The sequence below is a fragment of the Molothrus ater genome, chromosome 21 (genome assembly GCF_012460135.2).
Source record: "Molothrus ater isolate BHLD 08-10-18 breed brown headed cowbird chromosome 21, BPBGC_Mater_1.1, whole genome shotgun sequence".
NCBI lineage: Eukaryota > Metazoa > Chordata > Aves > Passeriformes > Icteridae > Molothrus > Molothrus ater.
The window spans coordinates 7736628-7877285 of NC_050498.2; the positions used below are offsets into that span (position 1 = coordinate 7736628).

Genomic DNA, 140658 nt, shown 5'->3' on the forward strand with positions numbered 1-140658 from the left:
CTGCTTGAGACCTGCCAAGCACAGACCTTTATCCTGCGCCAAATAAGTCATGGTGTGCTCTTTTGTCTTGCTCTGGCATTTTAAGATAAGGCAAGAACTAGTTTCTTGAGAATATCAGAAAGTTGGATCCCAAATCCATAATCTTCAGAGGAAATTTGGCTTGACTCAATCTGTCTTTAAGGTTTGGTTACTCTATGATAGCAGTAGTGCTGCCAAAACTGAGCTAAAACATAAATTTACTCTTGGCATAACATCAGCTTCCTTCAGGCCCCTTTGGCACCTCGAGTAAGGAGAGTGCAACAAGGTTGGACCATTCAGATCCATCCTCTACTAGAAACATCTCCTGTAGTATCAACATTACTTAAATACCAGGTTCACAGTGTTGAGAGGGAGAATTCCTGATCTGTAGGAATTCTTTGATCAGGGAGATCAGAGGGTGATCAGACCCTCTCTAGACAGAATTGGACAAACCCCCGTGTTTTAAACATGTTCGTGTTCTGTTTGAAATTTGGATTTGATACAATTTCATTCCCTCCGTCTCCTTCAACTTGATACTATCTCTGCTTGCTGTAACTCTGTTAAGACCTCTGGCCTTTTTCTTCCTGTTTTCAATCATGAAATACAAAAACTTTAAGGAAGAGGTTAACATTCTCAAGCATTTGTTCACTCTTGTCCTTTATTTGCTCTTTTCTAAATAAAGAACAGATAGACCCTTCTTGGGCAGCTCAAGTCACTCAGGACTGATTCTGGTTAGTTTTGTAAAAGCTTCTGTCTTAGTGCACCTTCCTTCCCTGCACCCACTTTTCCACTTTGTTGAAGCAATGATGGAGGCAAGGGAAATGCCATAAGGTGTCCTGGCTGTGATTGCTGTGATTGCTGGCACTCTGGGGGATGTATTATTGTGGAACAGAAAAGCTTCTGCAAGCTGCTTCTGTGTTTTCCTCTGAAAATGCCTTTTTCTATGCCACCTCCTTGCCCCTTCTCTGTGGTATGTGCTGCATGTTTTTGCTTAATTGGATCATCCAGACCAGTCTGTGATGTGTGCTCTGCCCAGTGTCCAGTCCTGCAGTTGGGGATGATGGCACTCTGAAAGAAACTCTTCATCTGCTTTAAGGATTGAAGCATCTCACTGCTCTGGACCTAGGCTACAAATTGCTTTCTTGCATAAATCCTCCTTGCTTTGATGAAAATATAATATTTGTCATTCCCCTGAGTAAGCGAGTGCCTGTGTGTGTGTGCTGAGTGCCGAGGCGCCGGTGGAGCCAGCTCGCTTCCGTGTGTGAATCATTTCTCAAGCAGCTCTCTGTGTCTCTCTGCAATGTGGTTTTCCTCTCAGGGAAGCACTCAAGCCCTGAATTTTCAGTCTGGTTTGCACATGCTGTCAGAAGCTAGTGGGAGACACTTTTCTTTTTAACGCAGAAAAGAGGACAAGCTTTTACTGTAAGTATTTTGTTATCTTTTATTTCTTTTATGATGGGAACTGTATTATCTCTAGAAGGATTCTTGGGCCAGTAATGTATTTGTAGAGTGAATGAACCTGCTTTGCTCAACAAGACTTTTTTCATAGCATCTCAATGTAAAACTAAATTGAGTTAATCAAAAATAGGGTAAACATGGCTATGTTAGCTGAAAATGGGCTGGGGGTGGTCTAAAAGCCATTTCAACCACAGAAAAAAATCCCCTCAGGAGAGCTGGCTACTGAATTTTCCTCCTGCTCAGCTACATTGATTTAGAGACAGAAGGGGTGAAGCTGTTTCTGTTCCTGCTTTTTCCTCTGGCAATTTACGGTTCTTCCCCGGCAGAGAATCAAAGCAGGAGCACGAGCAGAGTTTCCTCTGCTGCTGCTGCACGTGCACACAGTCCAGTGAAGGAAGGGCAGAAGGGAAGGGGCTGCTGAGCCAGGACAGCTTTGGCAGCTCAATGTCTGTGGGAGCAAGGAGAGCACCCGGGGCACTCCAGCCAGGGCTGGTCAGGTTCTCAGCAGGACCCTTTCATTACAGCACCTCGACTGTTGTCTTTAAAATTGTGCTGGCGATGAAGATTGGTCATAGAAACAATTGTAATAATAACAGCATTTATAGAGCAGGTAATATGGCAAAGTTGTAGAGATGTTAATTAAGCCCTGTGTGTGTAGCAGTGAAGGATTAGTGGCAGAACTGGTTTGAAAACAGGGATTCTCTACCTTTTTCTCTTCTGTACAGTTCTAGAAATCCCCTACTGATCCTTTCTGGTTTGCATGTTTCTTTCTAAATTCAAGTGTTCTTTGCTGCTGTAACCTTGGTAGGAGAGAGGATACCTGATTTGCTCAAACAGTGTTTTTTCTGCACAATTTCTGTAACTACCACAGAAATTCCTCATCCTAACATGCACTTGGCTATGTGCTATCCCTTCCCTTTCTTGTGCAGTTCTAAACCAATTTAATTTCATTGTGCAGCCCATCAAGGTGGGTCATTCAGTCCATCAGTGGCCCCCAGCCACAGCTGCAAACTGTTGCTTCGGTCTGTTCTGTTCCTGTTCGTTATGAACATTTTTAAAATGCAGAAGTCCTCTGGTTTCTCCTGCAGCTTTGGAGTTATGTCCTCATCTTTGCAAGGAGCCCTTTCTGTCAGAAGTTCACACTGTCTCTCATAAATGCTCAGAAGTTCCCAGTTTATGAACTTCAAGTGAGCTATTTTGCTCTTTAATGGGAGATAAATATCTCCTTAAGGGATAGCTTCCAGATCTCAATTATTTCTCTGCACTGTGATGGATGGAAAACGGGAGTCAGGGCAAACATCCCAGCATGTGGCAATCTGTGAGGCTGCTCGCTTGTGTGCTGTGTGACAGATGTTGATTTATCTAATTTTTGCTTTTTTTTTTTTCTGTGGGGTTCCTTTCCAAGGCAAACGAATGAGTCCATCTTCGTAAATATCCTATTTAGTGAGCAATTATTTTACAAATGGAAAAACTAAGGAAGGGAAGATTGCATGGCTGAGGGGGTATGATGATCCTGTGCTGAAGCTGAGGATGGAACCAGGTGGAATTCCATGGAATGCATTGCCTCTGGTATCATCCTTCCATGCTCGGAGGGGACAGGGAAGCTGCCACTCTCTGTGCCAGTATGTACCAGTCAGGATGACCATGTAGCCACGTGCTGTCCATCTCTGCTGTTCCAAAAAAACATCAGCATTCCTTTTCTTTCTTGTAGTTGTGTTTCCCCTCTATGCTACAGAAAAACGTAATGACAGGTAATTATCAGGCAAACCACTTGTAATTATTCTTAATTTCTTCAGCAATTATATAGCTCTTGCTCTATCTGAAATGAAACCTTCTTCTCTTCCTTCTTGTGGGTTGGCAAAACATGAAGTGGCTGAATGTGTCACTTGCTTTGTGCTGTATTCACTGGGACAGTAGTTCAAAGAACATGGATTAATGAGCAATAGCCGCCTTGAAATGGCTCTAAAACATTTTTGTTCTCAACCTGAATGTACTGAACATGAATTAAACCCATCTATTCAGGACAGAGTCATATTGGGGAAAGCCCAGAGTGACCTAATTCCTCACGATTATAACATGGTTGTAACTTCAAAAAGGGAGTTTGGAGTCAATGCATCATTTTTAGCCTTCCTGAATATTCCTGTGCATCCTTCAGTAACGTGATGTTTGTGATTCAGAATTGCCACATCATGTAGAAAATGACAGCTGGGTTGGGAGTTTTGTTTTTATCCTCTCATTTATAAGATCAGGGGTCATAAGGAGGTAGCAGCGTTTCTCTCCTGAGCTGTGTAAAATGGTGACTGGTTAGATAATCAGTGTGAGAGGAGGAGGAGATGGGGAGTCCATGTACAAACAGTGTGATTCACATACAGGACAAGCATGTTCCCAGACATCTCCCAGAACAGCTTTGGCTCAGTTTGCCAGCATCAGTCACTGTGCTGGATGACAGCAAAGATATCTGTATTTTCCTGTCTCATGAATGGCCAGCAGCATGGAACAAGGACAAGGGAAATGCAGCTGAACCAATTCCTTGTCCATGTGCACACATGAGGATTTTGTTGTGATTTCTGCATTTTTCTCATGTGATCTAATGATGAGTGAAAGGCTGACAAGTCCAAAACCCCAGGGACAGCTTCTGTGGAGGAGGGTGGGCAGAAGGTTCTGCAGTGCTCTCCATGCCTGAAAAAGTCATCAATGACTCTGATGGTTGCTGTGGGAAGAGGATTTTATTTTGAATGATGCTGAGACATGGAGTTTTGCAGTTGCTGGCCCAAGCTCTGGCAGCCTTTTGGGGATGGATTTGGAGGCTGAGTTGATGGCTGGAAACCTGTCATGTGTGGCTGCCTGGACCTGTCCTTGCCTGGGCCATCTCCGATCTTTGGGCATCCTTGGAACCTTTCAGTACATTTGTGTGCTCCTTAATAAATACCAATTGTAGGGAATTCTTGAAAACACACGAAGGAAATAAGCCAGAAAAGCCTTAACACAAAAATGTGAGCTGCTCACTTACCACTGTAACCACAGATCAACTTTGTCTTTGGGAAGTTCGAGGGAGTTTCCATTATCTGTTTGCATCTGACACCATGGGGGGAAGGAAAGGAACTGGCTCTGCAATAGTTGCTTCTAGAGCAGAGGGTAGAGCTGTATCCCCTGAAAAGAAAATTCTCATCTGATGCCGCATTGAAAGTGCTCTTTTGATGTTGAAGAGTTCTACAGAAGAATCATTAAAGCAAAAATGCAAAGCAAGCTTCAACCCAACAGAGTGACTAAATGGGTGACCTTGGGGATGTCTGTATCCTCATTTCTGTGTGGTTCTGTGGCTGAAATTTAACAGCATTTTTAACTCCTTGCAAGATCGCTTGGATTCTACAGCTGCCTAGATGTTTTATTATAGTACAATCTTCATTGTTTAAAGTGGAAAAATAATAATAGCACTAAAACCATCTTTCTTGAGGCATGAATAAAACCAGCAGAATCTGCCCTGCTGTCTGGACATGAGAATTTCCAAGCGATGTCTTGTCTCCTGGTCCTTTACCAGCAAACCACGAAAATTCAGCTGCAAATGAGATTGGAAAGAGAGTCTGCTGAGGTAGACCAGAGGAAACTGTGAAGTGTCTGGGGTGGGGTTTGTAATTGATTCTTTTTGGACAGCAAAGGCAAGAGGAGCCTTGGGGATGAGGTTTTGGGAAATTGGTATTTTTTTTGGCCGAGTTGTGTTTGCCTCAAATACACCAAAACCAAGGTAATAGGAATTAAAGCAAAGAGAGACTGAATAGATACAGAAATTCTACTGAGATAAAAGGAACAAAGGCCTCAGGAAAGCTGTTAAAGGTGACCAAAAGGTGACCAAAATCCTTTGTTTTTATTTTTTAGCCTGATCTTATTTCTAAATGGAGTTTTCTCTATGCCATCTATCTCCACATTACCAATTACTGTATTTGGACTATCAGCTTCCCTGGTTTGATTCCTAATATCAGTTAAGAAATCAAGATGAGTCATATGGAAGCATCTGTCAAGCCTAAAAATTGTTGTTTAAAGTTAATTGATGTGAAAGGCAGAAAAGAATTCTATTTTAGCCCAGCTGTCTATCCTGCCATGCAGCTTCCTACGTGCCACTAGAAAATGCTTTACAGTTTACTGAACTTGTTAGATATTTCTGTGTTCCAGTTGATAGTTTCTCTGAAAATAGCAGAAGCTGATTAGAGAGAAAATAGTAGAAATATGATGCAGATTTTACAAAAAAAAAAAAAAGAAAGAAAATCGTGCTTTGAATTCATGAGTGTGTGTTACAAAGCTTCTGGAATGATCTGACCTTTGGATGTCATGAGAAGTAACTGAATTACAGGAAAGTGGCACTGGGGACTGTGGGGTTTGACCCACCAAAGTCACACTTGTGTCCTTTGAGGGCCTCAGGTGCAGAGTTGGGACTTTGGCCTCGTCCTTCAGGACTGCTGGGCATTCCCAGGTCCTGGTGAAGCTGCCATCTGGCACATTCCTCTCCAGATTCAGTAATGAGCTTTCATAATTCTTTATTTCTTTCCTTTTCCCAAAGCATCTTGTGCATGACTCTGCTTTAATTTGAGTGTCCTGCTGAGTCCTGACACACAGACATGTGCACCAAAACCTAAATTGTATAAGAGTTATGTGTGGGGTACAGATGCTTTCCATCCCCCAACAGGGATTTTCCTGGGTAATTTCATTTCTGCAGATATGCTAATAATTTTTATTTATTTAATAGCGCAACTCCTAGGTTTCTTGACTGTGAAATAATATTGCTCATCATCACTCAAATCAACCTATCTATTCTTTTTAGTTCTTCAGAATAAAATAGCCCTTAATAGTCAGCAGAATGTGTGTCCTAGAAGTTTATTCCCCAGAACTGGTGAACTCCTCTTTTGATCCACAGCCAAGTCTAAAGATCCTGGAGCCCTGGTGTTGTTCCTGCTGATGCTGACTGCCTGTGAGTTAGGATGAATTCTTAATCCAGTTTTTCTAGCCATAAAATGGGAATCATTCTAAGCTGGTTCTAAAGACTTTTATTAATAAATGCATGTGGACTGACTAATAAAGAAATGTCTGGGTTCTCAGCCTTTAATAAAACAGTAAAATTTCAAGTAAAATGGACTGCAGAACTTCTGCCAACTGCCAAAACAGTCCTCATCAACATATTCCAAATATCCTTTAAAATACCAGTAAGAAAGGATGAACTGCATAGCATGGCCTGAATTTTTAAAGGCTGATGCCTGCAGGGAATTCTGAGGATTACTGAGAGAAGAAGTTCTGTCAGGACCAGCTTTACATTTTTGGTAAACCTGATTATCCTTTGCAGTACCTGTTTCAGAGGAGGGGTGTATTCAGACACCACTTTTGGGTGTAAAAGATTTTTAAAAGCCCAAGCCCCTGCAGTCTGGAAGTGCCTGGCAATAGAACCAATTTTGCTGAAGTTACATCTTGCTGAGTCCTCATTTATTTCAGCATGGGGCTGTTTCCTCATTTTCAGAGTCCAGCTGCAAGCAGGGATTTAGTCTGGCCAGCTGAGTGCCCTGCTCTGGCTGATGCCAAAGAAGGACTTTGAATTTCAGGTTGGCAGTAATTCTGTTTGCTTCCTAAGGAAAATTCCCTGTGAAATGTGCAAAAATGAAAAATAAAACCACAGAGCTCCAGGCATTGCTTAAAGCAAGTCATTTTCCCATGAGAATCAGCTCTCATCTGAAATGTATTGACACAGAAGGGGTATAAAACAAGTTCTTTTTGTCCCTGTGTTTGCAGGAACAGCTTGGTTGTGTCTCTTGTGGAAAGCTGCTTCTCTTTCAAGTCTCCCTGGGGGTAGCCTAGAGATCAAATCAGTCTCTCTGGGGTCCTTGTGGAAGGCTGATATTTAGTGAAAATACAGCAGAGTTACTTCTAAGACACAAATAGATGAGAGCTGGATGTGATGTTTTTAATAAAGGTGCTGTTTCTACACCAGGATAAGAGAAACCTCCTTGCCAGTGCTGGGTGTCCTGGTTGCTGCCTGGCTGCAGACACTTGGGGTAGCTGAGTTAATATTTGGGTTCACTGCTACCATGGGCTCCTTCCATGAGCAATTTCATGAGGCTGAACTCCAGGGTTTTCCATTGTCCCCACTGCTCACACTTTCCATGGAGCTTTTTTATTTTGCTTGCTTCATTGTAATGCAATAAATTGTATTTGGAGGAGGGGGAAAGCTGATGGTGACTCTGAGAATGGATTTTCTGCTCTCATCAAAGAACAGCAGGACTTTTTTTTTCACTTTTTTTTTTTAAAGTACTTTTATTTTGCACTACTGAAGCAGTACTTCTAATAACTCAAATATGTGTCACCTACTTAGGAATGAAAGCAGCTTAGGATGTGCAACCTGGCTTGATGCTTTGAAGTACATATAAGGCTTGTGGAAAGTCCTGGAATCCCACTTCAGAGATGGAAATCTTTATCTACAAGGCAAATTCAGGTTAGCCAAATACCTGAGAAGTCTTAACTCCATCTTTTACAAATGCCAGTTCTCCTATAAATACATGGAAAACTAATAATAAACACTTATAAATCCAGGTATTTCTTCTCAATTTTAGTTTCATCTGCTTGGTGCAGTAAAATGTTATTGAATCCACATGGCAAATAATTCAGCTCTCTTTACATGAAGAAGCCAGTTTGCCTTAGGCTACTGGCTGGATTTCTTGAATTGTGGTTTGGGATTTTTTTTTTTTCTTTAAGTACCTCTTCCTTTTACTCCTAAGATCGTGGTCTAATGAACATATCACTCCAGTGCAACTTGAAAATGTCATGGATGACTGAAAATTAAATTCCTTTGGATATCAAGAAAGCATCTGTACAGCTTAAGGCAGGAAAATATGAGGTACAGTTATGAAGAAAACCAGAGGGTATAATAAAGCAGCATATGTGCAACCACTGGATCTGCAAAAACCCAAAATCTGCATAATTTGGAGATGTAATCAGCAAGAGAGTTTGTATGTGTAGTTGCCTGTTCACCCATATAAATACAGTGAATGTTAAAAGGATTAAGAGCCTGTTAAAAGATAAGTTTTTAAATATTGTAAGCACCAAAGCTTGCTAAGGTGGATCATGAGCTGTGGCAATGCTAAATAATATCATCTATTGTAATATAGTTTACATATCTGTCAGGGCTTTAAAACAGTGATCAGCATAATCATCACCAAAGGCTCTTAATGAGATCAGTGGATGGCTCCTCACTGGATGTGTGAAGAATTTTAATGGGGTAATGCCTATACTTAGCAACAACTACTAACTTTTAAATTCCTTTATTTAGGAGCTGATAGGAACTGCTGTGGAGAGAGCAGACAGCCCCCCCTGCCAGAGGCACCAAGGACAAATAGAGGGAATGTCACTTGCTGGCTTTGTTCTCTGTGAACAGCAGCTGAGCACTTGACATTGCCTTCACCTCCGTGCAGAAGCACTCCCTGAACAGACCGAGGTGGCACCTGCAAGGTGCTGTCACTGTCAAATCCACCCTGGCCCCTGACAGAGCTGTGTCCTGGGAGTTCAGTGAACGCTCTCATTTATGAATGTGAAATCAGGTACAAGGCAAATTATGAGATGTAACATGTGAGCAGAGCTCCCCTGACTCAGCCAGGAATAAATTGCTTCAGTGTCTCTGTCAAGGTGTTGCTGTCCAAGCTCACTCATCCTCTGAGCACGTTGCCAGGCACTGGGCACTCACTGGGTGAGGGAATTGCCTAAACTTTGAAGATGAAGAAAAACAAATGGCAAATTCTTAGTTTAGCTGGTAGTTACACATGTAAAGAAATTCAGAAATTTATTAATGAATTTTCAGCATTCCATCCTGTGCCTGTGGATATTCTAGTTACCTGTTTAACAGACAAGTTACCCTCTGCCTACACAAGGCTGAGCCACAGCAACATCCTGTGTCTATTTTGGAAAATGAAGAAAAATGTTGCTCATATGAAGTGGAGGAGGACAGGAGATATCAGGCCACCTCCCCTCCCTTACATTCCCAGCCCAGCAGGATGGTGGGAATTGGAAAAAATATCCAAATAATTTTTTATTCTGCTCATGGTGTGGATTGGGCAGTGGCTGGTGAAAATGAATGGGTTTAGATCTCGAGGAGTTTCAGGGAGCTGTTTAACTGGCAGCTGTCAGCCTGCTGAGGGAAACAGGCTACTTGTTCCTGCTGGCAGCTGAAATGTCTTCAGCTACAGCCAAAAAAAGGAAATCACGTCTGTTTGCTGGTTCCTGGCAGGATTTCTCTCTTGCATAAGCTTATCTCTGAGGAATAGTGGATCTGGATCTTTGTTTGCAAAGAAGTTGTTTTTTTTTTTTTACAATGTTTTGTGAGTCTTGGTATTGTGGAACATCTTTTTATCACTGTGGCAACATCAACTGCTGCTCCTCTAGAAGACTCTGATAAGTTAAAGATATATTTTCCACCCATCTGAGGAAACTTGCTTCTCATGTGACTTTCTAAAAGTGAGTGTTCAGTTGAAGATGCTGGATCTAATGGTAAAATAAGTAATTTTCCTTTTATCCTAAAGTTGCTTTAAATTGCTGTGGACTTCAATGTTCTCAGTTGCTCTTCCATTGTGCTTCCAGCATTCACAGGTGTTCTGCTGTGCCTGAGAGAGGTTTTGGGACTAAAGCAGTCCCCAGAAATGTTAAAGTTCCTTCTGTGGTTGGTATGAAAGGTAAAAGTGGCTGTAGCCTGCTCTGAGGCTTCTCTAGGCTCAGTGCTGATGTTTGTGAGGGAGGGGATCAAGTTTATCATGGCCTTTTCAGCCCTTTAAACTCATGCCAGATATCTCTCTTGCCTTTCAGGTCACATAAAGATAAGTTATATTTTTGTATGAGTGCATAAATACATATAAACTTTTTTTTTTTTTTTAGAGTCTGTAGACTGAATTACTTGGGAAGAAAATGAAGAGTAGTGCCAGGCCTTGGAGTGCAATAGCAAAGCAAGGGAGCCATGGGGTTGACAGAGGAAAACCTCTTCCCACCACCTCCACAGGAATGAAGACATCCAAATCCTCCACTTCCCTTGCCTTCGAATCTCGCCTCAGCAAGGTACAAATCCTTGGACACTGTTCAAGCATTCCAGGTTAAAATTCCAGTCTTGATCCAGGTTAAAGCTTTGGTTTAATCCTCAAACTACTACACCCACTGTGCTAAGTGCAGGGAGATTTAAATTTTGTTGTATATTAAATTAATACACATTTTTCAAAGTATTTTGCATGTACTGTATCTGTACAGTCTGTGAGTGAGGGAATTGCCTAAACTTTGAAGATGGAGGAAAACAAATGGCAAATTTCTAGTTCAGCTGATAGTTACACGTGTAAAGAAATTCAAAGAGATTTATTAATGAATTTCCAGAATTCCTAAAAACCTGTGCCTCTCCCTTCAAGGCAAAATATCTTAACAGAAGACATTGCAATAGAACAAATACATTTTATGAATCCTAGTTTTTTATACAGATATACTTAAAAAAATAACAGAAACTTCTGTTCAAGTAATATTTTTAAGAAAAGGGAGTAATACACCTGAAATGCTGCTGCATCTGCACTCTTGCAGCCAGCAAGCAGAAATAACCTGGTCATCCAAATCCAGACCAAGGTTGTAACTTTGCAGTAACAAAGTTCAATGAACAGTACAAAGCAGGGTAGAGTATTTAGATCTCCTCTTGGTTAAAACTTCATTAATTGTCACAGTTTTTCAAGGAAAGGATTAATTTCTTGAACTTGCTGTGCAGACTCCTAGATGCACTTACCATTGTGCATTTCAATGCTCCAGGCAGGTTGTGCTGTGTGGTTGAGGCAGCATCTCTGAAGGAATGCTACTGAGGACACTAATCAGGAAATCTGATATGATTGATTTGTTAAATTTAGTGTTAATTGTGGAGAGATTTCTTCCTAATGACAGCTAATGCCTTCAAACTGTGTCCAGCTGCAAATGCAAAATCATCAAAGTGGCTTGCTTGAAGAAAGGGAGTAGAAAAGGCACTGTAGTTGCTGCTATAGGGAAGAACACATTGAAGAAATTACTTCAGAGAGACTACAGAACTCTCTGAAGGTCAGAAAGTCAGATTGTTCCATTCTCCTCCTGAGAGTGAGCTGACAAAACCTCTGCCAGAAGGAAAAACGTTCGTTGTTTGGTATCCTGGAGCACCATCAACACTTCAGCTATTGAAACTTATGGGCTCACAGGGTCCAGGAAACCACAGACTCTGAGTCAGAGGAGGAGATGAAAGGGAGAAGGAATTAGAGTTGAAAGATTTCATTTTGCTTAAACGTTTCACATTCAGGAACTACTAAATTGGGGCAGTGCTTGTTGTGAGCTCTCTTTTCTCTTAACCCAGCAGAGGTGTTCAGCCTGTGCTTCAGGGACCCCCTGGTGGCACTGGACCACTTCAAAGGAAGTGGATTTTCATTTGAGAAAACACTTTAGGTGTCCACAAACTCAAAAGTATGGGAAAACTTCTGCTCTAGGGAGACTCTCCAAAGCTTTGGTCTTAAAATACTTCAAGTATTTTTCCTGAAATTAATTAGAGACTGTTACTAGAGGCACACAAATGGGAAATCAGCCGACCAAAGTTCTGAGACAAACTGTAACTCCTGCTTGCTGAAGCAAGATCATTTCAGTGTTTCTTTTTGAATCTCACCTTGTGCTTGTGTTCCATGGGTTTCTTGAGTAGGTACTTCGAGTGGACTTGTGTCACCAGAGATTCCCTCCCAAAAAGTTGCCAGTGGACCACTCATCTAAACTGTTTTCTCCTTGCCTTTTAATTATTTGCCTTTTTGAACAGTCTTTCCCATTTTTATTCTTCATTGTTGGAACAGTGCTTTATCCCTTAACCCACTTCACAAAAACCTAGAATGGAATGCAAATACAAAAATTATGTACTCCAGTTATCAAGGCAATATTCCCGTGGGGTTACTTTATGGAAATGTTAATTTTTCTCCCAAAGAATCTTGCATTTTGAACTGACTGAGGGGAATATTCAGGGTCCTGACCTGTTCCCCCTCTGTGCCACAGCTGAAGCGGGCAAGCAGCGAGGACATGCTCAGCAAAGCTGGCCCAGCAGCAGCTTCGGGAGTCTCCAGGCTGAAGAAGACAATCACAGCAGGAGCCATCTCAGAGCTCGCTGAGAGTCGGCTGAAGCCCAGCACAGGTAGGCACCAAGATGCTGTGAGCCGTGCTGTGAGTGACAAGGTCCCAGCAGTGTCCCCTGTCCCCCTTGCAGCACAGCCGTGTGGCAGTCACAGGACTCTGTGCTTTGCATCCTGCATCCCCCGCGCCAGGGACAGGAGGTGAAAAGGGATGCACTGGGTGGGTTTAGGAGCCGGGGCAGCCCCAGCAGCCGGGCGGTGGCGCCGGTGCCCCGCGGCTCCGGGGCAGGATGGCCCCCAGCCCCCGGCTCCAGAGCAGGACTGCATCGCTGTCTGAAGTTTTCCCCATTTATCAATAGCAATCTCTCTTCTCTCTCTACTGAGTGAGCAGAGCTGCTTCCCCGCTGCTCCTGGGACACGGCAGAGCTGTGAGAACAAAGAGCAGCCCTGGGCATCCTCTGTGCAGCCTGTGCTGCTCCTGAGCTAGCCCGGGGCACGCTCTCCCCAGCAGCCTCAGCCCCACCGCTTGTTCCCATAGGTTTCAAACCTAAGCCTGTTTCGAAAGGCAGCGACACCATCTGCATACCAAGGGCTTCGTTGCAAACGCTCTGCTTTCCCCCAGGAGCTCAGCAAATACTTGCTGTTGTCTGCTCCCTGGTGGCATTTCCAAGGGAATGTGAGCTCTTATTAAATTTGACCATGACCTCCCTATTTGTCACAGCCTCTGCAGGTTTTGACTGTGTGACAGAACAATGTTACTAACCAGAGAGAGATTTCTGTTTTTAAAAAAATGAAATATAAAAACCTTTATATACCCTTGGAAGAAAATGATGTGCCTTGTAACGGCACAAATGTTTCATAGGAACCCAAGGACAGATCCAATTTTGCTGTTAATCAGCGTGTAAATCCTCAAATTTAATAGTGACTAGCTGTATCAAAGGAATTTGGGATTCACAAGCCAATAAAGAGGCATGATGCTTGGGAGGAGCCAGGCAGGGAGATGAAAACCTGTACAGATGATGCAGCACAGGATCCTGGGAATGCAGCCAGGGAAACAGCACTGCAGGGAGTCCAGAATGGAATATGTCTGTCAGACACCAAAACACAAGCATGGAATAGAGAGCCCTCTTCTGCATGCAGCTATAATAACTGGGATTGGAGGAGGGAGATTTATGATGAGGACTACTTTAAATACAAAGGCTGAAATGGTTTATGGAGGTCAAGTTACATCTGGGTATTGCTTTGCCACTTTAAATCACATCATTGGATATAACCTCATATATTGCTTTGCATCTGCATCTGTAGAAGCATGAATGGGAATATTAATGCTGAATGAAAAGAGAGCAAGTGATAAAAAGAGATAAAGGCTAAGAATGTATGTGTTACCCCTCTAAAATGGTTTTTAACCTAGAGAGAGCCGTCCCAGCTCTTACAGGGACTGTTTTAAGTGTGTATACAGTGTCTTGCATGTCTGTTTTTACAGTGGTCCCATAATCCAAAAGGATGTTTGAAAATCCAGCTGTATGCTGAGAAGATGTCATTGTCAGGGCCACTGGAAGGTGCTTGATCTTATTGAGCAAGGTTACAGAGCTGAATGCTTTGTCACACTGGAAAAGAAAATACAAACAGTCCCACTAAAACGGTGCATTGTTGCTAAGAGAACTAACAGTGAGCATGACAGAGGGCACAGCATGTTCTGGGGAACAGAAGTAGGAAAGGAGAGAATGTTTTCAGCTGCTGTATTTTATTGCAAAGGCATCCCAAAGAGTCTGATTCTGATCAAGATGCAAAGCTGACTGTGGAGCTAATCCAAGTGAGAAGGTTCCAGTAGCTGGGAAATGCAGATGTTTGTGTACGTAGCCAAATGTGTAAATCTAGAAATTTATTCCAAAGTCACTTTCTTTTGTTTCTTTGATGGCCTTCATCTGTTCTGTGTTTTCCTTTAATATCTTGACTGCAGGCATTATCTCTCCCCCTTGTTTGGGCTTTTTTTGTCTGTTACTCAAGTGAGTGGTTGCAGTATTTTACTGAAATGATATTCTATTAGCTCCAGCCACACTCTGACGGTACACAGTATGTATAATAGTCTTGTGTGAGAGAATTTAAAGGGAAAAAGGTATAGAAATACAAAAGCTTAGGTTTCTTTCCTCTTTGGGTGTGTCTGTCCACCATTTCTGTGTTGACCTTGAGCAGTAAGACACGTTCCAAATGCTGCAGATAATAAATAATTGCCCTCAAAGATTGGTTGTTTAAATAGGGTTGTTTCTATGCTGCCCTTGGTGGAGTCTCAGTTATTTATTCCAGCCTTTTATTGATGGAACTACCCCTGCCTGCCCTGCTGGGAGCTGACACAGTAAATCATAAACAACTTAAAGAGGGATGAGGCCAAGCCCATGTATCCGTGCTTGGCAAGTGGAGTTGAGCAAATGGAGCTGGAGACTGATTCTGGCTGGAAGTTCTGAGCTGTGCTGTTTGGTTTTGTAACTCCTTGGCAGTTTTGAAATCCCAGGCAGTGGGAAATGATGCACAGGGAAAAAATAAATGTCTTGTATTCAGCTTCCTTATCCACAGTGTGATGTCTTCTCATGTGCTGTCCTGAAGGGGCTGTTTGGGTTTGTTAAAACCAAGCTTACAGAACTCTGGCATTGTTTTTAATGTCTCAGTAGATGAAAAAGGGCTGGGAAATTGTAAAACATGAGCAAGAGTTCACTAATCTTGGAATACATTGATTTTAATGCATGTATTTATAAAGCCATCCAGTCTTTGAAGCCATATAGCAAAGAAATGATTGTAAAATATATTAATAGAAAAGTTTGTATATTCATGAGATTCTAGGACTCTCTTCCCCTAAGGTTCAGGATTGTAGGAAATCAGTGACTTCAGATTCTGCTCCTTTGAGGTCTGCAAGCCAAATAACCTTTAAAAAGCAATTTCACAGAGAATTTCAAAGCTTCTTATGTGATCACACACCTCTCAGGAAGAGCATTGCATGGCAGGACTGGTATGCAAATAGAAAATTTGAGGTTCAGGCAGATGAAATTACTTTCTCAACGGAGCCTGGAAGTCATTCCAAATCCTTGCTCTGAGTTCTGTCATTCAGTCCATACAAACTCTCAGTTCAAGCACTTTCTGAGAACTTGCCTGGGGGCTGTCTGGTTTAATCATGTTCCTGTGCTGCTTTGATGTGATTTCAGTGGCAGCTGCTATTATCTGTCAGGTTGGACAGGAACCAAAAAGAGTCTGGACACAGCCAGGTTGTGGGCATGGCACAGTCCAGTCACACATCATCCAAAAGCATTGAGACTATTTCAGCCCTTCCCATTTCTCACAAATATATTGATTTTTATATCAAGTGCTGCCAGCTCCAATATGAGGTATCAGTTATCCCTGAAATGTAATTAAGAGATAGCTGTACTTTTTCTCAGGCTGCTTCATCAGCTTATTTTTTATAGCTAAATAAGGGCTAAATCTCTTTAGACATGATTTGCCTCAGAAACAATAGGAACCTGTCAATAACAATGTTATTATCACCTACCTTAGCATTTACAGAAATTCTGGTTATTTTACTGACAAGTTCTCTCTAAAGGCTAGAGCAGGAGACAGGTACCATATCTTTGGGGGCTGGGAGAAGCCAAGATGCCAGCAGGACTGTGAGGGGTGGCCTGCTGTGTCACCCCCTGCTCCATCAGAAATTACCAGTTTATTATTATGCATAAAATGGGAAAGTCAATACTTGGCCTGAATTTTCAGCCAAAATAACAAAAAACCTGTTGCTTTCTGTGTGTTCCTGCTGAGTTGATCCACATCCAAGGTTGGAGATGGTGCCAATCCAGGAGCATAGAGGAGGGAAGCTCAAAGACATTAAGAGTTTCAATTATCTCCTCAGCATCTCATGTCGAGGCTCTGAACTCTGCAGGTTACCTGGACAAAAGCTGCTAATCCCAGAATGGAACATTGCCAGCATTGGAAATGAAGCTGCTCTGCAACACAGGCTGTTGTAATAAACCCAGCAAATGAAATAGGGAAACAAAAATACCAAGAGATTTGGCATAATCAGGGAAAACTATAGAAGGGCCTGAGGCTCATAGTCTGTTGTGGCACAGTTTGGGTTGAACAATCTTCAGCTCCAGAAAGGAGGGGCTCTGTTTTGATGAGTTTTTCTGTGATTTGTCATTCACATTCCTGCCCAATAATCAGAGTTAATGTCCCAGTGACTAAATATGATACCTGTGTATCTTCAATTCCTTCCTAGTGCTGGTAGAGCACATACCATGACTCCATTTGTCCATCACTGTTTTTTCATGTAGTTTATGTGAAAACAAAAGTCTTGATTTCTCTCTGAAACAGCTGCTTGCAGCTTTTCTGTGTAGATAGTGCTGGTATTCAGAAAAGAAAGGCTTTAACTAAATGAGGCCAACTGGTCCCTGGCAGCTCTGGTGTTAGTGCTGGGAAAGCTTGAATGTCACTGGTGAGACTTGTTCACCTGTGGCTGATCCCAGAGGGGAGGCTGGTGTGTGGTTTTATTGCACATAGCACTCATTAGATATGCTTCTTTCCCAGCAAAATTGAAAATGTGCCATGCTACAGATTCTCAGAGCTTCTGCCTTGTTCATAGAATTGTCATTTTCAGCTTGCTATTTGATAGTAATATAGGGACTCTATCAAGTTTATTGTCTTCTCTCAGGCAACTTCTCTGCTTGCTGTTTGCCACTCTGTGATGTGGGGTAAAAATTTAGGTTAATGTGAAGCTAATCCAGACCAGAAGCTTTCCCTCCATGGTCAGAAAATTCAAGGAAGTATCTTTTAAATAAAAGCTTTCTTTAAAAAAGAAAAAAATCCTTGTGAAAAAAAAAACTAACTGACAATATAGCAGTTCATAAGATGCTAATGCACCCCAATTAGGACAGGAAAAAGGAAAGTGATTTCTATTGAAGGACAGCTCTCTGACCTTGGGGCCCTTTTACTCTGCCATACATCAGCTTTTGACAGCGCCTGCTTTTTGTGATCTGCCACATCAAAGCACTGCTATAGGTTTGGGAGAGGTTGCTGCACTTTGCATTCAGGCTCGTTACTGTCTCGTTTTCCTTGTGAACGATGGTGCCAAGTGTGAGGGACACTAATGAGATCGGTATGTTCTGTTCCACCAGGCTCCACTGCAACCAAGGGGCTGAGCTCATCTGGGCTTTCCCAGGAGCTCTAAATATGCTTCAAAACCTCATCTGGAAAGCCACTTGCATTTTACTCCCCCTCCCAGGTACAAGGCACAGCTCTTGCATAATTATTCTTTCCTACAAAGAGATTCTAGCTCCAAAAGTGATATGAAAAGGAGGGGAGGACTCAAGATATTGCTTTGTCAGGCTGTCATTCCAATTGGCAAGAAGTGCTGCAGGAATTTAGCGTGCAAAGCATTGGAAATGTGTCTGCATTTACATCCAGAGCTCTACATGCAGCTGGATATGCATATTGACATCTACACATATCCATAAATATCTGCGAGGATGTTTAACATATTGCTACAACCATGAACCTGAACCTCCCTGGCATTCCTTAGCAAAATGTTTCCTCTGTGTGTGATTTCCCCAGGTGTCAAGTAGTCAGACTGAGTTTCAGCACCAGTTTAGAAGATTTCACCCACTGTCCTCTGAAGGGAAAGCTCAAGATTTGAAGTAGATCAAATTTGGCATTCCAGATTTAGGTTATGGCTGCTACTTGTCAAGTTTCTCTTACTGCTTCTTACAAGGATTTTTTTTCTTGGCACAGCCTGCAAATAACAGTTGTTGATTGCTGATGCCTTTGCTGAAAATATTCTTGTATTATATTTATTGCCGTGTTGTTTTTCACGTTCTTTGAAGCTTTGCTCTTTCCCTCTGTAAGCCATGGGCAGTTGTGCATCCTGGAATGGCTGGGAATGGGGGCTGCTTCACATGACTGTTCTCCAGGCATCTTTTTCCTCTTTGATAACTGGCAGTGTAGTGAGACCAATGCATTTAGAGGCTGTCTGGTAGGATTTCTGATACCTGATCCTGTTATGGATAACAGGCTTTTTGAGAGGCATTCACAGGCTGGCTGCAGTCATCTTGCATTATTAAACAAGTAGGAATTAACTTCTGCTGACAAGACTGTCTGCAGAATGTACCTTTTTCAAGCTTTCTTGCTGTCCTAATCTACTGCAGAATTTACATTTCCTGTGCTGAATCTCTGTTAACACATTCTGAGATTCTGCATTCAGCCTCTTGTTAAAACCACCTGTGAAAGAGACCCTTTTCTCTGGCTGTTCCCCTGAGAATGACTTTGTTGGCACACGTGAGCCCCTCTGGGAGCTGAGCCAGTTCAGAGGATTCAGTGTGTGGTAGGGATACTGAAATGCTGGGTCTTGAAGGCTGCAATGACTTAACCCATTAAATTGTTGACAGTTAATTGGCTCAGGGCAACATGTACAGGGAGGATTCATTACAGCTGTAAGGGAACTGTGGTGATCCCAAAAGCCTTCCTCTCCTCGGGACACCTAAACAGAGAGGGGAGCATGCCTGGATGCTCCAGGAATAGCACAAATCTAGGATCTCCAGCTTCTTTTCATTTCTTTTCAGGCTTCTTTACTGAAGTTGTTCAGCAAAGTCAACACAACCCTGCTCTGACTACCTGCCCTGGGTTAATTATCAGCTTTCCTTCAGCTGGTTTGAAAAGAAATGATCCTTAACACAAATTCTCTGGGCCTAAATCTATTGCAGCCAGAATGCCTTGGCACAGGGCCATTGTGTTTGCACTTAAAGAATGGGAGGGAGAAGGAAAGGAACGCAAAGCTGGCCTGGTCTGACAAGTATGCAGATCAGGAGAGGGCTTGGCATTCCTTGTAGTATTTTTTTCCACTGTTTTTTTTTTTTCTGCAGCTTTTGGCTTACATTAGATTTTAATATTGTAGAACAAGAGGGGAGGAATTGACAGCTCCATCTCAGATGTGTTCCTGGAAGGCTGTGCTTCTATGACATGAACTGTGACCTCACCAAGTATCTTCATTACAAAAAATTTGTTTCTAGCATGGTTAAAAAAAGCTTTTGTTCATCTGGGATTCAGCTCTAGATGTTATATTCCTAATCCTTTGAGGTCCACTACTGGGAATGATGCACAGATTCTGAAGATTTATTTTCCCTGCTACCTATGTACTTGGTGCTCGTAAAATCTTCAGCATTCATGGAAGAGGAGTGTGACAGTGTGAACTCTGGTGTTCATGATGTCCACACTTAGGGCCCATTCAGTTTAGTCCAGCATCAGTATCTGTAACTTCTTTAGGCCTCAGCCTTCTGGAGAGACTGTCAGCTGCCTGGCCACCGCAAATCTGAGATTTGGTGGCATCTTCACACTCGTTCTCGTGAGCATGGATTACAATTTGAACAGAAATTCCACTCATTCATTTGCTGTGTTATGAATAGGATGCCAAGAAAGTTATGCTTGGCAAGCAAGTCCTGTCATTTGACTAGGGAGTTGAAAGAATTATGTACCTCACACCTTCAATAATTAATTCCCATTCTCACTATATAGGAAAGGAGTGTTTGTGAAGTTTTATTGGCAGTTCAACAAAGAGCAAGGGGATGAGTCAATCTTCATGCTTAGGAAGAGACCAGCTAATCTGCTTTGTAGAGTTGAAATGCATTCATTTGTTTTTATACCTTTATTGCTGAAGAGGAAGGGAAAGTAATGTCAATGTTCAGATAACAAACAGTTGCCTAAAGATTGAGCCATGCATCTGTTGTGATTTGTTACCTGGTCCCCATCTCATCCTTGCTGTTACTCCTTTTTCCTCAGCTTGAGCTGCAAGCTCCATAAGCAGTAATCTCTTATCTACACCGTCTGCTCAGGCTGTAGCTGTATTTAAAAATTTGTGCTTTACCTTTCATTTTGGACTGGGCTAGAAGTCTTTGGCCTGACATCATTCTCCCTATCATGGTGTTAGAATGTTCTGACTTACATTTCGTGCCACTGTCAAAAGTTACAGATTGGTTCTTCCAGTCCTGACTCTCCTACAGTGCTCAGATTTCAGGTGTGTGTGCTCTGAGTCAGTGATTACATTTTATAATTGCTCCAGGCTTGCACCAACGCTGCACTGGGACCTTGTTACACTATTCCCTTTTGTGATTACAGAAATAGAAAGCAGGTGATGAAGTAATAAATGCTCAGCTTCAGGGATCATCAGCCCAACAGGCTCTCACAGCTCATGCAGCCCTTCAGGTGAGTCCTGTTGAATAAAAGCAGAAGTCATTCTTTAGTCCATAGTGGAAGAAAATCTCTGTGGGAGATACATTTCAACAGCAGTTGGAGGAAGTTTGCATCTGTACCTCGGAAAGGGCAGGCTGAGTACCCACCATAGTAAGATACAAGACTTAAGAGATCATAAGATGACTTTTAGAAAAAGAATGTACTGTCACTGATTCCTTTTTGATGGCTTATTCATTAAACAAAGCGTTTTGTGTTTGACATGTCATGAGACAGAAGTAGACAGGAGTTGTTTAATGTCATCCAGATATAGACAGCTGTATGAAAACTTTTCACTTCATCTATAAAGTGTCAGAGGAAGAACAATAGAAAGCTGAAGACTGACAATGAACTCATCCTATTGTACTGAAATATTAGCAAAATTCTGCTTCTATCATATTGAATGGTCTCCAGATACTTTATCTGAAGTGATGGATTCACAACTAGATAGATTAATTCTCCATGTTTTATTTTCAGGCTGTTTTGAGCCTAGGAGACACACTAGTTTATTATTTCTGAATTTGTTTTTAACCCTCTTGTTGAAACCAAGACTCAAGAGGATTCTGTTAATTATCCACATAATGGAAACTGATCACTGGAGTCATTCAGTATCCTTGTTTCCCATGTACATCAGGGCTCCATCAGTGTGGAGCATCTTGATTTTTGGAAAGATGTGCTGTTGGTGAGCCTCTGGGTAGGCCTGTCCTATGCAGCTGCTCTTGCAGTGCCAGTCACAGGCAAAAATATTGATGATAGAGATATGGTGTGAAATCTGCTGCAGTTTGTGGCTGCAGGTCTAGATGTGCTAGTGGCTGTCAGGTTTGATTGTTGTTTTATTGGCACAAGGGGAAATTTGGAAATCACTGTAATAGACTTTTAGGAATAAAACACCACATCCCTACCTCAATAAAGAGGAATAGATTTCAATGGTACCCATTGAATGCTGTATATTGTTTAATATAATAGGGATGTGAGCCTGCTGTGCTGTTCTCAGCACCAGTGGAGGCTGAGAGCAGCTGGGGGTGCTCAGCTGACCCAGGAATAGCCCCAGAGGATATCAGAACAGATCTGATGGATGGGACTTGTCAGAAAGGGCTCATGCTCACAATCACGGTCAGGTTTTCAGAGGAGTCCGGTTTCCATTTCAGCATCCCTTGGGTATCTCTGTTTTCACGAGACACTGAGCATCTCTGAAATTGGGTCCCCTCATTTTATGACAGTTTGGAGCTGCCCTTGCCCAGACATGTCAGTGCTGTGCTCAGCAGTGTAGCTAGATCTGTGGGCAGGGTCTGTTTGCTCCCTGCTAAGCATGGTGGAACTGCCTAAAAATTAATGTTGCCTTTGCTTTGGAGACATTTGGCTCCTCACGTCTCTGCTGAGGGTCCCTCTGCCCTCCTTCGCCCCCAGCCACGTTTAGCTTGGAAACACCGCGCTGTACCGCCCGGAACGGGCTCTCCGCTCTTCCCGCTGTCCGCCACGGCTGTTCCAGGGCAGGGAGGCTCCGCTCCAGGCGGTGCCGGGGGGGCATCGAGGCGGTGCCGGGGGGCACCGCTCCCTCGCGGAGCCCGCGGCCCGGCCGGAGCTGCAGCTCCCGCGGCGGCCGCTGGGTGTCCCCGGCGCTGCCCCGCTCGCTGCCGCCCAGCCGGGCCGGGAGCGGGGCTGGCTGAGGGAGGAGGCGGCGCCGCAGCCGCCTCGGCGGGGGCCGCAGCGCGGCTCGGCCGCCAGCAGCAGCAGCTCGGGACGCGCCGCCTGCCGCTCCCCGCCGGGGCTGCCCGAGCCGGGCACGGCCAGAGGCGGCTCCGCGCCCCCACCGGGCATGAGCGGGGCTCCGGCGGCCTGAGGGGGCTCGGGAGGAGCCGGGCGGCCGGAGGAGATGGGGAACCAGCCGGGCAGGGCGGAGGAGCACGAGCAAGGTGTGTGCGGGCGGCGGGGCGGCGGCACCGCGGGGATGGCGTTTTGTTCTCGGGGGCTGAGGCTCGGGGCTGTTGTCACAGCGAACGCTGGTGGCTTCCAGCCTGCCGGGGACACTGCTGCTGTTTGCCTTGTAAATGAGCTTTATTGGCGTTCCGTACCTGAGATCACAGCACCGTCCTCACGGGAGCTCTTCTGAAAGGAATCCTTTGGAGCAGAATGTCTGCAAGGGTGGGACCCTGTTCGCTGACAGATTTTTTTCTTTTTCTTGGCATGGTCTGTATGATGCAACTAAAAAGTTACAAAGCCGATGTAGTGATGTGCATAGAACTTGTCAGGATCTGCAGCTTGGCTGTGTTAGCCTTCACCATTGTTCGTGGCCTGAGGCCTGAAATTTTCCAGGCCTTAGAATTTAAAATGATGCCTTTGTGGAAGGTCTCCCACCATTGTCCTTTCAGAAGTGTAGTGCTCTGCATGTTAATCAGGAGCAGATTTCATAGAAAGCTGAGAGCTGGTATCAGGTAGATCGCATTCCCCGTGTGCCAAATGTCTGCACCGTACACCAGCACTGCTGCTAATTTGTTCCTGATGCCGTAGAGCTGCTTCGCTTGCCTTCTGGTTTATTTTGCTTGTTTTTCAAATGCTGGGCGAGGGGGGAAACCCGTAGGTCCACTATTTTCTGCTGCCTATTTCTCAGTTTCTTTCCGAATTTAGAACCCTCTAACACACGTAAAATCACAATCAGTTGTATTTCCTGGCACTCTGTTTCTTGCTGTTGCCATGGGAATTTCATTCACAAAATCCCATTAAAGTTGTTATTGCTTGAGCAGGGGTTTCTATGACTTCGGGTCGATATGTAGGTATTGTTCTAAGAGCAAATACAAATGTACCTGATCTCTGGAATTGTTAGCCAGGGCTGCATTGCTGCTCGGGGAGCTCACAACAGATCTGCCAGCGAGTGCTGGAACAGCAGCGAGGTGTAGTGAGAACTCTCTAGCACTATGTTAATCACCGGGCTAACGAAGAACACAAAAGCTGCCAGTATCCAGTCACCAGAAGAAATGCTGCCCTAAGGGAAAGTTAAACTTTAGGCTGGAGAATGTGGCTGCCTACATCCCCAGCCCCTGAAATCCGCTGGCCGCTGCCAGCCGGTGAAGTTTTGCTGGAGCTAAAAGTGTCATTTAGAAGGGGTTGTACTGATAATAAACTAAGGGAGAGCTGGATAATGGCCCGAGGAGACACACTGCTGACTTCTGATCAGTTGCAGCAAACGGACTCTGATTTTGCAGGGCCATTTTGAACAGCTTATTGCTGTTAACACAGATGATAAATGAGTGTGCAGAGCCCTTGTGGGTTTGAAAAATCTCTTTCATCCTTTGTTTTCTCTTGATTTATTTTTTTATTGAAGAGGAAAGAGTTATACTTGTGTTGCACCTAAGCAGTTTTTAAACTATTCTCAGTTTTTAAGTGTAGGCTGTACTAGGTCTTGTTTGAGAGTCCTCACTGTTCATAAGGTATGAGTAGGATTGAAACCCAGTGTTTTGTATTGAACTATGTGTTCAAAGCTCAATGTTTAACCATGAAAAAGAGTCAGGAACATTCCTGCTGACAAAAAGAAAAAAATCTGACAACATAGTCCTTATTGTGTGTCAGATCTCTGGCTTTGGAGCTCAGAGTTTGTGTTTTTGACAGCTGGATGCAAAAACCTGCTTCTCACATCAGAGTGTGATACTCGTGGTATCTCTGAGTTCTGTTTCTGCTTGAGTGAACTTAATTCAGCTCTCATTCAGGAGCACCAACATCTTGAACAACTGTGGTACTTGTAAGCTTGTGTTTGGAATAACCAGACTAAACCCCAGGAATGGGTTTCTTTATTGATCTAGCTCATGAGCCAGCTTTAGTGACAGACATCCCATTTTACTGTTCCCTGAGCATGACATTCAGGGTTACCTTGTCTACCTTCTTAGGAAACTTTATGGACATTTTATGGCTCATCTCTTAAGTCTTTCACCCCAAACTTACCATCTGGGGGCATCTTTGTTCCTCCTCTTGGTGTCAGTGGGCACTGAAGCCTTTAAAAATCTGATACTGTTATGATATAGGTTATCATTTCAAGTAAAATACTGATTTTCACACATTTACAAGAGTATTATGTACTTTAATAGGTTTTCCTATTAAGTGTAAATTCTGGGTGGGCTGCTCAGTGCTGTCCAGGAACAGGAAGGAAATTATTGCCTCCAAGCTGAGGAGTTGAAGGTTAACACATTAATACAGGAAAATCAAAGAACTGGGACTGACTGAGCAAGGGACTGTGGTGAGGCGAAGACAGGAAAGGAATCCACTGCTGGTGTCTAAAGGGAATGTTTTGAACAGAAGACAAGACTCTAACAGCCCAGTATCATCTCAAATTAATCTCCATCTTCATAAGAGTGTCTAACAAGGATTTGAGAGGATTGCTTGTAATAACATTAAATTCTATAGGCTTTTCCTAGCTTCTAATTTAAAGCTTACTTTAAACAGCTTTTACAATCGTTTGTGAGAACTTTGTGGTGTGTGACCCAAGTTTGCATCACTTCTTTGCCAAAACTCTGCTCCTTGCAACTCATTGGTTCCCCAGTGCTCTGAATATTCATATTTTTAAAACCAGTGGAGGTTTTAGAGTAAAAACTCCTATAAAATAGTACAGATAATTATGTGAAAGGCAAGTGAATATTGCAGCAGTTTGTCAGCAGAATTAGGTTTCTGCTTTTGAAACTGACTACCCAAGCTCAAGGAAACAGTGTATACAAACAGAGGCCAGAGCACCTGTGGAATAGCTGGAACATTTCCTGGGAGCTGTATGGAAGAATCCAGAATTATCCAGTGCACAGTATTTATTGGGAGAAAGCCTTTCAAACACAGTTTGCCTTGGAAACAGGGAGGCCTCCTGTTATTTCTGAACAGGAGCACTGATGTTCTTTGACACTGGTTGACACGGTGATGGGGGGGTTGTTTATCCTCTAAACATCTGCAGGTGATGGATGATGAATATCTTTGGGAAGAGGTAGAAAAAAATGACTCAATACCCACAAAAACTTTCCTGAAAGAATCTCTTGAATGGGAAATGTTAACTTCTCTTGTTGGAACAAGGTGACGGGTGGGGTTATCCAAGGGTTAGGCTTTTTTTGGGATTGTGTTTATTTGTAAAACATGCTTACATGGCTTGGATGAGACTATCAAGTGTCAGTGCGTGCACTGAGTCAGTATTGAGCTGTTTTCTTATGTCTGTTTTGTCCTGGCCCAGGGCTGGCTTCATTTGAGTTTGAGGAAGGGATTTTTCAGTGTAAAACATAGGAGACTTTCAAGATAAGTGCTTTTGTAGAAATACATGCTCTTGTCATTTCTGTTCTTTGTTTTCAGGGTGTGTAGGCAGATCTTTCCTGGGTGCTCTCTTTAGTCTCCCTCTTTTTTCTCCCAAACATGGGAGCCGTTCATTTTAACTCTGTTGGATGTCAGAGCACCATTTCTGCCAAGCAAGAGCTCAAGAGACCAGATGAGTTTGATGATGGTGTGGGGGGAAGGGAGAGAGGAGAGAAGGGCCAGCAAAGCTAATGAATCACATAACAGCTTTCATGGAAATACCGACTGCAAGTCATGTCCTCTTGCAGCTCGGGCAGCCAGCCACAGACCTTTTGTTCCCAGTGGAGCCAACAAACCACAATTTGCTCTCCACTGGATAGTTTAATTCCTTAGTCACCTCTTCCTCCCACAAGTCATTCTTGCATGGGGGGTTTACAAATGCTCTCATTTTTCAGAGTAGTAACACACTGCTGATTAAAGTGGTATTGAAGAACTTTATTTTCCCTTGGAGACTCATTTTTACTTGACTTAAGCTTTTCTTCAAGGCCAGTGAGGGCCAGCTCTGTTGATGGGTCTCGTGAGGTGACTTGATAGGGCTGACATGATGAAATGGTTTCAGAAGGACTGACAGACACATCAGTCAGTGGCAGTGTCCCCTCTGCTCCCAGACCAGTGAAATGGGATCAGCCACTGTCACAGTTGGACTGACCTCTTGGAGGAATTTAGTCATGAGTGTGAGTAATTTACCTCTGGAATTGTCTGAGGCAGTGCTCAGTGATAATCTGAGGTCCCCTGATTCCAAGTTGAAAGGCTAATGAATGCTAAATTAGTGCAGAAGATCATCAATAAACTCTCCTACACCACAGGGCCTTCCCAGCAGTTTTCTGCCCTGGCTGGGAGGATGTGCTGAGTGGGAGTGCTTTCTCCATGGGCAGGATGACAGCTTTTACAAGAAGAACTTCTAGGGCATGGCAGGCAGCAGGATGTGGTTTATGCATTTTGTGTGAGATTAATTTCCATCAGCAAAACAAAGCCATTTTTGGATAAAGGAGGGAGCTTCTGGGAATCCTGCTGAATGAGCTGGTCAGCAAGAACTTGTCCTGTGGGTCCAGAGCTTTGCATTGTGCTTTTGCCCCAGTGCTGGTGGTGTTTTAGGACCTACCAGTGATAGATCTAACATGATAGTAAATGTAAAAGCTAATTTTCTTGATGATTGTCTCATTAGTTTAGTTAATGTGCTTGACAGCTGCAGAGTGACAAGGGAACAGCCAGGGGATGGTTGTGGCTCTGACACAGCATTAAATTACTTGAAAGAGGGAAAAGGGTGGAAGGAGAAGGGAAAAATGCTGAATAGGGAGTAATGGAGAAAGAGAAGTTTGCTTCCTTTTGTTTGGGATATGCTTGGCTCCTCAAGATCTTGAAGCTGTAAAGCTGGCCAAAGAAATCTGAGCATGTATTGCCCCTTGGTCTTCCCACTGAGAGCTGCCAGAGCTCTGGAGGTACTGAGGAGTTTATTTGGAAGCAGTCCTGTGTTCTGGACCTTCTACCAGTATTTCAGCAAAGTAATCTGTCTTATTTTTTTCTCTTTTCATTTCCTCCCCAATTTTACTAATTTACTCTTCATAAAATCTGATTTCCACAGGGAATGTAGCTTTCAAAACAAGATGAGATTCTAAAACTGAGGCAAGAGTACTTCTCTGATTTTGTTTGTACTGCATTGCTTGAGGAGAACTTAATTTGATTTTTCTGTGATTCTCACAGACTGACAGTAGAAGATAGACAAATATTTGATATTTTCATTATTTTCTATTACTTTTCCATTCTGTATCTCCAAGCAATTTGAACATGATGATTGAAGATGATCTAAAACTGAGATCTCTGATGATGGTAATAGACACTGTTAGATTTTCCATGCATGAACTTTTTTCTTCCTGTAATCCAAAGCAGGCATGTGTTCACAGATCTCTTTGGAATGTTCCATCTATTATATTTCATGAATTGTTTTTCCACAAGCATCAATAGGTATGGATTGCATGTTCTGAGGCAGAGCACTCTGCCCTTGTGTGCTGTGTGATCATGGGTTGGTTCTCTCAGGCTATAAATTACATCAGAGCTGCAGCTTCCTGCCCTTTTCATCAGGCTCTGGAGCACACAGCTAACAAGCTCTACATTTTTATCAGCAGCAAAATTTACATTTGAAGTTCTTACAGGCAAATTTTATATTCATCACTGGAAAAATACACTCTTGGGAAAGCAAAAGGCTAACATGAGTTTTCAGGGTTCAGTTCTGAGCATGTGTAAGGGATGTGTTGGCTGAAACAGGGACATATATTTTCCATTTGTTACCAGCTCTGTAGGTTTTGTATCTTGGTTGGAATTTATTCAGTTGCTTAGGAAAAATGTTAGGAGCAAAGCAAATATGTCCACATCCCATGAGCAGAGTTCTGTTCCTCTCACATTCCTGTCCTGATGGATGCTTTGGTGCCAAGTGTTAAAAATCATTGCTACTCAGGCAAGTAAGGATTTTAGCAGCAACCTCAATGAAATCATATTTATTAATGTATGGAATGAAAGTGGCTTTAGGGGCAGGGTGCAGTTAATCCTCTGACACATTTTACTTATGTTGGATGACTTTTCTTCCTTCCCCAACTGAATTAAGAAATCCCATCCTATACTAAGGATAGAAATCTGTTTTAATTAGTCTGAAATATGTAGAATGCAAAGGTGGCTCCTTCCCTGCATCTGGAGGATATTCTTTTGTATTTTTCACACCCTAAAGGTCTTCTGCATTGTGCCATTGCAGCATTTATACTGAAGATGTAGAAATCCTTGTGATACCAACTAATTATGTTCATATAATCCCTTTTATAGGAGTTGTTTCCACAAGGGTGTGGATAATGATAAATTTGTTGGCAGGAACTGAGTTCTCTGCAATACAGGAAAGACCTTCAAAAGTATAACTGAATACTTACTCTCATAGACAAAAATGCTTATGATTCCTGAAATAAAACAGAGGTGATTCCCTGTGCTTGTGCAGAACAGAACCAACTCAGCATGAGGTTCATTAGTCATAATTAACAGCTGGTAAGAGGGGATGAGGTTCCATGAACAGGAGTCATTCCAGGACTGGTAATTCTCTGCTGGGAAAGCTCCTCCAGAGTGCAATAGCCCTGGTGTTGTCTCTGCAGTAATGTGAAATAGTTGCTAAATTGCAGCCTGTAGAGAACCTTGCATTTTTTTCTTATTTAAGGCTAAATTGTCAAAATTCTAGGGATTTTTTCAGAAAAGGAAAAGCATTTAAAAATTCTTTGACCAAAGGGAAGTGGTTCAAAGTCTTGTTCCCCAGAGCTGTAGTGTCAGCTGTAATGCTGGGAGAGGATTAGGTGGTGGTGTCGTGTCCATCCCAGTCTGGAAACATTCCTTGAATGGGAAGAGTGTTCCAGAAAAGTGGTGCAATTCATTTAAACCTTCAAAGGCTTTTAGACCTTTGTCTAATGGAAGGCTGTGTGTTCCTACAGCCTCAGTTTTCAGCTGACTAGAGCAATGCACAGAAATATTTCAAGCCAGGCCTCCTAAAGTCCATGGCAGTAACTTTGCTCAACCCAAACCCCTGGGTCCTAGGATTACAATCTATTTAGCCACGAAGTGGGAGGCACAGAGCTCTAAATATGTTTTTCAAGGCTTTTCCAGAGCAAAAGCTGATCAGGGTGGAGGTGTCAGAAGGGAAGAGCCCCTCTTTGAGGGGCTGAGGATATTTCCACAATCCTTATCTTCTAGGTCTTGAGAAATGCTTTCATAAAACCTTGTTGAGTTTGAAGAATGGACTAATCATGTTAAGAATTACTCTCAGCCTCCTCCACACATAGTTTCTTTGAGGCTGCTTGACTGTGGAAAATCTTTGACTGATCTTTTAATTAAAAGCTCTTTTTTTCTAAACCAAGGAGTTCAAGCTCTTCCTGCTTTGAAGTGGGCAATGTTTTATAGATAAATATCTCATTATGTTATGAGCTTTCTCCTCTCCCCTTCTGTCTCATTTCTTTTCCTGATGTGTCTCATCCTGTGTTGATAGTTCTGATGATTTCAGCCCAGTTCCCAGTATCGGCTCCCAGCTCTCTTAGCTCTGTGCTGGGCTGAGCTAAAGCTCTGGATGAGCACTGGAGACTAAATTGGAGTCCTTTCCCCACCCCCTCACAGAAGCAGGCTGGAAATGACAATAAAACTGGGTTTATTATGTGGCCATCACATTTCAGTAAACAAAAGGCAGTTGTAGCGCCAGTGCAATGCAAACTGGTTATTAAGCATTAAGCAAACAATTAAAAAAATAAGCTTCTAGCTTTTAAGTTCTGCCCTTTTAGGGAAGGAAGAGGAGCCTCCTTTCATGTTTCCATTTGTGATCCTTTCCCCCTGTCTTTCTGGATCAGCAGGGTTTGGGAATTCAGGAGGACAGAAGTTCTTTTGGCCGAGTGTGGGGCAGCATTCCTGAGCTGGAGGGTTGGGATCATGGATTCCTGACCCCAGTGCTTGGAGAGGCATTTTCAGCTTCTTTTCCTCTGTGATGGCTCTGCTCCCTCAGTGGCAAGGACAAGGAATCAGAGCATTCTCTACAAAGAAAGAGAAGTGTGATGAAGCCCCATGCAGGTATCTCTGTCAGTTCCATGGTTCAGTCCATGGCATGGCCTCCTGAACAATTAAACAGGCTGAGTAAATTACCCTGCTGATTGTGAAAGTGTTGGATATTAAGCATTTCCCCTCTTATAATGTTTGGTTGTCCTTTGTGCTTGTGGAGAGATACCAGACTTTGATGCTTAGAGGGATCCACAGCACCTGACTTGTCTGGGAGGAGCAGGAGCAGGGTTCTCACTGTTCCTTCCAGCTGGATTCTTGGACCAGGAGGTTTTAGGACAGTCCTTCATGAACTTGAGCCACAGATCACATTCAGGTGTGACAACCACTGTGCATGGAGGAGCACAAGTACTGACAGCCACTGCCAAGTGAGTTGGTATGGTTGGATTTAGGGTTGGTTAGTTTTGTTTGCTTTTTAATTTCCTGTACTTCTCAAAACACGCAGCGCTGGTATTTTATCCATTATAATTGTATTTTCCAGAAATGGAAGTACAGCTGTTTTATCATCACTGTTAACCCAGCAATGGCTGAGTGAAGGACTTCTGGGCTAGATTAGCTGGGAAGCTGCTCTCTGAGCTGAGGAGAATGATCTCCTTGTCTGCAAGCTAGAATCAAGGAAAACCCTGGGATCTTAGTGCAGCTAGTGGTCATTTATCTCAGGAATATTCCTAGTACAGCCATAGGAGTTGATGGATTATTTCTTTGCTTTATCTTCAAGAAAATCCCTGCTTTTTCTGAACAGCACATTCTGGGGGATGTGCTATTAACTCCAAGGATGTTCCCCACAGCAGTTGCTAAAAACCTTCTGGAAAGCAGAAGCCTCAGATCTAACAGGTAGGAAAACAAAGGAAACTCCAGACTTACCAACCATATCAAACAAAAAATCCTTTGTTTCAGTGAAACACCAGTGATTTTGTCCCTCTTCACAGAAAAAATCATATTTATGGATTTTCTTTTTTAACAGTTGTCTAAAAAACTGCCAGAATAGAGTTTAGCTTAAAATTGATTTAGCTGTAGGTATGAGATGATTATACCTGATCCTGTCTTGTTTTTACAGGTGCATAGGCAGGAAATGTTCCAGAACAAACAAAATCAGGAAGTGTCATAGTACACAGAAATCCCAATAATTTTGGTGTGCTTATGTCACAAGTACATGGAATCAAGCCCTCCTTAAGGAATATAAAAATTATGTATTGTTTTTAATAATGAGCTGTGATGGTTGTGGAAATTACAAATTTGCATTAAGACCAGCAAGTAGGGGTACTTCATTTTAAAAAGGGAGAATTCTCTATTTCTATAACTTTCACCAGATTAATTTTGAGATAATGCTACACATTGAAAGTTTTAGTCATTCTTTTGTGGGGGCTGGACAAGGGGTATAACTTGGAGGTGACTAAAGTTTTTGGCAGGCCCAGTGGTATTAACAGTTCCAAAAAAAGTAGTGTTGAGTTTACCATAGGGATATTCCAGCAAGTGTAGGATATAGAATTTCCCTGAACATTTGCTTTGAATGGCTCAGTGTTTGTTATGCCAGGTTGCTGGGTACTCCAGAAATCCAAAGCAGCTCAGGGGTAGATTCCACCCCAATTCTGACCTGCACCAGTGTTGGTAATTCCATGGGGTTTGTGTCCCTCATTCTGGGGGTGAGCACAGCAGCACCTCGTGATCCTCTTGGTGCCAGAGCCTCAGGGAGCAGTGGAGCCCCTTGGGTGCTCCTTGACTCTTGAGCAGATCAGAAGGAGAAGTTTGTGTTTGTGGCAGCAAAGACTGGGCATGCACAGAGCAGTTCTTGTCTCTCAGCTCAGCCAGTTCACTTTCCCGATGCATCTTTGGGAGCAGAAGTGGCCTCGTACAGTAGAGCCTGCACTGCTTTTGTACTTCTGTACTTTTGTACTTTTGCTCAAAGCAGGGATATCCAAGCTTGAGTTTTCATTTTCAGCTTAAAAACTTTCAGGAAATTCAAGTAAACAGTATCAAAAATGTTCAGAGGGACTCTTTTGTTGGACACTGGCAAGTCTCTCAGGGTAAAGAGATTTTAACTACTCTTGCTGTTATTCAGAAAGGAATTGTCTATGAACAGACCCATAAAGAGCAGAAAAAGTCAGCTGAAATTCACAATGAGACTTTGTGAACAGGGTTTTGATCAGATCTCCTCTCATTTACCTTCTGAATGCGACCTTGTTTCCACTGTAATAGAATTGAGCTGTGACAAAGTGAAATTGAAATTCAGTTCTTGTGGCTGTGCTGAGCTTGGAACCATCAGATACTGAGTAGAGTTGATCTTTTTCTATTTTCATTTTAACACTTTTCTGGAAGAATTAAATGTGACTTTCTCTGCAAGGAGAAAACGACAGAGCTATTGATCAGGTGAATCCAACAAGCTGAAAATAAAATGTGTGTGATCATTCCTTAATTGTGCAGCAGACATTTTTCTCTTTTAAAACCACTATAAAACTTATTGGGACCTTTTCTGGATTCTTAGTACTTGTTTAAATGCTAAAATTTAAACTAAATGGTGATGCTTCAACTCTAAGGTCATCTCTACGATTGGGTTACATTCCTGCCGTGGGAGAGTCTCTGCTGGTGGCCACCCTTGAAAAGAATGTCCTACCAATAGTTCATCTGCAGATTTAAACTACTGGCAAGTAGTTGTATCATGACTTTGACTTTAAATTACCAAAAGTGCCTTTTCTTGGGTGCTTTTTGCACTCCAGATCTCTAGACTTGTATTTCTAACTAAAAAAATCAGCCAACCTTTACCAAGTGTTCAGCTCAAATGTTAGGGTCTCTAGTCTTAAATTAGGAATTACTCAGATCAAGATGCTTATTGCTGCTTTTTATTTTTCTTCTCTAGTGTAGCTTTTTCAGTACAGACATCTGTTGTTCCCTAGTACTTTGTAATTTTTATTTCTCTTTGGTCTTACTCTTATCCTCCATCTCAAATATCAGTACCCGAGTTGCTCTCCTCACTCCCCACCATGATTACATAGATCAAAATCTTTGCATTAAGCCTTTTAGCTCTTTCCTCCTGTTACATATTGTGCCTGTTCCACAAACAATGCAATCAGGGAGGCCAGACAGTCCAACAGGCCATTAAATGATTCAGAAAAAAAGCAAATGTTTTAATTACTCGTAGTCTGCATTTGCTAAGTGAGTAAAAGGCCTTATTGGAGCAGAAGCTTCAATATATAATTAGTGCTGGATCATCAAAATCACATTTGTTGTTCTGGAGCCATCTCCTTGTCTTTTTGTAAAGCTAGGTGGAGTACAAGTGAACCTTCCCAAGGAGGTGCTGACCTGTGAAGGTGTTGGCTCTGTGACTAACACTCTGCAAACAGACTGATTAATTCGGAAAAGCCACGGCTGGCCAAGCCTTGCTTTGCTTTGTTTGCTGCTGCATAAAGACCAGGTAGCAGAGAGCACTGTCTTTCTCTAGGACTACCCTGAAAGAGATGGAAAATGGTGTGCTCCTCTGAGTTTTTGAGATTTATTTAAAGGAGTATCCAGTGCTGTTGTCAGGGAAGAATGGACCCTGTTCAGCTCATTCCCTTTGTGTACCAAGCAGCTCAAGCCATGATACTTTGCACAGTACAATAGTGCCATTCTTTATCCTGACTTTTGCCTAAGCTCATGGTGGAGCAGAAGTTTCAGCCATTTCACTCTCAAATATGAAGTTCTAATCAGCTGAAGCAGTTTTGGAAATATCAGTAGGTTCTGGATGGTACCTCTTGCCACTTGCATCTCTTTGAAAATCCAGCCTTTTGCATCCAGTCCCACTCACATTTCAGCTCTCAAGAAGATTCAAGTGTTCCTCGTGGCTTGATTCACTTGTGTGCATCCCTTCAGTATTTGTTACCAAGCAGTCCTACCATTCCCAGAGGTTTAGGGATAGGGGGTTAAGCAGTGTGGCAGAATGTGCAGGGATTTTGTCTCTGTAGGTGTTGTATGAAGTAGCCCAGCAGTGCAGGTAAGGGCTGCTGTTCTATCTGCCCTACTTCTCAATGTTTGCTTTTCCTCATGCCACCGTGAAATGTGTCAGTGTGTTTCCTGTTAATTTGGATATCACAAGATCCCTGGTCAGCAGGGAAGTTGTTTTTTAACTGTTTCATTTGCTTTAAACAAAGGAGGGGGGGAAAAGGCAGGAGGAAAATAGGGCATTTAATAAAACAGATGTGTACTGAAACCTTTTAATGAAAAAGTACTTTAAAGGAGTCAAGTGTACAGCAATCCTTCCTCTGTGCTGTACAGTCTCCATTTCCCCAAGGACATCCCTCACTGACTCTTAATCAGTCTCAGTATCAATCTCAGGATCAATGCTGGAACTGGGTGAAAGGGATCTGCCAAGTCCCCTGGGCTTTCACTTAAGCTATGAGGTCTTAGTGGCTTATCTGCTTTTGAAAAATGGATCTTAGGCACCAAGTTAATTAGGTTCTTTAAAACTTTACTCTGAGTTGACAAAAGTAGTCAGAAAACATGTCCAGGCTCCCTGTAACATGTGCTGGTTTATCAGAGTGAGTCAGCCGAGACTGGGTTGGTGACTCCAAGCTAATGCCATCTTTTGTGACTTGGCTGTGACTAAATTCACATTGATGATGTCATGAATCCCATATTAATCCATTGTGTTAAATCATTCATTGTGTAGCTGGAAATCAGCTAAAGGGTACTAGGGTGCTGGAGCAATTCTGAATGTAGCAACAAAAAGCTGCTGTTATCTGCCTTCTAACATTGGTTTATAAATCTGTGAAGAAAGTCTGACTGTTCAGTTCAATGTCTGCTGGCACTTCAGGTGTCTTCAGACATCCCAGTTATTCTGTCTGCCTCTGGAGCAAGGGATGAATCTCCTACAGGTGCTGCCAAATCTTAGAGCTCAATGAAGATATTTTAAATATACCTAAAAGTCATCTGAAATGGCACTAGACAGCTGTGTTTTGGTGTCATAAACCAGGTGAAATTAAGATACTCCTGTGAGGCAGGTTTGTTTTACTGAGAAACTGAAAGTGGTGCCAGGACCTTTCCCAGGCAAGGCTGAGCACAGGGTACCTGCCTGCCTTGCCTGGCTGTTGCTGTGTGTTCCTGGTGCTGCTCTGGATCCTCAGCACACCCTGGCAAAGCCTGAGGAAGTGCTCTCTGAAGTCACAGCCAGAGGATGAGCTGAAAGCCAGAATTGATGAGAAGGACATATTTCAACTAAACCACAAGTGCTAGAGCACAGTAAAATTGTGTGGGGTGGTTTAATAATTCTTTTTATTTGGTGTACAAGCGTGGGCTGTTAATATTGCCTTTACTTAGCCATGGTGCTAAATGCTTCCAGCCCATTTGATTTATACTGACCTTTCCCTCAAGGAACCACTTTTTTATCTGAGGCTCAGGAGTTCTTTTCAGATGGGAAATTTTATTAAAACATCCTGGCATGTGAGGACAGAATTCCAGAATGACAGAACCACCTCTGTCTTCTGCTTCCAGGCAGGCTTTGAGTAGTTAGTCCTTAATTTCTTTTTGTAATCTCTTGTTGCACTGTCCTTTCTGAGGAGGATTTAGGGATGACAGACACGGGACAGTGAAATTGCTGATCTGTTGCAAAAGCAGGAGCTGGAATGAGAGAGCTTTACCATCCTCGTGAGAGGACAAACTTGTCTGCAGGCAACAGTTTGCCTTTCTGAAATGTATGACTGGAACATTGCAGCATGCTATGAATAGCTTTCTTTTAGTTCTTGTTAGTTATCCTGCCCTTGCAATTCAAATAAGGTATCCATTGTTTCAAAACATCACACCAAAGCTGCATCCCTCTCCATGCTTTAGTCTTACATGACTGAAATGCTTTGTGGGTGATCAGTGCTTCAATTACATCGATGGTGCAGGAGGCTTGGTACCTACTGAAACTATGGAACAGTGAATTACTGACGTGGAATTTTGAATATGTTGAAGGAAACAATGTGTTTTTATTGTTGTTTGCTTAAGAGATGACAGGATTAAAATTGAGGAATAAGGTACTAAATGGAACATTCCCTGTTAACTCCACTGTGGAACAGCAGAAGGCCATGGCATTAACCTTTGGGTTATTAATATGTTGGTGGAGGGGAGGATTAAGAAAAGGGCAGGTTGTGGGACACAAATGGGACAAAGGCCAGAGGCAAATAATTTTGTATTGACTCCAGTTCTAAAAAATAGATTCAAGGCAGAAATTAGAACATTTTCAAAGGTGATTGCGTAGTCAAATGCTGTCACTTCTCAAGAGCTGGGACTGGGGAAGCAGGTGTTTGAACTGTTAGTATAATTAAGGGTCAAGTAAAATAAATGTAAATTCAAGGCTGGTGCTTTACTGCAGTGATATGTGCTATCTCAGAGCACATGGAATGTAAAGGCAGATAAATGTATTGAATCTTCATTCCATAATGTCACACGTGTTCCGCTGGGGCTGGTAAAATGTTTGCCTCCTACATCCCCTTACCCTGCTAGCACTGTAATTACATTGGATGTTACTTCTGAGCAGCAATCCTGTGTGTTTCACCTTGGAGGATTAGGAAATGTTTTCCTCCATTCCATAGTCCATTTTCTCCTGGTTATGGATGTCCCTATGGAAGGTGCTGAGAGCTCCTCAGAAATGGATCATGATGTGGAAAAACTGAGGAGTAATCCTGATGCTTCTGTGAGAAACATTGTAATTGTGTTGAGAATGGGATTAAAATGTCAAAAGATCATCTCAAGGGGTCAACTTTTATCTCATTAAAGCGATACTTTGGCTTTTGACGCCAGTGGGAAGTCAGGGAGTGCTCTCTGGCAGCAAATGGTTCATGGAAAGCTCCACAGCAGGGTATGAACCCTGGTCCTAATCCTGATTTAGTGTGACCTTGGGTGAGGTGTTTCATTTCTCTCTGCTTCCCTGTCCTGTAGCTTAAACTAAATTATGTGTTTTAAAGGATTTGAGTTAAATAGCTGGTAATTTTAAAGCACTTGGAGAATTATAAGCTCTATGTATTGTTATGGGTTAATGCCTCATGACTGAAAAAGTAAGGCTGAAAATGGAGAAGTTCTTACTGGGCACCCAGGTGAGGAGCACAGTGATGAGGTGACCTCCACTGAGATTCAGGGCTGGTTGTTTTTCTCTCCCCTGCTCAAAACCAGCAGCACTGGCCAGGCAGTGAAGTTCTGTGTGATTCCAGCCACTGAAAGCAGCAGCATAAATCAGGGCTGTGCTGGATGCAGCAGTGGGAGGCACATGTCTGTCTGGAGTGTCCCACAGCCCATCACCAGACTGGGGGCCACTTAATCAGGTCACCAGGGGGACTTGCACAGCCCTCAGTGCAGCTCCTGCCTCTGGAGCCTGGGGCTGTGGCTTGGCAGTCATTGGCAACCACTACACTGCTCAATTCCAAGGTCATTCACAGGGGGCTTGCCCATAAAATAGACTTTAAAGTGGTGTTTATACTTGATTTGGTGTTTTGTGATCAACATATGCACTTAGAACTTTTTTTTCTTTGGGGCTCCTTGTGACTTTTTTAGTATCATGTGGTGCTTGTGGGGAGTGGAATGAGGAAAGTATGTAAGTCTTTCTGTGGTAAAAAAACCAAGTTGGTTAATGGTTATTGATGGATAGCAAATGCCTTGTGATTTATGACAGAACAAGTCAGCAGAGCGTGGAGTCTTGCAAAACACAGGAGGCACATTGAGTAAGCTCAAAACCTGCACAGGTTGGCAAGCTGGTGGAGTACAGATAATCCCAGTTAAATATCATTAATTGTTATCCTTATGTATATGTCTTCCATTGCTCAGGATCATGTTGCAGTTGTCATCTGCTGGTGATTAGAAACATGCTGGCATCACTACAGGTGCAGCACATCTCCTAGGAAAAGGTGGTTTCCTTAGTGCCAAGTAATTTGTACTAATGTGTAATTGCCTCATTATTTATTGCAATGTACAGAATACCACCCACTGTTTATGGAATACTGCTTAGTCATGTACTGACCAGTTGGCAGTCATGTTATTGAACTGGTTTGGACATTAAAAAAAAGTTTTTCAGAGCACTTGCTTTTGTCATAAAATTTTGTGTGAAAGGTAGAAAACCCTTTCAGATTGAATAAAAGCCCAAGACACAGAGAAGGCTTTAAATCACCCCTTAGACTCCATTCAAGAACATCTCTGCTCATTTGTCATGTGGATTTTACATCTTAAAACTGTAGTATGGTTGCAGCTTGGATGAAAATGCTTCTGTATGCTGGACATTTGTCCTTCTCAATGGTCAGGATGCATTCAAATGTTTTCCCACCTGGGGTTCACCTGTGCCTCTGTCTGAGCAGGGAGGGGCTGTGCTGAACTGGGATTTCTCTGCTGGAAGCCACAAAACATCATGGCCCTTTCACTTTTCCTCCTGTCCTTCATCTCCTGGTGTTGGCTGTGTGGACACCACGAGCTTTGCTCATGTGCTGAGCTCACTCTGAGTAGGTTTTATGGGCGCCAGGTCCTGGTGGTTGGGTTGGGAACGGGATGATCCATGAGCCAGGGCTCTGACAGGGAGAATTCCCATCTCGGCTTTCGTGGTGCTTTCCACTGGAGACCCCAGGGCTGTGCTGTCCCCTCCAGCTGTAGGTGACTGAATGAAGCTGTGCAGGCCTGGCTGTCCCTGTATCTCTTCCCAAAAACACTGGAGCCTTTGTCTCTGGCCGCACCGTGCCCCTGCCATGACAGAGGCTCTCTGTGCTCTCCTGCCAGCGCTGCGCCGGCTTCAGGGGGCTTTTCTTCAGCTGCTCTTTGTCTGGGGTGTTTATTGTGCTGCTGCTGCAGAGTGTGTGTGTTTGGGGGGGAGAGGAGGGGCTCCTGTTTGTGTGGGCTTTATAAACCCAGTGCATTCTTCAAAAGAGATGCTGAGCAAACGGGGTGGTGTTAATGTTAACCCTTCCATGCCCTGCTCTGCTGTGGCAAGGAGAAGGCTGTGGGAGGGTGATGAGGTTGCTGTGTAAGGAAGGGAGTCTGTTCCCCTTTGCTCTTAATGCTCTTTGATTTTCTGTGGATGCTGCACATGTGTGTCAGCAAAGAGCCTCCCAAAAGTGGGGAGATGGAATTCATTCTAGGATTTGCCCCCTGAGTCCTTCTGGAAGTTGTTTTTATTGCAAACACTGGCTCACTAGCCCTTTCTGTTTGCATAACTTGCTCTTGCATCCTGTTTATGTGGCTACATTGGACAACATCTCCTCATTGTGCCCTCTCCCCACACTTTATGGTCCTGTACTTTAGGGCTTTTCCTTTTGAATAAGGTCCTGAATTTTCAGGAGGATTTTCTTAAGTTCACAGTGTTTCAGTTACAGTGCCATGTCATACCTGCCCTTTGAACCAGCTTCTTTTCTTTAACCAGCTTGTTACAACTTCCATGGTTCAGATGGCTCTTATTGTTTCTTCAGTGCCTGGGGTCCTGTATTTCAAGAGAGCTTTGAAAGATGAAAATCAACAACTCATAAACTTCATTTCCCTTGTAGTCACATAATGCTTTGCATTGTTGGTTGGTGGGGAAAAAACCCAACCAACAACTGCTCAGAACAGCATCAACTAAACTCCTTTTGCTCTTCTTCCATAAGAGGATGGGAATTTAGAACATGGAAAATCTCTCATCCATCTCTACAAGAAGCTGCAGCAGCACAATTGTTTTAGTGTTGGAAGTGCCAGAAGAGTTTTATATTTCACTGAATCTGTGCTCAGCATAAGTGTTTCAGTCCTTCTTTTGTGATGATCTGCTTAAATAGAGTGTAATGCAAATAGTTTTGTGTGTGATAAAAATACATTGTTTTCAAAGACAGTACCTGTTCTTAAGTTACTGAACATTTCCTCAGAAACTGATTAGGATTAGATCCAGCATTTTACAAAGTAGTGTGAAGAACTTTTACTTTCAAATAATTAATATCCTTATATCTTTACATCAATACAGTTAATAGGGGGTTGTAGCTCATGTATTGCAGCATTTACATATTATATTACCACACTGGGAAAAAGTTTACCAGGCTGTGTTCCTTTGCAGGGGATGGGAAAGGAAGAAATGCAGAATAATACAAGCCTTTGAAACATGAATCCACAGAGTCAGTCATGACTAAACCTATTCAAACACTCAGGTGTTTTTTCCCAGGGCTGCTCTAGGCTCCAGCATTGTTGTTGTGAAACTTGTTTTCTTCATGCACTAACTCCAATTTGCTTCATCCCTGTTTCCTCAAGGAGCAGTTTCGGCCGCGAAGCGCACGGGGATCCCAGCGCCCCGGGAATTGTCCTCCTCCGTGTCCAGGGAGAGAGCTGTGCTGCGTGCTCAGGCCAACCCCAGGAAAACACAGCCCAGCCCCACCTCTTCTGCTGCACCAACTCCTACCAAGCACGTGCGCCCCACCAGCAAGTCCAAGCAAGAGAATGAAACTGGTGACAAGGCTGTTCTGGAATCTCAGGTTAAAGAGCTCCTGGCAGAAGCAAAGACGAAAGATTCGGAAATTACCAAACTTCGTTGTGAGTTGAAGAAATGCAAAGAGAAAGGGTCACTCAATGCTGAAGGAATGGGGGCTTCCAACCAAAATTTAGAAACAGTATCACCTGTTGACATAGATCCATTAATAAGGACCCTTCAGGAGAAAAACAGGACTTTCCAAAAAGAGCTTGCTAGCCTGGGAGAAGAAAACCGTGCTTTGAAAGAGAAATTGCTTTACCTGGAGAACTCCCCTCTCTCAGACACAACCACAAGCAGTGGAGGCGACAGCAGCCTCCCAACCCCAACTACCCAAGAGTCAAGTTTTGGAAGCCCATCCAAGAGTGTGTCCAGGGGTGAGGCAGAGGAGCACAGGCAGCACCTGAACGGGGCTGCCCTGCGCAATTCCGGCTCCTCCAGCAGCGATGTCACCAAGGCCTCCCTGTCACCTGATGCATCTGACTTTGAGCACATTGCAGATGTGCCTTCCAGGCCAGCATCTGCCAGCAGCAACCACTTCAAAGGCTCCAAGTGCTCCACTGCAGGAAGTTCTCCAAACAATATTAGCGACCTCTCTGTGGCGTCTCTTACAGAGAGAATACAAAAGATGGAGGAGAATCACCACAGCACAGCAGAAGAGCTGCAGGCCACTTTGCAGGAGCTGTCTGATCAGCAGCAAATGGTGCAGGAGCTGACAACAGAAAATGAGAAGCTGGTGGAAGAGAAAGCTCTCCTGGAGACTTCCTTCCGTCAGCACAGAGACAGAGCTGAGCAGCTGAGCCAGGAAAATGAGAAGCTCATGACTCTCCTCCAAGAGCGATCCAAGAATGAAGCTCAAGAGGAGAAGGTCCTTGAACTGGAGCAGAAATGTGCAGAAGTTCTTGAAAAAGCACAATTTGAAAGAGAGAAATTGCTCAACATCCAGCAACAGTTAACCAGCAGCCTTCGAAGCTTAGAAAGGGAGCATCAGGATGCCCAGCAGGTGATAAAAAGCCTGAGAGAAGAAAATGAGAAGCTGCTTAAACTTCTAGAAGTGGAACAGCAGAGCAACAGCACAATGGCGAAAAGTCTGGAGGACTGCAAAATTGCCTTGGAAGGTCTGAAAATTGAGAATGGCTCTCTCAAAACTCAGCTGGAGAATGAGAAACAAAAGGCTGCAGAAATCAACGTGATGGGCTGCACCTCTGACAACTCTGAGGTGCAGGAGATGCTCAAAGTAGCCCATGCAGAAAAGGCCCAGTTAGAAGCCTCTTGCACTGAGCTGAAACAAGAGCTGCTGAAGGCAAACAGTGAACTGAAGCACATTCAGGGGCTGCTGTCTAAGGTAAAACAATAACAGCTCTAAAATAAAGTGGTTGTTTCTGTCCTTTCATAAATAAATTGGTCTTTACATTGATTGTGAGTTTCTAGGATTTAAATTGTATGATTAGTTCTTAGTAGAAGCTGAGATTATATGATATTGTCTCAGTTTCTGCTGCTCTACCCATATTTTCTCAGAGATATCTATTGGCATATCTGTATTTATAAATTGATAGCTATTTTGTTCTAATACCTTCTGTAGAATTTACTCTTTCAGTAAATAGAATTGTGTCTGTCAGAATTGGAGCAAAGAGCAGATCAATAAAAAAGCACTTTGATATGGTGTGAACAAATAGTGTAAATAACTTGCTAATCAGATGAAGAGAAGGGCATAAATAGTTAGCTGTGAATGTTAAATTCTGAATAATGAATCACAATTAATTAGCAGTGAAGTATAGGTGTCATTGGTCATGAGAACACAAGGACATGAATTAATGCTCAGGGAAGCTGATAGGGGCAGCAACAAGTCACAGCACAGTCAAGCTCCAGATGAGATAATTTTCATAAAGCAAATATTTTTACAAAAAAAAAAAGATAAATGCTCTGTTTTGAGTTAGGTAAAGTAACATAAAAATATTTTCAGAACAATTTACCTCATTAGTGAGTTCATAGCTTTGCTCCAAACAAGGTTAAGCAGGTTAGTGTCCCTGTTTTCTGTGTGATCCTGGCTGTTCAGAGGAGCTGCAGCATGAGCCATCATTCAGCAAGTGTTAATAAAGCACAAGCAGTGATTATGTCCCAGTGCTGCAGGAGTGAAAGTGTGCAGCCTTTCCTGTATGGAGAAGGGAGCATGAGAAGAATGATAAAATTGGCTGCAGAGGAAGAGAGCATTGCCAAAAAGCACCTCCATGGTTTGGGTGATTTAGAAAATCCAGATGTCCTTACAGCTAAAATAGGTGACCACAGCAAATGGGGTTAGTAGAGGAAGCTTTCCTCCACTTTTCCCAAGTGCTTTCTGGAGCTGCAGGTCATGAAGAATAAATGAAAAACTGCTGAGTGCTCAGACTCTGTACCAAACTTTTTATTGCTTGGTTTGGAAACCACAGATTTCCCTCTTTTTACTCTTCCCTTCTCTCGAATTAAGCTGTTTTGAATCATTGGCTATTTGTGACACCCAAACAAGACCACAGGCTTCTGTAAGGCTGCCCTGCAGTGAGGCTGTGCCAGTGCTGCTCACTGAATTGGCAGCCTGCACCTTTTCCATAACTTGTTCCTAGCCAGAGAGCTCCCCCCAAACCTGGAAGCATTGATCAATGGGCTGAGCCAACAAACTGAAGCGCAGCAGATTCCCCTTTCAGTAATTCCAGATGTCCCATATTCAGAAATACACTTATCTGCAGTAGCTGGCTCTGCTGTGTGTGTTTTCACAGCCCATTGAAAATGCACATGGTAAAAGCAGCAAATTGTTAATGTGGATGAACTGATCATCAGCCTGGCCCTAAGGCAGTGATATCACTTTCATAATGTTCTACAGAAATAGAAGTGGAGATTTCTGGGAATATAATTCCTCTCCATTAACTGCAGAGATTGGTTTGGAATTGTGGTCATCATATAGAAAATTCCATTTCCTTTGCAGCATCTTGTATTATCTTTATTGCCAGGAAAGAAAACTGACATTCATCTCTCATCTCTGCTTCCTGAGACTCTCATTTTCATTGAAACTGGGTGTACACAATGCTTAAATCCACAAGTAAAGTCTCTAGTGAGTGAGATCTCCTAAGAAATAAGGACAAACTTGCAGCTTTTTTTCTTCCCTCCCAGGCTGAGAATGAGTATGGTCAGCTGAAGGAGGTGTGTGACCGACAGGCTGAGCAACTGAGCAGAACCAGCCAGAAGCTGCAGGAGAAGACATCAGAGAATGAAGCAGATATCAAAAACCTGAAGGAGACCATTTTTGAGTTGGAAGACCAGGTGGAACAGCATCGTGCTATAAAACTCCACAATAACCAGCTCATCAGTGACCTAGAAAGTAGGTGGAGCTGGAAAAAAGGATTGAAGTGAGCTTATTTGAGGGGCTCAGTTTAGGGCTGCAACAGGGAGGAGGAGGTCTGATCTTTGCAAATATTCCAGTTTTGGATATTCCCTTCTATTCATGCATAAAAGTACTATTTTAACAGAGAGTGCTGTAGATGGGACATTAGAGACAGTCTCCAAGCCTCATTCTTCAGTGAAGGAAGTAGTGCTTGTTCCAGAAATTGGAATTACTGGGTTTCTCTTAAAGAGTTTTTAGGGCAGAGCACTGGGAAGAGCAGTAAAGTCGAGGTTGCTGAGGATGGGGAGCTGCCACCTGGTGGAACCAGTGGCTGTTCCTCCCATCAGTGATCCCCAGGGATGTGTGTGCTGAGCAAGGGAATCCACGTGGGATTGCTTAAATTTGTCTGGTTTAATACCTGAAAATAATGACATATTTTAGAGGTGTTTAAGTACCAGATCTACTGTTGGTTCCATTCCTGATCATTGACAGTGTCTTCATTCAGTTTAATTATTTTAGTGGCATTACCAGAAGCAAAACCAAATCAGCTGCTCTGTCCTCCCATTCTCACTTTCACTGTTGCCATTATGTGTTTAATGAACTTTTCACGTTTTTTATCATTCCTAGGTAAAGCAATGAAGCTGGAAGAACAAAAACAAGATACAGAGAGGCAGCTGAAAGCTCTGACTAAGCAGATGAAGGTAAGGTTTAAGTTCCAAGAAAAGGCTAAGCAGAGCTTTGATTGCAATACTGGCACTGTGTTTTCCTAGAACAAGAGCAGAAATTCTTTCTGCACCCTTTAAGTTTTCATTCTCTTCACTTTGGACTTGGTGGCAATATTGGAGTGGAAAGCTTAGCATGAGTTTCTTTGGCAATAGTTTTGGTAGTATAAAGAGGCAAGTGTTCAGTTTGACCCAACACCACCTTAAAATAGGGGAAAAAATCCTGGTTGCTTGTGATCACTGCAATAGAGATCAATAACTCGGTGCTCAGCTCAAGTGTGGGTGCATTTTTACAGCAGTTTGGGGTTCCCATTGCTCTTTGCAGGAGGACACAGAGGAGTGGAGGCGTTTCCAGGCTGACCTGCAGACTGCAGTGGTTGTAGCCAATGACATTAAGTGTGAAGCTCAGCAGGAGCTCCGTGTGGTGAAGAGGAAGCTGCAGGAGGAGGAGGAGAAGAGTGCCAGACTGCAGAAGGAGCTGGATGAAGTGAAGGGCAGCAACAGGTTGGTTGTTTACCATTTTCCAAGGCCAGGACTTGCTCTGTGTGCCTGCTAACACGCATGCAAACAGTGCTTTGTCAGTAACTATTTGCTGGCTTGGATGTGCATCTCGTCTGTTTGTAACTCTTCTGGCGGATTTTGTTGTCTCTTATTCTAAGATGTTTCTGTTCTTTTTCTTTTTGGCAGTCTAGTTCTGTCAACTAAGCCATGAAGGTTTTAATCAGGTATATTAAATATGAAGTAGTAACAATTGCCAATATCCTCTGATAGCTTTGCTCTCAATATGGTGATGCCTTTATAACTCTGTGCAGCTGTATTAAACCATCTGTGGAAGGATTGGCTGGGTACAGATATTCCAGAAGAGAACTTCTTAACCTGAGGGAAGTCAATGAAGAAAGACAAAGTATCACAAGCAGTTCATCAGAAATATGTGTAAATTAATTTTACTACTCTAGATTTTGCCTTTTAATCTCTCTCCTGGTAAATTCACAGCCATTGGCAGAATGGCCACAGGAACAGGGTGAATCTTGTCATTTCTTTCAGGTGAAGTAACAGTCCAGCTCTACATTGCACTTATTTGCTCACTGTTTTCCATTCAGGATTTTCCACAGCAGCTGTACAGTAGGTGGGACTAAAAACATGGGAGAGCTTTTTTGTGGAGGTGTAGGGGATCAGAATGCCTGGATTGAACAAACAGAAAAGCCTCTTTTCAGAAAATAAGGGAATGTTTTTAGGCTCCAGTTTCATTAGCAGAGTCCCAAGTGGATGCAAAGAAAAGCTGTTACAGACCATGTACTCAGACAAAATGATTACCAGACAGTACTTAAGGTTCTGGGCTCTGTTTCCATTTCTAATTTGTTCTTAATGAAATTTCTCTTGTTGAAAGCAGGGTTCCTATATGAGGGTGGGGAATGATATTCTCATAGCTTCCCCTCTGTATTATTTTGGCTTTTAAGATATATTTGATAGTACTTCAAATGAATAGAAGATGACCTGCTAATTTGCAAACTGGAATATTTATCTTTCATCTATAAGGAACATGATCAGCTCTTTGGTATAAGAAGGCTGAGCTGCAAATACTCCTTTTTAAATTGGAACAGAATCCAATCCAGAATCCATACAGCTGTAGTTCCAGGAGGAATTGTTCAGACGTGTATTTAATGAAGTCAGTTTTGGCTTTTGTGTCTCCCTCTGTGTCACACACACATGGATGTGTCTGTCTCTGTGTCATGTTGACTCTGTGTAGCTTGCTTTGAGTATTACCTTGGTCATGGAGCCAGATGTGCTGTCTGCAGTGGGCAATATTGATTCTCTTTCAAAGGCAGGTAACAAAACCAAATTTTGCATCTGTCAGGATAAATAATTTAACTCTCAGAGTGTGCAAGATGTCTGTACTGAGTGGTTTGGGGAACTTAATGAAACCTATGGAAATCTCTTTCTAAACAAACCAGTGATCAGCAGCTAAACACTGCAACTTTAAAGCTCTACTGACCTATGAAACAAATTCCTGAAGTTGCCAAAGCTCCTGCTGAGAGCCAGTTCTACACTTCCAGATATTTTTCCATTCCTGAGGTCTCTGTCTCCCCCAGCGCCTCAGCTTCTTTCACCCCAGAAGTTCTGGGGTATTCTCATCATCACTTTGTCAGCTTTCACAAATGCCACTGCTCACAATCAGCAGTGGATTCTGGTGCCTGTGGTGATTTTGATGTGTGCTCAGCATTGGTGGAAGCAGTTTGTAGCATGATACTTTAACAGAGCCCATAAAGTATTCCTCATGTTTGCTAATGCTGAGCAGCTGCACGCTCAGCTGAATGTCTGACAGTCCCTAGTGAAAGTTCCTTGCCTGATTTTTAAGCTCTTATTGGAAAATGTACCTTCCAAAGAGCTTGCTACTCAAAGGTTTTTGGCAAAATCTCAGCCATCTCTTGAGGGTCATTAGACTCCACCTCATAAATTCATCTTGAAGCCAATTTATCTCCTACGACATCCTGCCATTTTAATGTTTGCCTGTGGCTGCCTGAGTTCCTGCCTCCAAGTTTGATTTCACCGTTACGTTCTTCTAATCAGACAAAAAGTCATTTTTGGTTTAGGAACAGCCCAAGAACTTGCAGAAAAAATCCTGATGAGGTCATCAGAGTTCAACTGAATGAAGGTAAGAGCCTCCCAAGGGCATCTTTAACACAGATTAAATGTCTAATTCTATGACTGAGAATGTTGGGGGGGAGGTTGGACAAGCATCGACCAAATGGAATAAGGGAAAAAGGAGTTAACTTGTCCCAAGTTAGTACTGGTGAAACTACAAATTGATTAACTCATGCTTCAGGCAGTCTTCTATGATATTTTACATCCTAATTAATGTTATTTCTCTGCAGTAAAATGCAAAAGCTTACAATCCAGTGTTGTGAAGCTGTCTCCTCACAAGTAGTGGAAATGGAAGTTAAATATTCTCCATCCTTGGAGGTTTTCTAGACCAGACAGGATAAGATCCTGAGTAAAACTTTCAAGGTCTTGCTTTGACTCTTTGGCTTCAAATTGTCAAAATTATTTTGGCACTAAAGCATTTTATGCCTTGAACTAAGAACATGGAGGGAAGACAGTTGGGCCAGGAGTAGTACTTAGAGAAATTAAATCTGTAATTAGATGAGTGACTTTGTAGAATAATAAAAAAATTAACCAGATCTTCAAATGGAAGCCTAAACTGAAGATTGTGATGCATCCCACTAATTTGCGTCTGTTTTTCGTCCTAAAGTCTCCAATGCCACAGCATGGCAGTGTCACATGCTTTTCTCCTGGAAATGAGCTTGTAGTCTGTGTATTAAACCCTGCTGTCAGTCTGTATGTGCTGATGTGCTGCTCATTTGTGCCTGTGTTTGCAGCTGTTCTGTCTCACAGGGCTTTGAGAGTTCACTCTGCTCTCACAGCAAGCAAAGGAGGATGGCAGAGCAGGGCTCTCAAAGCAGTGTTTGTTTGCTCCTCAGAGTTGTTTGGGGTGGGGGTTTGGGTTTGTTAGGGAGTTCCTGGTGGGTTTCTTTACATTGGATGAGGTTATTCCATCCCCTCTAGTTCAAGGACCCTGAAACTCTGGCTGAGGTAGAGCAGCTCAGCTGCCTGGCTGGGTCCCTGTACCCCTTTTGAATGAATAGTCTGAAATGAGGAGAGGAAAGCCAGGAACACCACCATACCTGTCCTACTTTGATTCCCTGGCTGTAAATAATTAATTTCCTCCTATCTGAGCAACACAGATTTATTCTGTGTTTTGTTGTTGCTCATCACGTCTCAAAGCCAAATTAGTGGAGTGTTAAGGTGCTCCTTTACCTGTCCCAGCCACCCCACTGGTGTTTCCCTGGCTCACTCTAATTTAGAGATGATGGGATGATGTAAAATAGAGAGCTGTACCTCAGGGTGGGCATGGTGTGGCTTTCCATAACCTCCCCAACTGCTGTGTGTCTCTCCACAGGTGCCTGATCTCTGCCAGCTAACACAGCCCTGAAAGGAGGCACAGCCAGGCCTTGAGACACTACAGGACTTGCCTTCAACTCCCAGCTGAAAAAGGGAAGTTTCAATACAAGAAAGCACCTCTGGTTTTTTTATTACCCTGCAAAATTCAAGTGTATTGCAAAGTGTGAATGCTCAGGTCCACCTCTTCCCCATGGGCAAGAGCCTCTCTCTTTGTTTCAGAAGGCTTCTCTCTTCAGAGGACACCAGGAGGCAGAAGAAGTTCTGAATTCCTCTAAAGCCAGCTAAGCCATAAGAAGTAATCACAGAGATTTGGGGATCTGAAATAACTGAAAGCTTTTGTTTTTGGAGGAATGAGGCTATTTTCCTCAAAACAGGCATTCAAACATACCATTTTAACCTTAAGCAAAAATTAAACTGAGTGTGTATGTCTTATTTGTAAAATTTAATGGCATATACATAAATTCTCCATGTAACATTCTGTTCTGTGATCTATCTCTGTGTGTCTAAATACATGTAAGAGAGCAGATTGTTTATACAGACACACAGACGTGGGGACAGGTCACTGGAATCCAGCAGCAAACACGGATTTACTCAGTCATTCTCAGCTGCTCTGCTGGTTTGATTTCCACCCCTGCATTGACGAGGCACTCGCCACTGGGTGGCACGGCCGACCCGGTGCTGCTGGGGAGGGACAACCACGAGCGTGTCCTGCTGTGACCTTGCTGGGGACAGTTCCCTGCGAGGTTTGTCCTCCTGGAAGAACCACAGAAGGAAAAGAAACGAACATGGCAAGCCCCTTGTAAACACCCTCTCAGAAAGGAGTTGTTCTCATGCCTTTAACTCAGGTGAAGTGTTTGATGATCAGGGAGAACTTGAAGTTCAGCTCTGCAGCCGGAGACACCTGGAGAGAGCTTTCCATGGATGCTGAGGAAAAACTCAGAGATCACCATCTCTACCAGGAGATTCTCACCTTTTGCTCCAGGACTGGAATTCTGTGTTTTGGCTGTGGGATTTCCGTCCTTTTCTTCTGGATGTGAAGACCTAGCAAGGGCCTGGTGTGGGAGCAGGCTGAGCTAGTGGAGAATTCCACAGGATGTCCTGGCTTTGGCATGGCCCCACCTTTGTGCCGTGCTACTGGAGTGTTTGCCTATATGCACACTTGTGTTGCCTTTCTCTGCTGTGCTGGCAGCTGTTGAATGTTGGTTTTTATGTTTAAGAAATATACATTGAAGTGCCAAATAAATGTTTAAGTGTTTGGAATTGTCTGCTGCCTGCCTTTGGCCTCTCTTCTATTCTGTGCAGCAGTAGCTTGTTGTCTCTTCTTTGTGTGCCTTGGAGTTCAGGAGGAGTCACAATGACAGGAACTGTGTCAAAGATGATATTGGGGAGTCATTATTTCTGACAATATGGTCCTGTGGTCTTAGGCCTCCTGTAACAGTCATCAGAGCAGTTTAGAAATTTTACAAACATGAGAAGGCTGAGTTTGCCAAAAATCTGTACATTAAGCCCTGAAAGACTTGCACCTTGTTGGCAGTCAGTTGTCCACTTGTTTCAAACCTAGAAAACAAGGAGACTCACTCTTGCTGTTAGAGAAAAGCTCTCTGCATCTATTTCTCTCACAGTGAATGAATGAAACTCAGCAGTGGTTTTGTGAAAGGGACTGCACGTTTTAATTCCTTTGTGGCTCCAGTGCTCTGCTTCCTCCTGGAGCTGCTCCACTTCAGCCAGCTGCATGTTGCAGCATTTATCTGTGTGAACCATTCATTCTTGTTTCCAGGAAAGCATACTGCACTTGGTGACATTTTGTTCAAACCCCTCATTTTTGTAGCAGAACTTGTGTAGTCTCTTGGATGGCCTAAGATGTGCTAAGCTGAAGAAATTCTGTGCATGAGGAGGAGTCATTTTGGGTTTGAAGTTATGGCTTATCATTAATCTTTCTAGTTTGTGCTCTCTACTGTCCTGAATTAGCTACTGCAAGTTAAGCTCTTGCTGTTCTGCTTCTCTCTTAAGAAGCCCATCTCTGTACACACATGTGCATCCCCCTATCAGACAGATTTTTCTTTTTAAGGTTAAGTGCTCACCAGTTTCATCTCTCCATTGCTTGTTGGCTGACATGTGTTGTTTTAGTTGAAGCAAGTGGCTCTCAGGATTGTTGTTCTTACCTTTTATGCCAAAGTTTGCAGCAAGGGAGGCCTTGGTTTTCTGTTGTGATTGTGTTTAATCAAGGAGGTTGTTTCAGGCTGCCTATTACAAATATACAGATGGAAGATTACAGGAAGCATTCTTTAAAAAAAAATGGAACTGGTTGTAACTGCAGCACTTGAATCCTCATAATGACAGAATAATGGCATGTAAATTCTCAATTGACTCTTCTGTGGCACAGGGGCTGGTCCAGTTACTCTGTTTAACATGTTTGCATCCTTCTGCAGTCAAAGGCCAGACTGAAAGTGTAACAGATTGCACTGGGTGGTTTGGGGTTTTGAGGCAGAAATTTGTCCTTCCTCCATGCTTTACAGGACTCTTGTAGCTTTTGTGGTTTGTGTAGCTCAGGTGCAGGTGCTGTCACGTGCTGATTTGTTGTTCATGCTTTATGAACCACAGAACAAGAAGTCAAGGCTGGAACTTAAGGCTAGCAAGGCACTGGCTCCCTCAGAGCTCAGAGAATCTTATCCAATCTGCCTTTCCTCCTTATTGGATTAAAGGAGAATGGAACTGAAATGGCTTTTTCTCCAGCCATCTGCCTCTGCAGGCTCCCCTGGCACACAAGGGGCTTCAATGAATTAAAGAAATAGCAAAGTCTGCTTAAAGACAGCACCTCCTTAAGCCCTGCCAGAAATAGAAGCTTGAGTCACTCTTATTCTCTTATTCACTGACACCCTTTAGCCTTTTTCATTTTCTGATGGCTAAAGGGAAAGGCTCTAACTTCTATTTTTGGCTCACAGAAGTTGTTCCACCCCATAGGCACTTTCTGGATGGAGTCTTCCAGGCACTTTATGAAATAATTTCTGGTTTTGTGTTCATGTAGCTCTTGGTGTGTATCAAACACTGTAAATACAGGGAGGAGTGGTGATAGCTCAGGACCTGCTGCTCAGCAGCTCATTTGCAGGTTCTGAGCAGATGGGAGAGGTACAAATAATCTCTTTTTACATTGCTAGACTTTATTTGCTTGCAGCTTTCCTAAACTAAAGCTAGGTAATTGCACTCCAAGTCTACCTGAGAAATACAGGTAAGTCACTGAGCAATGTCATGTAAAATACTTGACTAGAAGCAACTTTCACTGTGTGATTATATTTGATGTTTAACACAGCTCTGGGCCTTCCTGTATGAACTCCTGTAAGTCCAGCACCTGATCTTGACTTCAGAATTTCTTTTCAAAGGAGTAACTTCTTTATCCTTCCTCTTAAAATATAAAACATTTTCTATTTGCTTTATCTGTCTTCATTCTAGCCATTGGATTTTGGCCTTCCTGTGTCTGCTAGGATGAAGCACTTAAGAGTTTACTCCATGCATAAGTGCTTATGAATTGTGATTGTTCATTTATTTAGCAGATGTCTCTGCTGATAGGTTTTAAGTGTTGAGTTTTTACTCTGAAGTGTATTTGTCTTTTGGTTACTTTCCTCACTATAAACTGAGAGCCACAGCAGCCCCTTGGCACCTATGCTGTATTGAAAGCCCATCTTCAGGGAATTATTGATAATTACTCAAAAGTCTCATCAAACTGCTTTGTTTTTCCTATGAAAATCCTCCTTCCTGTGTGAGGCTTGGGAATGGGCATGAAATGGTAAACAATGCAGAAAAGTTTGTTAGACTCAGTGATTTAGTGTTTGCCAAGCACTGCAAAAAAAAGTACCTGAATATTCTAAGAGTGGTCCATGTTTTGGGCAATGCAGTAAAACCTGCTCATTGTTGGATTTACCTCACTATCAGTAAAGACCTTTAATATGTGCTTGCACTTCCTGCTGGCCCTGACTTTGCTTGGTTTGTGCCTTGCAGGCTGGCAGCTGAAGAGGTGGATTCTCTGGAGTCAGACACAGCCAGCCGCTGGCAGGGGGTCTGCCTCAGCAGAGCATCTCCCACGCCTCCAGAATCTGCAGCCACTGTGAAGTCACTGATAAAGTCCTTTGACTTGGGATGCTCAGGTATTTGGACATTGTACTTTGCAGTAAAAATATTTCTAGCAGTGAGCAGGATCTGCTTCTTGCTCCTGGATGGGTGTTTTCTGTCAGTGCTTGGTACATAAATATGGAATGTCACAGTGGTTCCCTGATATGAAAAGAGACTGATAGTTGGGTTTGAAATCCAGATGTTTCCATGGTTTTTCCTTGCAGGTAGCAGTGGACAAAATATCCCAGTTCACAAGGTGCCCAGGAGCCCTCTCAGTGGAATTCCAGTGAGGACAGCCCCAGCAGCTGCTGTTTCCCCAATGCAGGTACAAGGAGCTCTTCTGTCCTTGTAGATTCAAAAGGGGTGGATTCAACAGTGCTGGCTCCAGCATCTGCTGACAGGGGGAAGGGGAAACTCATCTGTTTGTTTGCTGTGGAACATCAAATGCTGTGGTCCTAACAAAAAGGATCAAAGTGAGTTTGTCTGGACTTCAGCTTAGAGGTCTTGGTGGACGGATGTGAGCTCTGGAATCCAGTTCTGAGCTTTTATCACCATGGACCAGAAAAGAGGTGTCAGTTATTGGGGGTGAGATAGAAGAAACATCACACTGAACTAGGGAGCTGGCACATGAGTTGGGACACAAGGGATTGAAGTTTCCAAGATGTGTGCTCCCAGTTATCCAGTGAGGTCTGGGAACTGTGTATTGATGCCTGATGATGGGATATTCATTGAAAACTGCTGCTGGGGCTGCAGAGACAAGAATCCTCATGACATATGACTCAGGGTGTTGGGAGCAGAGTCAGGGTTGGGAACAGGCATCCTTACTTTTGGTTTGTGACTCAAAATTGTTTGGCAAGAGAAAAATCATACAAATAGAAGTGTGAAGTAGTTGAGGAACCAATGTATTACCAGATAAAATATTGTCCCTTTGTCCTTTTATTTTTCACAGTTATTTACCCAACTCTAGATGCAGCTGATACCCTGCTGAAAGGTTTCTATATCACTCTGCATGCTTTGTGCTCTTGAGATAGCAGAAACTTCTTTTTGCTCACCTATTTAAGCATGATGGCCAATACTTCTTCAGTTACCTTTTGCACCTTTGTTTCACAGAGACATTCTGTGTATAACAATGCCAAGCCAGCCAGCAAGGGCATTGCCAGGCATGCAGACCTGTCAGACCTCCCTCTGGCAGGTAAGTTGTGATCAATGTACAGACACTGCCTCTTTCTGTTAACTAAACTTGTTATTTACTGTTGGCCTCAGCCTGAGCCATTTTTCCTCTTCTTACGTGGTCAAAGGAAAGTGCCTCCAATATCTTTGTTTTACAGAGCTAATTAATTTTGTTGTGCTTCTATTCCCATCTTGATCATAACTAAAAAATAGCTGATTTATTGTGGTTTGCCAACACAAACTCCCCTTCTTTGTTCTGAAGGATCCATGGCACCTCTCTAATCCACACTGTGGAACTGGAGAGGGCTGGATTTTGTTCAACATGTATGTCTCTGGAATTAGCCCAAAGCACTGTCTTCTGAGGGTTTATTTGTTTTTAAATTGAGCTTCATTTGAAATACATCAAACATTTCAGATACTGATGTGACTGTTTTAGGAGCAGTCATATTTGGGCTGGAAATAGTTTGTTTTGAGAGTTCTCAAGAGATGAGTTTGTTTTCATTTCACACTTTGCTTTTGTTCTCTTGTCATTTAATATTCTTTCCTACCAATGTTTGTTTCCCATTTTCTCTAGGCCCTTTATTTTGATTATCTAGTCCTGAATGTAGTTGTTGCATTGTAATCAAAGTTAATAACAGCAGATTCTTGAATTTTTAAGGACAGATGAAATGTTATATTCCTGTAGTGAAACTGCAGGAAAGGACAAAAAAAGCCCCAACAATCAGTCACAACTTCTTGATGGCTAAACTTGATTTTCTGCCATAGTTTGCTAATACAGAAGAGAAATTAGAACCTGGCTAAGCAAGCAGAAGTGTCTGCTTCTGTCTAGGGAAATGGACAGGGTTTATTTACTTGCATCACTTGGTTTCCTGGAAGTCTTGCATGAGTGTGTAGATCCCAAACACAACATAAAACCTTTTTAATCTCTACCAGTTTACTGTAGAGTGAAATAATGTATCAGCTATGTAATATGATGCCCGTCCTTAACAATAAATATCCCACTCTGGGCCATGGATAATTCCTGTTATTACCCATGGGCAGTTCTGTGAAATCTGTTAAAATCAACAGATATTTTATAAGCCATTGTAGGGTAAAAATTTATGGCTGCTTATCTAACAAGTTCCTATATTTACAGCTTCTCTTTGTACCTGGATTTAATTTAGTTCCAATAATCCATAGCAAAGGCTTACTCACTGTAAAGCTGTAACAGCTCTGGTTCCAATCTAAATAATCCTAGAAGGCAGTTGATCCAAGCCCTATGCAAACAACACTGAATCAAAAATTATCCCCAAGGAAATTCAGAGTGAAGTAGTCTCCATAATAAAAATCTTCTGGCTGATTCCATCTGACCAGTGTCACAGCAGGGTTCTGTGATGTCCCCAATGTGACCCAAATGTTACATAGTTGGAGAGGAGCATGGGTTACTTTACCCAGAGCTGGTCTTTGGTTGTGATCTTTGAGAGTCAGAGATTTCCTGGCTCCATCTGGACCTTCAAGCACCCAGAAATAAGTTAAAGGGAGCTGAAGCTGAGATAAGAAGGAATTCACACCCCAGTGATTGGCATTAATTGGCAATTATCATAGGGATGGAACTGAAAAAGAGATGGAAAAGTTGTGTTCCACATTCAGTAATTTCTGATAACATGATGTGCAGTCCTGGCTTGTTACATCACTTTTTATTATTAATTATTATTATTATTATTTTATATATATTGATATGCAGTGATTTTCTTTTGACTATATAACAATATATATAACAAGTACATTATATAATTTACATAATATATGTAAGAAAAATACAGATGCATCTGCTGTGAATATATTGAGCCTTCTCAAAGTTGTATCAGACATCATGAGGAGTAAGTGCCTTTCCCTGGGCTGTGCTCAGAAGACAAGAGGCTTTCTTGCTCTAAGTCTGCTAATGGCAGAAAAGAAATCCTTGTACTAGGGCTGCTCAGTCATCTGGTGAAGATATCTGTGCTCAGCTTTTGAACCTTGGAGACTGTAGATTTTGGTATTTCCCTTCATTCACCTGAGGCCCCTACCCCCCAGCAGGAGTATCAATCACAGGAAACCAGGCAGCCTGTACTGTTGAAATCATCAAAGCCATTCCTTGTTGTGGCCACCTCTAATCTGCTCAAGGTTTCCTAGCCCCATGTGTGTTTAATGAACAAATGAGTACATTTGTTTAGAATCAAAACAACAGACTCCATATTGTGTGCTGGGGTGACAGGACAGTGATTAATCAAATTCTTCAGGCTACAAATTTGACAGCTTTTTTTGAATTCCCACAGACCTTCTGAAGGGGAGGAATGAAGAGCTGAAACCAGACCATTACCTCCGCAAAAGCCCCTCCCTGGAATCCCTGAGCAAACCCCCCATGGCCTTCAGCAGCAGGATGCTTTCCTCCACCCCCAGCTGCCTGAAACCCCAAAGCAAACTCAGGTATCAGCCCAATTTCCTGGGAAAAACAGGACAGCCCAACAGCATTACCTTGGAACCAAGATAAATGTTTTAATCTGGAGGATTTAATCTGGATGTTTTAATCTGGAGGATCTCCTGTCTCCAGGGCAGACTCTGCTGGCTGGTCTTTGGGAATTACCAGGCTCTGTTAGATCAAGATATGAAAATTCAGATTGTAATGATCTTTAAAAAGGGAAATGAGGATAGCAAGCTTTCAGGAGCCACTGAGTTGTGCACAAGAATTCCATCATGTGTACATGTGGTCAGCCCTCTTTATCTTACTGTCATTTTCCATGTTGTGGTGAGCTAAAAACCAGAGGCTCTGGTCCCTGAGGGATGAAGGAAATTTGACACATAATTTTCTTCTCTCTTGAGAAAAAGCATACATTTTCCTCTGATCTCCACCATTATTTCCACCAGTAGAAGCTGTAGAGCGGAGACAATGTGGGTGTTTTAATTGTTGGCCTTTAAATGTTCTCAGCTTTCACACTTTTCATTTTATTCAAGAACTTGTTTTGCAGCACCTCAACTGGGTGTGAATTTACTGTTACAGATTCTTTAAGCAGTTTCTTTCAATTTTACATCTAAATCCTAGTTTTCAATATATAAAATAGATTACTTGAAAATTGTATAAGCAAAGCTGATGACAATAATAGCAGAAATGTTTGGTTAGCACACACCACTGCCTATCCACAGGTTCTGTTTTTTCAGCTCTTCATGTGCAGTGACACCACCTTGTGTAAAGGAAAACACTAATTGCAGGCTCCAAAACCTAATTCAGTTTGGTTTATGTTCATGTTCTGTGCTGCCATTCTGCTGTGTCATACAGATATTAAACAGACTAAAAAATTAAAGAGATTTCAAGTGTATTTATTGTCTTCTCCCTTCTTCCCTGGTTTAGTGTGGAGAGGAAGGACCCCCTGGCAGCCCTGGCCCGGGAGTATGGGGGTTCCAAGAGGAATGCTTTGTTGAAATGGTGCCAAAAGAAGACTGAAGGTTACCAGGTAAGAGAGTAGGTACCTTTTTACTTTAATCACTTTCCTATAGTATGCAGTAAGCAGTCACTTCAAAGAAATATGAATAATATTGTATGTTGATTTTTGCATGTTTACTTTTGTGGGCTGTTTCCATCCTCTTCATTCAGATTCTCCTGGCAGTGTTGCCCTTTTCACTGTTAGAAGTGTTCTCTGAGCATCAGCCTGTAGGTTTCTTTCTCTGATTTACACCCAAGTTGAACTAAATGTATTGATTTTAGAAAAAAAGGACGTGGCTTTGCAAATATAGAGGCCTGTGTGACATCTCAGGGTAGGTATTAAAGTCAGAAGAACCAAAGCACAATCACAATATTGATTTATGGTGAGAATTTTGCCTTTCTATCTTCACTGCTTTGTTTAGGGGAATTCTCTCTTGGACATTCTTCCTCAGCCTCTCATTCCCATTGCACTCTCTGCTGTGCATTCACTAACTCATCATGAACTTGCTTTTCCCAGCCCCTTGCACTCCCATGGTAGGGCTGATGTTGAGCTCCACAGGGAGTTTTTATCATTCTTGAGTACAAGAAATGAAGAACGTCATCCTCCTTCCTGCCTCAGCCACTGCAAGGGTGGGATGAGGTAATGAGCTCCACAGAGCAGAGCCCTGATGACTTCTTTTTCAGAGATAACACCCCTGTCTGTGAGGCTTCATCTGTGCAAATTCCAGGATGATCTGTCATTCCTCACGTGGAGCCAGAACCAGGGGGAAGTTGGGATGCAAACTCTTTTCAGCCCTGTGACACAGCAGAAGGAGAGCATTAAAAACTTGCTGCTTGGCTGCCCAACTTCTCTTTTTGGTGGCAAAATGTGTGATAGCAATTCCTCATCTGAGCTGGGGGGGAAGAGGGGGGATTCCTTTCTGTTTAAATTATGATTTCATTGAGCAGTATGGGCAGAATGGATTAGAATAATTGATATTCCCAGTAGCAGCTACTCCCCATGTCCCAGATTCCCTGAGGAAAGCTGGATGAGTGACCTAGGAAGGTGTCTGGGGACGAGACCTGGGGACCAGCACACAGGATTCCACTTTTTAAATGCTTTAATTCATACAAAACTTATGCTATAGATAGAATTCTTCATCCTGCTCCTGGCAAATACAGACTCACTTAGTTTAATTTAGTTTAAGATCAAGTCAAGCCATAAACTCTCCTTGCATGGACTACAGTGGGAACATTCCCTGGCCTTGAACTTCAGCGTGTTCCCCAGGAGGCAATCTCATAAAATAAACCAGGGACACCGAGGGGAGTTGGGGGAAGTGCAACACAAATTAGCAGTGGCCCTGGAGGGTTTTGTTTGCTTTTTAAAAAAAGAAATTGCATGAGTTTACAGTAACTGAAGGGAAACATGAAAGCATCTATGTTTCTGTAATTGACTATGTCAATTCTGAGATCCTTATTTAAACAGTGATTTGATATCAGAAAGATATGCATACTGAGAAAAAAAATTGAGAACATGAAAACAGAATCACTGGAGTGAAAATAAAGTGGGAGTTCAGTTTAAGGACTAGGAGAAAAGCATATGAAAATGGGATTGCATAAACTGTGGCATGATAGATCATGTTATTTCAATTGTCATGTTTTGGTGCCCAGATTAATGTTATGTGGCATTTTGGCCATTGATTCTGAATAACTATGCAGGGGAGGTGCAAAAAATCTCAGTAGGAGCAAGAATTGTGGTGAAATCAGGCTTTGGACTCAGTGTCTTTGTGCAAAACTTTGGTGGAACAGCTCCACCTTAAAAACCAAATCTAATGTATGGTTCCCTATAAGAACTGTGCAGTGGCACAGGCTCTCTGCTGCCAGATACACAATTCTGCTGTTCCTTCTGCCTCTCCAAGTTCGTTGACATCATGGTTTGTAATGTAGGGCCATGAGGTGACCAGGCTTGAGAAATGCTTTTGTGGCTCTGAAACTCATTTACCACAAATACTTTAAACCACAAAGCCTGCTGAGAGTAAGCTATTTGTGTTAAAATAGCTTTTTCTCTGTTGTCTTGTGGCTTTTTTCCATCTATTTAAAAAGATGATACATCCTAGCAGCATTGTGAAGCAGGAACTGGGTGCCTCTTTTCCAACAGGCTGGGTTCCTGTGAGCTGGAACTCCTGGAAGCTGCTGAGAGTCATTCTTGTTGCATTATCACCTCCCATAATCATGTCATTAGTGACTGTGGTGTCATTTAAGTGCCCTGATTCTCTTTGCTCTCTGTGGAGACCATTTGTCAAGGGGCCAAACCTCTCTAGATTAAAGCCTATTGCCATTCACAGACGTATTGTGAAAACACAGAACTTTAAGAGGCACTTAACCCATGATCATTAGAATTGAGGATTATTGTTTCTGCCACACATGCTCTCTCCAGAGAGGAGAAGGAACTGCCACCATGTTAATGAATATGGAACTATTTTCATGCTCTTTTCAACCACTACACACCCTTCCTGTGGCCCAGAGGAAAAGAGGATCTGAGAGTGGCTCTTTCCTCCAATACATTTTCGTGGTTATTCTTTTGTTCAAAGGGATGTTTGGTTTAACAGGACCTATTTTGCATCCACCACTTGTTGAAGATCCTCCATCTCTTAACAGTAAAGCTCTGTGGTTGTTTCATACAGAAGAATGCTAAATAGGAGCAGACAGGGAATGTCCTAGAAGTGATAAAGGGAAATGGCAGCTACCTCTGGAAATGTTTGTATTTCATGTATTCTTGATCTGTGTTTTAAGCCATTGCATGGGATCACCTCCCTATGGCAGTGTCAGTGCATCAGCTGTGGATCAAGGCCGCTCTTCATGGAGCACAGATACAAAAGCTTAGGCAGAAAAATAAAGCTGTTGCAGTATTTGCTGTTTGTCAAGTAATTATAGCAAGAGACTGCTCTGCTGGTGGTTTGGCAGTGGATGTAATATAAAGCTCTTTATCCTTTGTGTTCAATTTAAACTCAGACTAATACCAGCTTTTTGTTTACGAATTTGTGGCTTTCTTTTTCTCGCAGGAATTTGCATTTCTTTTCTCGTTGTGCTAGGCAGTATTTCCTCCAAATCCTCCTTGTTCTCAAGCCCTATGCCATGCTGTTAGCCCCTGCTTTTTCTGATGCTTTTTTTTGTCTGATTTGCTGGCTGGATGAGATCCAGCATGGATTAGGTGTGACCCAAAGATGGACATGACATATTCCCTTTGGTGAGGTGGTCATGGGACCATTCTCCTTTGGGAGAGGGACTCTGCTGGGATACACTGCCAGGATGGCAATTTTTGGATTGCTGATGCATCAACCAGGTGCATTCCTGGGGTTGCACTTTGTGAGGACCTGCTTTATAGGACATCCCAAAGCTCCTTCATGGCCAGTTGTACTTTTAACACGTCTATATTTGAAGGTTTCTTCTTTATTCTGGAAAATAAGGGCTCTTTTTAGAAACAGGAAGTTTGTTACTTCTTTGTATGTCATTAGTGTGAGTAGTTGGCATTTTCTGTCTACTGAAGCATTAACCTTTTCTAATTGTCAGCTGAGAACTTGACCTCACTGGCATCATGTGGGACTGCAGAGCTGTGTAAATAATGTAAAATATATATATATATATATATATATAAAATATAAATGCTACCACAGTCCCTCAGGGTTGGTACTCAGGCTGGCAGTTCCAGCAGAGTTGATTCTTCACCAGAATTAGAACTGAATGGGACAAAACCCAGGATCAACCTCTGAACCTGGTCAGAATGTAATACCTGGGGCTTGGCTTGCTCAAACACTTCCTTTGACACATATATGATGGAGCTCAGTTTTAAAGCCTTGAGAATCCCAGCACAGCTGTGCCTTGTCCTGAGGAAATACAGGAGAGAACCCAGTGGTTTCTTAATCACCAGATGTGCACCCAGGATTGGTGTCTGGAATTAAAATGCAGTAGCCAAATCCTGGCATGTGAGGAATAACCAGGTTGATTACCAATGTAATCACCCCTTCTCAGTGATGCCAGTGGACAAATGTGCTTCCACAGTGGAGCCAAATAACTTGAGCCAAGCTCTACCTTTTTTCACATAGAGGCCTTTATCCTTTAAACAAACACAAGTCTCTTGATTGGAAGGATAAAATAAATGCAGCTCTCTCAAGCATAGCTTTCTATCCTGCTGGGTCATTTTAAAAATAGCATTTACATTCTGTCCATCCCAAAGTCCAAGACACTTCCCTTGTGTTGCCTGGATGCACTGACAATCAGTGAAAACACTGAATTGATTGGTCACCAGCTGGAACAGCTCCAAACTGGGAATTTGACTGGCAGGGAGCTGGGCCCTGCTGCTGGTCCACCAGTAACCTTTGGTGGTGGGACCTCTGCCCACCTTGTCTCCATCCTCCACCCTGAGCCTGCTGCAGTCTGCAGCCTGCCCCTCCACCCAGGAATTCCAGGGCATGCCCAATCTCTGAATTCTCAAGACAGATAATTAAAAAGAGCTGTGGGAGCAGCCAGTGTGGTCATTAGCAATTCTGCACCAGGGCTCCAGGCAGGAAGTAGCTGTGCTGCTGTCTTGGACACAGAGTGGAGCTAATTCCTCCCCTCCTCTCTCCCTCCCCTCTTCCCCAGAGTATCTGTGTGGTCCCTGAGCTGTGCTGCTGCATCTCCACTGCTGCAGCCTTGGGAATGAAGGGACCCAGCCCAGTCTGTTTTTTCTCTGTGGCATTCAGCACTGGTGTCATTTGTTGGAGCTGCTGAGAAAACTGATGGAAGTGGGAGTTGTGTGGCAAGCAGGGAGTTGCCATTCAGCAAGGGAGCATAGCAAGGGGAATTCAGGCTGAAAAGAGACATGCAGAGCAAAAATCAGAACTGGTCAATGTCTAATTGGATTATTATAAGAGGGGGCACTCCTTAGTCCCTGTTTTTGGTGTGTAATCTACCTCTGCAGACAGAAGTGACTCCTGCTCTGCCTTCTCTTGGAGTGTGACTGGTGGAAATTACAGAAATACCACTCACACTTGATAAATACCTCTTGTCACCATTACCTCATCTCTGAAATGACCCAGACACATCCATAAAATTGCTTCTGCCTAGACCAGCTCTCATTTGGTCCTGTATGTTTAACAACTAACCATCTCCTTGTGAACTTGGTTTTATACATTTTCTGTCTCTCTTGTGCATAGCAATAAATTAAGACCCAAACTGAGGAATACGTACAAACCCCTGTAACTTTACTAACCTTTAGTGAGACCTTTGAAGTAGGTGACTTTTAGTAATGAGGATGCTGTCATGGGGTTATTTGCATTCAAAATAACTCAGATTAATTGTTAGGAAAGCTTCAAATTAATCCACTGTGTGTTACATGCTATGCCAGCAGCTACTCTCAGCCTGTGTTCACTAGAACTTGTTTTCTTTATAAAAAGTCAGTCTTTATGTATAAAAATGCAAACAAAAGGAGCAGTAAAAGGCACCAACAGAGCTGTTTGGCTCCTTAGGCAGGTTGGTTGCTCACTGCATGGTTGCAGGGATGGTTTCAGTGTCAGTAGAATCTTGCCTTGCAAGCAAAGGAAATAGGAGGCTACATAATTACTTTATTATCTTTACTGTCTCTCATTTGCTACTACTTTCATTTTTCATTGTCATGAAAACTTCAGCCATTTCAGCACCACCTCTCCCTTGTAACCACAATATCAGAACTAAGCTGCCTTGAGGAGGTCCTGAAACACAGGAGGAAAGAACTGAGTTTGAAGAGTGCACAGATTGTTTTGGAATGGCTCTAGAATTTACTCTGAACAATGTCTGTAGGACAAGTCCTGTCCAGATTAGCTTGTTTTAAACACAGAATTTTAGAGAGCATCATTCCACCTATTCTTGCCAGTCTGCCATGGGTAGGAAAGTTAATATAGGAAAATTGGATCTGCCTGACTTTTTGGTGTCTTCTCTGGTTTTTGAGAGGGAAATAGTTGGGAGCTGAAACATCTTTGTGTAGGATGCATAATATTCTTTTAAAATTTCATCTGTTTAAATGTCTCTGCTCTATGTAAATTCTATAGCAAATTGGTGTTTGATGCTTTTACAAAAAAAAAATACAGCCATAAATTCTCTAATATCTTGTCTTTGCTGAAGAGCTCATTAATTCACACTTACTGAAGCAAATGATGAATGGTAAACCCAAAGCAGCACCTGTGGTAACAGTGGAGAAAGAAGCAAAGAGAACCTAAAAATGTGATGGGAAGCAGGGATTCTTTATAAAAAGAAATGCAGTAAATGGCATGACTTTAAAAAGAGCTGGCATCAGTTCCTTTTCAGTTCATAGTGCTGTTATGACATGATTTAATTGCATTTTCAGAGAGCATTTTGTGATCTGAGCTCTGCTGTTCCATGCATGTGTAATCAGCAATAAGATGCATGGCTAACTGACATGCTGAGAGAAGCATTAGAAATATGGATTATGGGATAAAACCACAATATTTTAAAGAAATTTAAAGCAATTGTTATGGAGTCTGCAGTTGGCTGGGCCATTTGAACCAGGGATATTAATACAGGCTGGAGGATAGGAGGTCACCTGGCTTCCTTCCCAGTCCTGGCTACCCACTTAATCCCTGTGCAATACATTGCTGGTTTGATTTCTTTTAATCACAAGGCATTACTTCATTTTGTATTCCATTTAAGAGAAAAAGATTGGTAAGAGAATTGAAAAAGCTTCCTGGTAGTAGATGGACTAAATGTGATGTACAAATCACTTCAGACTTGCAGCTCCCCATTGAAAATAGCTGTGTGCAGTTGTCATCTGGGTGTACCCTGCAATTACAGAAGAATCCAGGCAGCCTTTAATTTCAGACATTCATGCCTTTCATCCCTGTTAACTGGACCTGACCACACTTCTCATTCACCCATAGTTCCAGTAGATTGCCCAGATGTTTCATATCTTTGCTGGAGCATTTCAGATGAACTGGAGTATTTTGCTTGTTTTGGAGGCTGAAAGGAGCCATCCTTCCCTCATGTTGCTTCTTAGGAACTGTTCAGAACTTGCCCAGTGAGAGCCTGAAGATTCCTTTGAATAGAACTTCTTTGGCTGAACCCTGTTAACCTGGCCCCAGCCAGTTAGGGTGTAATAAATCAAATTAGAGCTGCATTTTGTGCAGCTGTTGTTAAAGATGGGTAGGTTTGGATCCTCTTTGGAAGTTGATTGTCAAGGTACCTTGATCCATTTTGCTTTAGAAAGGTCAGAGTTCAGATTTGCAGAGCTGTGACTTCTGTTCAGCCATGTGTTTAAATATATCCACATAAAACCACTGACCTGTTCAAGAGGAGCTGTGGGGACCTGGGTAGTGATGAGCCACTGGAGGGAAGCTGCTACTAAAAACAAGGCAATTTAATCTATTTACTCAATAGATTTATTTTCAAGTATTTAATTTTATATTCTGCATGGGCTGAACCTCCATGATCAGATACTCTGGCAGGTTCCTGGTGTGCCATTCCATCCCAATAACTTGGGAGAGGCAGGAAGGGATGCTGGATGCTGAGAGAATGGAATAATGATGCTCAGGTTGTATTTCTTGCAGGCCTTCTTTCTCAGAGTTCCAGGCTAGCTTCAAGCTGATTCATGTCTGTAATTGATAATTCTGGCTCTCAGGGAGAAAATTATGACTCAGAGCCATACTGTGGGCACAGTAACACGTGCATAGTGGGAATATCTTGTATCATGATTTTAACCTACTCAGACTGTAATGAAGAGTGCATGATATCATTGTTGCTTTTTGCTTGGAGTCAAAGATCGAGTGAAATCTAATGGGGTGGTGGTTTTTTCCTCAGACAAACAAAGGATTGTTTTTAGTGAGAACAGATCACACAGATTTCCCTGGGTGTCTTTAGCAGGGCTCTCCAAGGGCTCTGTTATCTGCAGGAAAGGTCCTGTTCCTGGAATGGGGGGCTAAGGTCAATCACTTCCAGGTGTTTTGTGTCTTAGGCTTGACCTGACACTGATGTCCTAGATTGTACATTTGTTACCAAATAACATTGCTGGATATTTCTCTTTTTTTTAAATTTTACCTTAATGTTCATAGAAACAGACCCTTCTGGGCACTCTGGTACTTTGATAGCTATGCTCCCTGGTGTGCCTCCAGATCCCAGTGTCTGAACATTCCCAGTGATGTAGAGGAGTTCACTTGTGAGCTTGAAGAGAATTTAGTGTTTCCACTGATTGGTGACCCTGCAGGAGTGCTGAGGACAAAGCCTGGGCTGCCACTGACCACAGGATGTACTGTGGCCATATGACAGCAAATTTTTCCTCCTTTCCTGATAAATGCTGCAACTCAGTTTGATCTGAATCCCTGCTCCATTTTCCCATTTCTCCCTGCACTCATTCTGATGGCTCAGAGTGTTGCCATCCTTTCTGGGTGTCTCATGAGAAGCCACATGGAGTTTTTCAGAGCTTGGGGTGGGGGTTCTGCTGTGAGCACAGTGGGACACAGAAATCACCCTCCTGCAGCTTGGGGTTGTGCATTAACAAGCAGCATGGACACAAATAGCTCCCATATATTCAGGGGCTGAATAGGGAGAGAGGTGTGGCAGCAAGACTGAGACAGGCTCTGCTGCCAAAATAATCAAGAGAAGGGAATAGTTTCCGAGGTGTTCATTCCATAAATTGTTTTCCTTTTTTTTTTTTTTTAATGGCTTCAGGGGAGCCAGAGATCTTCCGAGAAATCAGAGTTGTCTCTATTTTGACTTAATTTCTCTTGGTGTGGTGGAGTGGGGAGGTACTACAAATAAAGCTGCAGTGTAGCAAAACACAGATCACTTTTCATTTACCATGTCCTTATATCCCAAACTGAAAAATATCTAACACAGAAGCCAAGATGAAGTGACAGGGAGAGGGGTTTGTACTGTGTATGAAATGGAAATGCATTTGTTTAGAGAAAAATAAACCAAAATTCATTGATTCTTGTTAGATGTAAAAATGGAACTAGGTGGCCTTGAGTATGCCTAGATATTTTTTATTGTACTGTGAACTGGGTAGTTGAGCTGAACCTTTCAATGTTCGTTTTGGGGTTGCATTTAGGACAAAAATTCAGATTTTAGTTCGTTTTGGCTGTTGATTGTGGCAAACCACTTTGCAGCAGATTTCATCTGTGGTTCAAACATGGTCAGCAGAATCCCATCCTTGAACTTTTGCTTGTTTGTAAGCCTTAGATCCAAAAGTTACTGAGCATGACTGGCTGGACAATGCTGTTGGGGAGGTGAGGATTTTTGGACCTAGTTTTGGTGTAGACATGAGCAGTTCTTATGTGTAGATATTGTGATTTGGGAAGAGAAGAGCTTTAGATGTATTTAAAATTGCAAAGGTAGATAAAATTATTAAACTGATTCTGGGATAGTGAAATAGTGTGAAGGAGCAGTTTTGTATCTCACATAGTAGTGAGTATCTTTTAGTATCTCACATGTCTCATAGTAGCATCATGAAAATGAGGATAGATACAACGTTCCTACACAAACAAGCTTTCCCTTTTTGTCTAGTCCTGTTGCATAACTAAGGCTCTGTTTGTTCCTGTTTCCATGGCCTTTGGGAAAGAGGAGGAACAACCTCCATTTTCCATTTCCATCCTACAGTATAAAATGAGAATATTGGCATTTGCTGATAAGCTATTTGCTGATAAAACATGTTGGCCTCAGTAAAAACACTTCTGTAACTTGGCAGTCAGTCCTTTCCCACTAACTGCAGATTGATAAATAGAAAGGAACTTGTTTGTCTGAAACTTCAAGAAAGCAGAATAATCCAGCTCAGCCAATTCCATACACACAAAGTTGAACTTCCAACTAAAAAGTTGCAACTTTATGGAATAGCCAATGCCAAGGCAGCTTTCAAAGCGAAAATTTTTTTTTCTTCTGACGTTGTTCAGCCAGTGCCTCATTTTTGCGTTGTCTCCACTGACAGATGTTAATAGAGCCCTACAATGTGGTGGCTCGTGCAGTGTGGGGACGTCAGCTCTTTCTGAGCCCATTAGAGCTGTAGATTTATTACAAAGTATTTTAATCTGAAATATTCTCTACTGCTTCAATTTGAGTCATGTTTGGTTATGGACATTTATTACTAACTGGAAATCGTGTCTGACTGGACCAAGTCCAGGTTGGATAACTAATCAGTGAGGCATCAGGAGCAAGGAGCACATGCTGAAATAATTCCTGTCTGGGTTTTAGTGTCTGCATCAGCTGTTGTATGAGAGATGCAGTAAAAGCCTTGTCTTTGGGGGAGTCTTGAAAGAAACCAGAAACCAGCTAACTAAAGAAAATGCAGGGGTGGGGAGTGTGAACAGAAGCTGAGCACACAGGAGGATGTGGCTGCTGAGGGGGGTTGGAGGTGGCTCCACACCTGCAGGAGTGTGGGAGAAGGTGCAGCTCCACCGTGTCCCAGAGCCCCCCTGCTCCAGCAGCTCTTGCTCTGTACCAGTTCACTGTTCTGTTTTTAGCTGCTGTTTGCAACTACAGCTGCAAGACTCGGCCATGGGAATTCCTGAGTGTGCTGGTATGGCCAGGCAGTGCAGACAGGAGCATCAGAAAGGTCACCTTGTTCACAGGAGCAGAACTGGGCCGTGGGCCTGTTTTAACTGCAGCTGTGCCCCGTGAGAGCATCCAGGGAAGAGCCCCAAGTGCTCTCTGTATCCCCAGAAATCTTGCTTTAAAGGAGTTCTCTGCAGATGGGCTGGCTTTAAAATACCATCTTCTGTTTCTGTAGTCACTACAGCCCCCATGGTTCTGGACCTCAGCTGTCATGAACAGGGAAACTGGGCTTGCTCTGTGCACCTGAGTGCAGCCTTGTAGTAAGAGATGTGGCTGGCAAAGAACAATCCAAGTGTCTAGAAACAAGGGAAGGAAGTTTATATTTGTCACATAAACTCCCAACTCTATTAGACTATTTATTTCTAAATTTTTGTTCTTCACCTCCCTCCTTTTGGAGGTGGCAGTGGTGGGAGTGTCACCACAGATATTTCTAGCTCAGCTCTGGGGTTTTGTTCCATAGCTGCATAAAAACTATTGTTTGGAGATTTTTTTTATTGTTGTGTAGCACTGTTCAAGGATGACTCATGTTTTCTCTTACAGAATATTGACATTACCAACTTCAGCAGCAGCTGGAGTGATGGGCTGGCCTTCTGTGCTCTCCTGCACACATATTTGCCTGCACATATTCCTTACCAGGAGCTCAACAGCCAGGACAAAGTAAGTTGTGGTGTACATTTGCAGAATTCACGGTGAACAGAATGGATGAAAAGGGGAAGGAAATCAACAGTGAGCTCCCAGAAAGAAATGCAGGGACTGCTGGGTGATGAAACAGTGACAAGTTGGCTAAATCCAGTGAGTGCTGCAAATAAACACAAAGACGGTATCCATCACAGTAAGAATTATAGTATGTACAAGAATGCTTTATATTAATTAAAACCTTTGCAGAAACCTTTTACTCATAGTAAAGACAGAACTGTAGTGTTTTTTTTTCCAGTTGTAACCAGTTTCACAACAACCTATTTGTCAAAAACAGAGGGTGTCACTCAGGCAGAAGTAGATGAGCTGTTCAAAGACAAAGAACTTGTGAGTGAGTAAGATCAAAAAAGAGTGAGACTCAAAAAACAGTCTACAGGCAAGTATGGAATCCAGGGGTTTAGTTTTCAAATACACCTGCTCATTTAAACTTACTGGGTAACCAGATGCAAGGAAAGGTTCAGGAATAGTGCTTTGATGTTAATCCTTTTGAACTTTATTTTTACAGAAGAGAAATCTGCTGTTGGCATTTCAAGCTGCTGAAAGTGTGGGCATCAAACCCAGTCTGGTGAGTAACCTTTGAGCAAGGGGACATTTGCTGCAAACACCGTTCCAACACCTTTCCTTGTTGCCATGTGGCCAGTCAGTGACCTTGCACTCAAAGTGCTGGGGAGGGCTGCCCACCATCAGGATGGTGTTAGGAGAGCTTCCAGAAAGAATTTGTAGAATCGCAGAATAAATATAATTTGGAGGAGCTGCTGCAGGTCATCCAGTATTGAAATGAGGGTATGGATTATGTTCTTATTTTAGATGCCAGCTGCAGATTATTCTATATATAATTTTATGGACAGACTTTCCATATTACACTATTACATTAATGGTTGCACCATTTTATTTCCTGTTGTTTTAAGAAACAGAAAGACATTAAACTGTTAAAAAAACTTTTCCAAAATTACCTATCTGACAAGGGAGATAGAAGTTTAATATGAAGGGAAAACTATTATAGGGTTCATGAGCTAGATTCAGAAGCAAAGAAGGATCAGCTTAAATGAAGTTGTATAGAGAACTGATCTTTGATTGCAGATGGAAGAAATATTGTAGATTGCAGAATGCATGAAGAGATTTGAGAATTGCACTGGCCCAGTGGATCATTCCTGTGGTCCTGATGGCTGTAGGGGGCTCAGGAGTGGGAGCAGAAGTGCTGAGGGGGCTCAGGGGAGCCGTGCTGGGGCTGCCTGAGCGCGGTGCTGTGTCTGGCAGGAGCTCAGCGAGATGATGTACACGGACCGGCCCGACTGGCAGAGCGTCATGCAGTACGTGGCCCAGATCTACAAATACTTTGAGACCTGAGCTGCAGAGCAAGAGGTGGACACGAGTGGGGAAGAGAACAAAGAATGCTACAGATGCACTCGATCACTTTAAAAACCTGCTTGCTCCTCTTCCACAGCCAAGCAAAGCTCTTAGTGTGAAAGGAAGCTCTTCTGTAGGTTTGATTCCATCTGGGACTGCAACCAAATAATTCCCTGTTGTCCACCTTTGCAAACCAAATCCATTGGTAAGTTTGCTCCCACATGGAAATTGCAAAGCGTTTTCAAGCACACGTGGGATATTTCTGAAGAGGATCCCTTGGGCTAACAACGTTTGCCTTGACAGGAGACCTGCTACACAATGAAGTTTTAAGTCAATGTGGACTAAGCTGGCACTCAAGGGAGGCTGGGAGATTAATGTTAATACAAAAGCTCACAAAAATGCTCTTCTTGCCAAAAGATGCTTAATTCATCCCAAGTACATGTTGTTTTCTTGCCTCCATGTATTTTATAAAACACCTTTGACAGATGCACTTAAGTTGTAGAACCTTAACCTGAGTTACTCTTGCACATCTCACCCAATAACTGCACTAATTTACTCATAGCATAACCAGCAGGATGGTAACAGGATCATTTGTAACTCAGAAACCACCCTCTGTTCATCACCAGCTAGTGAAATAAGTCTGAAAGATCCTGTTAGGTGCTGGGACTTCATTTCATCTCAAACAGAATTAATATCTTTGAGGAAAATAGGTTTATTACTCCAACTTCATTACTTGATTACTTTGGGAAGCCAGAGCTTGGTTTCTGGCTGACTGTGCAGGCACAGTTATCACAGGAACATTGCAAATGCAATTTAATAGCTTTAGCTTGAAAGGTGCCAGTAATCAGGTGAGCAATACAGTGACATCTCATATTTTTTGTGGATTGAGTGGAGTAACTTCTTCCTTCTGTGTTGCTCCTGTCTGGTCAGCACAACTGTGTCATTGCTGCCTAGAGGCAGGAATCTGGAGGCAGCCTGTGCCCTGGGCCATGAAATACAGCCCATGGGGCACTGGGACAGGCTTGGAAATGATGTCATGCTCTAAAGGAACACAGTCATATATCAGCACCAATGGAAGGTGCAGCTTCACTCCACAGATGACAACAATGCAACTGGAACCTGTCTGTGCCAGGGAGATCGGGCGCCAGGGAGCAGCTTCCCACCTCAGTAACACTGTTAGGAAAATGCCCGATAGACGCTGTGAAGTGTCCATTATTCTGTGTCTCTCGTTTCACCTGATGAAATTAATTTTTGTGTTTGTCTCCAAGGATGGAAGCATCCAACAGGCTGCTGGATTTGTTCTAGGAGCAGGTCTGGGAGAGCATGTAAAGGCTGCCTGGCTGCTTCAGGGCATGCTGGTAGGAGAAAGTTGGTGTTTAGTTACTGTGCTTAACCCTGATGCTTTGTGGACATTAGTCCTAGGGAGCTAGGGATCATTTCTCTCTTGCAAAAAATAATAGTGCTCACTGCTCCTGCCTCCTGGAAAAAGGCTCATGAAATGGAAACAAGAGATTTCACAGAACAAAATTGGTTTCAGGCTTTCAAGGGCTTTGCAGGTGGCTGATCTCAGCCTCTGGTTCCCCATAGTGCTTTGTTGTTTGATTTGATTTTACTTTGTAATGCTATTTAATTAATAAACAACATATTTCAGACTTGGTGTTCTCACAGCAGAATACAGGATTCAGGAATAGATGGTAGAGGCCAGGGACTGCTTTGAACAAAGAGGATGCTGGAGGAAGGCATTGCCTGTTCTGGGGGAGGATAAAATCGTCTCTTGCTCTTGGTTTTAGTCTGAAATCTATTCCAATAATCCATTGCCTCTGGGAAAGTTCAGTTCCAGTCTTTAGAGAGGCTGTGTGATAAAAATGGCCCAGGGGAGAGCACTGACAGTGCCCCTGATGCTGGCTGCCATCCTGCACTGTGAGCAAACAGCTGGGTGCTGCCAAGGCAGCTCCTTGCAGGGGAACCCTTCCTCGATGGAATTCACTCTGGAGTCCATGGAGAACCCAAGATGAGTTGCTCTAAAATACAGGATGAGATGAAAGAGGAAATCTGTGCTGAGCAGGGTTCCTTGAGGCACTTGCACTGCAGGGCCCCATTGCCTGTGGATGCAGCAGCTCTTTTCCCTGGAGGTGTCCCCTGGCAGGGATCCCAATTCTCTCCAATGGGCTGGAGTTCAAAGCTGGAGTGAAGTCAGCACAGAAAATTCCATATTCCTCAGTGGGCTTTGGATTGGGCACTTGCAGGGATGAGAAAAACACTTTTAATTCCCAGTGTGTAGTAAACATCTCAAAGTCAGAGTAAATGATGTAAAAAGAGGGAATTTTAACCCTGTGGTCACTGGAAGGGTTTGCAGTGTGGCTCCGTGTCCATGGGGTGTGTGTCACCTCCTGTGTGAGCATCCTCTGCTCCCAGGGCTCTTCTGACACTGCTCTGGCTCTCAAGGCTCACTTTACCCTTACAGACCATTCTGTGGGATCCAGCAGCTTTTTCTCTTTTTTTTTTCCAAATGATTTGTGCAAAGTCATGTTTCTGTCATCTCTTTGCTGCTTCCTCTCCTATGCCCCTCCCAGCAACATAGTCCAAACACTAATTCTACCCAATTCTAGTGGTGTATTCCTAATTTTTTTACTTAGCTAGGAGTTACAACACAGAGTTGTAGTAGGGAAGAAGATACTTGATTTTATCTTTTCTTCAATGTTACTGTTCTGTACTCAAACCTGCAAAACATCTTATTTTGATACTTTGAGAGATGGTTTTCCAGATTATTTTTTTAAATTAAGAATATTGTTTATTTGTTCATTTAACTTTTACAGTATTGGGGGGGGGTTCTTCCTTTTAAACCTTGCACAGTTACATTTCTAGACCTTGATTTTCACAAGTTGCTGTTGTTTTTTCACACTGCCTTAAAATTTCAATATGAATTTAAATTTATCCTATATGAGATGCTGCAGGCCTGGTTTTCAGAGACTCTTCAGGCCCTTGTGAGACATCTCAGATTGGAGCTGCAAAATTTAAGTTCCAGCTGCCTTTAAAGTTAGGGAATTTAATTAAATTAAGCAAGAGGGTATGTGGATAGTCTTTATAGAAGTTCTGAGAATTCTCTGAAAATGTCCTGAATGTGATGATGTGACAGGGATGGTGTTGAGCAGTAGGTTTGCCTGAACTGCCTAAATCCTTTCTGACTTTGCCTCTTAGGAGTAATGGCTCTTTCCCTGGTGTGCAGGCAGATAAATCTTGTCTTGTCCCTTGCTCCTTGAATTGTCACTCACAGGCACCACCTGGGGAGTCTGTGGGACTGCAGGGAAGCAAACAGCTGATTTGGGATGAGCAGGTGAGAAGAAGGGTTAGGAAGGGGGTGCCAGTGACATTCCAAGGAGGGATGTACTGCAGTGTAGGAGAGGAAAGGAGATTGGAGTGTGGGAGGTGCAGTCCTGCTCCTGGGATTTCAGGTGAGACAGAGAAGGTACAAATTGTTTCATGGCTTGGGAAGGTACAGAGGTGTGAGGAGTGAGCCCAGAGTCAGCCCCTCCCTGTGAGGAGCTTTTCTAGAAGGGCTGAGGAGCTTTTTCTGAAAGTTCCTGGTGAGACTGAGGGGAGCCCAGAGTGTGAGGAGAGGGACAGGGGACAGACACACCTGGGGCTCTTTGTCACAAAGGACATCAGAGGGTCTGTGTGGGCTGTCATCTTGAGGGGCATTCCTCCTAAGAGTGCAGCCTGGGGGTCTCAGCAGGTGAGGAGAGGACACAGCACAGTTGGCTGCCCTTGCCAGGCTCCCCTTCCCCTGCCAGTCGTGGCAACACGAAGGGGACAAAGACTTCCTGTTCTTCCTGCACTGCAGCAAGGCAGCTGTGCTAAGCAGAGGGATTTGGGGCTTATGCAGGGTCCCTTTGAGGTTTGGCAGTTTTCTTTCTGTGATTGGAAGTTGATTTTGACAGGTTTTGTCTCTTGTTTTGTGCATGGAACCAGTTCTGTGCAAGTTTTCTGTCCGAACCAAGTGCACACGGGCGGAATGATTGGTTCTTCCCAGTTTGATTCCTGACCTGGAACTCTTCAAAAATCCACCTTTTAGCTTCCCTGACTTTCCCCCTTCCTTGGCAATGCCCACACGAGCCTGGGCTTGTTGGTTTGTTCATACCTCCCTCATCCTGCTGTGCTGGGGGTACCAGCAGCAAGGATCCGACTGGGCCAGCTCTTGGCAAAGCTGAGCCTTGTGCATCTGATCACAGGCAGGGGCTGCATGGGATGAGATTATGCATTTTCCTGTCACAAGAGGGCTTTTTGCCTAAAAAGACTCAGGGCATGGAGCATTAAGACATTTTTAAACCCAGCAATAAGTTCTACTATGCTCAGCTGTGTTGGTTTGTACCAACTGCAGTGCCATCGACGCTCGCTCGCCGACACAGTGCAGAAGCAGCTTCTCACTGAACTGCAAGTAACTTTATTTTCTCAACTGATGGTCTCTCCATTTTTGACTTGCACATGTGCCAAGTCCCATTGGGCAGTGCTGGACACAATGTTTTTATTGACTGTTGGTCCAGGCTTGAGTTTGTCATATGGGATGATCACCTCTGACAGTTTTAGCTTTCCCTGTTGGGTACAGATGTTCCATCGTAATCTAATTTATACAAAGAGCACATTAGAATGTACATACTAAGCATTGCAGATTTGGACATGCTAATATTTAAATATTAACATTATTAAAGTGTATGATGCAAAATCTGTGTAATATTTCTAATAAATCTTTTTCTGTTTCTGAGGTTTGTTGAAATGTTTCAGTTACCTACATACAATACAAAATCCAAAGTATCTCCCATCCCTGGAAGTGTTCAAGGCCAGTTTGGATGGCAGTCTGGAAGGTGAGATGACAACTCCCAGAGCTCAAAGCACCTGGGAGGCAGTGACAGAACATTGAAGAGGGTGAGCAGTGTGTGCACAGTGCCAGAAACATCCCTTGGAGTCTTCTGCAGCCACCATCCCCTCTACCCACAGAGCTCTCAGAGGTGCTGAGATCAAATTCCAGAACAATTTCACAGAGGCTTCTTTTGTCCCACGAAGGTGGTGACAGCAATACCAGAACAATCCGGCTGCCAAGTAAGCAAAGAAAACTGAGATGATAAAAGAAATGGGCATTTCAAGCTCCTCAGGCCTCTCAGGTGTGTTTGTGTCCAGCTGGGCAGGTGAAACCCTGTGGGAAAAGTTGTCATTTACATAACCCAAGCTACTTTGCCTTTCCCCACCTGGGTATTGTGTTTCAGCCCTGGACTTTTAATGCTGGGCCTTAAATGATGCTCCCAGGCTCTGCTGTCTCTTTTCAGAGTACACTCCTGGTGCTTTGATTCATTTGTGGGGAAAGCTGGATTTTCTGTGGACATGGCCAGAGAGTGAGAACCACGGACAGGTTTGGTTCAGCAAGAGACTGAAATCTAAAGCAAATATTTTCCTGGGGGGGGTTGTGGGTGGTTGTAGGTGGGGTGAGAGGAAAAGATCCAGGGCTGCTCTGTGGCTCAGTGTGCTTTCAGTGACTCCTGGTGCTTGGAGAACATGGATTGGTATGGAAAGAAGAATTCCCTTCCTGACTGGTGAAAGGTGGAAGCCAGAACAGATGGAAGAGAAGCATAAGAAATGTGAGTAGAATAAAGAGTCTTCCAGATGGGCTGCAAAGGTCAGAAGCAGGTGGTTGAAGCCTCACAGTATTATCCAGTTTAATACTGGAGGACTCTGGAGTAAATGTCACCCGGGAGAGTCAGGTGCTGGGGGAGTCACTGGTTTTATTGAGCTTAACAGGAAGAAAATGAGGCTGTAAAATGTCAGCATGGGTAAATATTATTCACACATCCAGAAAGTGAGCTGCTTTCCCCTGTTAAATACACAGCAATGACCGAGGCTTCATCCTCAGACCCTCAGCAAGAGTTTAAGCTGGTTAAAGAGAAAGTAACAAGATTAAGAGAATTAACGTGGGAGTAAATGCCTTTCTTAACCTGCTCCACACAGCTGCACACCTTCTGTGCAAAGCCCCCGTTAAAACTTCTCTTGGTTTAAAAAAAAATAATTTATAGCAGTTCAAACCTTTGTTCCACCTTGATGTGCTGTAACTTTTGCCTCCTCGGTCAGCTCATCCTTTGTCTCACAGGAAGCCACTCCCAGACTCTAATCATGGAGACAAAGGAACTCCCCAGGTGAGCGATTCCTCAGGACATTCCCAACATTCTCCCAACAGGATGAAATTCCTGGCAAGTGAGGCTGCAACCATGACTCTTGGGTTTTTTTCAGTTATGGAACATTTGTTACTTTCCTTACCCAAATTTGAACTACAACCAAGGCAGGTCCAGTGAAAACAATGAATGAAAGTGTTCAGCCCAGGCAACCCAGATGTGTCTGAATGAAAATAATTTAGTCATAAATAATAATCTCTGCACAGCTCAGCCCTGAAGAGCCCTTCTGGGAAAGGGAGAGTTCTGTCTGAAGCTTGCAGAGGGGTTAATGATATTAATAATAAATAATATGCCATGGGATAGTGCAGGCCAGTTCTCCCCTTCAGCTTTGATTAGCCATTGCTTTCAGAGAGACTGAGCTCAGAGGGTTTCTGGTGGAGTCTTGCAAGGATGGAATCCACATTAAACCAAATTCTTGGGCTTTAACAGCACCAGGTTTCCTTTTGCCAGTGGTTGTGGAGTGTGGATGAAACAAAACCCTCACCTCTGATGGAGCAATCCAGCAGGGGCTGTGCAATAACGACCTTGGGGTTCAGACAGGCTTTGAGTGTTTGAGTGCAGATTCGGTGTTTGCTGCCAACAGGAAGGTTGGTCCTGCCCCTGCATTTGCTCATTTGTATTTCTGTGCGTATTCTGCAGCTTCCCTTCACCACAGCTAAGCTGCTCTTTAACCCCTGGGTGACCTGCCTGGCCCTGCCTGGGAAAGGAGCCTGATTTTTGGGGATCAAAAGTGGTTTTCAGAGCTCTGGCTGGGACCTGGAACACCAGAGGTTTCTAAGTCTTCTGAGAGCCACAGATAATCTCAATAAAAATAATAACAGATACTTATAAATCATGAGCTCATCTTGCAGAGAAAGCCAGCTGAGGGATTTGAACTGAATCTTGCTTTTCTCTAGTATTTGAGCATAATTCCATATTCAGAGCAGTTGTGTTGCACCCGTTCAAGACCTTTCACTGCATTCATTTGGAGCTCCAAATGTCACATCTGTACATGAACCTGAATTGCTTTAAAGGCTGGGGCTGAGGACTCATTTCCCTGATGTCAGGGAGCAGAACCACTTCTCCTTTTGCTGTGATGTGTTCATTGGGAGTGGAGAGGACACTCAGCAAGCTCCGGATGTAGGAACTCGTGAAGGTTCTGCCCAGGAAGCAGCTCAGCTCTCAATGAAGCAATCACAGGTTGTTTGAATTGCAAAGGGCATCAGTGCCTGTCCAGCTTCTCCGGAGCTGATGTTGGCCTGGAAACACAACGCTTCCCATTGATTTCTCGGGGAGATTGGCTGTACCAGCTCCACCAGCATAGAGGGGACACTGGGCCCAGTACCCGCTGGGAGCCCCGTGCAGGGCCCAGCGCTGTGGGGATCGAGCAGCAGCTTTGCCTCACAGCTCCTGCTGGAAGAGGCACTTGGCTTTCCACCCCAGAGGCTGGTTAGTACACAAAACCAAACACAGAGAAAAAAAATTAAAAGTGTATTCAAAATTATGTTCTCATACCTTGGACTTCACTCAGCCAAAATCCTTCCTTTTTAATTCAACCTCTTTGGTGGAGCCGTTTATGGTTTGTTTTTTATTTTTTTTTCAGTCCTGTGGTGACTTCTTTGTTTTCTAATGAAACAATTTCTAAAGAATTCATACACCTGCATTGTTGTGAGATGAGTTCTTGCAGATAATTTAAAGCACCGGTTTGAGATTCCAGGATAATACACCCTTATTATCTGGCAATGACCCTGGGGACTAGGAAAATGCAAGTTTGTTCATCCACAGTTTACGATCTTAACCAAGTTTTTCTGTTTGGTTTTCCAAGGGTTTTGCCGAATGATTGAAATCTCCAGTATGGAAATAGCTTCCCCTGGAATTTCACTCTTTGTTTTCCATCTCTTCCGGCAAAATGCCTGCAGCCCTACAGTTACCAACCTCACCTTGGGCCATTCCTCTCCTCATCATTTAATTCAGGGCTCATCAGGAGCCTTTGATGTGCTAATGCTCAACACAACGTGGGCAATAAACATGCAGAGGTGCCTGCAAGTTATCCAAACCCATCCATTCCTTTCAGCTGCCTTGGGCAGACCGAGCAGTTCAGCGTGTCGCTGGCAGCACCATTTCAAAGGCGGTTTTTCTACCTGCTCTGCGCTTTAGGGGTTGCGTTGTGCCTTGGGAATCCTTTCTTGGAGTCAGGCTCAGGACAGGCTCTGTCTTGTCCAGGAAAACAGCTCAGAAGTACCAGTGGAGGCTTGAGTGGGGATGGGGATGGGGTTTGGGTGGCAGTGCCAGGCTGGTGGCAGTGCCGCTGTCTCTCCTGATTCCCCATTCCCCCTTGTCGCAGGCAGTTTTGGGGTGGAGCTGCCCTGCACGGGAAGGGATGGGTGGCAGCTCCTCTGCTTGCAAGGCCACCAGTGCTGGGCTGATGCCCTGCACACCCCAGAGCCAGCTCTGCCCGCTACTGCAGCACTCACAGGTCGGTGCAGGGCTGCCAAAGCCAATGTGATGATGTGCCTGAAGCAGCAAGACAGACGGACTTCTTATATATCCACCTTTATTTTTGATAGCCAGACAATATCTGCGTCCCTTTGCAGCAGAGATTCTCCCACTTCAGTGCTTGTTCTTCAACTCTGTGGGCTTAGAGAGGAAAATTTGTTGTTGAGGCTGCTGAGGAGTGTCTGAGCTGGCAAATCTGGCTGCGGGACCAGCAAGAACATCTCAGCTCTCCCTGGCTCGGGAGTTTCTTGGTGCTCAGAGCCTTGTCCCGCGGGCTGGCCGGGCCCTGGCCGGGTGTGTGTGCAGGGATGTGTTACTGGGGCTCCTCTCCAGCTCTTTGTGCCTGGGCCAAGAGCGCTGGAGGTGTGAAGGCGCAGCTCGCTCGGGAAGTCCTCGGAGCCTGCTCAGGAGAGATCACAGGGGCTGCAGGAAGAGCTCGGCCTCCGAAGCGGCAGCTCCGCTCCCCCGGGACGGCAGCGACAGAAGGAACAGCACGTACGAGGCTGGAGGGCTCCTGCCGAGGCCGGGGGACAGCGGCTGTGGCCGCCCCAGGGCGCCGCTCCCTTCTCCCAGCGCAGCTCCGAGCACAACGTGGGATCCCTTTCAATCGGCTTCCCACGAACAAAGGAGCCCGGGCAGTTCTTGCACTTGAAAGCAGCAGATCGGGGCTGCTGCTGTTCCCTACGTGAGTGTTGGGAGGCGAATCCCTGGAGGGAAGTGGAATCCAGGAAAATAATAGTAGTGGTGATTCATCTGCGTCTGGCATCTGAGCATCCAGCAGGGCTCCGGGGCTGCCATGGTGCTGCTGCACTCCAGTTCTTGAAGGGATTCATCACCCATCCGGCTGCCGGCTCTGGGCTGTGTTTGCCTCGATGGTTCTGTGATTTCCTTGCTCCTTTACAGATTCCAGAAGATAAATTTGCAGCCTCTCACCTGTGGATCCCCCGGGAGCTGCCGGGTTTCGCAGTGCTCAGCTCGTTCTCCACAGGGCAGCAGAGTTCAGTTGGTGTTTCATGGAGGGTTTGTGATGCCAGGTATTTAAAGAGGGCTCAAAGAGCACACCTGGAGGGCAGGATCTGGGAATGGGCTCATCCTGGTTTTCCTGCCAGCAGGATTTAACCAGGTTTGGTAGAACAGAGCTGAGCACACTTGTCCTTGGCTCCCCTTGCAGGAGTTGTATTGGGAGTCAGCTCAGTTGCACCAGTTACTGCCAGAATAAACCACTGGACCTTGGCACAGGTTCTGTTGCTTTGGAGAGCCATGAATCTCCCTGTAATGCAAAATCCACAATTTTCACTGCCTCGCTACCTGTCTCACAGAGACCTTGCCCAAACAACCTATTCATCAGAACCTGAAATAATGGTTTCTCTGTTCATGTCTGACTTGACAAACCACAATTTCCCTGGGCTCAGTCTGTAATAAGTGCTTCCATGATCACAAAAGCAGATCTTTCTCTAATAAAATGTGTCCACTGCAGAAAGTTAATTCTGGTTTTGCTGAGGTGCTGTAAAGCAGCAGAAGGTGGCTGTTGGCACATGTTCCTGCATTAGGAAAACAATGTGTGTAAAAACCCTGATGTAAATCCATCCCTCTGGGGGGAAAAGTGCTTCTCTGTGATAGTTCACATGGTTATAACAGGCTCTGAACGAGGGAAGCTGCACTCATCCCAAAATAATAAATAAACCAAACCAGTGTGGGCAAGTTCAGGATCCAGCCAGCTCTGAAGGAGCAGCCAGACCTGGGGCTGTGAACCTTGAGCTCACCTCAAACTCTGCTGCTCCTTTCAGGGCACTTCAGGCAAAAACTGAGGTTTGAATCCCGGGGTTTAAGGGCTTCCCTGTTAATGCCATCGTGGGATTGGTTCTTCCCTGTGACAGCAGAGTGCCTGGAATGCAAAGTGCAAAGGTCCTGGTGGGAGTGCAAAGGGCAGTGATGCTCCTGTGTGCAGATCCCTCTGTGTGTCCCCATCAAATGAAATGAATCTCTGGCACGGCTTTCTTTCAGCATCCTCAGATGTCCAACTTGATAAAAATTACTTTGTTCAATATAAATTAAGAGTCCCCCTTTGTATCTGTCTGACCCCAAGCGTTGCTGGTCAACAGGAATGTTTCCATTTGCACTACACCCAAAGGAATAGTTTCAATCCTATTTTTCCCGTATGTTTTTTGCTCTGATTTAACTCTGGATCCTCAGAAAACATTCCCTTCCACAGGATTTAGTTTACAACTTTGTTTTTTTTAAAAAAGGAAATCAATGGCAAACTTTCTGTTTGCTACAAGAAGGTTTATTTTCTTTAATTGTTTGGATTTTTTTCCTGCTTTCTACCCTGAGCTATTCAGTGCTGCTGGATGCCTCAGCAGTGGTGTGAAGTTCAATCTCTGTTCTATGTTTTGATGGTGAACACAATATAAAGCATGAAACCTGCAATGAAAAGGTAACCAGTTATTAAATTGCCTTCACCTCTCCTGCTGGTTTAAGATCCACCAGAGCAGACAACCCCTTCAGGTATAACTTTTTTTTAAGCTTCTTAGACTGAAACTCAACCACTTCAGCCCTGTGAGTAACAGCATTTGCTAATCCGTGGTATTTTGCCATTTCTTACATCAGGAAATGCCCCGCTGTGCCACAACCATACAGAGACCGAGCGCTGCCAGGATTTTGTGAAATCTCCTACTTTGGGTCAGCGCTCTGCTGGTGGCGAATTTTATTTTCGGTGCTGCAACTCCGCTCTCCCGGAGCAGCAGCAGCGTCCGGAGTCCTCGACTTTGGGGACAGCGAGGGCAGCTTTTTATTCCGAATTGTGCAAAGCGGTGCCCAAAACCTCGGGGGAGCCTCACGCCGGGGCCGGGGAAGCCGTGCTGGAGCCGGGGGGTTCAGGAGCGGGCCGGGGTGCGGGAGCGGGCCGGGCGCTGCGGGGGCGCGGTGCCGGTGCCGCCGGGTCCCGGCCAATGGCTCCGCGCCGCGCACTCCCCGCCCCGCTCGCCCCGAGCAGAAATAGCCCCGCCGCCCCGGCAGCGGCTTTTCCGCGGGGAGCGGGCGGCAGCGGCGGAGCATCCCCGGGCGGAGCAGCCCCGGCCGGGCCGGCCCCGATGGCCCCGCGGGCGGCGGCGGCGGCGGGCGGGCGCTGAGCGGGACCCGCGGATGCCGGGCGGGGGCCGGGCGGTGCGGGCAGCCGGGGGCCGCGACCCGGGGCTCGCCGCGCCCCTCCGGCCCCCCAGGGCCGCGGGGAGCCCGGACATGGGCGTTCGGCTGCCCCGGGGCGTGTTGGTACCTGCGGGAGGGCGCCCGGCGGAAAGTCCCTGCTTCCCATGAGCAGCGCCTGCTCCCGGCGCTGGGCGCTCGCCATGGACACTATGAAAACCACCTACATCGTGCTGGAGCTCATCATCGCCGTGCTCTCCATCGCTGGCAACGTGCTGGTCTGCTGGGCCGTGGCCATCAACAGCACCTTGAAGAACGCCACCAACTATTTCCTGGTGTCGCTGGCCGTGGCCGATATCGCCGTGGGGTTGTTGGCCATCCCCTTCGCCATCACCATCAGCATCGGCTTCCAGGTGGATTTTCACAGCTGCCTCTTCTTCGCCTGCTTCGTGCTGGTGCTGACCCAAAGCTCCATTTTCAGCCTGCTGGCGGTGGCCATCGACAGGTACCTGGCTATCAAGATCCCACTGAGGTAAGAGTTGGAGTGGGAGCGGGGAGCCGCATTCCCTCACAGCCCGGGTCTCATCCTCCTTCTCTTAGCGCTTCTAATCTCTAGCGCTGCCCCGAAAGTCTTACTGCTGACAGGTGGTGGAAATAGCAGAGGTTTGTCACTCGCTCGCTGCAGGAATGGGATCAGTGTCCTCCTTTTGCTTCGGAACACACCTGGAAGTTCAGTTTCTTGAGGATGTTTGCCTTGGGAGGGTCAGAGGTTTCCGGGCGGGCCCGCAGTGGTGTAAGGCTGTGTTTGGGATGGTTGTGGCAGGGCTGTGCCGGTATTTATACAGCCCCTTTATTGCGGTGTCCAGGCATCTCCCAGGTGATTAAATAGATTAAATAGAGGAGCAGCCACTCTTTTTCCTATTTCCTACTGTGAAAGGAGAAGAGGGGAGCAGAAAGGTTCACACAGCAGATTTAGAGTTTTACAGTTCAGTCTCATTCAAGTTCAGCATCCAAGACATGAATTGTTTTCCTTCTAATTCGTGGGAATTGAATTAAAATGGGGAAAACTGTATGGAATAGAAGTTACAGGCACCTCTCCAGTGGGCTGGTGCGGCAGCTTCTTTAAGCTGAAGCGCACCAAACCCCGGGCTTTGCATTGTGAACCACCTGAGTTTGTTCATCTCGGTCTCCTCCGTGTCTCAGTTGTCCTTCGCTGGGAACAGGACATTGATGGAGCCCCCCGGGAGGGCAGGACAGCTCCAGGGGCTGGCGGGGGGCAGAGGCGGTGGGGAAGCGGGGCGGCTGTGGAGCAGGGACCTCAGCTGAACCGCGCAAAGCCGCAGCTTCCCTGGATTCCGCTCGCCCCCGGCATCTCCCGTGCCCGGGCAATGAAGTCACCCTGAAACGGCTTCAAAAAGGAGAAAACCCTTTCACCCTGTCTGGCACCTTGCATCTGAGACCTCGCAGAGGTTGAGCAAATATGAATCAGTCACCGGGCCGAGGAGGAGAAGCGTGGCTGTGTGTCCGTGTATCCGTGCGTCCGTGTGTCCGTTTGTCTGTGTGTCCGTGTGTCATGCGAGCGCGGCGCGTGGAAATCCGGGGGATGTCGCGGGAGCGGACCTGCAGCACAGCAGGGACAGGGACAGCAGGGACAGGTTTCAGCACCCCTGACCCTGTTTCTGACCCTCCCAGCCACCCAGCCGGGCTCACAGAGCCACCCCGGCTCCAGAAAATGCTGTCGTGTCTTTTCCACCCGCTCGCTCGGGGCTCCCCCGGGCTGCTGGGGCAGCGGCAGCTACAGAAGCAGGTCAGATTTCTGAGTTTTAGTTTAATCACACCCCTGAAGCAGGTCAGATTTTTGAGTTTCAGTTTAGTCACACCCCTGGCCACAAGCTGTCAGGCAATAACTCTGGTTTTGTTCCACAAGCACTTTCTGCAGCTGAGGAAACTGTGGTGAGGGGTCCGTGCTCTGCTGGGAGCCGGGGGGAAGCAGAGGATCAGAAATGCCCTGAGGGATCGTTCTTGTGCCCGCAGGGGGAAGTGGCTTTGCCAGCTGATGGAACTGCCAATATTTCCTGCACTCCTTTCCCCCCAGTCCTGCTCTCGAGCACGTTTGCTCGACTCTCCATCAGGGCAGTTCATCCCAGGGCAGTTTTGCCTTGCTTTGGGATTCTTTCCCAGCTTTGCTTTCCTCACCCCATCTCCTGCCAAATCTTTTATTCCATTTGCACAAACATCTTTATTCCTATGAGTCCTTTCAAGCTGGACACAAGTGGAGACCAAGGAGTCCCATCCTAGGCTGGCTAAAGTGTGAAATTTGGATTTAACTCCATCTTGGCATTGAGGCCTATTTCAGTGCTCTCAGGAGGGACCAGCAAGCAAAAATCTCCTTCCAGAGGAGGGGGGTTCTCCCTGTGAGGAGCAGGACAATGGACAGGCCACTCCTCGGTGACAGGAGATTTAGGGACTGATACTGAAAGGCTTTTCTTAGTTGTGCACCAAGATCAAAAGGGGATAGAGGAGGTTATACAGCTTTTTACACAGGTAAAACCCTTCTGGACTGCACCAGGGCTTTCCCAGCAAGGCTTGGTTGGAGTTTTCTCTTCAGCATCATTATTCCACAGTGCTGCTGGCAGGGACTGGGGAGGAACCTCTCCCACCACCCTCTCTGGGCAGGAGCACATGCAATTTCTGGAGGCAGGGCTGTGCTGTGGGAATGGGAAGCTGATCATCAATTTCTAGGAATGGAGACTGCAGGAAAAGCTTTTCTCATTTAAACACCAGTTCTGGAGGCCAGTGCAGAGGCTGATACCAGGCCATGAAGTATTAAATGTTTAGGAAAATGATTTGTGCCCAGCCCTGCCCAGCGATTACCATAAATAATGTGGCTGTTGCAGAGCAGATGAGTGTCCTTGTCACATCCAGTGTTCCATCAGCTCCCTGTGGAAAGCTCAGCAGGGACATTAAGGACTGGCTGTGCCACATTATTTAATGCCCTTTCAGAGCTCTTTGAGAGGCTGGGCAGGCCTGTGGGCTGGGGTGCACAGCAGAACTTTGCATTACAGCCAGGCTAATAATGGATTTTCAGCTCTGTGGCTGAACCAAGAAATCCCATGGGGAAGAGGAAGATTGTTTCAGTGAAACTGGAACAGGGATGTTGGGAGGTTTCAGTGAAGCAAAGTGATCCTGACCAACCTGGCAGATTTGGGGTTGCCCAACCCTTCCCATGTGGCTGTGCTGCTCTTTGAGGTCAAGGCCTCCTCACTGGGGAAGGAACTGACAACTTCTCATCTGGAGAACTGCAGAACAAAAAAATCTTATTTTAAAAATGGTGGTTTAGAGCCCTCCCTCTTCTGGCTAAAAATATTTGCTGAATTTGACCCGAAGCCATGAATTCTTTGTGTCCCTCGAAACTCCTCTTTCGCTTGTTTGCTTTTGATGAATTTTCTGTTTGTGGAGAAGCCCCCACCCACGCTGCCCACTCTGTGCAGCTGCAGCTCCCAGCCCTGCCCAGGCTCCCTTCTCCCTTGGCCATCACCAGGATGCAGCTCCTTGTCCTTGTCCCCTTTTCCTGCACCCAGCTCCATCCCAGCACTTCCTCCAAGCAGAATATCCCAGCCAGGCAATCGAGCATCTCTCAGCAGCAGCAAATCCATCCTGCACAGAGCACTTGGCACAGAGGCTTTTGCTCTCTGGCTTCCTCCAGGGCTGGATTTCACCCCACAGTCCCGTAGCTGGGAGCCAAAGAAGATTTGTAGGTGGAATAAAACAGTTTCCTTTTATTTGCATTAACCCAAATCCTTTGGCATGGAGAAGAATTATAGGTAGGGATGGATGCCTGGAACAAATGTGTCAGGAATTAGAGAGGGAGAAGAAAATCTGTATTTAGAGACCAAAAAGAGAAACACTGAATGACAGCCTAGTGTGTGCCCCTGTGCTCTGGTACCTCCTGCAGGACAGTGAATGTGGTGCTGCTGCCTGGCAAACACCCCAGGGACCTGCCCTGGGAAAATCATCCCCAGTTCCTTGGGATTCGAGCTGATCTGCTGCTTGTCCTGGGTTTAGTTCTCTCCCACCTTCAGCTTCACCCCTTGCAGATGTGCAGGACTGATGTTCCAGGGAAGCTTTGCTATGAACTGGAATCCCAGCCACATCCTCTCCCTTTCTGCACATCTTTGAGCCCTTGCTGCCCCTCCTGCAGCCAGAGGATGCTCCATGGATTCCCAATAAGTTAATGGGATCAGGATGGTGCTGTCCTGACCTGCCTCTGCTCCTGCCAATGTCCCACAGGAGCTGCTGCCCCCCTTGGCTCTCACATGAGGGAGGCAGGAGTGCAGCTCCTTCCTGCCAGCCTTGTGGGACAGATTAAATTTGGGTTGTTGCTGTTTTTCCCTCATCCTTCGCAGAGGTGGCCCTGGCTGATGCTGAGGCTCTGTGCTGCAGAGGAGGGGCTCCCTCTGAGGTGTTTCCCCTGCAGGGATCTGTTCCCAGATCCCTGTCAGATCCCAGCTTTGCTCAGCAAAGCAAACTGCTGGGGTTTGATGTCAGGTGGGATTGGAGCCACTGGGGAGCAGAGAAAATCCTCTTGGTGCTCACCCTGTGAGTGCCATCAGCACACAGAGCTGCTCTTCCTCCCTGTGCCTCTGCCTCATTTCTTTCTGTCCTTGCACTGCCCTTCATCTGAACCCCTGGGCAAGTTCTGCTGCTCCCCTGTGGCTCCCGTGCTGTGGCCACTCCTGAGCATCCCAATTCTGAGCATTCCCAATTCCTCCCCATCCCCAGAGTGCTGTGCCTGGCCTTGGTTATCACTGAGTTAAACCTGCAGTGCCACAAACCCAGCAGGGACAGGAGGGCTGGGGTGTTGGGGTGTTCACTTGAGCAGTGGAGCTGTCACAGCTTTAGGGAACTTTGTGGCAGCCAAGCTGGGTCCGAGGGATGTGAGAGGCTCCCCCAGGGCTGCCACTCGCTCCAGCCTTTGGGTACAGCCAAAATACAACAGCAAAATCAGGAATAATCACATGTGTCCTCATGGCAATGAAGTAGAGAGGGGAAATCACAGCTATTTTTAGCTGTGAGCAGCCTGGTTTCCTTAAAATGCATGTCCCAGATTTTTATATCTTTTCCGCACCTCCGAGGCCACTTCCCAAAAAAACAAAAGTCCTGACAGGAAAAGGAATTGGGGCCTCCTTGGGACCTCTGCCCCCTCTGCAGCAGCTGGGGGACAGCAGGGATGCCAGGGAGCATCAGGGATGTCAGGGCTGGCTCCAGGCTGTTGGCTGAGGGCACTGATCTCCAGGCTGAGTCAGAACCCAGATTTTGGATTTAGAAAGTTTTTATTCTGTTCTGGTCAGCTCAATCTGTAAAAAAAAATACAGGTTAATTTTAAGATTTTTTTTTTAAAAAGGAACTTTTGAAATCCAGCAGAATTTTGCTCCATCCAGAAGATCTTTTGACCTCTCCCTGCAAAAAATACACAAAAACGAAATGTTTTGGCAGAAACTGTTTTATCTTGAAGTTGCAAGTTTTTGCTTTGTTAATTATCAAGCTGCTGCTTGGGATTTTTATGAAATTTGCTGTTTCCAGAGCAATGAGCACAGACCACAAAGCTGAGTCTTTGAGGAGTGCTCTGCCCTGGCCCTGGGCTGCCCCAGGCAGTGACCACACAGGGTTTGGGGACTCCTCTTACTGTATTTGATCCACAAGATGCCAGGAATTGGTGACTCCAGCTGTGCCTACAGATGTGTCAGTCCTTAGGCTTGCAGAAGGGACTGAGTTTAGGGAATTTGTGCAATCCAAAGAGAGGATTAACTCCTAATCCAATGGATGACATCAGGCCTGGGCAGGAGCCATAAATAACCTGGGAGTGCATCAGTGGGGGTGTGTCCCTGTGGGTGTCCCTGCTCTGCCACCCTGCAGTGCCCTGTGGGCTCTGGTGCCACTGGGACCAGAGCTGCTGGGGACAAGGGACAGAGCACAGTCCCTGCAGGAGCAGCTCTTGGCCATGTCCCCCTTTTGCTCAAACCTTCCATGGGATTGTGCCCCTTGTGCTGGTACAGGCTGGGGGCTCTGCCCAGCCTGGAAGTGCCCAGGCAGGGAGGAGAGGATGAGGATGGGCTGGGGGCTCTGTCCAGCCTGGAAGTGCCCAGGCAGGGAGGAGAGGACGGGCTGGGCTCCTGGAGCTGCTGGGATGAGGCTGGGAGGGCTCGGGGCTGACCCTGCCCCATCCCCCTGCGCTGGGCTCTGCGGCCAGGGCAGCTGAGCAGCAGCTCGGTGGGGCTGCTGGGGGCCAAGGCAGCGCTTTGGAACTTTGGGAAGGGGGTTCCACCCCTTTCATTGCAGAAGGAGGGATCCAGCAGGGATCTGCCATCCCCCCTTATCTGCTATCGCTTGAGCCGGCGCTGGGAGGGGCAGCGGGATCGCTCCAAACAGCTGCCCCTGAGCCAGCCCCTACCTCCCCTCTGCCAGGCACCTTTCACTCAGCCCCTGGTGCTGCACAGCCAGGCCCGACCCTCGGGGAGCTTCAGGAGGACAAAAACCCCCTGTCCCAGACCCCAGCAGGCTGATAAGGCTGATAAGGCTGGGCTGCAGAGCCCGGGGGGCTGAGGAGGAGCTCAGGCCTTAAACAGGGGAGAACTGCGGGGCTGTGCTCTGGGGCTGACCCAGGAACAGAAAGCACCGGGATCACGCTGGTCCCACACCAGGATCACACCAGTATCACACACTGGTCCCACACCAGGATCACACCAGTGTCACACACTGGTCCCACACCAGGATCACACCAGTATCACACACTGGTCCCACACCAGGATCACACCAGTGTCACACCAGTATCACACACTGGTTCCACACCAGTGTCACACCAGTATCACACACTGGTTCCACACCAGTATCACACACTGGTTCCACACCAGTGTCACACCAGTGTCACACACTGGTCCCACACCAGGATCACACCAGTATCACACACTGGTCCCACACCAGGATCACACCAGTGTCACACCAGTATCACACACTGGTTCCACACCAGTGTCACACCAGTATCACACACTGGTTCCACACCAGTATCACACACTGGTTCCACACCAGTGTCACACCAGTGTCACACCAGTATCACACGCTGGTTCCACACCAGGATCACACCAGGATCACACCAGTATCACACACTGGTTCCACACCAGTGTCACACCAGTATCACACACTGGTTCCACACCAGTGTCACACCAGTGTCACACCAGTATCACACACTGGTTCCACACCAGGATCACACCAGGATCGTGCTGGTGCCTCACCAGTATCACACTGGTTCCACACCAGTATTACACCAGTGTCATACCAGTATCACACCCGTATCACACCAGTCCCACACTCCCCTGCAGGCACCGTTTTGGGGCAGCTGCTGCTCTTTGGCTGCCGGGGGCTGCCGGAGCGTGAGAGCAGCGAGCAGGGCGAGGGGGCTGAGCTCATTTCCTTCCTGTGCTCCGGGGCTCTTTGGCCTCTGTTTGCCCCAGCCCGGCTTGGCCCAGCCCGCTGACAGCCCCGGGGTCTGAGCTCGGCTTTCAGCCGCTTTTTCTCACCCTGCCGAGCAGCGAACACGGGCAGATCTCACCTGCAAACCCCTCGGGGCCGCTCGAGAGGCGAGAGGCGCTCGCACCTGCCCGGCCCTGGCAGCGCAGCATCCCCGGCTGCAGACGCCGTGTGACCCCCAGATTTCCCGGCCGTGTGCCAGGGGCAGGTTTTATATCTCCCGTGTTCCTCCCTCCCACATGGCTGCACGGTCCCGTGGCTGTCCCCCGTCCCCAGCCGGGGGCTGTCCCTCTGTCCCTCTCCCGGCTCTGTCACCTCCCAGGCAGGGAGGGCTCACAGGAGGGAATGGGCACGGATGAGAATATCCCGGGCAGGTTCTAAACCTGCGGGTGTTTGACAGCCCCGGCCCGTGGCTGGGGACACGGGGACAAGGGAGGGGACACTCCCTTCCACCCGGGAGCCCTGGGGGTGCCCGTTCCTCTGGGGGTGCCCGTTCCTCTGCTCCTCCTGCTCCTGACCCCTGAGCTCACCTGAGCCGGGCTGGCAGGTGACAGACACCGTGACACTAACACTGTGACAGTGCGACAGTGTGACACTGTGACACTGACAGTGTGACTGTGACACTGTGACACTGACACTGTGACACTGTGACACTGGCACCGTGACAGTGTGACAGTGCCACCGTGACAGTGACAGTGCCACCGTGACACTGTGGCAGTGGCGGTGCGGCAGTCCCGCCCAGCGGAAGGCCGGCAGTGCTGCTGCTGTCCCTCACAATGGGGACAGATGCAGGAGGAAGTGATTTGTCTGCCCAGGACAGGGACACTCGCAGATGTCCCACTTCCCCAGCTGACAGCGTCACCACTGAGCACAGCTCTGGCCGCCAACTCCTTCCTGCTTCAACAGCACAGCTTTTTCTTTTCATTTTTTTTCCTTTTTGTTTCTTTTTCATTTCTTTTTCTTCTCCCTGCTCCTCTCTAAGGTGCAATTTATGATTCATTTAAAGTGTCCTGCCAGGACATTTCAGCTGCTGAGTGATCTCCATTCTGTGGCTGTGCATGGAGCACAGAGGCAGCAATGGGGCTTACTTTGTTAAAGCTAAAAAAAAAATAATATAAAAAGAGCAAGATGCAAAGTACAGCTGTGAGGAGGTGACAAGGACACAATGCTTGGCAGCCAAGCTGTTCTCAACCCTTGTGAATGGAGGTGTCTGTGCATTTCCCTTCACACTTAAAATAGAAATATATGAATTGTCACTGGCTGTTTGTACCAGAGCACCTGCCTGGTCCCAGCTCTGCAAACTCCATCTGCTCCTCTCCCTGCATCCAGCAGCCTGGGCCAGGGGCAGGGTGGGGAGGGAGCTGGGGAGCACAAGCCATGGGTGGGTTTGGAGTTGAAGCTCTGGAATTGTTCATCAGAGGCTGATCCTGCTCTGGAGGCAGTGGGAGAACCCAAAGTCCTGGCCCAGGGACAGGAGGGACAGGCCAGGGCTGTGATGTGGGACATCTGAATTTCTCCTGCTGTGCTTTCCTTGTCTGACAGAGCTCAGGGGCAGCAGGGCAGGGCTGAGCTCCCTGGGGTCCAGCAGGGGCTGGTGGCAGATGCCAGGGACGTGCAGGACATGACTCAGTTCCTGCCAGGCCGGGCTGGCAGCGTGTCCTGCTCTGTGCCAGCTGTGCTCAGCACCAGCCTGGGCACCTTGGCTGCTTCCCAGCCCCGGGAAGTGGCAGCAGAAATGCAAAAACCCCAACCCCAACCATCCTCCAACACACAGAGCGAGGCTTCCAACAGAACTGGCTCCTCTGGTGTTTGCTGTGAGCTCCCCCAGGAAAACCCTGGGGTTTGGAGGGGCCACGGGGATGCTGCTGTGGCAGGGCCACCAGGAGCTGGGGACAGCTCGTGGAGCCCTGGCTGTGGCCTCTGTGGGTGAGGGCACAGCAGGGACAGCCCCAGCTGCCCACGGGGACACTGCAAAAGCTGAGCTGTCCCTCAAGCAGCCCCTTGTCCTCCTGCAGTGACACTGGTGGCAGTGCTCAGCTCCTGCCATCACCACAGGAGCCTGACTCACCCCACCATGGCTCCTCTGAGAGGGCAGGGGTGGGAGCTGGGGTAATTAAAGCCTTCATGCTGATTGCACCAGTAAAGAGACTTTAGAAGGAACTAACACATTGCCAGGTTATTTAATTCCAATAAATCATTTTAAAATATTCAGCTGTTATTTACATTAAGGCAACATTTGATGCCTCTAGGGGGAAGCGTAGAGGTGATTCAATATTTGTTATACATTAGTTGAGCAGACTTAGGTGAGTAAATTCACTTTAATGGGGTTTTTTTGGTCTAATAATATTAAGCCTAAAAGAGAATGAAGGAGGGGTTTGCTGGAGAATTCTGAGCTGTGAAAATCTGTTGGTTCCTCACTGTCTGACCCTGTTGTATGGAGCTAAGGAAGAGCTTGTGAGACTCCTCATACCTGGATCTGCTGACATTCATTAATTTATTTTTTTAAGCATGTGCTTAACTTGTGTTGACTTAAGGGCAATACAGGCAGGGTCCCACCAGATAAGTGTATGAAGGTAATTAATGAACAGCTCTAGGACATCAGGCTGTTCTCAGTTTCACCTTGGGCTCTTCTCCCTGCCCACAGCAGTGACCACCAGCTGGACAGAGAGATGGTGGGAGGGCTTTGCCATGCAAATTCTGGGGAAATGAAGAGCTATGAAGAGCTAATCTGAGCAGGGCAGTTGCTCCCTGTGAAAATCTGCACCTCTATCCTGGGCCTCCAGCCCTCCCCACTGCTCAGCTCTGGCTCTTGCAGGCCAGGATGTTTTCACATCTTCCCTCAGGAGATGTAAAAACGCACGTGCCATGGTCCCTCTGCAGCTCTGCTGGGAGGAGCCAGCAGCTCTAAAATAAACAGGACACCAGGACAGCCACTGGGACACCAAGTGGCTTTTTGACTGGTCTTGTAAACCTTCAAGCCAAGCCTTATCTTAGCAGAAGAGTTCAGGAGAAGAGCAGATGGAAGGAGCCTTATTTGGGGCCACGTGTTGCCAGCAAGAGGCAGCTCTGAATGTCACCAGCCTGGGACCTCAGCATGGCCAAGGTGGCTCCTCCTGTTCCTGAGCACACAAACCCCTCCATTCCTTCAGTGTCTGCTTCTAAACAATGGCCCTTTGGCATTTCCCAGTCTCACCATGGTAGTTTTTGGGATGGAGCACCTGGAGAGATCCTCCAAGCAGGGCAAGCCCGAGGCAGAGCTGCAGAGTTCCCTTTCCACTGCAGGGCTGAGAGAGCAGCAGCTCCTGGTGCCTCTGCAGCACTGACTGAGCTTGGCCAGGGCTGCAGCTCAAGACTCAGACTTTGCCAAGAGATTGGATTTCTGTCAACTTCTCAAATCTCAATGATTTCAGGTCCCACAAGCCCAGACCAGCTCCAGCTTCTGAAAACTTCATGTGGGGTCTCAAAGCAACAGGCTTGGCCTCACTGATGCCCTATTTGAGAACTTCTCGTCTTCTAAGTATTGGAACATATTAATAATGAGAGAAAAATGCAGGAGAAGCCCTCAGTGGCTGGATCTACCCTTCAGACACCAACCCATGGGCTGTGTCCACAATTCAGCAGCACCTAAATGTGGCTGCTGCTCCTGCATCCTCCCAGCCAGTCCAGCCTGAAGGAGCTGAGGGCTCCCCCAGCCCCTCTTTGACCCCCACTGTCCCCCCCATCCTTGCAGAGGAGCAGGAGCTCACTCACACAGTGATTCACAGGCACAGCTGCAGTTCTGTGGGAATAAAACCCTCCCCTGCCTCACGGCCGGAAGAAAATCAGAACAAACGTTCTTAGGGAAGGAGGAGCAGGGCAGCCCAGCCAGAGTAAACAAGGGTGAAGAGAGAAGGGTGTGGGAAGGAGGGGACGTGTGGCAGCCAGCAGACTCTGCCTGGCTGTGGAGAGGACAGGAATGGGTTTCTCATGTTGGCTTCTGGCACCTGCAGGTTCTTCCTTCTCCAGACAGGGATCTGACGGATGCTTTGATTTTGGCAGCTGCTCTGGGTGCTCCCAAACCAGACTTTTGACTTTTGCTGCTTCAGGTTCCAGCTCTGCTTGTGTCTCTGAGCATCTGAGGGCTGGAGGGGCTATGAAAGGACTCAGTGGCATGAGGAGGTGTGGGGCAGCACCAGGCTCAGCACTGCACCAACCTGTCCCTGGGCCACAGCAGAGCTTCTTCATAACCCACATGGGATTGCAAGGTGGAGCTGGGCACCAGCATTGCCCAGCTGGACGGGGTCAGCCCAGGAACTGCCCAGCAGCTGCCCCAGCGTGCGCAGCAGTGGCTGCTCAGAGCCAGAGGGCATCAGGGAGCCTCCCTGTCCGTGCCCTGCTGGCAGGTGGTGGTTTAGGATCACGCAATGATAAAGCTTTTTTAAGCCTCCAAGTCCCTTCCCTCCCCTTGCAGGGGGTTTGTGGGCTGGGGCAGCGCTGGCGCCTCTCAGGAATAGTAAATGAGTCACCTCCCCAAACCACGGTGTGTGGGTGGAGACACAGGTGAGAGGTTTTGCCCCTCGGGCGATCAGAGAGGTGAGGCCCCCTCGTGGGTGTGGTTTTTGTCTCATTAACCAAAACACAGATGCCTTTAACTGCAGGGAAGTCGCCAGTGCCCGTTTATGTAACATTTGCTGTGGTTTTGTCCCGGGGGCTGCAGGTACAACAGCCTGGTGACCGGCAAGCGGGCGAGGGGACTCATCGCAGTGCTGTGGCTGCTGTCCTTTGGGATTGGACTGACCCCTCTGATGGGCTGGAATAAAGCCATGAGTGGCTGTCCCAACGCCACCAACGAGACAGGCACAGAGCCCCAGGGCTGCTTCATCTCGTGCCTCTTTGAGAACGTGGTGACCATGAGCTACATGGTCTACTTCAACTTCTTTGGCTGCGTGCTGCTCCCGCTCGTCATCATGCTGGGGATCTACATCAAGATATTCATGGTGGCCTGCAAGCAGCTGCACCAGATCGAGCTGATGGGCAACTCCAGGACCACCCTGCAGAAGGAGGTGCACGCAGCCAAGTCTCTGGCCATCATCGTGGGCCTCTTTGCCTTCTGCTGGCTGCCCCTGCACATCCTGAACTGCATCACGCACTTCCACGAGGGCTTCTCCAGCTCCAAGCCCGAGTGGGTGATGTACGTGGCCATCATCCTGTCCCACGCCAACTCCGTCATCAACCCCATCATCTACGCCTACAGGATCCGGGATTTCCGCTGCACCTTCCGCAAGATCCTCTCCAAGATCCTCTGCAAGGCCCAGGAGCTGCCCAAGTGTCCCTCGGAGCACAACCAGCACCTGACTGCCATCAACATCAGCTCGCCCGCGGCCTCGGTGACCGTGTGAGCCCGGCCCTGCTGCCCTGGCACTGCCCTGGCACTGCCTGCCCTGCCAGCAGGGCTCAGACATGACCACTATGGACTCGTGCAGCTCTGGTTTTATTTTTATTTTTATTTTTGTAATTAACGTCGTGCCTGGCAGAGGAGTGACCTGAGTGGGGACACTGAGTGCAGCTCGCCCTCCTCTGTAGCCCCTGGGGCTGTGATCCCCTTGTGTTTCCTTTCCAGGTGTTTCCTTTCCAGGCTGGACACTGACTGGGGAAGACTCACCTGCTGGGGGGGTGTTTCCCCAATTGTGCTGCTCATGTCAAGTCATAGGATCTTTATTTTAATTATTATTATTATTATTATTTTTTAATATTTGGATTCATGTAGGAGTAATAATTTTGTGTCTGTTTTTTGAGTTGTTCTCCAAGTTCATACTTGACAGCACTTTGGTAATACCCTAATTATTCCATCAATTGTTTGATGCAGCTTGTATTCTCTGATGGGAAAAAGTCTTACTTAGCCCAGTTGCTGGTGTGAAACTGAATCTGTGTTCCAGGCACTCAGGGGAGGGACTGTGAGGATGGGAAAACCAGATCAGGACTGGCCAGCCCAGCATGGAAACCCCATTTGCTGAAAGATTTGAGAAAAGACTTGACCAAGGTTTTAGTGCAGAGGTTTCACTGCCTTGAAATCACTTTGGCTCACAGGGCTGTGCAGCCCAGGTTTGCTTCCAGATCTGTTTGCAGCTATCAAAGTGAGGAGGCAGAAGTGCCCCAATGGTCCTGGCTGGTCTGAACCAGAGCCACCAAGGCCAGTGTCACTCTGCCTTGGGGACACGAGCTCCACAATTGGGTTTTTGCTCTGCCAGCCTTGCAGAGGTTCCACAAGTGCAGGTTTTAGCTGTGAGAGGTGGATGCTGCAGCTCCCTGACTCCTAAGGCTTGGTCTGGCTGGGACACCCCTGCAGCCCAGAAGCCCCCAGAAGCTGTGAATGCTTTATTTTCCCCCCTAATAGTAATTTTCATATTTTTATCCGTGAAAAATTGTACTTGAATCACATAGAAATCAACTCTATATTTTTTAACATTCTGTTGCACTAAAAGGGGGGTACAAGACCCCAAGAGTTTAATTTCTCTGGCATATGTAATGACAAATACAGTGTAAAATCAATTGAAAAGCTGAAGAACTCTTGTTCCTGCAGCATCTCCTGTGCCAGCTGGCAAGAGCTGCAGGCAGCAGCTGCAGGAATGACTCTGGGCCCTCCACGCACAGGGAATGGTTCCCTGGGAGTGCTGGATTTCACTGCCACTGGAGCAGCTCAGCCCCAGAGCTGGGTGAAATCACCAGAGAGCTCAGAATGGCTTTGCAGTGTTTATACCATGTCCAAGTTTAGCTACAGCTCAGTGTCTCAGATCTGGGCACTTCCAGCACGAGCCTGAGCAGCTCCAGTCCCTGTCCCAGGTGCTTCTCCTTTACCAGCCCCACTCAGCTTTGCTGACCGGCCTTGGCCAGGGCCCAGCTGAGCCAGGGCCACCTCCTGCCATCTGGGCAGGGCCTGCCTCCCTCCTCCCTCCATCCCTTCCCTCCTGTGTTATCTTTGGCCCTGTTCCTCCTGCTAATCAGGGCTGGAAAGCAGCAGGGTTTCACCTGCAGCCCTGGCAGTGTTGCCAAATGGTTGCAAGCCACATTTATCCTCACAACAAAGGATGGAATCTCTGCCTTTGGCTGCCTGAAACAGACCCAAACTCTCACAGCAGCAGCAGAGTGAAACTCTCAGTGCTGTAACACCCAGAGAGAAGGTGCCAGACCATTTGTGCACATGTGAGAGCTTCCAGTGCAGCTCAGCATCCACCAGTGCTCCCTTCCCATGAACCAGAATTCCTGCAGGTGCATTGGAGCATCCTTAGTCCAGCTGTGCCTTTGGGCTGTCAGGCATTAGCTCTGGCCCAGGCCATGGTCACTGGGCACAGGAAATGCCTTTGTGGATCTGAGCCAAACATATTTCAAGGCAAAATAAAAATAGGACACCTCCTTTGCCCTCCTCAATAAAAAGCTCATTTCTCATAAAAATGTGAAGCAAAAGCAGCAGAGGAACTTTCTGTGGCCAGTGCAGCTGTGGCCATTGAGCTGTCCCTGCTCTGCTGTACATGGATGGATGTGTTCTCCTCATGTTGCTGAGATTCTGTATTTGCAGAAACTGTTATTTTCATCCCAAATGCTTCATTTACCACCCACAGCACCTGGCTCAGCCTGTGCCCCACTATTACTGGTGCTTGATGCAGCAGGAGAGGCCACACTGCCCTCAGGGAGCACAGAGCATGGACAGGGAATCCCAGCTGGCTCCCAGGGAAGCTCAGTGTGTCTGAAAATGTTTGATTTAAAGCACAGCGACCACATTGATGCTTCCAAAGATCCTGTTCCAGTGGAGGCACAGAGCTGTCACCAGTCCCAGGGTGCTGAGAGGTCCCTGCCCTACTCCCTGGACCAGGTTTGACACTGAAAAATCAGAAATTGCTCTGAGCTGCCACCTGCAAAGAGCCACAGCAGCTCTTTAATCTGTGCATCACTGAGACCTGCAGGACTGTTTGCATCCTCACATCACAATCATTACAGATTAGCTCAAACATCTTCAGAAATCCCAAAACCAGCATAAATAAATAAAACTGAAGTCAACACAGGCCTAATTAATTAATTTATCTGTGCCAGGCTGCTAATTAATGTCACACTTGGCTGCAGCACAGGAAGAAATCTACCAGCCTCAATGAGCATTTGACAGCCTTGTAGACATTAAAAATGCCAGTTACACAGCCAGGAGTGATCCAAATTCTTCCTCCTTCATCCTTCATCCTCTTCCTCAGCCAGGAGGATGTTTGAGAGCTGCTCCTCAGACACAGCCAGCTCCTGGCAGGCTCCCAAGGCCTGGCTGAGGTAGACAGCCAGGATGTGTTTGCACTGCAAAGTTAAGAGCAGGAGCAAGGCTGGGGTGCCAGGCTCAGGAGCCCATCCTGGCCCAAATGTGTTCAGTGAAGTGCTCAGCCCCCCAGGAACGCGGCTCCCTCCTGGCACAGGTGGGGCTCAGTGTCCCCAGCTCTGCCACCACCAGGACAGTGCCATGCAGGGAGCTGGCACACAGCTCCTGGCACCCTCCCCACCACTGCTGACCACCAAAAGCCCTCCCTGCACCCAGCACCCAAAATCTGGGGCTGCCAGAGGCCACACAGTGGCCAGGCTCAGCCTGCATGGCCAGCTCCATGCGTGTCTGGGGGGAAATTTGGGGTTCAAGGGGCAGGGCAGAGCCTTGTCCCTCCCCATGGCAGCCCCAGGCTGAGGCACAGAACTCACCAGAAGGCTCTCACTCTTCTGCAACACAGAAAACCCAAAGGCAGGGCAGGTGCAGAAGTGGCAGGAGCTGTAGCAGGTGTAGAGTTTGCCTGAGCTGCCAAGGACCTGAAACAGAGGCAGAGGAGGAGTCAGGGCCAGGATTCGCTTTGATTTCTCTGACTCAGGCTGGGTGTGCACTGCCCCAGCACTGAGGGGAGATGTCACAGCACAGAAGTGTCCCCAAGCACTGCAGTGACCCACCCAAGCCTGAAGCTCCTCAGGCCTCTCAGGGTCTCTCCAAGCTCCTCTCCCTGCAGGTGAGGGTGTCCTGCAGCTGTGCCTGCAGCAGGTCCCAGCCCCAGGGACCAGGAGAGGGCTGGTGGCACCACTCCCTGAGCTCCCATCCAGTGCCAGCCCCTCCTGTGGGCTCCCTCCCAGCCCCTGGCAGGCTCACAGGTGGAAATGACAGAGACTCTTGTCACAAGTGTGACCCCGGGGCCACCACAGGCCTGGGGACGAGAGAGAGCAGCACTGAGCCCTTGCAGGGAGGCCTCTCCTTTCCCAGCCACTGAAGGCTGTTCTGCTCTCAGAACCAGCTGCAGCTACTGGAATCCAGATCTGCCTGAATAAACAAAGCTGAAGTCTCCAGAGAAGCCTCCCTGCTCCATCTCTGCTTTGGGAACAGCACTGCCTGCTTTTCCCACATGCTGTTCCCTGCAAGGCTGGTACTGAGGCACCAGGCTCAGCAAACAGGTGAAAAAAGCTTTATTTTCCAGCATGGAGCAGTCTGTCAGCTGCTGGAGCTGACTGCAGGGTATAGGAAAGCCAGCCTGTGAATCATTAGTGCTCTTTTGGTCTCCTCAAGACTGGAAAATTGCTTTTAGGAAGCTACTTTAAGGGCTCACCCTATGGGAAGGGAAGAATCTGCAAGAGCAGAACACACTTGCACAGGGCCCAGGGCTCTGAGGGCACATCCCAGCTCTCTCCCATCCCAGCTCTCTCCCATCCCAGCTCTCTCCCATCCCAGCTCTCTCCCATCCCAGCTCTCTCCATCTGGCTGGGTTTGTGGCACACACACCCCCAAATCCAAAGATGAACCCAAAAAGTGCAAAGGCAGAGGAGCTCTGCAGAGTGCTGCTCCCCTCCAGGACATCCCTGGCATCCCAAGCCCCTCCAGGGGAACATTGTCCCTCCCTGTCCAAAGCTGCGCTTCCAAGGGGAGCCCTCCCCTGTCCCCTGGAGCTGCCCCTGCCCCCTCTGCCCAACAGGGAGCACCCAGAAGTTCAGGCTCTCCCACAGAAATGCCAATGCCTCAAAGTCCCCCTCACTCCCAGCAGATCCAGGACATAAAACTCACATTCCCATTTCAGGGTAAATCTCTTTTTTTTTTTTCTTTTTCAGTCTGGCCTTTACCCTGGGTCCTCCTTTTACTGCAGGCTGAGTTTGTTTCACTTGTGATAAGTTTGTTTTCCTGCAGCCCCTTTGATTGCTTTTTCCAAGATGAAGGATTCTGATGGTGCCTTCCCTTCAGAAGTGTTTTCCTTTGAGGAGGGGGGAGCCACAGACAGACACTGCCACATTTGGGCTGAGCCCAGCGTTCCCAGTCCTGACCTACATGGCAAGAACACAGTCTCTGCCTAAGAAAGCAGAATCTAAAATCCAAAGATGGGAGAAGAAGGTGCCTCTGTTCCTGGCCAGCTGCAGCCCTGCCAAGCACTGGGGTGCTCCCCTGGCCCTGAGCTGAGATTCCCTCCTGCTGTCCTCATCCCTGGGCCTCAAGGAGGAAAAATCCCCCTGGAGGTGTCCCTGCCAGTGTGGGGGCACAGGAGGCTCAGCTGAGGCACCAGCACAGGGACAGACAGACAGACAGACAGACAGCACCACAGCCTGTGCCAGGGCCTGCTGCTCAAACCCTTCACTGTGGGACATCTGCCACACAGTTCTGGGAAATGGATGAAAAAAGACAAAATAAAAAAGAAATGAAAATGCAGGATGTGAGCAGTGCAGGATGTGAGCAGTGCAGGATGTGAGCAGTGCAGGTGCCAGCTGGCAGGGCTGAAGCTCTGCCCTCCTTCACTGCCACAGCTCAGCATCTCTGCCACTTGGGCAGAGCTCAAGGGAGCCCCAAATGCTGCCAGGCCAACCCTGCCACAGCCAGCACAGCTCCAGCACAGCCAGACCCACCATCCCTGCAGCAGGCAGGATTTACCCCTGAGCTGAGCAAGGCAGGTGTCATCCAAGCTCTCCTGGGATGATTTCAGCTCTGAGGCACTCAGCCAGGGGCACTCATCAGTGCTACTCCTGTTAAACAGAAGGGCATTAAGAGACAAATCACAGCTCTCATTTGACTGAGGGCTCCTTCTTCTCCCATCTCAGCTCCTCAGGGCAGGGACTGCCCACACTACAGGGCCTGTCTGAGCAGAGCCTTCCTGCCCTGAAGCAGGACCTGAGATGTGCTGGCTGATAGGGAATTATCAGCAGCCCAGATTTAGCTGTAATGACCCACAGGAGTTTCACAACAGAACCAGCCCTGTGGCCTCAAAGAGCTCTCCAGAGGCAGCTGCAAGTGGAAGCAGCACCTCACATTCCAGCTGAACCACATCTGGTGCAGATGGCAGGGCTGACTTTGTGGGGGATAATTAGCAGGGATGATTGTGCAGTGTCCAGGCAGCCAGGGATGCCCCTCTCTCCAGGAGCACGGCTGGGGGACATTCACACACATTCCCACACATTCCCACACAGGAATGAAGAACCAGTGGCTGCAGTGCAGTGTCCCACCCAGGGCTGGGTTTCTGTGACCCCAGATGTGTTCCTGTCACTGCTCCAGCCCCAGGGTAGACTCTGCTCTTTGTTTCTGCATCTCAGACAGCTGTGATGAGGGAGAATTTCACAATGGCACCAACCTCACACCCCCAGAGAAAATATCTCTTCAGATTCCTCTGTTAATGAACTCATCAGCGTGGCCTTAATCAGCAATCAAGCTCCTCAGTAGAGGAATGCAGCTGCAGGCACACAGGAATCTCCTTCCTGGAGCTTTGTCCTGCATTAACTCCCTGACCCTCCTGGCCAGGGGTTCCTTCTCCACAGGGAAACCAGAGGCTCCCTCTCCCTGCAGAGGCAGGAGAGCAGTTCTGACACTTGTTCCTTTTCAGTGTGCACCAAGTGAGCCCTTTATTAATATCAGATTAATAATTGATGCCCAGCAAAGCTCTGCCTTAGCCTGCAGGGCCTGACAAAGGGAATGTGGCCATTCTCTGCCCAGTGGCATTTTCAGACAAGCAACAGTGAAAAAGGGAAAGCCTTTGAGCATTCAGTTAATCAGGATGGCAGCTGCTGTCTAAGGGTGCTGGAAGCTTCCTAGACTTTACCAAACATCCACAGGCAAGCCCTCAGCTGCAATCCAAGGCTGTTCTTGAGCCCTGGTTATGATTCATGTCCCTCTGGAGGGGCTGTGTCCTCTCCATGGCCCCAGAAGTGATAAAGGCTCCATGTGCAAATCAAGCAGGGCAAGCTCTGAACACGTGGGAAGGGCTTGTGCCAGCACCAGGCCTGACTTCACAGCCCTTTTCTCACCCTACAGGACCCCAGAACACCTCCAGGGGAGGAGAAAAGGTCCTTTGCAGAGGGGATACTTGGAAATGTTCCTCTTGGAACATTTGGGTGCTGCAGCACTGAGCAAAGACATTTCCCTTTCTGTGGTGTGTGAAAGCACAGAACCAGGCCCAGTCCTGGAGGGGCTGTGCTAGCTGAGGGGTTGGGAGTGCTGAGGAGAAGGAATTGGTGCTTTTTGACCAAAATCTTTGGGACACAGAGTCCCAGTGCTCAGCCAGGGCACAGCCATGGGCTGGATGCAGCTGGTCAATGGCTCACAGCATGGACAGGTTGTCCCAAAAGAGATGCCACCAGTGCTGGGGGACCTCAGAACAAGGAATTGTGCACAGTACAGGAAGGTGAGAATGAAGCACCAATGGCTCCTCACCTCACCCCCACCCTGTGCTGTAATTGATCTCAGGGCTGAGGTGAGTTCCTCTCCCCAAAATGCCATTTCATGGGGAGGCTTCTGTGATTCACAGCCTTGGCTACCCTGAACCAGAGTGAAACCCAGGGGTTTGGCCAGCACTGCTCCCCCACAGGCAGCAGAGATCTCCTGCCAAGCAGAGGTCATGACAGGAAAGAAACAGAGTGAAGGCAGATAATGATGAGTTGTGTACAACTGGTCAAGAGGAAGAACTTCCTCTGCTGGATAGGATGGGAGTAATAAAGCAAAATTAGCAATCCCTGGAAAACTTCCTCCTGACTGTGATGCCCACAAACACATAAATTGTCTCTGGCTGGCTGGGAGCCACAGAGAAAATGGTTCTGAACTGTGCTGCTCTAATTCCAGCCTGTGGCTGCTGCTCCCCAGGGTCACCTCAGGAGTTTGTAAAACACTGGTGTCCTCCCTGTGTTTATCCATGCTCTGCAAGTCAGGAAAACACTGTCTCAGATGCCAGCTGGAAACCATCAGAAAGGAAGAGCAAAGAGAAGCCTGTACCTGGTAGAGAATCCTTCCACTGGGGGCCCTGAGCCGGGTGACAGAACGCTGATCCACCAAATCCAGAGCTGGGACTGCAGATGGGCCAAAAATGAACTTCAGCCTGGAAGAGAACGTGTCTCTAGTTAGGTCACAGCACAAAGGGAGACCCCCAGGCTCAGCTCAGGGCACAGAGGCAGCCCTGAAGGAGCCCATTGTAAAAGTAAGACACTTTTCCTTGGTGCAGCAACTGGAAATGTCCCAGGAGCACAAAGGAACAACCAGGAATTTTAGTGGAGCACACAGAGCCAGACTTGGGGTGCTCAGGGCAAAAGGGGCTCTGGGACACCTCAACTCTACAGCCAGGCTGTGCTGGATGTGCTGCCCTAGACTCTCCCTCAATCTCTGCCCTGGATTGATCAGTTGGTCCTGAATCCCACCTCCAGGCATGGAGCACACATGGAGCTCCCTGGAGAAAGGGGAGTGCAAGGATGATTCAAAGCTCCTGGAGCAACAGGAACTGGGGCTCCTTCCTCATCCCCTGGAGATCAGTTCAAACCCTGGGGAATGAGTGAATCATTTTGTAGTGATCACATCTCCTCCACCACAGTCACAACTGAGGGGTAAATTATCCTTTCTCTACCCACCAAACTGCATCAGGAGGAAGCTGGAGAACATCAGGGAATTACTCAAGACACTCCATGCACATGGAGACACCAGATAGCATCAGTTTTACATCTGTGACCCAGCTAGGAGCAGGGCTCAGAGACAGCCAAGTTATTCCACATAAACACCCAGGGGCAGCACGCGCCTGATGTCCCTCCACTCTCCCTAAAAACCTTTGTCCTTTCAGGGCTGCAGAGCATTTATGGATGAAGGAGTGCCTGGGATGGGGATCACTGCACATCCCAAAGGGGGATTTTGTCTCCTGCTGCTGCTGTGCAGGGCTATAGGACAAGGTGTGTGTTAAATATGGACATCTTGTGTTAAATATGGACATCTGCACCTTCAGCCCGTTGTCCAGACAGCTCATGGGCTCCAAAGTCATCCTAGACCAGTAAATCCAGCTGCTCTGAGTGTTTCCAAAGAGCTCAGGGGCAACTCAGATAACTTTACAGACCTTTCACCAGCTGAGAAAAATCTGTGTAGTCTAGATTGGTTCCAAGGGTAAACAACAAGGAAATCAGCAGTGATGAAGAGATAGCACCAAACACGAGCAGGAGACCAAGAGAAAGGGGAAAGTTTCCAAGTGCAGGGAGGACAGGGCAAGGCAGAGCCCCAGCAAGGCTGAGTCAAGCTGACTGATAAGCAGCCAAGCAGACAGACAGATTCCAGGAAGACCAAAACTTGCACAAACTCAAGGCAAGAAGGGTTGGCTCCATCTGAGGAGGTGGGTGGGGAACATTTAACTAAGACATTCCTTCATGATTAGGTTTGGGACTATAAGGGGGCTGAGTTCAGTGAGTTTCAGGAACTCTTTTAAAATCTAGGGAATTCTTTTCTTGTGTATATAATTTGATCACTTCAACAGGAAATGCCCACAGGAAATTCAAGGACTTTGGAGATTTGGAAGAGACTGGGAAATAAAATCAGAATACTTCTGAGCTGCTGGATGCAGGGAATTGATGGAAATCCAGGCTGCCAAGAGTTACCACCATTATTAAAGTCAACAAGGGAATTTCTCTCCTCTTTCTTTCTGAGGAGAAGGAAACAAAAGCTTTCAAATCTGATCCCACCTTTCAAAGGCCACTGTGGTCCCAGGAGAGGGAGGCAGCACACCTTTCACAGGTGGTGTGTCAGATAACTTTAACACAAAGGCACAAAGGCCTGGAGGGTTCCTGGTGATCTCATCCCCCAGCAGGCAGGAGCACAAGGTTAAAGATGAATCTGAAAAGTTTCTTCCACTGTGACAATGCCCCTTCTCCACCTTCAACACCAGCTGGTGAGGGCTGAAGTTGTGAAACTTGGATCTCTTAGGTCACTGCTGGGAATGATTAAAGCATTCACAGGGTGACAAAACTGACCTGAGACCGCCCCCAAACAGAAGAAAACTCTGAGTCTCCAAGTTAACATTTCCCTTGAGCAGGGTGATGCTCAGGACACCTCTCCCTCTCCACCACACGTGCCCATGACTCAAAGAGCAGGAGTGAGCTCAGGGTGCTCACAGGGGCAGGAAGGCAGAGGGATGAATCACCCTGGAACACAGCCCACTCCCACAGCAAACTCCTTCCAGAGCTGAGGCTGGGTCCAGAGCTCAGGTTAAATATCCTGGGTTTAAATTAGAGCAAGTCATCACAAGAGATGCAGTGATACAGAGATAATTTTGTGAATCTCTGGGAAAAAACCGTTCAGAACCTTCATTTTCACTACCACCAAAACCACCAGGATTCCTGTGTTTCAGCAGCACTGGGAAAACCAGGATGAGAGCTGACCACCAAGTGCCCTTCGGCAGGACAGGGGCAGGAACTGGGGCAGAAGACACTCACCCCAGCAGCAGTTCATCAGGGACTGCAACAGAAAGAAAAGGAAACATGATTTTGCAGAATTTCACATCACAGGGGATCACTGTCCCCCCAAGGTACCCCCAGAGGTCACAGAGGACTGCAGAGCTCTCAGCACCCTCTCTAGCCACCAAAAAAGCAACAAGGAGCAGGGAAATGATCCAGGATGGCAGTGCTGAGGCACTTATCAAGCACAGCAATCACAACCACAGGGATTCATTTTAAAAAGAAAAGCAGAAGCCCAAATGTACTTTCTTTTATGACATCCTACTTTTAAAAGCACTCAATAAAAGGCAGGAGGCCTCAGCATCTTACTCTGTCACTTTAAGAAGCTGGTTAAAAAAATATATATATTGTTTTCCCTGAAACTCTCCTGGCAGGAGTTGAGAACTCAGGCCTCACAACTTTAGAAATGTTGTTCTTTTCCCAGCACAGTCTTGCAGGGCGCCACTGGTTTATGGCTTTTACTGCAGCCCACTGAAACATTGTGTCTCCATTTATTGGAACTTCTCCTTAAGATGGAAAGTTAGACTCCAGCAAATTGTGTTTGTTGGAGCTGACAGCTCAGGCTCTCCTTGTCCACTCTGCTCTTTCTGTTATCACCCAGGGGACACTGTGTACTCTGCCTCCATATCCCACTGGAAGATCTGGATTTTTGACTTTAAAATCATTTTCTTCTGACAATTGAAAACACTCTCTATGACCTGCACTGTTGGTTTGAATTTTCCAGCTTTATTTGAATTTGATTCTGCAAAGGGATCAATCAGTTTGTCTCCACAGCCCTGTCCCAATGTGTGCTTTAGTACCACTCTGCTTTTGTAAGAAGGACGTTTTTAAAGGGATGTGAACTTCTTTTTTTTTGCTTAGTTCACAACAGGATTTATAAAGCTCTTTTAAAAGTCACATGTAGATTTTGGATGTACTCTAACCTGACAGGAGCCATAGAACAAGTGTGCCAAAAAGCTGTCACTGGGGTCACTCTGACAGTTTAGACATGAAGTCTCTGCCCATTCCTCACTCCCACATAGTGCTCAAGACAGATTTATCTGAATTCTTATTTGTTTGGGTTCTGTGCAGTTAAAAATATTCCTTCAGCAGACCCTTTCCTTGGGAAGAGCCATTCTGTGCAGCTCATCCAGTAAACACAAACACTAATATTCTCTCAGCACAGATCCAGCAAAGGTAATTATTCTTAACTAGCTGCTGGAATTGGCCAGGATTTCAGTGCTGGCTGGTGCTCCTTGCACTGAAGCCCTGGGAAGTTGTTCCTGTCCCTGGCATCAGCAGCACACCCCCTCTGCCGGTCAGCCAGGACACGGCTTTGGGAAATTCCCCTTTCCAAGCCCAGTGTTGGGATTGGTGGATCTGTAGAACCAGCAGAGCAGAGGACACAGCGGAATTCCTGCCCGGAGCATTAATTTATCATCCTTCAGGTGTGACCACGGGCACCAGGAGCTCTAAGAAGCAGCAGAACCCATAAGTCTCACATTATGAAGAAAAGAGTCCAAAGTGGTGTGATTTTTGAATTTGACTTGGAGGAGGGGCTGCTCCTCATTATCTGTGCTTCTGTTGTCACAAAAAGGGACATCAAGGTCCCTGAGACAGCAGGGCCAGGTAGGAAAGGGGAGGCACAGGGCTCTCATCAGCGCTGCATGGGGTGCGGGCACTGCGTGATTAGAGTTTAAAAGAAAAAGTTTTTATTCTGCGTGTTTTCTAGCTTATATACTCTTAACAAAGCATAATTTTAAGTCATTAACTACATTACAATAACTTGTAATTCATTAGTGCAAAGTAATTAGTGTTAATATAATTACCAAAAGTTTTGCAGAAATTTAATAAGGCATGTACACACATTTACTTACGCACGTAGTTTAGCTTACAGAAATTTTAATGTATCTTTTTATATCTGTTTTTATACTAACGGCTTTGTCTTCTTTTTTGTTATGGATATACTCGAAAATCATCAATTGTTATTCCTTCTATTAACTCAGCTTTGCTTGCAGGCCAGCTGTCAAGCGCGGGGTGTGACAGGCCCCGTGCCAGTGCCAGTGCCAGGGCCCGGCCTCTCCTGCTGGCATCCCCCACATACCCTGCGAGGTCTCCTGAAAAGCCTTTTTGATCTCTCTCAGGAGCTCTTCTGCCACTGCTGGCAAGGTGCTGCTGTCCATCCCACGGGCACGGGATCATCCCTGCAAACCAGACGGGACAGGAGACAGTGGGAAATCCTTGGGGTCACCATGGACACTGAGCATCAGGGGGGTTAGCTGGGCACCCCAGCCCAACCAAGGAATGGCATCCTTTAAGATGTTTTAGAACAACTCCTAAGCTGTTTTTTTTTACACGTTCTGGGAAGGGGATTCCCCACAGACACACGGGTGGCTCCGGGATGCCCCCACACAGGCAGGTCCCGTGGGAAGCACGGCTCGCTGCCCACAGGATGTTCCTCACGTTCCTGTGGACCAGCAGAGCTCGGTGCAGCCCCCTGGCACCCTCCGCAGGTATTCACACACACGGACCAGGTCCCCTTCTGCCGCCCCGGCTCCCTCAGCCCCTTCCGGGTGCTGCTCCCGCCCCTTCCCCATCTTTGTCCCCTGCTCCGTGTCCTGAGGAGCCCGGCATGGCCGGGGCGCTGCTCACCAGGGCGGGCAGAGCGGCGGGACCCGCTCCCGCCCCGCTCCCGGGGCTGTTCCCGTTCCCGATCCCGATCCCGCTCCAGTTCCCGGTCCCGCTCCGGGAGTGACGTCACGACACCGCCCTGTGCCCTTGTGACGTCACGCGCAGCGCCCGCGCTCTTAAAGGGCCCGCTGGGGATGGCGGCGGTGGCTGGCGCGCTGCCGCGGGCGCTGTCCCGGCTGTGCCCCCGGCGCTGCCCCGCTCTGCCCCGGCCCGCCTGGACAGGGGGGCCCCGGGGACACCGCGGGGACAGCGGCACCGGCACCGCGGGGCGGGCGCGGCCGCGCTGGGCACGGCCGGCCGGCGCTGCGCTGGCCTTCCTGGGAGGTGAGAGGGGCGGCGGGCACGGGCGGCGCGGAACCGGCACCGGGCACCCACCGCGCTGTCCCCGCAGGGCTCTCCCTGTTCCCGCGGGACGCCGAGGAGGACGGCGAGGACGCCATCGTCCTGCTGCTGAAGAGAGCCAAGGTGAGGCGCGGGCGCTGTGCGGGCACTGCTGGTGCTGGGCGGGCAATGTGCGGGCGCTGCCGGCGCTGCCCGGGCACTGTGCGGGCACTGTGCGGGCTCTGCGGGCACTGTGCGGGCACTGTGCGGGCTCTGCGAGCGCTGTGCGGGCTCTGTGCGGGCACTGCTGGCGCTGGGCGGGCAATGTGCGGGCGCTGCCGGCGCTGGGCGGGCACTGTGCGGGCACTGCCGGCGCTGGGCGGGGCACTGTGCGGGCTCTACGGGCACTGTGCGGGCGCTGTGCGGGCACTGTGCGGGCACTGTGCGGGCTCTGCGGGCATTGTACGGGCGCTGCCGGCGCTGCCCGGGCACTGACCGATCCCGCTGCCCCCGCAGCTCAGCACCATGAAGGGAGAGCTGGCCGAGGCCGAGCAGCTCCTGCACCAGGCCCTGCGGCGGGCGCACCAGCAGGAGAACAGGCAGGCCATCATCTACACCTACAGCATGGTGAGAGCCGGGCTCGGGGCACAGCGGGGCCCGAGGGAGAAGGAGAAGCGGCTGAGGTTCGTCTGCGTCGCCCCGGTGGAGCTTGAGCATTGTCTGTCTCTTCCAGATGGGGAACGTGGCTTACATGCAGGGACAGCTGGACAATGTGAGCAACTCTGCTTTTTTCCCAATGAATTTTTAGATGTTGACATCCTGTGCACGATGTCAAAGGTGTGGGGTGTGGGCACAAGCTGCAGACTCAGAGCTGTGGGGCAGAGATGTCCCAGTGCAAAGCAGAATGATCTGACAGAATGATCTAACTCAGGGCTGCAGTCCCATGAGCACACCAGGTTAAGAAAGATGCTCTCACAGGTAAATTTTCAGCTCCAACATGGTGGGCAGGAGAAGGAATACTTCTTTCTGTGAAATGCTGCAGTTGAGCACAGAGGTGGCTCCTCCAAGGAGAATCTGGGAAAGCCCTGAGCTCACAGACGGGGTGAAGGCCTGGCTGCTGCAGCAGTGCTCGAGGAGAAACTGAAAGGAGCCACTGGTTCAGTAGCACTGGGCTCTGCTCAGCCTTTCACTTCAAATTGCTCTTGGTGTAGTGTAAATGCAACAAGTTTGAGCCAGGTCCCTCTATGTAGTTTGCCTCTGTTTTGTTTTAAATGCCATCATTTCTCAGTATCCTCTTCAAAATTCTTGTTTCAGGCAGAAAAGCTCTACAAAGCAACGATGAGCTATATGCTTGCAGGGGACACAAAGGAGGTATGTTCTGAGACAGGCTCCCAGTGGTGCCCTTCTCTTTACCTTATTTCTTGTGCTGTAATGCCTCTTACTGGAAATTGGCAATATTTAATGCAGGGCAGCACTGAAAGCAACAAGATGGGGATTTCTGAGGTCTAAACTCTCTGACAAAGTAATGTTTCTGTTGGGGAGGTACAAGAAGAGTAACTGTTGCATTGTGTGTCCTCCTGGCAGGATGACAACGCTGTCCTTGAGGTGTCCCTCAAGCTGGCCAGTATCTATGCTGCTCAGAAACAGTGAGTTCCCAGCTGGAGGTGTCTTTACCTGCCTTCACCTCAGCCTTGCAGGGCTGGTGGGGTGGCCAAGCAGAGGCTCTTCAATGAGGGATCCTTCAGGAGTAGAAGGAGCTTTGCTTTGCACTTTGCAGGCACAAATTAGCTGTAGCTGGCTACCAGTTCTGCATCCTGACCTTAGAGGAGAAGATTGCCAAGCAGAAGGACTTGCCTGAGGATGTCTTATCAGGTGGGCAGCCTTGTCTATCAAAGGTTTCTCATCTTTTCTCCATTTCCCTGTCCCTGATGTTGTTTCTCTATTCCTAAGCACCATCTTCATGTCAATCCATTCTCTTCCCACTGCCTGAGTTTCCTGCTGTGGTAGGATGGGGGTTCATGCTGGATGCTGAGGCAGTGATCACCTCACTCCTCTCTGTTTGCAGCTGAAGAAAAGGCCAACACCCAGCTCCTGCTTGGGATGAGCCTGGACTCCTACGGCCGCTACCTCCTGAACATCAACGAGCTCCCAGCAGCACAGAAAATGTATGAGAAGGCTCTGCAGATATCAAATGATGTTCAGGGAGAGACTCATCCACAGGTGATTTGTACAGCAGTAGGGCTCCAGGGAAGGAAAGGCTGATCTGGAGGGAATGAGGCAGCCTTGGAGCAGCTCTGCTGCCATCAGACATCAGCACTGCCTGAGGCTGTTTTCCTGCCAGGAAGGATGAGCATGCAAACACAGAAATAACAGGACACTTCCTTACTGAACACTTCTCTGGGAAATACTGCAGTAACTTGTGTGGCAGGGGATGAATGTGGTGCTTCTGCTGCCCCAGAGTGCTCCACAAGCTTCTCTTTTCCCTCCTGGTGCAGAGTGTGGTGCTGCTGAGTGACCTGGCCACGGTGCTGGATGCTCAGGGATGCTACGAGGAGGCGCTGGCCTACAGCAGGAGGGCAGCACAGCTGGCAAGGGACACAGAGCACCCCGAGGAGCACATGGTGCTCAACAACCTGGCAGCAATCCTCATGCACAAAGGTCAGTGAATACATGCCCAGCCTGGCACTGAGCTGGTGCTGGCTGCAGAGAGCTGGATCTGTGTTGTAGGGTTGAACAGCAGTGCTGGTTTGGGGTAATTAGTTTTAGTTTAAGCAGTAGGTCTGGCTTTGAATTGATTTCACAAACTGTCCCAAAATGGTGCCAGGGGATCTTGTTTCCCATGTCTTTTGTGTCCAGTAACTTTTCTAAAGGACAGAAGAGATTTGTTTCTGTGAGATTTTAATGCTGAAGCAGCACCAGGTCCAATCATCACTGCTGCTCTCCAGCTCTCAGAGTTGGCAACCTGGCAGGATGTTTTCTGAGCCTCCCTAGATCCTGATGTCTTCCAGGCAGTCCTTGTCCTTTGCACGTGATCAGCATCAGGACGGGGCTCTGAAATTGGGTGATGGAACTGGGTAGCCAAGCCTCTTTTCCCTCTTGCTACAGAAGATTTCCTGCAAGCAAAACAAGTGTACAAAGAAGCTCTCAAGCAGGCACAGCAGAAGGGAGATGCTGCTTCTGTCCAGCATATCCAGGAGGAACTAGCTGAGCTGGCCAAGAGGAGAAAGGGCTCCAAATAAGTTTGGCCACAGAGTCCAACCTTGAGGTGACTGAAGGCAGCGAGGGTTGCTCACCACAGGCAGCCTGGGAGCAGCTTGGTGCAATTCTCCAGAGAAACAGCAATGAGGAGTTTCAGGACTGCTTAAGAGGAAGGGCTGCCACTGCCTAACAGCCCAAAATAAAGGTGTGAAATCTTAACTGTGTGAATTTGTGGTGTAGTCTGTGGTTTGACTGACCTACTGTGCTAAGTGATTTAATTTTGGCTGCCTAAGTGCAAGTCTGGTCTGGTGTTAATACTGTGTTAGAGTCAGTTTGCTACTCCTGCCTGCCCACACAAGTGTTCAGGTTCAAAACATGGCTGTCCTAGAGCAAATCTTGAAAAGGAACAGGCAGGAATTGTCTCACTCTTTACATGTTGCACAGCACAGTAGGAGCTGCACTTTTATCAGTGCTGCAGTTCAGCATGTTTGAACTGCAGCAGAGCATCTCCCAGGCTGTACCTGCCCTGCAACAGAGCTGCAGCTCCCTGTCCTGGGCCAACAGCTTGCCTGAAGATCAATATATTTCTTGATTTCTTTTCATTTCTTCTTTTATCCAAAGATAGAAGTTGTCCTCTCAGAGGAGGGGTGAGGCTGTTAGCACACAGAGCTGCTGTCAGGAATAAAACACTTGGCTGCAGTAGAGAGCACATGGAGTGCCGGAGTTGTCTTCTCTCTTGGATAGGTCAGTGCTTGAGTGCTGAGGCTTCCTGTTGGAAAAGATGCTGTGTACAAACCCAGGTTGTCAGCTACGTGCCTTCATGTGAATCAAGTATCAACAGCTGCTTTAGACAACAGAATTTCTCAGTTCTGCCCTGCCAGGAAGCCTGATGTTAAAGAAAGAGGAGAATTAAACCAGAAACCACTGAATCCTTATTTAGTTAGGATAGTAAACTAATTCTGTCACTATTTTAACCTCTCAGTTGTCAGAACTGCAGCTGGTTGGTACCCTCAATGTAATTACATCATTATTAATTTACTTACAGTAGCAGCTTCATCTCTGAACTTTGAGCTAAGAGGAGGAGGCACACAGGTTTTCTAGAGATCATTAAAGGTGGAAAACTTCAGTCACATACAGAGCTTTGTTCTCAGCAAGCTAGGAAATAAAAATAGGGCTATACTGACAGAAAGGCTCTGGCACATGAGAGCCAACCTTCCCTCACATGCTGAGTTTTGGGTTTGAAGCAGCAGAGCTTGGAGGGCAGCAGTGTCACCTGGAACCCTGCAGCACCCTGGGAGCAGGGTCTTGCCTGATGCTGCAAAACAAAAGGGAGACACAGGAAAAGCAAGTGGAGAACTGATCCCCTTTATTGATTGGTCTGAATCCAGAAGTCACTGTCTAGTGAAGACATTGTGTGGAAATTATGATGCATGGGTTTTTCAAGTCTTAAATGATTTCATATCAGAATCACGAACCATATCAAGATGAAAGCATTGTGAAAGCGCTGATCAGAAATCAGGTAAAAATTTGTAGTAAACTACACTTTGTAAACATGACTTACAAACACCTTCCTGTCTGAAACAGGGCAGATGTAATTCCATACTTGAAGATTACTGGAATTGTGGTAAACCCTAACTTAGGCTCTGGAGAGGTTTTTACACTGGAGAAGTTAAAACTCTGATAACAAACAAAAAAAAAAGCAGCAACATTTTATGTGCAAATGCCACTCAAACTGTATCTTAGGAGATTGTGACTATCCTACTTTGGATATCTTGCTGCTGCTGCAGCAGTAACATGAAGCTTTGCAATGAACATGCTATACTTACTGTACAGGTAGCAAAGACATTTGTCTGTACATGCCTCTTTCACATTGTATTTGTTACACTAAGAAAGTGAGAACAAGTGAGTTTAAGAATGGAACTTAACTCTCCACTCCAAATTTAAATCTACAAAAAGGGCAGATCAACTCGTTTTCCAGTATATGTTGCTGTGGGAACCAAAAAAGAAAGTTAAAATAAGAGCACAGGTCTACAAACAGGATGAAAACGTCACTGCTTCAAGCCAGAAGGGTAAAGGAAAGGAGGATGAGAGAAATCTTTCTCAGAGAAAGACTGCAAGGAGATTTAAGACTGCCAACGGATCTACTGTGATGCAGTGTTTAAAAAAAGTAGCAAAATAGTTCTGTATTTTCAACAGTGTCAAGTTTCCAAATGAGTTCCTTTGGAATTTTGTTTCCCACACTTGGGGCAAAAAGGCTTTTCCTTAAAGGACTGAAAATAAATTTGCTATTGATAAATAGTTCTTTGCTTCTTCCTGTTTGTAAGTGGACCATGGCAGTCCATGGGCTGCAGAGCTCACAGGACTCGAGGTTACACACTGCATTACACCCTCCATACAACGCATCACAAATACAGCAAAACCCAAAATATTTCTCACTGGAAATAACTCCAAGGCAGAGACCCTGTTGATCAATGAGATGCAAAAGCAGTTTGGAATCTGACAGACCATGCCACCCCAGCTCAGTGCTATCTGTGAATCAGTCCTTCTACCCCAGAAGATTTGAATTCAATTCCTGAGGTCAGTGCAGCATAAAATGAAGATGCTTTTGGAGATGGATGTCAGGGCAGCCTGTGCCATCACTGCCCAGATGGAGGGATGTGTACATGAGCTACAAGCACATCATAGCAAGCATTGATAGATGAACGATTCAGGAGACTCTCCGAGTACCATATACAATTTAAAAATAAAAATCACCCTAACAAGTATTGCACACTTCAGGAGTTAAGCCAAGCATTTGTAAGGACTTCCACCAAAAGCTTGCTTAGAGGGACAGGGACTGGGACGCAGACTGCAAAATAATTATTACATAAAGATTTTTAAATCAGATTGGAGGAAGGAAAAAAATCACAGTACCTATTTCAAACTGGTTGTAACAGAAGCCAAGTAGTTGACTCGTGTGTTGCTCAATTATTCTATAAAAGCACTTTGTTTTATTTAAACTTGGGATGTGGAGCTTTTTCTTCTTAAAGGATTTATCAACCCACCCAGAGCCTCTGTTCAGAAAAGCCATTTGCTGTGGTTAAATATGACAGTAAAATTTAGTAGCCTGTTTTGACTGCATACAATGCAGAAACAGAGAACACTAAGAATAGGCTTTTAGGGCACAGTTAAAATTCCCAGTGTGCATAACAGTGAGGTATGCCTCCAGAAGCTGTTCTTTTTTTGTTTCTTTAACCTTTTAAAAATGAACCATAACATACCCATGCAATAATATTTCTGCAGTGTTGCTAAATAAAACCAACTGCACCAAAAATTTACAATGTGGCAGAATTTCAAATTCCAAAGAAATATATCATCTTATTCCAGCGAACTGGAGTTATGTTAATGTACAGAATTCACTAAGGGGTCAGTCTTAAAAATCAACATTTTCACAAGAGCTTGAACACCACTGAGAAAGTGTGTCTAGGGAAAAAAAAAATTATATAAAAGCACAATGCCTGCAGGAAGTGGCACGGCATTAAATGGGCAATGATGGTTGGGAGGTTGGGGTTCTGGTTAGGTTAGGCTGAGAGGGAGGCTAGGGTTATGAAGAGTATTCTACACTGGAGAAAATGCTTAAAAAAAATTACAAAATGACCCCCAAAGTTTAGGCAATGATTTGAACATAAGTACACCAGATACTATAGCAAGGGAAAAAACACTGCAAAAAGTACTCTCTATTTACAGAAGAATGATTTAAAAGACATTATGGTTTTCTTTACAAATAGATGTAGAGCAGGAATAGTCCACATTTTTAAAAACTCTTTACATATTTATCTTTAGTAAGTCAACCTTCTCGACCACAATCCTCCAACACACACAGCCTGTGCAGAAGGCATTTCACGGGCTCTCCAGCAATTCTTCATTGTGTGGCCCTTGCTTCTTGGAAAGTCTCTGTGGGCACAAGTCAAAAATAGATTTCTTTTTTTGACCCGCAAATTAAAAAAAAAAAAATAATCTGCATAGTTCAGTCATCACTGTCAGACAGAGTCTCATATTGTGCTGAAAGCAGTGGTGCAGGCTCTCGCTCCCAGATCCTGTTCTGTGGGTGAGTGGTTGCTTGGCTCATGGACGGGGGGGCACAGGCGATGGAGGTCGGGGGGGTGCTGCTCAGCATCCTCATGGTCAGAGGGTTGTATGGAAACTGGGTGGAACCTGCATCAAAAGGCAAAAACGTGAGCTGTTCTGAGAGATCTGTGTTGGCCTGGGCTGTGACAATTAGAAAATCCACTGCAGCAAACCCCTACATGCTGGGAGCTTCTGGGCAATATCCAGCGTTACAGTGCAACACCTGAGACTGCAAACACCTCTGAAAGAAGCCCCTTCCTCACCTGTTGATGAAGGCCTGTCTTCCCAGGCCCACACTGGAGTCTGTCTGTGGTAGTCCCCTTCTGAATGTACAGATGAGACAGAAGAAGGTCTTTCAGTTCCCAAATATCCCTGCCCAGGAATTGGAGACTTTGACTTCCTGCTGTTTGACTTGCCGATCAGCTTCTGCTTGCTGACTGCCCCACCTGGCAACACAAGGGACAGATTTCACCAACCACATTTTAGTGGTTTGTTTCTAGAAATTATCATCAGGTAGCACTGAGAAGCTTTAGGTATCCAATACACCCTGTTCTCCTTTTCCTGTTCCATCAGTGTTGCAGGAAAAGCCAGGACGATAACTGCCAACCCCACCTCTACCAATTACAGAGGTAAGACAGTGATTTTCAGTGATCCCACGTTATTCAAACCCTTGATTTATTTATTTTCTTTGAGGCCCTGGGATATTTGGGAGCTGCAATACCTGAATTTGGAGATGGATTGGCTTCTTCCCTCCGTGTCTCGTTAGTCGCCGGTACCGCGGCGCCGGAGCTGCCCGGAGCCACCGAGAGAGGCTGGGACATGACCACCCCGTGCTCCTCACTCTTGTCATCAAAGTTTCCCATCAGTGCTTTCCTAATAATGTCTTCCAGACCCAGATTACTGGCAGGATCTGCAAAGGAGTGACCCCTAGAACTGACTGCACCTGGGAGAGAAGAGAAAACACAGGGAGAGGTGGGAAGGGATGCAGAAAGTGTATCTCAGAGAAATTACAAAGGGGTGTGGGGAAAGATTTGGTCATTTTGCTTTTCCTCATGGTGCAGGAAGTAAGTTTTCATGTAGGATATTAGCTTTTAAATTTGCACCATTTCCCTCTTTTACTGGATTTCCCATAGAGTATAAATTTAAGGTATTAAAGACATTACATTTTTCTGGAACATATGTTGTTTCTTTTATTGAAGAACTTACCTGAGGTAGTGACTGCTGGCAAATTGAATATTTCAGTCCCTGGCTGAGCAGTTGCTGCAATTAAAACACAGGATTTCATTGAAATTTTCAGTACTGATGGTCACTAAGTAATCAGCAGTAGCCCTACTGCACAAAAAATGGCAAAAATATAGTTCTAGTATCATGTTCCATAATGTCAGTGTTCATTACTGGAATTATATTAAAATGCTGTTCAAAAGACATAATCATAAGGGCCAAGAAAACACAAACTATTTAGTTTCAAGACACGTTTCCAAACAGGAAAAGGTGTAGTATTGATATAAAGCAAATTACAGACACAGTTAGTTAGAATAATGTCAGGTTTTAATAACTCTCTCATTAATTATATGGTTTTCACCTCTTAAATTAAGTGTAAAAATGATGTGACAGTCCTACATATGACAATATATAAAAAAAATCTAACCTTCTAGTTCTATGGTCATAAATTATTATATGTGTTTTATATTGATAGATTTATATTAATTTGTATTATTTGATCATATTTAGGTCAGGACATCTGCAGGTGGAAGCCACATGAAGCTTAAGCTGGAAAAATTGAGTGAAAACACAATTGCTGCATACCCATGTCAGAGTCACCTCCACCAGATGAGTTCAGCTTTCGAAATATCTCCTGTTTCTTGGATTTTACCATGGGTGAAGTGTTCTCAAGTTTGGTGAAAAACGAAGGCAGGTAACTGATACTGCCTGGAGAGCGAGAGTCAGTCCTGCCAAGACCAACACGTGTCAAAGAGACAGAACTTGTAAGATGCACATTTAAATCTTCCCAAAAGCAGTCAGGCAGAAACCACCAACAGTCATATGAACACTGGGGGAGCTCAATAATAACTGGGTTTGCTTAAGCAGCAGCAATCTGACAAATAAGCTTCAATTAAAAACCCAAACAACTTGTACGTAAATTAAAAAATAATCTAAAAATGAAGTAAAAAATAATCTAGATTTCCTAGCCCAACATCCTTAAATTTCTAAAAAGTGCAATATCCCCTGCCATGTTTCTGAAAATCCCTTTGCATCTACCTAACATCCATGGACTGTGACAGCCCTGCAGCAACTGCAGAGTGGAAAACCTCAAGAAAATGAGAATCAGTTTCACCAACATGAGGCTTAAATCAGTACTTTGGGTGCTCTTCCTTCCTCAGCAGGGCAAAACAGGAGCACCCACTCCAGTGTGCATCTCCCACATGTTTGCAGACACCAGGACTGCTGGGGGCCTGTGAAGGTCCTGTGCAGTTTTGTGGTGCAGATCTGACAGACGGGGACAGGGCTGCCCCATCCATGGACACCCCACTTCACTCCTCCTGGAACCTCCTTAGCTTAGTGATATTTCAAGGGATTAACTGCTCCAGCACCCTGAGTGCTGGAAGCCTGGGTTCCTCCCCTCTCCACCAGGACAGTATCCAGGAATCCAACGAGGCAGGAGAAGAGATTTAGTGAATGATTTAATAAAATCTGTGACCTTTCTCAAAAGTCACTTCAGTTTTACAGAACTGGCAACCACAAAGAGTTTCATTCTAACATTCTCTCAGATGTGACACAGAACACTCTGCTTGCACCAAGAAACTTAAGACACCAACATGTGACCTTTCCCTCAGCCTTCCCAAAGCACCTCCCAAATTGCAAGTTTTGGATGTTAGTGCAGAAGGATTGACAGTGATTAACAACTTGCCTGTGGCACCAGAGGAAGGCCAGTTGAACTGTTCTTTAATAAAGACACAGTTTGCAGCACAAAGATTCAGAAGTATGTTTTTAGAAGGCAGTTTTACACCTACCTCTGTTCAGTAGGCTCAGTTCTTTGGGAAAGCAAAAGAACATTTTCCTGTTTCTCATGGACAACCGGGACCTGAGGTGGCGAGATTGGCTCGTAGGGCTCTGAGGGGACGTGACTCCTCTCTGGAGATTTTCCAGGCCTGCATCCATGATTCAGAGACAGATAATTACTCTCAATGCATGTACAGCAGTAGTTAACTCATGCAATTTTACAGTTCCTACATAACTGCTTATGTGTAGTTACATGTTACATGCTTCAGTGAGCTTGGTAATCTTAAAAAGATGACAATTGTCCATAACAACTCTGCAAGTTTTAGGTTATTCAATGTTTTCAGCTGTCTAAAGACTGGAAACTAAGAGAAGTAGCAAAGGGAAAACAGTTATAAGTTATGTTATGGAGCCAAGCAATTGGTGAAATTGTAGGAGACAGACTTTGCCTAAAAATAAGACTGAAAGGTGCCTTTACTTCCAATCTCCAACAAGATTACTGCACTATTTTCTATCAATATCATATCTGGGCATCAATTAAAGTTGCAGTTAGACTGAATCCCTGCATTACCTTCCCCTGGCCTTGTCAGAGAGGTTCTCAGGGGACACTCTGGCCCCTGGCCGCTGCTGGTGCACGGGCTGTGGCTGCGCCTCGGGGCTGTAGCGGCTCGAGGGCTTTGCCCGGCCAGAAGCAGGAGTTGGAGCAGGGCTGGAATTCTGGAATGTAGTGGTGGGAGGCTGCAAAGAGGCCTGAGAAGCTGCTTGGTTTCTAGCAAAGTCTTGTGTGATAATTTGCTGGATGTCACCAAAAGAAATAGAAAAGAGATTTTGATTAGACACTGGCCATAGTTTAGGTATTCATGAACTAGATGAGCCTGATGGCAACAAATGAGGTTATAAATTCACATACAATATTTTGCAATACTCCCAAATAAAAGCCATAATTATAAAACCTACACAGATGTGATCAGCCAGGGTGATGAGCCGATGGGTCCTGGGCACGTGTGCCATCCCCTCTGCCTGGGAAGAGGGAGGTGGAGGTTGCTGGGGTGACGGGGGCTCCTGCTGTGTCCTGTAGCGGTGAATGGGGCCCTCGTACGGCCTGTTGGGGTCAGCTGCTTGAAACAGAAAAGGTCACTCTGTTAAGCCTCAAGGTTTGAAACTTCTGTGCTTACAAATCTAAAAAAGGTGACTGTGAGAATATTTCCACATGTTGATGAACTTACTCTCTGCCTGGTTTGGTTTGGGTGTCTCTTGTTGATAGGGCTGCAGCTTTTCTTGAGCAGGTACAGGTGAATTTGCAGGGCTGATCACCTCAATGGCATCTCCAGGAGCTTCATACCGGTGTGAGGACACTGAATATCAAGCAAAGGTTGTGGAATAAGATGTAAATATGACAGAAAATTTTTGTTGCCTATACTTAGCAACACCAGTGCTTCCAGTAAAATGGCACCAGTGAATGAAACTCAAAACACTGTTGCCTTCTCAGGATAACTATGGTGATGCAAATACTTCCATGAAACAGTGTTCCAACATAAACCAAGTAATTTTGAGTTTCCTGACTTCTGAAAATGTTATTCTTATGATCCTGCATTCATGCTGTAGCATGGAATCTGAATAAAGCAAACAATTCCGATTTTGGAAGAGTAACTATATGCAAAAACTGTATTTGTCTATCAAGTGTTTCTGCTTTGCAGAGCTGAATATTTTATCATTAAACATTTGAATCATTTCACATCATTTCCCTAAAGGCTCAGACAGACAGCAAAGAAGTAGAGAGTTACTAAGATACGTACAACTACTGGAAGAATCTGAACTTTGAGAGCCCCTATCTCGAGCATCCTTGTCTGAAGCAATCTGGCGAGTGATGATCACATCTATGAAGTTAGCAGCAGTAATTGTGGTCTTTCCTCGAGTTCTCAGCTCTTCCTCGTACCTGGATTTAGGAGGAGGTCCTTTCTCTTTACCAGCCTCTGAATAGACTACTGATGAAGTCTGTCCCTGGGACTTGCCACCAGAGTAATTGGCAGATGTATAGGGGCACTGCACAGGCCTCTTTTCTACCTCCAGGGTCTTCTGCTCCATCTGCTGCTGGTCAGTCACCACAGCTGACCTGCGGCCCATGTTCTCCTCTATCCTGGCTCCTTCGTGCTTGTTCTCCTTTGATTTGGCAACTTCCATCTGAGGAGCAGAGGCTGCAGCATCCACGAGGGCTGCCAGGGCATCAGCAGCAGTGTTGTAACGGGAAGCTGGCAAGCCTTGAGTGATAGAGGGAGCTCCAGGGGTGAGCTGCCTGTTGGAAAACATTGAATAGCCTCAATTAGATCACATGGAAAGAACTAGAGCCATGAACATAATAAAGCAAAGCTTTTCTGACACTAATTTCTACTCAAAATGCACTGATGAAAATGCTCTGGTATATCCAATAATCCACTATATTTCATATAGTGAAATATCCTTAACTTTTTAATGCACTTTTTAATAAGGTGAAATATTAGAACAGATATCTGTGCCACATTAACTTCTAAAACATACATGATACGTAGCTGAGCAGCAGGATCCAAAGGTGTGATCACACTTGTCCCGTTAGTTCCTTGGAATATACTTGGCCTTTGCTGCAGAATGTTTTCCTGGCTTCTGACAGAGGGGGATGGGGACCGGACGTATCCGTGACTGCCAGGTCTGCCAGGCTGCTCTGCACCTGCAGGAGGGGAACAAAGCAAAATAAATGATTACTCTTACAACAGTGTAGCACTGTAACCCAATGCTGCCACATCCCTTCCCAGCTGTCTCCACCACTCTGGATACTCTTATAACAATGCAGGACTGTGTATCAATGCTGCCTCCTCCACATCCCTTCCCAGCTGTCTCCAGCACTCTGGATGTGATAGTATGTATTAAAGATTTAAATCTGTTCACAATGCTCTACATGACATGCAAGCTGTGCCAGTGACAATGAGGATTCACTCCTCTTTAGGCACTACATTGCTTTGAGAGAAAGTGGCAGAATTTGCAATTATGACCAGAACTGCAGGCAACAGGAACCTGCCTGAAGTGCAGAGTAAAAGCAAACTGCAAATTGTGTTTGCTAACAGTGACTGCATAAAATGAGCAGTTACAATGTACAAGACAAGTGATCCAAGTGTATCCATGTGCCCTCACCTGGTCGGAGATACAGTTCAGCAGGGACTGAGGTGATTCTCTCCCTCTCTCGTTCTCGTTCTCTTTCCCGCTCTCGTTCACGTTCCCTCTCCCTTTCCCGCTCCTTCTCCCTTTCCCTTTCCCGTTCCCTTTCAGCATTTGCAGCTGCAGAAGCTGCCAGGTGTGTGGGGTGTCCTGGAAGGTCCACAAGGTAAAATGAAGGAGCAAAAATATTTACTTAAGTGAAGCATGGCAATGTAAACACTTGCCTATATATTTTGCCATACACTTGCAGCAAAATTTCCCAAATACATTTTAATTCCACCCAAGACTATTCACTTATCTAGGAAGACAAAAGCTTAACACACAATGACAGTGGAAGGCTCAAAAGCCTTTTACTAAAGTGGCTGCTATACAGTTAGAAACTACACAGCTTCTAGACCCCTTCAATACATGTAAAATGGGGTTAGTGAATTACAATCAAATTACTACAAATAAAGACCTGACAGAATGTGGCAAATTCAGAATTTGACAGTGCTTCTACTGTAACTACACGAGATATCATCAAAACCCCTTTGCTATCCAAGTGAGAGGTGCATGCAAAAAGCATCTCCTGAGAAAACATCAAAAGATGACATTAATGAAAGCTGAATAAAGATGGTCAATTCTCTCAGCATGTCAGACAATTAAAGCCATCACCATGAGAGCTCTTACCTGGTGACAGAGAAGCAGGGTTGTAAGGCCTGGGAGGGAAGGTAAGCTGGGTGCCAGGGATATATGTGATTCTCTCCATGGGTGGGGTGCTGGTTCCTCCAGGATGAGGCACTAAGATAGTGGGGGCCATATTGTTCAGGTCAATGATTCCTGTCAGGAGATGACACATGTGAGAATGGCCACTCCAGGACATGGTCTACACAGTCAGCAATGAATGTTTGGTGGAGAAAATACAAGAATAAGGCAAGTGTAGAGCTATATTCCAGCTGGTTATACTCTCTTAAATCTGCCAATCAGCAATTTAGGAACATACAAAGTCAGAATTTGCATTTGTAACACTCCCTTTAATTGCCATTTGGAAAAATGCACTTCACTTCTATTCAATAATCCCATCTTTTAGCAATTTTGGGTATTACCCAAAAATAAAACAAGCATTGTTATCACAAACATTACACTTCTGGCTGTTGCTTTTATATTCTTTTTGAAGAAGTTATCATTTTGATCTGATTCTCTTTTCTGAAGTTTGATGGTGAGCTAAATATGGTTCTGATCATCAATTTAAACGAGGAGAAAACAATCTGGCTCTTGAACAGCAGTAACTCTCAGAGACTTCTCCTTAAAAAATATTGATTATAGAGGTGGTTTTCCTTTCCACAAAAGGCAGTTTCCAAATGAGCTGTGAGACATCCATGATCACAAACACATTTATACACACGGCCTTACATGAGTGCATCCGAAAAAGCCAAAACACACTTTTGAGAGGGTTACAGAAAGAGAGGCAGGCCCACCTCGTGCTCCTGCATAAGGCAGTGCCAAGGTTTGCTCCCTGGGGGACAATCCCCTGGTGACGTCGGGCCGGAGGTTGACCTGCATCTGCTGGGAGGTGATGTAGTCGTTGAGGATGGTCTGGCGCGTGTTCTCCATGGCGTACAGCTGGTACTGGCTGGGGTACCCCGGCGTGGGGGACAGCTGCCTTTGGAACAGGTAAGCAGCAGCAGCTGAGGGTGAAAGGAGGCAAAAGGAGGCGTTTAGGAAGCAGGATGATTCTGGATTAAATAAAATGTTCAGGTGTTGTCACGGATATATTTTATGAAAAATCCTTTCATTAGGATCTTTTCTCCTGAGAAGCTGAGAGGCCTCAGAAATGAAATTCAGAAATGAAATGTAAACAATGGTTATCTGCTGCTGTGGAATGCAACAGGTGCATCTGTGATTGGTATCATGTGGTTGTTTTTAATTAATGGCCAATCACAGTCCAGCTGTCCAGACTGTCTGGACAGTCACAAGATTTTATTATCATTCCTTTTCTTTCCTTGCTGGCCTTCTGAGAAGTCCTTTCTTCTATTCTTTTAGTATGGTTTAAATATATCATTTTCTTTTAATATCATATATATCATAAAATAATAAATCAGCCTTCTGACACATGGAGTCAAGATTCTCATCTCTTCCCTCGTCCTGAGACTCCTGCAAACACCACCACAAGGTGTTTGTAAAGCTTCAATGAGAGGTGATCAAGACTCTCTAGTTGGGGCAAATGAGTGAAAATAGCATTTTAATACTGGTGTTTTATTGAATTTCTGCACTGCATGCACACTGAAAGTGCTAAACAATCCAGATTGGAGAGATGACTTTAATAGAACTACAAATCCTGAAATTCTGAACATGTAAAAGGCTGAAATACCTAAAGAACTTAGAAAATACCTCACAGAAGTAAACTGAGGGATAGGTTAAAAGGAAGTCACTGTATTTAGTATCACCTGATAATCCTTCAGTGAAAATAATCAGTCTTGAACAGAGCACTTATATAGAATATATAAAGTCTATATATAATTATATAGAATTACACTTTAATTCTCTATGCTCTTCCACATCCTTCTTTGTAAAGCTTTCCTGAAGGCTTTTAATACATTCCATGAATACTTTTCTATAAATACTGTGAACTTTTTAACCAAACAGAAGCAAGTTGGCAGCTCTGAAGGGAAGTTACAACATTATACAATACTAATTTACTAAGTATCTTGGTTAGATATTAAATCACCACTAAACTGATATCAAACCATAGCTGTAAATACTCATAACTTTATAAATTATAACTGGCCATTGATAACTGCCTTATAAAAGTATCCTTTCTGTGTATCAAAGCTCACAGTATTTCTAAAACTAAAGAAAGCCAACACAAATGTATTTACCAGGATCCAGAGCCCTGTGAAATGGCATAGCAGGATCTAAATGGGGAGGGAGGTGACCCCTGTAGACTTCAGGAGTTGCTCCTCTGTGGTGAGGGTCAAAAGGACTGTGAGCCACTACAGGATCAACCCCTGGGACTGGGGATTTTGCTGGCACACTCTCCCTCTGTGTTGGAGTGAGTGTGTTCTTCCTTTCATGATTTGCTGACTTCCCAGAAGATACTCCAGCTAAAAGCAATGAAAAACCCAAGTTAATAAAATGCCTATTTCTCTATTGAAAATTTAACTGTAAAAATACACTGGTTCCCAAGGAACATTTTCAATGACTGCAATACAACAAAGAACAGAATATTTTATATCACAAAACACTTCTGCTGAAAGAACTGTACTTTAAGATTGTTTGCACTTCACTAAAACATCTTCCTCATCTAGACATTTTAAGATCAGGAATAGCTTCTGCCCTTAAACATTATCCTTGTAGGTACCACTTTCAATGTGATCCATAGTCAAATGCAAATTGGGACTGAATTGCATTCCCACTTCCCTCTTCTATTGTGGCAGATTTTCATTTCCTTATATGTATATATTCTAAAATTCATTCTAGCCAACTTCCAAATTGAGACAAGCCACTAGAATAAAATAAAGAAGAATGGAGTACATAAAAAATTCAAATAATAGAACCATTTGTCTTATTGTGGACAGGAATGACATACCCTCACTAACTCTATTCATCATGGGTGAACTCCTGGACATTGGACTCTGATAGTTCACAGGTGTCCTCCGAGCATTTGTATCATCATAAATCCCAGGGCTCAGCTGTGATTTGGGAGTTTCATGAAGGGTTGACCTGAGAACAGAGGGACCAGAGCTGACTACGGACGTGTGACGGGACCGCACGGCATCCCCGGTCTTCACATCTTCGTATTTTCCTCGCTCCACCACCTTCACGTTTTCTGGCACCATTTCCAGCTGAGGCATTCCCCGGGCAGCTTGCTTGGTCCAGTGATTAAAGATTTTACATTGTGTTTGATGGCAGACTGGCCAGAGTTGCTTTCATATTTTATGGGTGTGCCCTGAAGAGGAGGAAAAGTTCAGGTTAAGGTCATGTTGTGGAAAAAACTCGCACAGCCTGAGCTGATTGAGTCCTGTGTGAGTGTATCAGTGCTTTCTGTATTTACCTGAGATATGGAGCCTTCTATGATTGGCCTGCTTGTCTGCACCATTTCAGGAGTCTTGCGACTCTCTTGGCTTAAGAGGTCCTGCCTGGGGATCTCATGGATGGAGCGACCCATCTCCTTTATGGTGGTGACCCCATCGTAGGGCTTGCCCTTGCTGATGGCTCCTTCAAACGTCCTGATGGGAGGTGACTCTCTCTTGATCTGCTTGGGGTACTTCAAACCTTCTTCAAAACTTTCAGCTGTTGCTCTTGGTGTGCCTTTTATAGAAAGAAAGGGTCACATGAGTGGTATTAATAGCTGCTAAGTCTCTTTTTTCATAAGCAGAGTAATTAATTATATATAACAGTGAAACTTTGGTTAGCTGTAGTCTGTGATTAAGATACTCAAAGTCTAAAAAAATTATCACAAAAATAATATTGAACAATAGATTACAGAAAACCTCCCATGTCATTTCAGGTATGAAACAAAAGAAATAAATGCATCTACAGAGTTGTTAGTGTTCATTTTTAAAAAGTGCTGATTACCAAGTATTCATACTAAAAAGTCTATTTTCCAATAAGAAATAAAATCTATGTTTACACTCTAGCTTTGAACACACCATATCAAAAAGCTGCTGATTTATGCTCTGAAAACTTTTCATAAAATAAGCTCCACTTGTAACACAGCTCCTACAGTTAATAAAACTTTAAGGTTCAGAAATCCAGATTTTTGAGGCTTAATTAATGCTCCCCTTTCTAAGCCTGCAATACCTCACCTTGCATTATAGAGCCAGACAAAACTGTTCTCTCCTTTAGTTCAGCGTGTGGGCTACCCCGAGGCAGCGCTCGGCAGATTAAACCTAAAATTAAAATGAAAATAATTTAGGGAATTAAACAAGTGTTAAAAAAAAATCCAACCTTCAAACCAACAAACCCCCTCCTTCTCACACATGAGAGATGGTATCTGTACCCTGGCAGTGCCCAGAGGGCCAAGCCTCAGTATGCCAGGCATTGCAGCAACATGTTATAAACACCTCCTGCCCTAAAAAAAACATCTTTCAGTTCAAGTATTTGTGCTATTGCATAGTTGCAAGTTTTAACATATTTAGAAAACAGGAGGTGTTTTTATAATTACGCTTAACCTTTGTTTCAAAAGCAGTCACTGCTTTTCTCACACTCCACTTTCCTTGCCTAGAAAGAAAGGTGTTCATGGTGGGAAGTGGAACCAAGAAAAAAAATTCCAAAATATGCCTCAGCATGCTCCAAATTATCAAAGTTCATACTGAATCATTGGGGAAGAGAGAATTTACTGTGCCTACAGTAAGAATCTAAACAAAGTGCTTAAAACACTCAAAATTTTTCACAGTTTGAAGACAGAAAATGTGTCAGTGATGAGACAAAGCATGGAAGTACCAGAGCAGCAACTTAGAGGCAACACTGAATTTCTGTGTGCAGCCTACAAACCTCACATTCACATTGTTCCATCTGATGGACATGTCCACAAAATAGTCTCCAAGGGCTACCCAAAAATGGGACAAAATGCTTTTAAGGAGCCAGGCTCCATGGTCGAGGTAGGAAATATTTTCTTGCATTTGTATTTTTATAAAGCAATGAGAAAAGTTATATAATGACCTGCCTTGGCCTCTGCAGGCTTTGTTTGATTACAGTTTATTAAAACACCACAGCACTGGGGATGCCCTGAAGCAGGATCCTGCAGTTCAAAGAGGTTTTTTGCAGGAATGCATAAGGTCAGGGCAGTGTGATACTAATATTTAATTAAAGGGTATGGCAGAGGCTGTGCTGGTGTGACCCAGTGTTTGAGCTCCACAGGACCACTGGGACTGTGGAGAGCCAGGGACATCTGTCAGATGTGCTGAGAGCAGGAAATGTCACCTGCAGTAGCAGCAGTTGTGGTAAAACAGAAAACTGGGATCTACTCCAGTCCTGTTTCCAGCATGCTCTAACTGCAGTGCTATTGCATGGATTCGGTCATTAGTGTGATTTAAATCTAACTTCTCTGTTAGTCTGCACCCTAAAAAAACTCTAAATGCTCTTACATTAATGGATAAAAGATAAAACACCTTGGAAGCAGCTGTTTTTACCTTCCAGTGGTGCAGACCCTGGAGACTCCCTCAGTGACATCCCCTGCTTTATATTTCCTTCCATTGTATCATAGGTTCTCTTTAAACCAATTTCATGAGCAGTTCTGGGACTCCTTGTTCCTTCACGGACATTTTTAATAGCTGGCAAAATGTACAAGAGTGTGGTCAGGAAATGTGGACAACAAAAAAGGACACATGAATATTACATTAATGAGACCACAGGTCATTAATAATTAACCAACACAAATTCAATATAATATTGTAACATTAAATATCAATCTTAAAAAGATACTTTATAGTGTGTCAAAAAGTTACTTGTTAAGTTACTAATTTATCAATATTTCAACTGAAGTTTAAAGTTACATGATACATTTATTTTTATTTTAATACAAGTCATTTTGAATCTGGTTATTTACCCTTTCACAATACAATTTAATGACTGATAGGAAATAAATGGCAAAGGAATAGCTGAACTATATTTTAAACATGCATCTGCTTGGAAGCAGAAACATTTCAGCTATGGGTTATCAAAGCAGAACCTGACTTGGATCAGGTAGAATACACAAATACTCACCATCATAAGAGAGAATATGCCCACTTTTGCCTTCATAAATGACGTGGCCCTTGGCTGAGGCCTCCTCCCTGCACTTCTCGGGGCTGCTGTCCTCGGTGGCCAGGCGGGTGATGGTTCCCTTCAGCAGCGTGTCGGCGGCGATGCCGGGCTGGGCCAGAGCTGGGGTACCCTGGGAGCAAACCCAGCACAGCAATCAATGCACAGCCTCTGAGTCTTTGGGGAGCAGGGGGAGTGAAGGGGAAATACAACAAACCCCCCAAAAATTCTTAGGGCTATAATACCAACTAATTTATCAAGTATGGCTTAAACTTCTGCCTCTATTATAGACACTTAACCTAAATATGAGTGAGATTATTTCTGCTACCTTGTTAAACAACATTACCAGTGCATTTACAACCTGGAACATTTAACCTATAAATACCATCTGGGGGGAAGATAACATATACCACATGGTGCCATTAGGTTTTATTTCTGTCCAAAGCAATGAAACCTTCCCTTCTCATCTCAAAGCAGAATTGAGGCAATTGTTCCCTGTACAAAGGGATGCCAAACCAACCAAAACAGCAGCATTTAAAATGGTAAGACAAAAGAATTTCCCTTCTTGGATTTAAATAGAATCTGCACAAGACTGGTTACACTTGGTTTGAATAGTTGAACTCAGGTGTGATGCAATTTTCAGGAAAGTTTCCTTCAGTTAGGTTTACCAAAGGCTCTGGTATTATTTATTTGAAAACTCATATATATGAAGATGAAATCACGGTAATGCTGACTTTAAATAGTGGGGTTTGAACATCTGATTGGATTGAAAGTTCTTTTCCTAAGGCAGTTCCTACCCTGTGATAATAATTTACTTTTTTAGACATGCAAATACATTCACAATGATAGTCTGAAGATGAAGATCTGTTTTGCTACAGCCTTCCCAGCAGTCAAAGGTAAAATACCTGAGTTATGGAGCCTCTCAAAGAAGGAATGGTCTCAACTGAAACTTTATTGGTTGGAGTTCCTCGTGTTATACTCCCCTCCTGTATTGTTGTGGTACCTGATTTGAAATAAAGACATCCTGATAAATCAGAGAATAAAAAAAATCCATTCCCTTTGAAATAATTAAAAATTCTATTGAGAACTGTTAGTATACATTAAAATACAGGGGAAATTTCAATTTAACAGCTGGCATATGAGGCAGTTAGGCTATTTCCTCTTTTAACATAGCCTTTTACAGACTACAAGTACTTTATAGCATTAACTTACAGCAGTTAATTTATTTTGTTTTGATGAATTTGCTGTAGTGAGCAACTTTATTTTGAAATTGGCATGGCTCATAAGAAATATTTTTAAGTGAGCCATGCAGACAGGAGGAGCCAGCTACAAATACACATGCCTTGGAAAACAGGGAACAAATTAATCCTGTAATCTTATGATATATATATAATCATAGAATACTTTTAAATAGCACTTCAGCAGTTAATTCTCTGGGGTTTATCAGGCTCTGACAAGAGTTTTTTACTCTGTGTGACTTTCTTTACCTCTCACAACACTTTCGTGTTGTGCCCTGACCAGGAGTCCCTCAGGTTGGGAATTCTGGCTTCTGGGTGAGAATTCTTCTTGCTTGATATAGGGCAGAGAAGCTATTGAGGAGAAGAAAGAGAAAAAGGTTGAGGTTTTTTAATTTCCTTTAATTATGGATCATTAAATAGTCTGTATAAAACATGTCAGCTTTTCTTTCCTTACCAGATTTGGCTGACTCTTGCTGCCTTGGCAGCCCAAGGGATATAGAACCCACTGATGGCTTTGCAGTTTCTTGGGCGTAGGAAGCTTGACTGTGGGATGTTAAATAAGTGCCAGGTGTTCCCTGAAACAACAAATAGATGTTAATTCTTGTTTCTGGAATGAGGAGTCACATCTCTGTTTACAGGAGAATGCTAAAATTAGTGTGATCCTATCTGGAAATTGCTACAGTGCCTCACTGCCATGTCCCAAAGCACAGAGTAGCAGGAGTGGAGTGTCACTGGTAGTTTGGAGATGCAGGTCACCTAAACTGGATATCCATGCCCTTAAATGGGGGTAAATGTTCCATTTCTAAAGCTCCTTTGGACTTTTAGAATGATATGTACAGGCAGGTCTTAAGGATTAATGCTGTGACTCCATAACTGAGTACAAAAAGTTGGAGATTGGAGAAAGTGAAAAAAAAAAAGCAAGACAGATTTTCAAATAATAATTCTCTTACTTGTGAGATTGAGCCTCCCATGATGAAGGAAGGTTTTTCTGATGGCACACTGGTTTTGGAGGATGGAATGAGAGGTGGTGGTGGTCTGGTGGGTCTGGTTGTGGGCAGGCGAACTCCTTCAGGAATATTGGTTATCACCTGGTGAGGGGCTGGCTGGAGAACTTGAGGGGGAAAATTGTACATTAAACACTGCAGTGTGAACAGAAATAGCACAGAACAGCCTCATTGGGCTAGAAAAACACTGAGCAGCTATTCACATGCACACACAGAAAATGATCTTTCTTCTATTAACTCACAAAGTGTTTAGAGGATAATTTCATGCTCCAAATCTTTACCTGGAGGGACACTGTAGCGAGCTGCATTCATCTCAGGCTGGGGAGAGGCTTTATTGACTTCTCTTGGAGATAACCTGTAGGGTGATGCTGACCTTGTGGCTGGATTTTGCACTTGTGCTTCCTGTTCTATTCTCTTGACCTCAGCATAAGGCATATAGGCCACTGGTTTTCCTGGGAGGGGTGAAGTAATCAGAAATAGAAGAACCCTGGGTTAGAAACTGGAGTCAAAAGGTCCAATTCACAGCACAGTTTTAAAGAAGGGACTACTCCAATGCTAGACACACCCATCAGGTACAAACAGTGCAATTGAAAAGAAGTATTAATGTGTTCCACCAAACTTTTGTGCCCTATTTCAGTGCCCAGTGTCCATGTATGAGCACAGTTAAGATGAATGTTTTACTGCATGGAGTACACACTCCCACCTACACCTTAAGCTTCTGGAAGGGCTCCCTTAGAACAGAATCATCTGCTCTTCACACCCCCGTGCTCCATCTTTCTCTGTAGGAACAACTCATTTTTGGGTTTGGCCCAAACAGAACCAGTTTTCTGCCTTTATATAAAGGGGTTACAAGGCAGCTGTTCAACAGTAAGTGCAGCAGAGGGGGCAGGTCCCTTCCAACAAGTTCATTATCAGTTCCTTACCACACTAAACTGTCACTCTCCAACGAGGCAGCAGTGTAACACACAGAAACAAAGCACAGCTGAGGAACACCAACCTTCCCACTCCACACTGGGGCTCTTGGAGGTGCCACAGGGGCTCACAGCACTCCGATATTCCATGTCCAGCTGCTCCTGGCGCTGCCGCTGCTCCTCCAGCAGGGCTGACTCGTGCATGGCCTTGATGTGCCTCTGGTAGAGGGCATAACCACTGACTGGGGTGCCCACGGGGACAGAGCAGGGGCTGCAGGAAACCTGGGGACAGCAAGGGGACAATGCCAGGGACACCCTCACAGGCACTTTATGGAGGAGCTGTGGAGCTCAGCTACCCCTGCAGTCTGGGTGTTTCAAAAGGTTCACACCTGGTTTTAAGCTGCTTGGTTGTACTTAACCTACTTTCCCCATGAAAAATACAATAATAAAGCAAATCATATTTTTCTTCATTTGTTTAACTTTTTTTTTCCTGACTAGATTTAGGGGTAACAAACACTCCTTCAAACATCAATGAAAAGTGCCCATACCATAGGTGGGATGACAGCAGCTCGGTGGTGAAGCTGTTGCAGGTCCATCTGCCCTTGCTTTATTGTGGATGATACCAGGATTGACCCAGTGGGATTTAACAGTGAGGGCTTTGACTCTCTGCTGAAGATACTGGAAAAAGAGACAGAAGGGAAAAATATCACCAAAAGGAGCAAGATTATACATCTTTAAAAAATTACAGCCACAACTCTTAAATTCAAAAAACCAACACAATTATCAAAGTGGACAAAGAGCTGAAAAGTCAGAACCATGTTGTGTTTTGTCCCACAGCACATATGGTAGAGGAGGCAACAGATGCTGCTACATTTTCATAATACACAAAAATACCAAAATAGGAGCTCAGAATCTCCCACATCAGAAATTTAAGTGTGCAGTACTTACATCAGTGCAACCTTCTTTGTAGAGAGTGCTTTGGAAAAACACCAAGGGTAGGAAGGACTATGTGTATTTAGTCCACAGAAAAGAAACAATAGTCTACAACAAAATTATTTCCCATGGAGGGCTAAGACATTTGTGGAAAGATGATGTTTGAAAAGGCAAGGGAGTGCACAAACACCATCACCTGCACTCTTCCAAAGCCCACATGCACTCCATGACACTGAATACTTTTGACATTTAAACATCTATCCCTGGCACTGTGTGTATATTAAACCACTGAGAGGGAGGGGGGCACTGGCTCCAGTGCCACGCTGGGGTGACACAGGAACTGCACCAACAGAACACTGAAAGGACTTCAAATACCCTCAGTGGTGTCAGCCATTCCCAAAAGAGAAACAGCTCCAGAGATTGTCCATTCAAAGCCCTACTCACCCCTGCCTGTCAGGTTCTCCATCAACTTCCTCATCAGCACTGCAGGTGGCACTGGAGTCATTATCTGAATGGGATTCTGGTCTGGCTGCAGTCACTTGCTGGGGCAGGCTGTAGTCCATTTCCTCTGGTTCTGACTTTTCCTTGGGTTTCTCCATCTCTCTCTCTTTGGTATCACTCTCTATTTTCACTTGAATATTCTCTGGTAGCCTCATTTCAGTCTCTACAGGTTCTACTTTGGTATGAACTGGAAGAGTAATCACAGGCTTAGCTTCAGCTGAATGGCTTCTACTGTCCACCTCCATAGGCTCCTCAGCCTCAGTGTTTATTTCTTCCTTGACCTGGGGCTCAGGGTTCTGAGTTTCAGCTGTTGTTACACTTTGGGCTGGTAAGGAGGGAGATGTGCTGGTTGCAGGTTTAATGGCAGATTCCTGCTCTGCTGGGGCCTCAGTGGTTCCTTTTGGAGCAGTGGGCTCAGATGGAGTTTCTTCAGTTGGTTTAGCAGGTTCTGCTGGAGTTGGAGATGGAGCACTTTCTGTATCAGAACTATTTTCAGCACCTGGGGAAAAAATGTTTTGCCATGGAGGTTCAATCAATGAAATCTGAAAATTTGGGTGCAATAAGGATCCATCAACTTTAACCAATCCATCTGCAACAACAATTTTGACTTATAATAGAAATGGACAATTGGCTGAATTACAGAAACACTGCAACTAAAAAATACCAACTACTCAAAACCCAACACTTACTCATCTGTTCTCATTCACTGTTTATGAGTTCTATTGCCTTTTGGTCCACAAAAGACCAGCCAAGATTGACTGATGTTGAGTGTCTATAAATAAGCAGTTGCAACCAACAAATATGTATTAAAAAAACCACAACCAAAAAAAAAAAAAAAACCACTTGAATTTGCTTGTCTGAAGCATTACTGAGACTACTGACTACCAAAGGTTACATTTATTTGATTCAACTTGTTTCAGCACTCCAGATGACAGCATAATCAAAGCATCTCAAAATACTAAGCAGCAAACATCTTTAGGCTGCTAAATTCTAAAAATGCTGCATCCCCTTGAGCGAGTTCAAGTTACTGAAACTCAACTGAAAGAGCATTTGAACAACAACAACAACATCATGAAGTGGAACACAGTTTTCTGAGCATATAATTGGCACAAACCATAGGCTCCTTTCTGTGCACACACCAGTTTCCTTCCAGAAAAGTTACCTTCACTGTCTTCTGGGTTCTCTTCTTCATTAGATGCTTCAATGTCTTCATCCTCCTGGGCTGACACAGTGGAAGCCACACTCTCACACTGGGACACATCTCGCTCCTCTCGGGGCCTTCGCGAAGACTGAGGAAGACACAGCATTGACAATGTACTGAAAATTCACAATTATTGCCTTTTACCACATCCCCATTTACCAATCTGAGGCTGAAATGAAGGACAGAGAATCTCTATTTAGCACAGTCATTCACAAGGGGACACTTTTCCAACTTCAGGCCAACTTTTGCTGCTCCTGACCAAAACCAAGTTTGGGAACCAACCGCGGTCTCACAGCGCTTTTGGGGGACAACAGAACAATTGCAGCAAACAGACCCTGAGGTTCTTCACCTCAGTGAGAGTAGTACTGCAGCTTAGAGGATTCCCACACACAGCATTCTACTTTCAATGCCCCCAAACCTTCAGTTCCTGGACTTCTGCCACCTGTCCTGCTCTGTTTGGTAAGGTCAGTGCTTGCTGTGTTTCAGGAGCTGTTGTACATCTACAGCTGCTCATGCACTGGTGAGGAACGTGACTTTCAGAACACTGAAGAACTCTTCAGGCTCAAGTGTTTTACCTAACTACAAAACCTTCTCTTGCAGTTTAAAGCAAGAAGTGGTTACTGTCACAGGTCAGTGAGCACCAGACACCCTTACTAGGAGATTTATGTCACAACATACAAACAAGTAGAAAAGGAAATCAGTGGAGATTGCAAAACAGCCTTAGTGAAGCGTGATGCATGACTTCAGAAATAACCCAAGTTTTCTCCTGCAAAATACTCAATGTCCACAGCATTCACCTTCTGTTTGTGCTGTTGGAGGAGACTGTCCAGGTTGTGTCTCCTTTTGTAGTTGAAGTAGAAGTTCTTACACTGAGCTTCACTTTTCGTCCCAACCATTTTGGCAATCGCTGCCCAGTTTCGCCCATGTTCCACTAGACCTGGTCAGACATAAAAGAACCAATATTTACTGTGATCAATAGCTCAGCTATACAAACCTCAATAAATGGAACAACAATGCCTATGGGAAGGCAAGACAGAGAAGTACTGCTGTCCAAACAGTTCTAAGTAACCCACAGGAAAAGAGTCAACATAAGTCTCAAAAGATGATTTTGTCTCTTAAAGCTGCTTGCTTTTTCTTTTTATACAAAAAAACCAACAGCAATTTCCAAATCAGCATAGTGTTGGCAAAAGTCACAGCAAATATATTCAGTGATTCGGTGAATCCTTGAAATTTTGTAAATGCAAGTATCCAGAAGGAAGTCAAAGGCTTTACAAGGTTTACCTTTCTTAGCAACTTCCATTTCTTCTTCTGTCCAACGGGATGTCTCCACAGGCTCTGTAGAAGCTGAAAGAGAAACAAAGACACTGAGCAGAGAAAAGACCAGGATTCATTATCATGGCACCAATTATGAATCCCATAGTCAAGAAATCTATTTACATTATGCCTTGCTCAGGCCACTGGGGAAAGCTCTCTTGTCAGAGGGAAGCAGTCAATCTCCATTAAACCAAGTCAGATACAGAAGGAACAACCAAAAACTCAGCAGAGAAAACGCTTCAAAACTATTCTGCCTACAAAACTGAGATTAATTCTTTGTCAAGGAAGATTTGTAAGTAACTTAGATGCATTTATCGCTAAAATTTTATTTAAAATGTCAGTAATTACCATCAGCTAGTAAAAGCAGCAATCCAATATGCTCTAAGCTAGTTCAGTGCTGTCTCACTGCTGGAATGGTTATTTATTGGGTAGTGGTTGTCAAGAAATCTACTATTCCTGTATTAACTGAGTCTCCAACTGGATAAATGGACAAAAAGAAAAGAAAACAAAAACCCCCAATAAGTAAAAGCAAGCAGGAAACTAAGTATGATTCGATACAAAGTGCTTTAATGCTTTTCATTCACTCCTCTGGATTTTGTATCATTCTGTTTAAATTTCTGAACAGCACTGAGCAGCACCAGTCTCCATTTCCTTTCTGTAAAATCTGCCATTACACACAGCATGTAACAAAGACCCTGCAACAGCTTCCATTAACAAACCTCAAAAATAGGACACTATAAGGTATCTTATCCACTGAAAAAATATTTTAGGCTTTTCAGAAAATCCTGCAAAAATAGTTTAAAAATAAAACAAAAGCAAAACCCACTATTGCTTCAGACTTATAAAACCCCACTGTATCAATGGAGCAAGACTGTTTCTCACAATCTCTGTTGTTTACAGTTATACAAGACCTGATGTGCCCACTTACTCTGTTCTTTATAGGCAGAACATCTGAGTAACAGAAGAGTTGTTACAAGCTCTAGAATAGCAGCTGCCTGTAACTACTCAGCTGAAGCATGAGGAGCAACAAAATTTGCCACAGCAGAGCACTGCAAGAAAAAACCACACCGTGCCCTGCCATCCTGGATAATTATTTACCAGCCACAAGATATTCTGGTATTTCTGCATCAACACAAAGTAGGTCAGCCTTTTCCAAAATACACTCAGAGACTGCATCGTCTTTTTTAACCATACCAGCCAAGAAAGTAACATTTCATTTTTAAAAAGCCTCTTGCCATCTAATGCAGAAACAACAACTTGCCAAGATCTATTTCAGCTTATGAAACTCCCTGAAGTACTCAAATATCAGGCCAATTATTTAAGAGCATCCTCAGTGAGCTGCAGCCTGTAAGTGAATCTGTGTCACGGGCACCTGGATCTCTGCAGCCCCATCATGAACCTGCCCAGGGAGACAAGGTGTTACCACACAAGGGCTGAACTGCCTTTTCTCCCCTCACATCATCATCATCATTCTAACAGTCAGCTGATTGCACATGCACTATTCATGAAGTTACACTTGTGAAGTTTAGCAGTTCCACACAGTCACAAAATTATAAGCAGGGCTAAGAATAAAGCTGGAATATTAAACAGGAAAACAGAAGTGCACTGCATGCCCGTGTCAGTGAGGAGCCTACACCAGCTGGGAGTGCTGTAAATGCTACTCACAAGGTTCTGGTGGGGGTGGCAGAGGTGGTGGTGGCTCTTCAGTGGCTGCAGCTGCAGCAGCATTTGCCTGTGCAGCTTCATTTGTCATTGACCTGGTGATTCTGCCCTTACGCCGACCTTGGCTGTTGGCGGTTTTCCGGCCCCGAGGAGCTGCCTGCTCCCTTTCCTCTGTTTCCTCTGGTGCAACTTCAGTTTTGTCCTTTTCTTTGGTATTCTCTCTGGAAATAGGGGAAATATAATTCAGTCACATTCAGAGAGCCATTGTGAGCAGATATTCCTGAATATCAACAGACACAAAGAAAACTCCATAAACTCAAAAGATGCCTTTAGTGAAACAGAATTCACTTATTGCCCACAACTTCCAGTTGCCAGCCAGTAACACAGATACATGATTTTGTCAACTTCAAAGAAAATATGAACACTTCATGTGTGATAGAACATATGAGAAAAGCCCAAATCAACAAGATATGGAAATGATTACATGTGCAAAATAATAATTCCATTACTTTTCCCACTGATCTGTTTAACTCAACAAGACAGAGAAATTCGTATGTCCAAAAAAAATGTTTCATACACAAAAGGAATAGTTTTCAGTTCAGATTTCACTGGCAGGCTAATGCAAATCCTGTTCTGATCCTTGCCAAAACCTGCAATCTAGGGTGAATTCATGCATTTCAGCACATACACACTTACTTAGATTCCTCCTTCTCATCCTTCTCCTCCTCATCTTTCTTTTCCTCCTCTTTTTTTTCTGATTTGTCTGATTTTTCCTCTTCTACCTTTTCTTCTACCTTTTCTTCTTGAGAAGGACGAGCAATCTGTTGCTGAAATGGAATAGGATTTAGATGATAATTTGATCAGACAAAGGTGCAGCATCTTGTCCTCAGAGCAGCACAAAAACTGATGCTGCTTACTTCCCACTTGATAATATTTTAAGTTACAGGCAGTGCACAATGGTCAGCATAAGAACAGAAGAACTCTGCTTTATATCATATAAATTCCCTGGAAGTACAGGAGGTTTCTGTAGCATGAGCATGGAGGTGATTGTGTACAATCACACACTGGCTGCTGTGTGTCCCACTAAAAATGAACAGCTGAGTTTTAAAAGTGCTTAGGGAGGTTTGACCCATGCAGTGAGGGTGTTGCTCCTCTCCAATTTTATTTTTAACTTCATGCATTTTATAGTGAAACATGATCTTACAACTGGGGAGCAGAAGGTCTTGGAGCATGAAAGCTATCAGCAACTCTGAGTGGCTTTCTCAGAACTGCCACTAGTATTTAAGAAATATAATTGTTAAAAAAATTGGCTTGGGAATTTTAGACTTACATTTCCAGCGAGTTTACAGAAAGAATTATTAAAAGAACCAACAAAACCTCTTTCTCTGCTGAGATGACAGTTTTACAAGCACTGTGCTTGTCTCAAACAGATACCCAGAGTACATTTGGCAATTCATGGAAGGAAGGACAGAAAACAACAAGACAAGGACAGAGAATTACAGGATTGCTGTTCTAGCACTTCATGAACTCAGATTTTACAGTCTACTGAAAAATTCCCCAAAACAGGCTTTTCTTTTTCACAGAGGAAGCAACCTCCCTATGAGTGCAGCAGCAGGTGTCACTGTTTCACTAACTAAACTGAGGCTGGAAATAGTCACAAACTGACTTGGTTTTGACATTTTAACAATGTGAACTGGAGCAGAAACCCTAAACACTAACCACTATCATCTTGCTGCAAATTATTAGCAATTAAGGTGCTGGTTATTGATTATGCAAAGACTTCCTTCAAGCAAGATGTCAGAGACGTGCTAAGATAAATTATTTCCACCTTGCTAGATAGACTGACTTGAAAACAAGGAGTTAAAACTGCATTAAAAAAAAATTAAAGAAAATTATTTTACATCTAATCTATTTAGAAAACAGCTGTTGACAATCCTGTTTTTAATAGGACAAGTTAACATCACTTGGTTGGTTCTCTGTTACCCATAACTTTATTTAAGCTGCATAATCAATGCATAAACACAAACCTTGAAGGAGTCGAAGCCTCGGTCAGCGACGTTCCTGCACATTCATCTGCTGATTGAAACTTTTACTGGCCACAAAGGGGATGGGCTTGAGCTCAGGGCACGGCTCAAAAGGGCAAAACCCACCCAGCAGCAACATCACAGAGCTCCTTAGCAGAGGCTGCCTGACCCAGCAACGTGTTTATTCCAGGAAATGGTGTCATTCTGCCACTTAAGCTCCTGCAGCAGTGCTGCCCCTCTCACACAGCACCCTCTAATCTCCCCGGAGTCACCAGAGGTGATCCCCGTCACACACAGCCCTGAATTTCTGGCTGCTCTCATCCCTGGCCTCCACCTGCTGCCAGCCACACACACTGCAGGGACACGGCCAGCACTGAGCACTGCTCGGCCACCACACTCATTTAAAACTTCACTTAGAGAAACCTTCTTTAAACCAGTTATTCAAGGAATTCTCTGGAATCATAGAATCACAGGATGGTTTGAGTTTGAAGGGACATTAAGGATCGTCCAATTCCAAACCCCCTGCCATGGGCAGGGATCTCCCACCAGACCAGGTTGCTCCAAGCCCTATCCTGAACATTTCCAGGGATAGGCAAGTTAAAGCACCATAGAGCCATGGCTTTCTCTCAGTTCTGTGTTAAAAACTTGCTCTACATTTGACAAGCTTTGGGTTAAGACACATTTGTTCAGTTGCCTCTGTGACACTCTGGAACAGTTCAGGCAGCATTTTATAAAAAGCCCTTTTTAGACCTGTTTGAGGACAAACACACATCAGAATTTTATTAGCCTTGCACCACTTCACATCCTTGCTCCAGCACTCAGTTTCTCTCATGTGGAACCCCCCACACTGAAACCCGAGCCCAGTTGTGCTCACTGCATTCTCTGAAGGACTTCAATGTCCTTACCATGATTAATATCTCCTCCACTGCAATATTCCACTTGCTTGCCTTCTACTTTACAAAAATATATGAACTATTAAGAGTTTAAGCTGAAGCACCTGTTATTGGCCTAAGCCCATCCTGGAGCACCTCATAAATCTTACATGACTTGTGTTTGCCAATCAGCAAGAAAGTTTCAGGTTGCTCCTGAGAGATATGAAAAATATCAGCTTCAAACAAAGCTGGGGCACGGGAGGGGGAAGGGGTAAGCTGCTTTCTGCATCTG

The 140658-nt window shown here is 45.4% G+C and overlaps 5 protein-coding genes and 1 long non-coding RNA gene across 8 annotated transcripts in view; 3 read left to right on the forward strand and 3 right to left on the reverse strand.

Moving 5' to 3' along the window:
• Positions 1–1083: 1083 nt before the first annotated feature.
• Positions 1084–75209, forward strand: SPECC1 (sperm antigen with calponin homology and coiled-coil domains 1). Of its 3 annotated transcripts, XM_036395332.1 has the most exons (15): positions 1084–1440; positions 10372–10548; positions 12514–12649; positions 40902–42460; positions 44257–44464; positions 45095–45168; positions 45515–45693; positions 53143–53288; positions 53478–53578; positions 54364–54445; positions 56718–56868; positions 57788–57890; positions 68948–69064; positions 69609–69668; positions 70361–75209. In XM_036395332.1, the coding sequence occupies exons 2-15, from the start codon at positions 10402–10404 to the stop codon at positions 70448–70450; spliced, it is 3153 nt and encodes a 1050-aa protein (XP_036251225.1). In that variant the 5' UTR covers positions 1084–1440; positions 10372–10401; the 3' UTR covers positions 70451–75209. The 3 variants fall into 3 exon arrangements, with proteins under 3 accessions (XP_036251225.1, XP_036251228.1, XP_036251227.1); XM_036395334.2 differs by lacking the exons at positions 1084–1440; positions 10372–10548; positions 12514–12649 and adding an exon at positions 22608–22747; XM_036395335.2 differs by lacking the exons at positions 53143–53288; positions 53478–53578; positions 54364–54445; ... (3 more) ...; positions 69609–69668; positions 70361–75209 and adding an exon at positions 49148–50409 and having other exon boundaries at positions 1086–1440.
• Positions 75210–80432: 5223 nt separating this feature from the next.
• On the reverse strand, positions 80433–85714 carry LOC118694311 (uncharacterized). Its single transcript, XR_004981405.2, has 3 exons — positions 85477–85714; positions 82412–83901; positions 80433–81561 (listed from the first exon to the last, which is right to left on the reverse strand). It is a non-coding gene; the product is annotated as an uncharacterized LOC118694311 (long non-coding RNA).
• Positions 82304–95688, forward strand: ADORA2B (adenosine A2b receptor). The gene is made up of 2 exons (XM_036395336.2): positions 82304–82813; positions 94502–95688. The coding sequence occupies exons 1-2, from the start codon at positions 82449–82451 to the stop codon at positions 95181–95183; spliced, it is 1047 nt and encodes a 348-aa protein (XP_036251229.1). The 5' UTR covers positions 82304–82448; the 3' UTR covers positions 95184–95688.
• Positions 95689–96217: 529 nt separating this feature from the next.
• ZSWIM7 (zinc finger SWIM-type containing 7) lies at positions 96218–108245 on the reverse strand. Its single transcript, XM_036395337.2, has 6 exons — positions 108136–108245; positions 107588–107687; positions 105484–105505; positions 103019–103121; positions 98506–98610; positions 96218–98115 (listed from the first exon to the last, which is right to left on the reverse strand). Exons 2-6 carry the CDS (start codon positions 107664–107666, stop codon positions 97999–98001), a joined length of 426 nt encoding a protein of 141 aa, XP_036251230.1. The 5' UTR covers positions 107667–107687; positions 108136–108245; the 3' UTR covers positions 96218–97998.
• A 285-nt stretch (positions 108246–108530) lies between these two features.
• On the forward strand, positions 108531–111912 carry TTC19 (tetratricopeptide repeat domain 19). Its single transcript, XM_036395338.2, has 9 exons — positions 108531–108639; positions 109012–109122; positions 109229–109267; positions 109810–109866; positions 110080–110141; positions 110273–110367; positions 110561–110715; positions 110991–111153; positions 111601–111912. The coding sequence occupies exons 2-9, from the start codon at positions 109021–109023 to the stop codon at positions 111732–111734; spliced, it is 807 nt and encodes a 268-aa protein (XP_036251231.1). The 5' UTR covers positions 108531–108639; positions 109012–109020; the 3' UTR covers positions 111735–111912.
• Positions 111913–113042: 1130 nt separating this feature from the next.
• The window catches only part of NCOR1 (nuclear receptor corepressor 1), a 55703-nt gene continuing 28087 nt past the window's right edge, over positions 113043–140658 (reverse strand). The window contains 34 exon segments of the mRNA XM_036395330.2: positions 113043–115887; positions 116064–116246; positions 116522–116743; positions 117007–117060; positions 117607–117749; positions 118812–118949; positions 119369–119592; positions 119755–119912; positions 120024–120152; positions 120594–121090; positions 121333–121498; positions 121960–122133; positions 122653–122802; positions 123441–123650; positions 124842–125066; positions 125552–125824; positions 125827–125911; positions 126017–126273; positions 126771–126854; positions 128097–128237; positions 128671–128839; positions 129612–129709; positions 130194–130295; positions 130399–130519; positions 130895–131055; positions 131230–131400; positions 131946–132141; positions 132408–132537; positions 133237–133792; positions 134456–134582; positions 135292–135431; positions 135776–135838; positions 137474–137691; positions 138167–138297. Of these exon segments, the coding sequence (XP_036251223.1) occupies positions 115700–115887; positions 116064–116246; positions 116522–116743; positions 117007–117060; positions 117607–117749; positions 118812–118949; positions 119369–119592; positions 119755–119912; positions 120024–120152; positions 120594–121090; positions 121333–121498; positions 121960–122133; positions 122653–122802; positions 123441–123650; positions 124842–125066; positions 125552–125824; positions 125827–125911; positions 126017–126273; positions 126771–126854; positions 128097–128237; positions 128671–128839; positions 129612–129709; positions 130194–130295; positions 130399–130519; positions 130895–131055; positions 131230–131400; positions 131946–132141; positions 132408–132537; positions 133237–133792; positions 134456–134582; positions 135292–135431; positions 135776–135838; positions 137474–137691; positions 138167–138297 (6084 nt within the window). The 3' untranslated portion in view covers positions 113043–115699.

Excerpts from the sequence above, each read along its gene's own strand:
- SPECC1 (XM_036395332.1), top strand. The coding sequence starts at position 10,402 with ATGAAGAGTAGTGCCAGGCCTTGGAGTGCAATAGCAAAGCAAGGGAGC. Across the intron at positions 54,446-56,717 it reads GTCAGACCTCCCTCTGGCAG|ACCTTCTGAAGGGGAGGAAT; the intron begins GTAAGTTGTGAT and ends GAATTCCCACAG. Across the intron at positions 69,669-70,360 it reads TGGGCATCAAACCCAGTCTG|GAGCTCAGCGAGATGATGTA; the intron begins GTGAGTAACCTT and ends TGTGTCTGGCAG.
- ADORA2B (XM_036395336.2), top strand. The coding sequence starts at position 82,449 with ATGAGCAGCGCCTGCTCCCGGCGCTGGGCGCTCGCCATGGACACTATG. Across the intron at positions 82,814-94,501 it reads GCTATCAAGATCCCACTGAG|GTACAACAGCCTGGTGACCG; the intron begins GTAAGAGTTGGA and ends CGGGGGCTGCAG.
- ZSWIM7 (XM_036395337.2), bottom strand. The coding sequence starts at position 107,666 with ATGGACAGCAGCACCTTGCCAGCAGTGGCAGAAGAGCTCCTGAGAGAG. Across the intron at positions 103,122-105,483 it reads CCTGATGAACTGCTGCTGGG|GCTGAAGTTCATTTTTGGCC; the intron begins GTGAGTGTCTTC and ends GTTCTCTTCCAG. Across the intron at positions 98,116-98,505 it reads AGAAGAGTGAGAGCCTTCTG|TGCAAACACATCCTGGCTGT; the intron begins GTGAGTTCTGTG and ends TTAACTTTGCAG.
- TTC19 (XM_036395338.2), top strand. The coding sequence starts at position 109,021 with ATGAAGGGAGAGCTGGCCGAGGCCGAGCAGCTCCTGCACCAGGCCCTG. Across the intron at positions 109,123-109,228 it reads TCATCTACACCTACAGCATG|ATGGGGAACGTGGCTTACAT; the intron begins GTGAGAGCCGGG and ends TGTCTCTTCCAG. Across the intron at positions 110,142-110,272 it reads ATCTATGCTGCTCAGAAACA|GCACAAATTAGCTGTAGCTG; the intron begins GTGAGTTCCCAG and ends TGCACTTTGCAG.